Genomic DNA, 144,179 nt, shown 5'->3' with positions numbered 1-144,179 from the left:
GAAGGAAGGAAGCAGTAAAACAAGTGGGACAAATATTGAAAAAGGCAAAAATACCAGAGTGTGAATGTTTGGATGTACAAAAAGGCACAGACAAGGGAAGAAAAGAGCAAGTGAATAAATGATGCTTGAGAATGTGCAGCAGTGTGGAAGGTGTATTATGAATATTTGATTGACAAAGTGTAACCAGAGACCCAGACAAAACAGATGGACTTGTAAACACTGTGGTCAGACTCAGACAAACCCAGACTGAATAGCTACTTGTGTGACCTGTGCTACTGACCTAAGAGAATTGCACTAAATCCTATCCAGACAAGATCATAAGAAGCTGACATAATAGTGTGGATAGTGGGTAGTGGGGACATTGGCCCTTGAGGAGTAAGCTGACAGTAGACATCAGACGGCCAACCCCATCAGGACCTAGAAGTGTGACTAGAATAAGAAAGATACAGGTGCATTATCCCTGGAGCCCCTCTGACCAGCTAGCTTTGCTGAAGCAGCTGCCTGACCCTGAAGACCAACCATTCCCGTTTTACAGACACATAAAGGAAGTACAGCAGACATATAAGTGTACCTGGGCAGACCTAGAGAGGTTGGTGAGTTTAAAGGCAGGTGACGCACTAGATCATATAATTAAGACACACAGATGTGACAAAGAATCAGGCTTGGGGCATGGATGATAAATCTGCACGATCTGGGGAGACGTACTGTGAGTCACTAAGACAATGGGCTGCAGTGGAACAATCAGAGCAGTCTGTACTCCTAACTAATGTGACACAGCAAAGAGGAGAGAGAGTAGAGATATACCTTGGACGGTTACAGCTGAAATGGGCAGACATGGGGTACATTTGCATAAACCCACTTGATGTTAGAATACTGGTGAATGCATTCATTGACGGTATGAACAAAGACTTACGAGACGCAGTACAGACAGCCAGACCTGAATGGAGACATGTAGATCCGAAAGACCTCCTTAAGGTAGCTAAAAAATTGAGCAAACAAGGACAATAAAACGACCTGTCATGTATGCTGGAGCACAAGGAAAAAAGTGGAGACGTAATAGGGAAGGCATGTGAGATCACACTGACGTTTCTTTTGACAATCTATTCCCCACATGACATCCATGCCATACTCCTACAAGTTCAACCAAAACATCTGTCTATGGCCAGACAGCTCCGACTTGAGTGTGCTCTACTAATTCCTGAGTATGTCACTCCTCAAAAGATGTAACGTTCTGAATCCAGCCACCCTCCTGCCTGTGGATTCAGAAAAAGGGGAATTGGTGACCGTATTGGCAAGTGAGGAAGGATACTTTGACATGACGCATGAACATGTCTGCATAGAACTGATGAGTCAGGAGAGAGTTGGGTTTGCACACATTCATGAAAAACCTGTTCCTAATGCAGACTTTGAGTTTCTTTTTTGTAGATGGCCCCAGATACCACCAGGATGGACGATTCTACACTGGATATGCAGTAGTATCCTCACATGAGGTAATCCGAGCGGAACCACTCTCTCCTCACATGTCGGCGCAGGAGGCAGAGTTGAAGGCACTCACTGAGGCGTGTAGAGCCGCTGCAGGTAAAGTCGCTAATATTTTCACAGATTCGAAGCCCATTAAAAATGCAGAGCTGGTGAAACAATTGATGGAGGCATTGATGTTACCAGTCCAGGTTGGCATTGTCAAGGTAAAAGCACACACAAAGGTGACTCCGTGGAGGTAGAGGGCAATAGAAGGGCGAACGAGGCTGCTAAAATAGCACAAGGCGGCCTAGAGAGCAGTGGACGGTGGCGGGGAGTCAGCGTATTCCAGCCACATTGGGTCTAGATGTCCTGAAATCCCTCCAGCAAAAGGCTGCCCAAACAGAGAAGGTACACCGGGGGAGACTGGGAGCTGAGCTGAACTCAAATGGAGTATGGGAGAATAAGGATAAAATGTGCCCACCAAAGTCCCTGTTCCCAATCATGGCACAAGCAGCACATGGCCCCAATCACACCTCAAAAAGTCACATGTGTGCCATGGTAGATGCCTTCTGGATCGCTCCTGGCTTCAGTTGCGCAGCCGCGAAACTTGTACAATCATGCCTCATCTGTGCACAGCACAACCCAGGTAAAACAGTAAAAGTCCCTAAGAAAGCGACACCTAGGCCTCTCTACCCATTTCAGAGACGGCAGATTGACGACATACAGCTACCAAGGTAGGAGTGTATGCAAATATCCTAGTATGTGTAGATCTCTTCTCTGGATGGCCAGAGGCCTACCCGGTGAAAACGGCTACAGCTCGAGCCACTGCAAAGACACTGGTGATGGAACTAGTACCACGATTCGGTGTCCCTGAAACAATTGAATCAGACAGAGGTACACACTTTACTGCTGAGGTAATGCAAAATGTAATGCAAATGATAGGTGTAGAACAAGCATTTCATACACCCTACCACCCACAGAGTTCAGGGAAGGTAGAGAGAATGAACGGGACACTAAAATTGAAAATATAGAAAACCATGGAACAAACCCATAAACCATGGCCAGTGTCTCCCATTAGCATTATTCTCAGTAAGGTACACACCCACGGGGAAAACTAAACTGTCACCCTTCGAGATACTGTTTGGAAGACCACTGAACACAGGGTTGTACTACCCACAGGTCTTAACACTCAATGCAAAAGCATTTAACTCAAATGCATTCTCTAGTTTTCTCTTCCATTCCAGATCCAGATAGTGTGGAAGGAACTCACTGTCTACAACCTGGTGATTACGTATATGTCAAGAAACACTCCAGAAAGACCCTTGAACCCCGATATCAAGGACCTTACCAAGTACTCCTAACAACGCCTACTTCTGTTAAGTTGGAAGGACGACCAACCTGGATCCACGCATCGCATTGCAAACTAGCCACAGGAATTAACAAAGCATAAGAGTGCATAATGTTTTGGTTTGGTTTTGTTGCATTATCTGTAATAATGGTAGCTGCGTGGGATAGTTTAAATTCTCCAATGTCCTTGAATAATAAGTTTATACAACATCATGAAAAAATACTAAATGATTGGTCAAAAGACACTCAGTCTCCAGCAGACTGCTGGATCTGCACACATTCACCAGTATCGGCCACTAGTATTCCGTTCCTTGTTATTCCTATGCCACCCGAGGAATTATTTGCCTGGACCAGTTGTTCTGATACACTTGCTAATAATGCCACAAATAATGTGAAGTTATGGAACACAACTGTTGGAATACCTATTGTGGGATGGGTAGGATACCCTTGGTGGCAGGGTAATCTTTCAGGAGGTAATACATACCTTCAATATCTGGCATATAAAGGGGGGGCTTGGGTACCCAGGAATAGAACTCGATTAACCCACCTGGGGCAAATTCCAATGTATAGCCTACAAGTTAGTTTTAATGTAACTTCCCACTCTACTGATGCCTTCAAACCAATACTGCTAGAAAGAAGGTTGCATAAAACGTCCTGGGAGTATTCCAATTTATTTCCCCAGGGCAATAATGAAACTTGTTTTAATATTTCAGGTAATATACCTTGCAACGAGTCATCTGGATATGAGAAAGGAACTCCCACCTGTGGAAATCCCGATGTAGGGTATTGTAGCCCTTTAGGACAACTTCCAAATTGGTGTATGCTTCAGAATGTATCTGCGTTCATAGATTTAGTTCATAGACTGGTATTACAACATTCAGCCCTATGGGACCTACCTAGTGACATGTACTGGATATGTGGAGACAATGCATATAAATGGTTGCCAGTAGGGGTAAAAGGTGCTTGTACTCTGGGTCGTTTGACTCCAGCTACCTTTGTTATTCCGAATGACCAGTTGAATACTCAGAGCATACCTAAACACACGTTGTACAAAAGAGCTGCTGACAATACACCTCGTCCCTCTGGGAGACCACATATAGTGCAGATGAGTGTGGCTAATAAAATTGTCAGTTCTATTTTTATTTATCCTATGATTACTCAAATGTGGGATAAATTAGTCAGGGCTACAGATTACTTAGATGACCAAATATGGGATATATATTGGATATATTGAACACCACCGTTGCTGTCCAAAATCATTGTTGTTTGTATCTTCGTAATATATGTGCTATTTAAACTTGTTTTTTGGTGTATCTCTGTATGCAAGAAAAGATGTAGAAATAGATAAGGAAGTTTGACTGTAAACAACAAGAATTTAACTATTATTCCTTTGAGTCCTAGATTGACATCTCATTTCTGGCATGAAGGAGCGTACTCTTGCAATGATGGACGTGGCTTCAGTATCTGGGGGATGGAGAAGGTAGAAGACCTGTCTCCCATGGGCAACCCGTCGGCCTGGGATAGTACCTGGTGAACGAGCCACTATCCGCTGTTGTTGCAGGATCCAGTGTTCCAGATTGTGGAAAATGAAGATGACAAAGGGGGGAATGATAGGAACTGAAGGAGTTAAATTGAGTTCTGTCTATGTTGCATTCTCTTGTTTAAAACCTTATCTGTTCTTCGAGGAGATGTCTCAGACATCTCCCTTGTGAACCAAGGTCAAATACCTCTGCTTTTTCGCCTAAGTGACTTTCTTTGTAGAAAACAAGTTGTAAAATCATTTGTACTGCGCATGTCTGTAAAATGTTTAAATTCTTTACTATAAAAGACGGAAGCCTAACTGATAAGCCAGAGGCGTCTTGATAGGCATCCCGAGTGGTATTATACAGCCGTGTCTGTGTTATCCTTCTCAACGGAGCAATTGATTAGAGACATATGGTGCTTCACACCTAAGAACATCAGTCCTTCAGATGAAAGAGTAATCTGAGGGATCCCGACAGTTTAGTGAATCCTGCATTGAGCAGGGGATTGGACACTGTAACCCTGGATGTCCCTTCCAACTCTATCATTCTATGATTCTATAATGTTCTCATTATGTGCTGGGGACTGACCCAGCAATCCAACCATCATTTGACCCTTCTCAAAGCCTCTCAGATCAGTACTCACCCATTTTCCATGCATCCAACACATCAACTTCATGAACTGGCTGTTCACTATCTGCTTAATATATTCAGCCTCTGGCAGTATGAATAAAAGTAATGAGTAAGATAACCAATGTATTCACTTCACTTGTCGGTGGTTTCAATGTTGGGCTGTGTAATAAGAAGCAGTGAAATCTCTGAAAAGCACCAGCAGGATGTGCTATTAATGAGGCGATCCTGCCATCTGCTGGTCAGGGAAAATCAAGCGGAACCAAATTGTGCAGGAAGAATTGCAGGGGGAGCGACTTTGTGTGCTGGAACTGATCAGATGACTTACAGGAAGGACTTCCTTGATAATAAAAACCCTGCGCACCAAACCGAAGGCAGATTTGGCGACAAACAATGAAACAGACCCGCTCCATGGATGTCAGAGGCCAGCGTAACAGGCCTCAGTGGAAACTCTGCGACATCAAGGCATCAGTCATTGCCTGACAAGGCCCGGATTCCGCACAGGACTCTGAATTCCTCCTGCGCTAGTCGGGACTAGGATTTGTACCTCACACCAGAAAATCTCAAGAAACCGGACGTCATCCGTCAAGAGCCGAGGCCTAATCCACTCTGGTCCAATCTTAAGAGACTTTCGTTGACAGTCAAGATCCGAGAGGAGACAGCAACAGGCGGAACACGCCTGTGGCTGCGAAAGTACAGTGCGTGCGAGCAGGGCCGTCACTTCCAGCTACCTTTTCCGGTCCCGGGTCAGCTGGGATTAAGGTCTCATGTTGGGAGGGGGCCAGTTGGTGCGTGGGAGGCTCAACATGTTTTGATAGAGTACATCAGAGAGACTTGCGACCTAGCAGTAAAACCCTGTGTGCCCGCTAGGGACAGATTTGCAGAGAGAGAACTTACGTAGTACCTCCCACGACTTGATATACCACCACTGTGAACAGAACATTGAGGATAGATAGAGGCTTTCTTTGCTTTTCCAAGTTTATTGTTATCTTTATTTGAATGTAAATCTGCCTAGTTACTAACACCAATTGTTTAGAGTTACTTAAAATCACTGTACATAAATAGAACTGTAATCATCCCTGTTTCTGCCTCCTGCCTCTGTGTGTTGCATCTATACACCTACATTACAGCTACTCACTATTTTCCTATGTCTTAGGCTTCCTTCACATGCCCAGGTGATATCTGTACAGGAAAAAACAGTACTGGTGAGATCCATGTGCCATCCGTATGTATGTATGTGACAATTGTGTGACATCAGTGTGTTCCCGTTTGCTGTCTGTGTTTCACATCTGTGTGCCGCCCCTGTGACAGGCACTGGCACCTGGGAACATGTGGCACAGTTCTCGTTGTTCCCAGGTGCTGGCTGGCTGCTGAAGGCAGCTCTCATCATTGTCTCCTGCTTGCGCTAAGATCAACGCAACCAGGAGACCGTGATGGGAGTTGTATTCAGCACCCGCTGAGTACATCCTGTGTAAAATAAAGAATTATATAAAAAAAGCGTGGGCTCCCGCACAATTTTCATATCTAGCATAGGGAAAGCCCACGACTGGGGACTGATGTTAATAATCTGGAAAAGCGGAAATATCCCATAAGCTCCTATTAATAGCCTGGGAACCTCATGGGATATTGCCCCTTTTCCCAGGTTATTAATATCTATCACCAGCTGTGGGCTTTCCCTCTGCTGGTTATGAAAATTGTGCATTTTGACCGTACTGTGTAAAAAAAACCTGACATGTGCGCACCATTAAATACAATGGGTGTGCGTGTGTCCGTATTTGCGGTCTTTAAAAAATGGACTGCATACTGACACAAAAAATGGATGTGTGAAGAAGGTCTAAGGGTATGCTCACACTAGCATATAAAATTGGTCCCATTTTAATCCAGAAAAGTGATATGATTTTCTGTATTGTAGATCTGAACTGCCTCATTGAATAACATTGGTGTGAGTGCAATCCGATTTTTTTTCTCTCATTGCGCTTACCCAATTTATATGGTCGTGTGAGCAAACCCTAATGCTAAGTGCCTATGTAGCAGCTCTACTGTGACCTCCTACAGGATAGGTGTCGCAGCAATAGCTGCAGAACCATTTACTACTGTGCATATCATTGCGAACAAGGAGCTGGGGAGTTGTACATTGTATCCTTTGCTTTGCAAAAAGTGAAGTTTGCACCGTGACATGCTGTGGATCTCAAGTCTATGTTGTGGATGTGTTTTACAGCATGTGGATGAGATTTCTTAAAATATTTTGCAATGTACTAGCACTGTGAAAAATGCAACGGAAAATCCGCTATGTCTCCACGTTATGGGAACTTAAGTTCCTTTTTTCTAGGCTCTCATGGAAACTCAATACTCAAGGCATCTGCTAATTTTATGACTTTTTTCCTTTACTTGTGACTGGTGTGAATATCCTCGAAACCTAGTTCATCAACATATGAAAATCTAATGTGTTACTGAACATGGATACAGTCTTAGCAGTACACCTGTATGGAAGCAGATGCTTTAGACAGACTTCTGAAATGAATAACGGATCCATTAACAGCTACCATATATACTCGAGTATAAGCCGACCCGAGTATAAGCCGACCCCCCTAATTTTGTCACAAAAAACTGGGAAAACTTATTGACTCGTGTATAAGCCGAGGGTGCACAGTGAGTAGCCTCAGTTATGCTGCACAGTGAGTGGCCCCTGTTATGCTGCACAGTGAGTGGCCCCTGTTATGCTGCACAGTGAGTGGCCCCTGTTATGCTGCACAGTGAGTGGCCCCTGTTATGCTACACAGTGAGTGGCCCCTGTTATCTGCACAGTGAGTGGCCCCTGTTATGTTGCACAGTGAGTGGCCCCTGTTATCTGCACAGTGAGTGGCCCCTGTTATCTGCACAGTGAGTGGCCCCTGTTATGCTCCACAGTGAGTGGCCCCTGTTATGCTGCACAGTGAGTGGCCCCTGTTATCTGCACAGTGAGTGGCCCCTGTTATGCTGCACAGTGAGTGGCCCCTGTTATGCTGCACAGTGAGTGGCTCCTGTTATGCTGCACAGCGAGTGGCCCCTATTATGCTGCACAGTGAGTGGCCCCTGTTATGCTGCACAGTGAGTGGCTCCTGTTATGCTGCACAGTGAGTGGCCCCTATTATGCTGCACAGTGAGTGGCCCCTGTTATGCTGCTGCTGCCCCTGACTCCCTTCCAAAAAAAAACAAAAAAACTGTATACTCACCTCCGTTTGCTGCCCCCTGCTCATCAGCGTTGCGCTCTGCAGTGACTGTGCAGGCAGAGAGCGCGATAGTGCTCTCTGACCTGAATGTCACTGCAGAGGACGCAAGACAGAGCGCAGGGACAGGTGAATATGCCTCCAAACCCCCCCGTTCATACTCACCGGGTCCTGGCGCTTGTCTCTGCAGCTCCTCTGCTTGTTCCATGTATGACGGCGCTGCTCTCTTCCTGGTTCAGCGGTCACGTGGTACCCGCTCATTAAATATGCGCATATTTAATGAGCGGGTGCCATTTGACAGCTGAAGCAGGAAGAGAGCAGCGCCGACATACATGGAACAAGCAGGGGAGCTGCAGAGAAGGGTGAGTATGATCTGACACCCCCGCTCCCCCTTCCCCGGCCGACCCCCGGTATATGACTCGTGTATAAGCCGAGAGGGGGACTTTCAGCCCCAAAAAATGGGCTGAAAATCTCGGGTTATACACGAGTATATACGGTACTTACTTTTGAGTTTTCCATTATTTTCTTCATTAATTGTCAAGATATTTATTTACAGATTGTATAGTGCCAATATTTTCTGCAACCCAGGTAAGAAATAGTGGTCACTTCCAAATTTGAGCAGACATACAGGTGCTTCTCACAGAGTTAGAATATCATCAAAAAGGTAATTTATTTCTGTTCTTCAATACAAAAAGTGAAACTCGTATATTAAATAGAGTCATTACAAAGAGAGTGATCTATTTCAAGTGTTTATTTCTGTTTATGTTACTATGGCTTACAGCCAATGAAAACCCAAAAGTCATTATCTCAGTAAATTAGAATACTTTATAACACCAGCTTGAAAAAATGATTTTAAAATCCCAAATGTTGGCCTACTGAAATGTATGTTCAGTAAATGCACTCACTACTTGGTCATGGCTCTTTTTGCATCATTTACTGCATTAATGCGGTGTGGCATGGAAACGATCAGCCTGTGGCACTGATGAGGTGTTATGGAAGCCTAGGTTGCTTTGATAGGAGCTTTCAGCTTGTCTACATTGATGGTCTGGTGTCTCTCATCTTCCTCTTGACAATACCCCATAGATTTTCTATGGGGTTAAGGTCAGGCGGGTTTATTGGCCAATCAAGCACAGTGATACTGTTGTTTTTAAGCCAAGTATTGGTACTTTTGGCAGTGTGGACAGGTGTCAAGTCCTGCTGGAGAATGAAATTTCCATCTCCAAAAAGCTTGTCGGCAGAGGGAAGCATGAAGTGCGCTGACTTCGGTCTTGATAAAACACAGTGGACCTACACCAGCAGATGACAAGGCTCCCCAAACCATCACTGATTGTGGAAACTTCACACTAGACCTCAAGCAGCTTGGACTGTGGCCTCTCCACCAGGGCTGTGGAGTCGGTAAGCCAAACCTGCGACTCCGACTCCTCAATTTCCCTTACACAGACTCCAACTCCACGACTCCGACTCCCACATATACTGCTTATATTTAAGTGAAAAATGTATTGTAGTACAATGTGAACATCAGACATTTAATCATTTCCATGATCCAATAATCAAGATATTTAGAAAGAACATAATATCTATTTATTGGAATACAACTTTAGAACACAAAAAACTGTAATAAATTGTAAATATGTAATCCACTGTATAATATCGATTACATACATACGGTACAGACCAAAGTTTGGACACACCTTCTCATTCAAATATTTTTCTTTATTTTCATGACTATGAAAATTATAGATTCACTCTGAAGGCATCAAAACAATGAATTAACACTTGTGGAATTATATATTTATCAAAAAAGTGTGAAACAACTGAGAATATGTCTTATATTGTAGGTTCTTCAAAGTAGCCACCTTTTGCTTTGATTACTGCTTTGCACACTCTTGGCATTCTCTTGATGAGCTTCAAGAGGTAGTCACTGGAAATGGTCTTCCAACAGTCTTGAAGGAGTTCCCAGAGATGCTTAGCACTTGTTGGCCCTTTTGCCTTCACTCTGCGGTCCAGCTCACCCCAAACCATCTCGATTGGGTTCAGGTCTGGTGTCTGTGGAGGCCAGGTCATCTGGCATAGCACCCCATCACTCTCCTTCTTGGTCAAATAGCCCTTACACAGCCTGGAGGTGTGTTTGAGGTCACTGTCCTGCTGAAAAATAAATGATGGTCCAACTAAACACAAACCGGATGGAATAGCATGCCGCTGCAAAATGCTGTGGTAGCCATGCTGGTTCAGTATGCCTTCAATTTTGAATAAATCCCCAACAGTGTCACCAGCAAAGTTCCCCCACACCATCACACCTCCTCCTCCATGCTTCACGGTGGGAACCAAGCATGTAGAGTCCATCCGTTCACCTTTTCTGTGTCGTACAAAGACATGGTGGTTGGAACCAAAGATCTCAAATTTGGACTCATCAGACCAAAGCACAGATTTCCACTGGTCTAATGTCCATTCCTTATGTTCTTTAGCCCAAACAAGTCTCTTCTGCTTGTTGCCTGTCCTTAGCAGTGGTTTCCTAGCAGCTATTTTACCATGAAGGCCTGCTGCACAAAGTCTCCTCTTAACAGTTGTTGTAGAGATGTGTCTGCTGCTAGAACTCTGTGTGGTATTGACCTGGTCTCTAATCTGAGTTGCTGTTAACCTGCGATTTCTGAGGCTGGTGACTCGGATTAACTTATCCTCCGCAGCTGAGGTGACTCTTGGTCTTCCTTTCCTGGGGCGGTCCTCATGTGAGCCAGTTTCTTTGTAGCGTTTGCTGTTTTTTGCCACTGCACTTGGGGACACTTTCAAAGTTTTCCCAATTTTTCGGACTGACTGACCTTCATTTCTTAAAGTAATGATGGCCATTCGTTTTTCTTTACTCAGCTGCTTTTTTCTTGTCGTAGTACAAATTCTAACAGTCTATTCAGTAGGACTATCAACTGTGTATCCACCAGACTTTTGCACAACACAACTAATGGTCCCAACTTCATTTATAAGGCAAGAAATCCCACTTATTAAACCTGACAGGGCACACCTGTGAAGTGAAAACCATTTCCGGTGACTACCTCTTGAAGCTCATCAAGAGAATGCCAAGAGTGTGCAAAGCAGAAATCAAAGCAAAAGGTGGCTACTTTGAAGAACCTAGAATATAAGACATACAGTATTTTCAGTTGTTTCACACTTTTCTGTTAATTATATAATTCGACATGTGTTAATTCATAGTTTTGATGCCTTCAGAGTGAATCTACAATATTCATAGTCATGAAAATAAAGAAAACGCTTTGATTGAGAAGGTGTGTCCAAACTTTTGGTCTGTACTGTATATATATATATATATATATATATATATATATATATACCCACACACACACACTATGACTTATCTCGGCTAAGATAAAGCCTAGATCCTCAGGCTACATTCACACTATGGGCGTAGCCAGGATGAAACCTGGGGGGGGGGGCAGAACCTCATACTGTTCTGCAGAATTTCATACTGCACACCTCAGCTGCTGCAGAACCTCATACTGCACACCCCTACACTTGAAAATAAAGCCTGCACCTTAAGAAGATGTGGTGGTGAATGCAGTCTATTTATTCCAACTATCAATTGATGTTGATGTGTTACTGAAGACGAGCAATGCCTGTCCTGGGCGTCCTTTTGGGCAGCTATGAGGTGTACCTGACTGGTGCTAAAAAAAAAGGAGTGTTAGTCTGTGTGCTATCCGGCTTTCATTGTTTTTGGTACAGATAAGATATGGATAGACAGATATGGATAAATGGATAGATAGAGCAGATTTCTAATCTGCTTTTGCTATTTTGCTATTGAAAACATTAGCTATGAGCTCAAAAACCTTTCAGGTGATGCCGTTTTTTAAAAAGCTGATCTGCTTTTGCAACTGAAAAACGTATACTCAAAAAATGCAGGAAAAACGCTGTGTGTGAATGTAGCCTTAGATTAGGAATAGACCAGTCATTTATAGGACATTATGAAAAAATATTCAGCACATTCTGCATTGAATTACTGTACACCCTCCTACTCGTGCCCACTGTCCTTCCCTGGTAAGCCTGACAATTTGTGTCATTGCATATTGAGCTCACTGGATAGTACTTGCTGCTATGGCTCATTAGGTTCACAACAATTATGTGTCATACTTTTTCACTTACCTATAAGGCAACGTGGCACCCACGGTTAGTTTTCCTTTTCTGCTTTTTCACTGGGATCTGTGCATTGTTATAAAAACTTATACTATGACTATTTGTAAAATAAAAATTAGACTTTTATCTCTAAGACACCTTTGGCTCTTTTCTTCTTCTTGTGGTTTTGGTATACTTTGAGCTGGTGCATTTTTTCTTTCTTGGACTGGCAAATGAGATCTAAGTTGTCCAGAATATGTTTTGGGAATTTGGTGTGTTAACCAATTTATTATATATTTTAGGAGTCGGAGTCGGTCCATTTTATACAGACTCCAACTCCACCAAAAGGAGCACTGACTCCGACTCTACGACTCCGACTCCACAGCCCTGCTCTCCACTGTTCCTCCAGACTCTGGGACCTTGATTTCCCAATGAAATGCAAAATTTACTTTAATCAGAAAACAACACCTTGGTCCACTGAGCAACAGTCCAATTCTTTTTCTCCTTGGCCTCAGGTAAGACGCTTCTGGTGTTGTCTACTGGTCCTGAGTGGCTTGACACAAGGAAGGCAACACTTGTAGCCCATGTCCTGGATACCTCTTTGTGTGGTGGCTCTTGAAGCAATGACTCCTGCAGCAGTCCACTCCTTGTGAATCTCCCCCAAATTTTTGAATTGCCTTTTCTTAACAATCGTTTCAAGGCTGCGGTTATCCCGCTTGCTTATGCACCTTTTTCTACCACACTTTTTCCTTCCACTCAACTTTCCATGAATACGCTTGTATACAACACTCTGTGAACAGCCAGCTTATTTAGCAATGACCTTTTGTAGAGTGTGTCAGTGACTGCCTTCTGGACATCTGTCAAGACAGCAGTCTTCCCTATGATTGTGGAGCCTACTGAAACAGACTAAGGGACCTTTTTAAACGAGTAGGAAGCCATCGCAGGTGTTTTTTGTTAATTATTCTAATTTACTGATATAATGACTTTTGGGTTTTCATTGGCTGTAAGCCATAATCATCAACATTAACAGAAATGAACACTCTGTAATAACTCTATAATACATGAGTCTCACTTTTTGTATTGAAGAACTGAAATAAACTTTTTGATGGTATTCTAATTCTGTGAGAAGCACCTTTATCAATTGTTGTGGCTTTGATTAGCAAATTCACTCTTGAATGAGTGAATGGAATTAAAGAATCCTTAGATCCCAACCATTGATACCCCTGTTAATAAGGCTTGTTCCTATGAAGGAGGTCCAAATGAGACAATATTCCCTATCAGCAGTAGTGGAGAACCACTGCAAAGAACAGCTACCACTCTTGAGGGATCGGCTAGATTATGTATTGGTATCTACAGAGTGCTGCTGCGTTCTTCCTTTTTGCAAGTTATGTATTTATTCATTGAAGTAGGCACCTGTTCATACTATATGGAGGTGCTGGTCAGGTTTCTTGTTCTATGCAGTTATCCATTGAAGGTTGTTACTGCCTCCTTTCTGACTCTGCACAACACCTATCAGCCCTAGGGTGTTTAAAATCAACTCTAGTTGCTACCAGCTTACTTTAATGTGCAAGTTTGTAACCCAGGAGAGGTATGTTTGCCCATTCATACTGAAGACTTTTATAGCACAAGAGAGGCATTTATTAGATGATAGGACCCATCAGGGAAGTGTCACCTTGTCGCGGTTCATGGGCTCACATGAATTGGCCAATTTATGTGGTAAGAACCTTCACTTTTGTAAGTAATTAAAAAAAATCTTTACTTTTTATTACAGTTTACTCAGCAATTATGATAGATTTTGTTTGCATATATGTTGGTCTCTACAGAGTGCTGCTGCGTTCCTCCTTCTTGCAAGTTATGTATTCATTTCAGTAGACACTGTAACAACCCTGCTGGCATCACTGCATGGCCTCCCATCCTCCACACACCAACTTACTCACTGCACCAAGCCATGCTGTGACTTCTGTCTGCTGCCAACCCCATGCTCTGTGCCTCTTGTCTGCTCTGTGTATGTTTCCTGGCTGTGTGCATAGGGGGGCGACGCCAGAATTCTCTGGTTCTTATGGAATAAGGGTGGACCTGTCTAATGTGTCCCTGACCAAATTACCAAGAACCCTCTAGAAGTTAGGGCAGCTCCACCCAGTGGATCTTGCTTGTGCAATGTGTTAACTCAGTTAGTTTCTTGCTGCTGAGTAAGCCAGGCCCTGTCCTATGTCTTGCCTTCTCTGGAGGCTTTATTCCTAATCTCTGAGTCTCTGTACTTTGCCTAATACTTCTCTGTCTGCCCTCCAGGAGGCAGAATATCCTGATCCCTGTGCTATAACTCCTTGCCTTGTCTTATCCTGGTCTCTGCCTTTGTTCCAGCCTTGTCTTGTACCTATCCTCTCTGCCCACCAGGAGGCAGTATATCCTGGTCCCTGTGTCCTATACCTTGTCTCGCCCCGTTACCTTGTCTGAATTCTGTCCTACCTCTGCCTGTCAGTCTCCTTGTCTGTGGCTTCTTTCCCTGCTGTGTCTTTCCTTGTGTCCTGTCTGCTTGTGCTCCGTACTCTTGCGGTTCTGCTTTGCTCTGCTTCTGCTGTTGCAGAACCTCTTGCTGCTCTCCAGCTCTTCTCCGCAGCCTTGTGGTTCTCCTCCAAGTTTGAACAGGTCCAAACCTGTTCCATCATACTCCACTCTTTCTTGTCAGTACCCGTACCTGCTCCTCCTGTGTGAACATGTCCAAACCTGTTCCGTCATACTCCACTCCTTCTTGCCTGTTCCAGTACTTGCACCTGCTGTGTGAACAAGTCTCTACCTGTCCCTTCATACACCACTCCTTCCTGCCTGTACCAGTACCTGCAAGCGCTGTGTGAACAGGTCTTTACCGGTTCATTCATATACTACTCCTGCCTGCCCTGTGTTTCAGCCGTGCCTGCCTGCCCTGTGTCTCAGCCGTGCCTGCCTTGTGTCTCGGCCGTGCCCGCCTGCCCTGTGTCTCGGCCATGCCCGCCTGCCCTGTGTTTCGGCTGTGTGTCCGCCTGCCAGTGTCTCGGCCATGCCCGCCTGCCAGTGTCTTGGCTGTGCCCACCTGCCAGTGTCTCAGCCGTGTCCGTCTGCTACTCGTGCCTGTCGCCCGTACCGTCTCCCCAAGTGGGATCAGCAGCCACAGCCAGACACCACCCTGGGGTGGCACCTGGAAGCTGCTTGCCGCACAAGCCTGACCTCACCATCAGAGGCTCCAGTGAAAACCAAGGCAGCTGTCTTAGTTACGCCCCTTCCAGGGTAGTCTGGTTTGTGGCAGAGTGGGGCCACAAACCCCTGGCTCACACTCACCAGTCAGGGCGTGAGCGTGACAGGCACCTGTTCATACTATATGGAGGTGCTGGTCAGGTTTTTTGTTCTATGCAATATTCCCTATCAGCAGTAGTGGAGAACCACTGCAAAGAACAGCTACCACTCTAGAGGGATCGGCTAGATTATGTATTGGTCATATAATCATCTAAAGATATGCCATATATCACATTTTTGTAGCCACTCACAGCCTCCTCCTGCTGCTAGAATGGCTGATTGCCATAGGCTTTAGCTGCCCAATCTGTGACAATCCAATAAGCAAACATGTCAATTCAGGGAGTGAAACTGAAATTATTCTACTGGTCATAAATGCCAAAATTAAATGGAGTTAGTCAGCTCAAAAATCTATATCAAAGTAAGCATCTGGGTCACCTTTAGTAAAAAAAAAATAAAAATCCATTGGATAGTTTTGGCAAAAACAATTATTTTTAGGTATGGCATGGTGGCTCAGTGGTTAGCCTTGCAGCGCCAGGGTCCTGGGTTCAAATCCCACAAAGGACAATATCTGCAAGGAGTTTGTATGTTCTCCCTGTGTTTGCTTGGGTTTCCTCCCACATTCCAAAGACATTATTGGGGACAGTGCCGATAATGGCTGTGGAAGTAATGGTGCTATATAAATGAGTAAAAATAAATACATTTAGAAAGTAGGTGCTTCATGCTAGTGACCACACAGTTTCCCACATTATTGGTAGCTAGCTCAGTGATGTAAATTAATGTAGTGGGGAGCAGAACAAGGTACGGAAACTGAAGGAAACAGTGTCTTTAACCCCTTCACCCCAAACCTGTCTTCATGACCAGGCAAAATTTTACAATTCTGACCTGTGTCACTTTAAAGGGAATCTGTCACCCATATTATGCCCCGGAAGTGTGTCCTGCATAGACCGCGCTGGAAAATACCGGCGCTTGCGCAGCAGCGATTTTATGCTTCGCCCACAGTTGGGCAAAGCATACTGCGCAGGCGCTGGGGGCCTTTACATTGTGCAAGCGCGGAAATCAACAGCGTCTGTGGTATTCACAGACGAAGATTACGTGAAGCAAGCCGAGGAGGTGGGGGGAAGAAGACCACTAAGCCACTCCCATCGGACCGGACCGCGGAGATTTGCATGCATCACCAACAAGCTAAAAAAAGTATTTATGCCTCAAAGGTGCGGGGTCGGGGGGAGTCAAAAGCCCAAATAGAATCCTTATGGGATGCACAATTTAGTGATATCTTTACATGATATCACTAAATATGGGTGACAGATTCCCTTTAAGGATCCCACTGATTCTGAGATTATTTTTTGTGACATGTTGTACTTCATGATAGAGGTAAAATTTATTCCATATAACTTGCGTTTATTTGTGGGAAAAAATTGGAAATTTGGCAAAAATTTTGAAATTTTTTTGCAATTTTCGAACTGTTAACTATTGTGGTGTAAGGGCATAAAAATTATTAAATAACATTTCCCACATGTCTACTTTACATCAGCACAATCTTTGAAAGTTAATTATTGTTTGGTTTGGAAGGTATAAGGGTTAAAAGTTGACCAGCGATTTCTCATTTTTACAACAAAATCATTTTTTTTACTGACCACATCACATTTGAAGTGACTTTAACTGGCCTATATGACAGAAAATACCCAAAATTGACACCTTTGTAAAAACTGAAAAAAAAGGTACCACAAGTAAGACCTAATAGGTCGAAACGTGTCGGTAGATTACCAAGGACCCTACAAGATGTACAAGCCTGAGACCATGTTTTTAAGAATGTTCTAAATAAAAGTGAAGTTTTATTTATATGAATTTCTGCGCTGGAGACCTTTTTATTCTGCTTGCAATTTGACTACACCTTTGATCAGGGCGGCTCCGTGCATGGATGGGCCTTGGAATCTAATGAAGACTGATGAGCTGACCATATTCATCTCCCTCTTACCATAATAACTGATTTTTTTCTAAAAATTGCACACATCAGGTGCTCAAAGCCACATTCAAGAAGTTTATTAAGCTTTCAGGTGCTTCACAGGAATTTTTGCAATGTGAAAGGAAAAAAATTAACTTTTAACTTTTTTTTCACATTTTACTTTAGACACAAATTTCTTTATTTTCACAAAAGAAAGGGGAGAAAATGAACCCCAAAATTTGTTGTGCAATTTCTCCTGAGCACGCCGATACATATGTAGGGGAAAGTACTGTTTAGGTGCACGGCAGGGCTTGGAAGGGAAGAATGGTTTGACTTTTTGAACGCAAAATTGTCTGGAATTGAAAGCAGACGCCATGTCCTGTTTGGAGAGCCCCTGATGTGCCTAAACAGTGGAAACCCACAAGTGACCTCATTTTGGAAACTATACCCCTCAAGGAATGGATATTCTGTAGATGTGTGGTGAGCACCTTGAACCCCCATGTGCGTCACAGAAGTTTATAACGTTAAGCTGTGAAAATAAAAAAAAATCACATTTTCCAAAAAAATGTTATTTTAGCACAAATTTTTTTTATTTTTACAAGGATAACAGGAGAAATTGCACCATACAAATTGTTGTGCAATTTCTCATGTGCACGCTGATACTTCATATGTTGGGGAAAACTACTGTTTGGGCATTGACAGGTAACAGACTTAAGTGGGGAATTGCTATTTTTGTGGATTGAGTTGAAGCTTTTATTGGGAACATTTTACATAATGTTTGGGATCACATTTATCCGATGCTCAACGCTGAGCACTTACTTTGGGGTTTCCATCTAAATCTCTGAGTGATGTGATTCTGATGAAACCCCTGAGGGATCTTTTCGCTATCATGAGGCAGCTACTCCGTCTGGCCTCTGATCAGCAGTGACCTTTTTAGAAGTGCACACAACTGTCCTCGCACTCCTCAGCCCCCACCTGCCGATGATGTTTTAAAGAAACTTGACCAATAAAATTTGGATTTTTATTCTGGTGAGTGCCACCTCTTTCGTTCTATTTGGAATCCTCTACTGCTTTTTGGTGTGCACCCGAAGAACTTGGGTCTTTATGCCTGCGGTATTTCTCTCCTCAGCTGATGTGGTCAGCTCTCATGAGCTATCGGTGGTGCTCGGTATTCTCTATTTTGTGACTTAAAATTGATAAGGCAGTTTTATTCTTCAGGTCAGTACGATTACAGCGATACTACATTCACATAGTTTCGCACAGCTTCTGTGAGCGCAAAATCGCCTGGACGTACTCAGTAATTACAAGGATGGAAAGCACTTCCCAACCAGGACGTACTGAGTAGGACAAAGGTCACAAAGGGGTTAAATCCATGCAGACAAAGAAAATTAAGGTATCCAGCCAATTGGATATAAAACTTTTATTGATACAGCTTAAAAAGGTTCCAGGTACATTAAAAATCTTGGATCAAGACAAAAAAACTACACGTTTTGGACCTTGCAGCCAGGTCTTTTTGGACTTTTCACCTCTTCCCGCACCCTGAGTTACATCTACATTAGAGTCAGGGTGCAGGTCTATGGAGTGAGCCCAAAGGTTCGTACTGGCTGAGTTATAGAGAAAGCATCTACCTCTAACAGCAGTGATCAGAGCTAACTACGATCACTACTGCTTAGCCATTCAGAAGAGGCTGTCAATCTTTGACAGCAGCATTTAAATGGTTTCTCATTGCCTCAGCATGGAGTGATTATTTGTTACCATGGCATTACCTTTGAACAGTAGAGTAACTACAAAGTTATGGGCCCCGGTGCGAACTTTCAAATGGGGCCCCCCATGCCAAAATACATGCACATCTCCGCTCCGAACACCTCGTACCCACGCAGTTCCGCTACGTACACCTCTTACCCACGCGGCTCCACACACCTCGTACACACACGGTTCCACTCCGTACACCTCGTACACACACAGCTCCGCTCTGCACACCCCATACACACATGGCTCTGCTCCTTACACACACACATCTTTGCTCCATACACCTCGAACACATACAGCTCTGCTACATCCACCCTGTAAACCCCCCTGACCCCACACAGAAACTTTACCTCATCCAGCATCATGACAACCAGCATAGCAGAGTCCTGCAGATGAGGCTCCTGATCATGTGACCCCTGATTCCTCCCCTCCTGTGACCTCATCATAGGTCCTGTGCACACAGAAAAGGACTGCATTGGAGGCAGGAGGGCGAGGATGGGGTGCATTGGGGGGTGGCGGCTTAGTGCGGGACGCGGGGGGGGTCAAAAACGGGACTATCCCGCGAGGATCGGCACAGTTGGGAGATATCACGGTCTGACCTGCCAGGCCCCTCACTCCCTCTGGGCCGCTGCGACCCTGGTAGTTACGCCCCTGCCTTTGAAGGTTTTTGTCATCGCACCATGCCCCCACCTGCTGTCTGTTTGCCGCCACCCGCAGTCACGGCTATCCTTGAAATGCATATAGCGATGAATACATTGGTGGAGGACAGCGCTGCTGACTCCTTCTTTCACCAATCAGTGTGTGCAATTGAATTATTACATCGCATTTACTGTGGGGAGCGCTAGTGAATCGGTGACCGGAACAGAACGCCGGGGGAATGAGAGCGCGGTATGTGTTGTTTTTTATTTCTGTATATGTATGAGATATTTGCATGCGTATAGAAGACTACATGAGGGCTCACACCGTATTTAGGGGGCTATATAGAATCATAGAATAACAGAATGATAGAGTTGGAAGGGACCTTCTGGGTCATCTGGTCCAACCCCCTGCTCAAAGCAGAATTCATATATATCATCAGGATTCACATACAGTGTACGGAAAGTATTCAGACCCCTTTAAATTTTTCACTCTTTGTTTCATTGCAGCCATTTGGTAAATTCAAAAAAGTTCATTTTTTTCTCATTAATGTACATTGCACCCCTTCTTGACTGAAAAAAAAACAAATGTAGAAATTTTTGCAAATTTATTAAAAAAGAAAAACTGAAATATCACATGGTCATAAGTATTCAGACCCATTGCTCAGTATTGAGTAGAAGCGCCCTTTTGAGCTAGTACAGCCAAGAGTCTTCTTGGGAATGATGCAACAAGTTTTTCACACCTGGATTTGGGGATCCTCTGCCATTCTTCCTTGCAGATCCTCTCCAGTTCCATCAGATTGGATGGTGAACGTTGATGGACAGCCATTTTCAGGTCTCTCCAGAGATGCTCAATTGGGTTTAGGTCAGGGCTCTGGCTGGGCCAGTTAAGAATGGTCACAGAGTTGTTCTGAAGCCACGCATTTGTTATTTTAGCTGTGTGCTTAGGGTCATTGTCTTGTTGGAAGGTGATCCTTCGGCCAAGTCTGAGGTCCAGAGCACTCTGGAAGAGGTTTTCATCCAGGATATCTCTGTACTTGGCTGCATTCATGTTTCCTTCAATTGCAACCAGTCATCCTGTCCCTGCAGCTGAAAAACACCCCCATAGCATGATGTTGCCACCACCATGGTTCACTGTTGGGATTGTATTGGGCAGGTGATGAGCAGTGCCTGGTTTTCTCCACACATACCGCTTAGAATTATCACCAAAAAGTTCTCTCTTTGTCTCATCAGACCAGAGAATCTTATTTCTCATAGTCTGGGAGTCCTTCATATGTTTTTTAGCAAACTCTATGCAGGTTTTCATATGTCTGACTGTCACGGACGTGGTTTGTGGAACCACTGTGCCACGGACTGCGGAGAGCCTGGGGGGCGTAACTAAGCAAACACCAGACTGTTCTCTAGAGCCTCTAGAGGATGGTGAGGTTAGTGTCACGGAGTGACTGACCAGTGTGACGCAACCCAAGGGTTGGTCGGTCACCAAACGACACAACAACACAACACCGATGGAATAGGGGAGAGGAAGGCCCTGACAATAGGGAATCAGGGACGGTCACCACCTGAACTCCACCCTGAGCCTGTCCCTGTTCTCACCTAACACCCTATGCAGGTCCTTCCCCCTGCCGACATCAGGATACCTCGTCCCTATTTGTCACCTAGATCTGCCCTGGCCGGCAAGGAGCTCTAGCCTCACCTCTGCAGATAAAACACACAGGGGGAAGTGACACCAAAGGCACAAAGTAACAAAAATACAACATTTAGCTTATACGCACAGCTGCAAAGCTCCACTCCGCAGAGAGAACAGCAACAGGACTCTTAACACCAAACGTGGCAGGCATCAGAGAGCTGCTTCTGCTAGGCTGGTCTCCTGAAGGGACTTGTATCACCAACAGTCAGCTGATGCATCAGGTGACCTTTTAAAGGATGTGGAAGTGATCACCAGCAACATCAGCTGACTCAGCAGCACCGCAGTAACACCAGCTGGGAAAAACTGCATTTAACCCCCGCTGTCCTGAAAGGAAAATAAAGTTTTAATGTGAGAAGCCAGATCTGCCACAGATACAAAAATTTATTGTGACAGTTGGGCTGCAGTCACACACAATGTCTATAAAAAAAAAAAAAAAAAAAAAATAATCGGTCCGTTTTTGACGGAGCACAATCGCACAAATGTTTCCTGAACAGTGATCCGTCTGTCATCCGAATGGAATGTGAGGATGCGATTTTATCGCATCTGAGCATCCGTTTGACATCCGTCTGGCGAGATTTTGTGGGCGACATGCAAAATGGACATATAATGGAGCCCAATGAGGTTAAAACACAAACGAAAGAATAGGTATAGACACACATATATATTTCTATATACATACATACACACACATATATTTCATAGAGTTCTACATAGCAGAATAGCCGCTAATTCAATTGCCGACTTCTGTAAAATCAATACAAAACCCGACATGAGATGACACATGGTTTACATACAGTTAACCATTTCATTTATTTTTTTTATATATCTTTGACTAATAATTAGATGAAGGTATGTATGCGAAATTTGGGACATGTAGGTGTTAAATTAAGGGGTTAATTTGTTGAAAAAAATTGTGTGGGCTCCCGCGACAATTTCTCATCCTGAGAGGTAAAGCCAGTGAGTGAGGGCAGATTTTAATAGCCTTGAGAGGGACCATTGTTTTTGGCACCCCCCCGGTTACAAAAATCTGCCCCCAGACACCCAAGAAAAGGAGCAGCTATAAGATGCACCTTTTCTGGTACTTATCCTCTCTCATCCCACTCCCGTGTAGCGGTTGGATATGGGGTAATATTAATGGGTTAATGTCACCTTGCTATTGGGAGCAGAGAGACATGACAGAAATGAATCCCCCCCTCCCATGCCCATATACCCATCACACATCCTCCATCTCATAGGCACATCTTCCCTCTTAAAGGGATCTCCGGTACGGAAGTTAGGGTAAATCCCTCAGTGCTCTGATTCTCACCCCAGGCTTCTATTAAAGGGATCATTGGTATGGAAGTTAGGGCCAATCCACTCAGCGCTGATGGGATGATGTGGTATATTAGGGGTGGTAGTCCGGTGGCTCTGGCTCACGGGATGATGTGGGATATTAGGGGTAGTAGTCCTGTGGCTCTGGCCGAAGGGATGATGTGGGATATTAGGGGTAGTAGTCCGGTGGCTCTGGCTGACGGGATAATGTGGGATATTAGGGGTAGTAGTCTGGCAGCTGTGACGGGATGATGTGGGATATTAGTGGTAGTTGTCCGGTGGCTCTGGCTGACGGGATGATGTGGGATATTAAGGGTAGTAGTCCGATGGCTCTTGCTGACGGGACGATGTGGGATATTAGGGGTAGTAGTCCGGTAGCTCTGGCTGACGGAATGATGTGGGATATTATAGTGAATGTGGCTATGCGGAGTGGGTGGGGCTATACACTCAGATATATATATATATATATATATATATATCTATACACATACATACACACACACACACACACTCTGTATATACAATGTATAAAGTCATTATAATTTGTTATAACTAACCATAGTTAGTTACTATGCCCGGGCAGCGCCGAGCTCTTCAGCTAGTATATGTATTCTATGTGTATATAGCTATTCTTTCGCTTCTGTATTAAACCTGTCAGTGTGATTTTACTGTATTGCAAAATGAGTTGCCGGCTTTTGTTAAAGGACACCGGGTGCAATTTTCTCGCAAGTCACACTTGTGGTCTGTGTGTAATCCGATTTTTTATCGCACCCATAGACTTGCATTGGAGAGTCCAATCCGATAATCGGTGACAATCGTAGCATGCTGCGATTGTCTTGGCCTGAGGAAAACGGCCGAGGAAAAAAAAAATCAGATGATGGGAGCTGCACCATAGATTAACATTGGTACGATTGCAATGCGATTTTTCATCGCATTGCACTCGTCTGTTTTTGTCGCTAGTGTGACCCCAGCCTTAGCCATGGCACCTGGAGTTCATAGGGAGCCAAGTCTAGAGGATCAGCTGGAGGCATGCAGAGCATAGGGAAGGGAAGAACTGTCTGCAGCATTGGTGAGTGAAGAGACAAGCCGGAGACCCTGCCTGTCAGAGAAGGACTCCAGCGTAGTGCTAACACTGCATTGCTCAGTTTGGCTAGACGGCCAGGTCTAGGAAGACTTCTGGTGGTCCCAAACCTCTTCCATTTAAGGATTATCGAGGCCACTGTGCTCTTAGGAACCTTGAATGCTGCAGAAATTCTTTTGTAACCTTGGCCAGATGTGTGCCTTGCCACAATTCTGTCTCTGAGCTCCTTGGCCGGTTCCTTTGACCACATGATTCACATTTGGTCTGACATTCACTGTGAGGTCTTATATAGACAGGTGTGTGCCTTTACAATTCAAGTCCTATCAGTTTCATTAAACACAGCTGGACTCCAATGAAGGAGTAGAACCATCTTAAGGAGGATCACAAGGAAATGGACAGTATGTGACTTAAATAGGAGTGTCTGAGCAAAGGGTCTGAATACTTATGACCATGTGATATTTCAGCTTTTCTTTTTTAATAAATTTGCAAAAATTTCTACATTTCTTTTTTTTTTTTAAATTCGTTTATTAAACACCAGAGTACAGAGAATGCACATCATACATAATGAGTTGTGATAACAGAATACAAAGAAATTGCACACGCTCACAAACAAGGTAATGTGTACATTTCCATCTGAACATATTTAAAGGATAACTGTTTGTGTTTCCCCATACATATATCACTTTAATTTAAATTTCACAAACCTTGTCATGTAACAGTAAGAGCTAACTAGAACTCCTAAACTACATCTACCACTATCTCAACTAACATCTACTATTTCCGCAGCCTAGATCACGTTGTGTCATGCGTGATGTCTCAGTTTTGTAGAGGAAGGTAAGAGGAATTCCACCTCTCCCAGATCTTCTCAAACTTCCCCGGGCATCCCCTATTGTGATATAACGTGCGCTCATATGGAACAACCGAATTCACCAACTTGATCCAAAATCTAAAGGAAGGATCTGAGCCCCCCATCCACCTCAGTGCCAGCACTTTCCGCGCCATAAACAGCGTCTCGCGCAAGAAGACTTCAGCATATCGATCCCAGATCTCCTCCTCCCATACCCCAAACAAGCAAATCAATGGCTCTAGAGGGACAGGGGCCTGCATCAGGGACGTCAGTAGTGTGGTGACCTCTTTCCAGTAGTGTAGGATAATGGGACATTGCCACACCATATGGATAAAATCAGCATCTGGCGAGTGACATCGCATACATTCTGATGATTGAAGCCGACCCATCCTAAAAAGTCGCAATGGAGTCAAATATGATTGATTTATTATATACATTTGTATCATTCTGTTATTGATAGATGGTGATACTCCAATCGGAGACTCCAGAATCTCCTCCCATTCCTCTCTTTGCGCATCAGGGATGAGACGTTCCCACTTCATCCTTGTAGAACTTATGGCCGATTCTGCCCCTACTGACAGCATATATGTGTACAAGGAGGATATAAGACCCTGGGGACCCTGCGAGTTAAGAATTCCTATCAGAGGTAAAGACGAAATAGTACGGTCCACACCCCCATCACTCATATGTGACTGAAGAGCCGATCTCAGCTGCAGATAGCGAAAAAATTGAGACCATGGAATATCATGCGCGGCTTGTAACTGTTCAAAAGACTTTAAGGTCCCCTGGTCATACAAGTCTCCCACTGAAGAAACGCCATGCTGAGCCCAAAAAACGGCGGATGGGTGATTCAGTAGCTCCGAAAAATAGTTATTACTCCACAGGGGCATTTCAGCCACAACACCCCTAAACCCTATTACATTCTTGATTTGTCTCCATATTAATCGTGCCAGCCGGAGCAGAGGCAGCAGACGTGGAGCATTAGTTTTTTCCAACTCAAGGAAACCCAATGGGCAATCCGCTTGTGCAGCGTGAAGCAGGTGGCTTTCAGAATTAGGGAGGCAGTTACCTGGCATCCATTTATTTAAAGCTTTAGCCTGCCCAGCTAAGTAGTACAGGAAAAAAATCTGGCAGCGCCGCCCCACCTCCCTTCTTTGGTCTTTGTAAAGTGGACAATTTAAGTTTGGGCCTAGTTTTCCCCTAAATAAAGGACGTGACCAGAGAATTAAGATTAACAAAAAAGGACTTAGGCACCGCTACCGCACTGTGCTGGAGCGAGTAGCCAAATTTAGGGAGTAATATCATTTTAATCAGATTAATGCGTCCAGCCACAGATAATGGGAGCCTACTCCAAGACGCAAATTTAGCTTTAACCAGGTCCAGCAACGGGTGGACATTAAGTTGTAAATCAAGTGTACTATTATTAGAGATGTAGATGCCCAAATATTTAAAACTAGATACAATAGGCAGCGATTGAGGCACTAGCAATACGTATAAGGTCCTTTAAGGTCCTATAAAGTCCTATTCAGGTTTACATATAAATTGGGAAAAATCTGCCCTGTTACCCCTTTCCCAAGTTCCGATTCCCCAGCTAGAGGATCTCTCCCCGCTGCCTATTGTATCTAGTTTTAAATATTTGGGCATAGAATTCCCTTCCCATATTCCCCGATAGACCTTTACTAGGAGTGGCGTCAATATATCCTGATACTTCCTATATAATTCAATTGGCAACCCATCAGGTCCAGGGGCCTTCCCAGAAGCCATATCTGTCATAGCGTTATCTATCTCCTCTGGAGTAAACTCAGCGTCCATAAGGGCCCGCTGCTCAGGATCTAATGTGGGAAATGATATATCTGACAAATAGTCTAAGCACCCTAAAGTATCAAAGTCACTTTTAGATTTATATAGTGACATGTAGTAATCCTGAAAACAGCCGAGAATATCCTCGGTCAAAGACACCAGTGTACCGTCTACCTTGCGAATTTGCAAAATCATATTAGAGGTGTTATGTTGGCGCACCAGGTAGGCCAAAAATTTGCCCGTTTGGTTCCCCAATTCAAAATAGGATTGACGAGTAAAAAACAATTTACGCTTAGATTTAGTGTCCACGTCCTGAGTATATAACCTCTGGGCAGCCAGCCACTCACTCCTGTTCCCGCTGGTCTGGCTAGATATATATGCTGCCTCCGCGTCTTTCAGTTGTTGCTCCACCTCGTCATCTTTCCCTGCGGTAACCCGCTTAATATAAGAGATCGTGGAGGATAAACAGCCCCTCAAGTATGCCTTAAGGGCATCCCAGAATAAATTAATATCCTGGGGCTCCGGGTGGGATGCGATGAAGCAATTCAACTGATCAATCGTTCTGTCCGGAGATCCCATCAGTTTTAACCAGAATGGATTTAACTTCCAAGCTATCCCACTGTTTACTTGCCCATATTTGAGTTTAAGGACGACCGGGCTATGGTCTGAGATCCCTCTACTGCCTTGTTCTATATCAGCCACCCACATTGCTAGACCGCCAGAACCGAATATATAGTCTAGGCGTGATAGAGAGCGTTTGGTGGATGAGTGACAAGTGTACTCCCTTAACTCAGGGTGACGCATCCTCCACAAATCCAGCCACCCGCCACCCTCCATAAATGATGACGACGGGGTTGTAGGAGCTGGGGAGGACCCCCCCGGTCGCTACATCATCCAGCCTCAATTTATCCAGGCGGTTGTTCATAACCATATTAAAATCGCCCATACAAATAACATCTGCGTCTGGGTAGTTAAGGGCAAAGCTCATTGCTTTCTGCAAGATGGACATACGAGCCGGAGGGGGGTTATAAATACATAGGACTACATATTTCCTGGTGTTCACCACTGCGTGGGCAAAAACAAAACGACCCTCAGGGTCACTTTGAGTTTCCCCCGCCTCCCATCTGACGTCTTTATGTACCAACAGAGAGACCCCTCTGGAATAGCTGGTGTGGAATGTATGGGCAGACAATTGTACCCAGGGCTTCTGCACGCACAGTACCGTATCCCTAGTCAGGTGCGTCTCCACCAAGGCCACAATGTGAGGGCGATAATGTCTGACCTGTGAAAAGACCTTGATCTTTTTTCGAGGTGTTTTTATTCCCCTCACGTTCCATGTCATACATATTAACTCCGACCCCATACTTTACTACTCTGAACATGGTGCATGGTATTACCCGGGCAAAATTTAGAGACATCACCTGTAGACTGAAATTGTTGTCGACTGCGGTTACAACCTAAGAAAAAAATACCAAAAACCTCTACGGAAAAAAAACAAAGTAAATAAACAACGAACAACATGGGAGTAGAGTCCTGTACTCCCATCACGGAACAAACAAGGGGATACCATCACTGAGCCCAGTGTCCGGTATTGTTGGTATCTTGGACGCTTCCGAGTGTAGCGCCAATCAGTCGGTTAATAGAAAAATACCAACTGACAAAAGATGCATTAGGATTCCTTTTCGGCAGACCCTCCATGGGATCGCAGCCACTCTGCCGCCTCCGCCGGATCTGTAAAAAACGAAGTAGAACCCCCGTGGACCACCCGGAGCCGGGCCGGGTAAATCATCGAGTACACAATGTTCCTCTCCCGCAGACGTCTTTTGACCTCCGTAAATTGCGCCCGTTGTTTCTGGAGTTCCGCAGAGAAATCCGGGAAGATCGAGATCGTGGCATTGTTGAAGATGATAGGGCTCTTTTGCCGTGCCAGTGGTAAAACCACGTCTCTATCCCTGCAGTTGTGAATGCGCGCCAGAAAGGGTCTAGGCGGGGCTCCTGGAGGGAGAGGCCTAGTAGGGACTCTGTGGGGCCCTCTCCACCGCAAAAATTGGGGTAGAATTCTTTGCCCAAAGTGGTTTTAAGCCAATCTTCTAGGAATTGCTCCGGATGCTGTCCCTCTGATCGCTCCGGCAGGCCAATAATTCGGATGTTATTTCGATGCATCCTATTTTCCAGGTCATCTGCTTTTTGCCTCCACGCATTCATGGAACCCGCCACTTTCGTTAGTTTAGCCTACATGGGTGTGATGGTGTCCTCCACCTGGGATACCCGTGTCTCCACCTCCGTAATGCGGCCCTTCATGGCTTGCATATCTTGCCGGAGGCGTCCCACTTCATTATATACGTCCTCTATCTTCCCAGTCAGAGACGTCCTGGTCAAGGAGATGGCCTGCATGAGTTGTTCAGACGCCTGCTTAAGGGTTAATTCCCCCTGCTCACACTCCTCCCCACCTTCAGAGGGGCGGCTCTTATGCTGAACCTGTGGGGGGGTTGTTTTTTGTAGATCTAGAGCCCTCAGCACGGTCTATCCTGGCATATTCCTTTAGCTTTTCTGCAGCCGTTCCGGACCCTTTGGAACGACTCATTTTAAAGGCAATAGGGCACAGCCAGATGGCAGAGATCGTGCCCTCCGGAGTCTCCAAATTAATATGGCAGACAGGGTATTATGCACAGAGGGTGATTGCAGGGACCCAGGCACAGCACAGACCCGCAGCGTCTCTCAAGGAGGCAGTGTTCAGCCCCAGGCGGCAAGCAAGGGCCCCCACAGCCCAGGGAGCAACTCTCACAGGGGCCACAGCCATGGAGGGATCCAGGCCCCAATAGTTATGGTGCAGGGCAGGCAATATGGTAAGGAGGGGGACGCGGGGCCCAATTTTCCAGGGCTCACACCGCTTGTCCCTCACAAATAGTTAAATTTTTAGCTCACCGTCCTGCTCCCTCAGCGCTGCAGAGATGAAACTCGGCGCCACGTCTCTCTTCAGCAGAGCGCGCGCCTCCAAGATGGCTGCCGCTCCCTGCAGGCCCCGCCAGCGGCCCAGGTTTCCAGAGCCGCCGGCTCCCAAGAGTCCAGCCCCGCTCTCCCGCAGGGATCCAGGAGCGACCCCGAGTTCAGAGGGGTCAGAAAATGGGTGAGTGTGCCGCGGGGTTAAGAGACTGCCGACCGGATTTTATCAGGATGGCAGGAGCTTCCACCGCGTGCGTCCTACTCAGTCGCTGCCATAGCCACGCCCCCAAAAATGTCTACATTTCTGGTTTTTTTCAGTGAAGATGGGGTGCAGAGTGTATGAGAAAAAAATGAACTTTTTTGAATTTACTAAATGGCTGCAACGAAACAAATAGTGAAAATTTTAAAGGCGTCTGAATACTTTCCGTACCCAATGTATGTCTATATCAAATTCAGAGAAGCTTTATTGGCAGGACTAAATACACATTAGTTTGGCCAAAGCAAGTGTACAAAAGGGAACAGGGATAGGGACTGTAGGGATGTTGGGAAGGGGCTGTAGGAAAGGTGGATGGGGCAGATCCAGGATGGGGCTATAGAAGTCTATGGCGTAGGGAAGGTGGATGGGGAGATGAGGTAGATCCAGGATGGGGCTATACATATATACACAGAGCGACTGTGTCCGGTATATATCTATATGTATCTATATACACAGACTGTATGCAGTGTATATCTATATGAATGTATCTATATACACAGAGACTGTATACAGTGTATATCTATATGTATCTATATACACAGAGACTGTATGCAGTGTATAACTATATGTATCTATATACACAGAGACTGTATGCAGTGTATATCTATATGTATCTATATACACAGAGACTGTATGCAGTGTATAACTATATGTATCTATATACACAGAGACTGTATGCAGTGTATATCTATATGTATCTATATACACAGACACTTTATACACTGTATAACTATATGTATCTATATACACAGAGACTGTATGCAGTGTATATCTATATGTATCTATATACACAAACACTTTATACACTGTATAACTATATGTATCTATATAGAGAGACTGTATGCAGTGTATATCTATATGTATCTATATACACAGACTGTATGCAGTGTATATCTATATGTATCTATATACACAGAGACTGTATACACTGTATATCTATATGTATCTATATACACAGAGACTGTATACACTGTATATCTATATGTATCTATATACACAGAGACTGTATGCAGTGTATATCTATATGTATCTATATACACAAACACTTTATACACTGTATAACTATATGTATCTATATACAGAGACTGTATGCAGTGTATATCTATATGTATCTATATACACAGACTGTATGCAGTGTATATCTATATGTATCTATATACACAGAGACTGTATACACTGTATATCTATATGTATCTATATACACAGAGACTGTATACACTGTATATCTATATGTATCTATATACACAGAGACTGTATGCAGTGTATATCTATATGTATCTATATACACAGACACTTTATACACTGTATAACTATATGTATCTATATACACAGAGACTGTATACACTGTATATCTATATGTATCTATATACACAGAGACTGTATGCAGTGTATATCTATATGTATCTATATACACAGACACTTTATACACTGTATAACTATATGTATCTATATACAGAGACTGTATGCAGTGTATATCTATATGTATCTATATACACAGACACTTTATACACTGTATAACTATATGTATCTATATAGAGACTGTATGCAGTGTATATCTATATGTATCTATATACACAGACACTTTATACACTGTATAACTATATGTATCTATATACACAGACTGTATACACTGTATATCTATATGTATCTATATACACAGAGACTGTATGCAGTGTATATCTATATCTATATAGAGACTGTATGCAGTGTATATCTATATGTATCTATATACACAGACTGTATGCAGTGTATATCTATATGTATCTATATACACAGAGACTGTATGCAGTGTATATCTATATGTATCTATATACACAGACACTTTATACACTGTATAACTATATGTATCTATATACACAGAGACTGTATGCAGTGTATATCTATATGTATCTATATACACAGACACTTTATACACTGTATAACTATATGTATCTATATACACAGAGACTGTATGCAGTGTATATCTATATGTATCTATATACACAAACACTTTATACACTGTATAACTATATGTATCTATATACAGAGACTGTATGCAGTGTATATCTATATGTATCTATATACACAGACTGTATGCAGTGTATATCTATATGTATCTATACAGAGACTGTATGCAGTGTATATCTATATGTATCTATACAGAGACTGTATGCAGTGTATATCTATATGTATCTATATACACAGACACTTTATACACTGTATAACTATATGTATCTATACACAGAGACTGTATGCAGTGTATATCTATATGTATCTATATACACAAACACTTTATACACTGTATAACTATATGTATCTATATACAGAGACTGTATGCAGTGTATATCTATATGTATCTATATACACAGACTGTATGCAGTGTATATCTATATGTATCTATACAGAGACTGTATGCAGTGTATATCTATATGTATCTATATACACAGACACTTTATACACTGTATAACTATATGTATCTATACACAGAGACTGTATGCAGTGTATATCTATATGTATCTATATACACAAACACTTTATACACTGTATAACTATATGTATCTATATAGAGAGACTGTATGCAGTGTATATCTATATGTATCTATATACACAGACTGTATGCAGTGTATATCTATATGTATCTATATACACAGACTGTATGCAGTGTATATCTATATGTATCTATATACACAGACACTTTATACACTGTATAACTATATGTATCTATACACAGAGACTGTATGCAGTGTATATCTATATGTATCTATATACACAAACACTTTATACACTGTATAACTATATGTATCTATATAGAGAGACTGTATGCAGTGTATATCTATATGTATCTATATACACAGACTGTATGCAGTGTATATCTATATGTATCTATATACACAGACTGTATGCAGTGTATATCTATATGTATCTATATACACAGAGACTGTATACAGTGTTTGTATACATATTATCTATATATACACAGAGACTGAATCCACTGCCTGTATAGACTATATGTGCACACACGGTGCTGCTCCTCGCCGAGCGCCGCTTCCCCTCAGCCAGTCTCCTCCTCGCCGCGCTCCCTCCGCCCCCCTCCATTGGGCAGTGTTATCATCTCTGGATCATTCTCACCATCTGGTCTCCTCGGCCGCCGCTGCCGTCTTGTTCTCTTCGCTCTCGGGTCACTATTTGGCCTCTGCCGGGTCATCTCCAGCTGACATGTCGGAGCAGAGCAGCAGTAGATACCAGCAGGTACGTATGTGGATGGGGCCGGAGGTGTCGGTGAGAGCCCGAGGATGAGCCGCCATGTACTAGGCCCGAGAGCTTTCCTGCTGCAGCCTCACACCCGGAAACCAGGGTGTCCCAGAGGAGGCCGTGTACAGCGGTGTGCGGACGGTACCGGCGACATGGTTACTATATACTGGGTCTGATACGTGCACTGCCACCGTATACATTATATCCACCATGTACGTGCACTGCCACCGTATACATTATATCCACCATGTACGTGCACTGCCACCGTATACATTATATCCACCATGTACGTGCACTGCCACCGTATACATTATATCCACCATGTACGTGCACTGCCACCGTATACATTATATCCACCATATACATTATATCCATGTACGTGCACTGCCACCGTATACATTATATCCACCATATACATTATATCCATGTACGTGCACTGCCACCATATACATTATATCCACCATGTACGTGCACTGCCACCGTATACATTATATCCACCATGTACGTGCACTGCCACCGTATACATTATATCCACCATGTAGGTGCACTGCCACCATATACATTATATCCACCATATACATTATATCCATGTACGTGCACTGCCACCGTATACATTATATCCACCATATACATTATATCCATGTACGTGCACTGCCACCGTATACATTATATCCACCATATACATTATATCCATGTACGTGCACTGCCACCATATACATTATATCCACCATGTAGGTGCACTGCCACCATATACATTATATCCACCATATACATTATATCCATGTACGTGCACTGCCACCATATACATTATATCCACCATATACATTATATCCATGTACGTGCACTGCCACCATATACATTATATCCACCATGTAGGTGCACTGCCACCATATACATTATATCCACCATATACATTATATCCATGTACGTGCACTGCCACCATATACATTATATCCACCATATACATTATATCCATGTACGTGCACTGTCACCATATACATTATATCCACCATATACATTATATCCATGTACGTGCACTGCCACCATATACATTATATCCACCATATACATTATATCCATGTACGTGCACTGCCACCATATACATTATATCCACCATATACATTATATCCATGTACGTGCACTGTCACCGTATACATTATATCCACCATGTACGTGCACTGCCACCATATACATTATATCCACCATATACATTATATCCATGTACGTGCACTGCCACCATATACATTATATCCATGTATGTGCACTGCCACCATATACATTATATCCACCATATACATTATATCCATGTACGTGCACTGCCACCATATACATTATATCCACCATATACATTATATCCACCATGTACGTGCACTGTCACCATATACATTATATCCACCATATACATTATATCCATGTACGTGCACTGCCACCATATACATTATATCCACCATATACATTATATCCATGTACGTGCACTGCCACCGTATACATTATATCCACCATGTACGTGCACTGCCACCGTATACATTATATCCACCATATACATTATATCCATGTACGTGCACTGCCACCATATACATTATATCCACCATGTACGTGCACTGCCACTATATACATTATATCCACCATATACATTATATCCATGTACGTGCACTGCCACCATATACATTATATCCACCATATACATTATATCCATGTACGTGCACTGTCACCATATACATTATACCCACCATATACATTATATCCATGTACGTGCACTGCCACCATATACATTATATCCACCATATACATTATATCCATGTACGTGCACTGCCACCGTATACATTATATCCACCATATACATTATATCCATGTACGTGCACTGCCACCACATACATTATATCCACCATGTACGTGCACTGCCACCATATACATTATATCCACCATATACATTATATCCATGTACGTGCACTGCCACCATATACATTATATCCACCATATACATTATATCCATGTACGTGCACTGCCACCATATACATTATATCCACCATGTAGGTGCACTGCCACCATATACATTATATCCACCATATACATTATATCCATGTACGTGCACTGCCACCATATACATTATATCCACCATATACATTATATCCATGTACGTGCACTGTCACCATATACATTATATCCACCATATACATTATATCCATGTACGTGCACTGCCACCGTATACATTATATCCACCATGTAGGTGCACTGCCACCATATACATTATATCCACCATATACATTATATCCATGTACGTGCACTGCCACCATATACATTATATCCACCATATACATTATATCCATGTACGTGCACTGTCACCATATACATTATATCCACCATGTATGTGCACTGCCACCATATACATTATATCCACCATGTACGTGCACTGCCACCATATACATTATATCCACCATATACATTATATCCATGTACGTGCACTGTCACCGTATACATTATATCCACCATGTATGTGCACTGCCACCATATACATTATATCCACCATGTACGTGCACTGCCACCATATACATTATATCCACCATATACATTATATCCATGTACGTGCACTGCCACCGTATACATTATATCCACCATGTATGTGCACTGCCACCATATACATTATATCCACCATGAGAAACTGGGTCTGAGCAGAAAAAGTAAATTAATGTGCATGCAAAATGTAATTGCATATGAACACATGACCTTTACACAGAGAAAACCAAAACACAAAACAAATATCCTGGAATAAAAAAGTAAAAAAATATATTGCAAAAATTGCATGAAGGTAGTAATAATAGTAATAATAAGGGTATTTAGTTAACATAATTTTGATCAAAATAATGTAGAAGCTATCCCGCCACGTCACGGCAACCCTTGTGGGACAGTCCTAACTCTTGTATTTAAAACCTTTCCACTTGTCAAGTGACGTAAATGTGAACAAGGACAGAGGGACTGAACCACCAGTAATAGTATAGGCCAGACAGGATGGATTTTCCAACTCAGAAACAGGGCGGTCACACCCTTATATGCACAGAATGCACAATGAAACAAATGAGAAACTTGGTCTGAGCAGAAAAAGTAAATTAATGTGCATGCAAAATGTAATTGCATATGAACACAGTAAAAAAATATATTGCAAAAATTAAACACCCTTATTATTACTATTATTGCTACCTTCATGCAATTTTTGCAATATATTTTTTTACTTTTTTATTCCAGGATATTTGTTTTGTGTTTTGCTTTTGGTTTTCTCTGTGTAAAGGTCATGTGTTCATATGCAATTACATTTTGCATGCACATTAATTTACTTTTTCTGCTCAGACCCAGTTTCTCATTTGTTTCATTGTGCATTCTGTGCATATAAGGGTGTGACCACCCTGTTTCTGAGTTGGAAAATCCATCCTGTCTGGCCTATACTATTACTGGTGGTTCAGTCCCTCTGTCCTTGTTCACATTTACGTCACTTGACAAGTGGAAAGGTTTTAAATACAAGAGTTAGGACTGTCCCACAAGGGTTGCCGTGATGTGGCGGGATGGCTTCTACATTATTTTGATCAAAATTATGTTAACTAAACACCCTTATTATTACTATTATTGCTACCTTCATGCAATTTTTGCAATATATTGTTTTACTTTTTTATTCCAGGATATTTGTTTTGTGTTTTGCTTTTGGTTTTCTCATATCCACCATGTATGTGCACTGCCACCATATACATTATATCCACCATGTACGTGCACTGCCACCATATACATTATATCCAACATGTTCGTGCACTGCCACCATATACATTATATCCATGTACGTGCACTGCCACCATATACATTATATCCACCATATACATTATATCCATGTACGTGCACTGCCACCATATACATTATATCCACCATGTACGTGCACTGCCACCATATACATTATATCCACCATATACATTATATCCACCATATACATTATATCCATGTATGTGCACTGCCACCGTATACATTATATACATCACATACATTATATCCACCATGTACGTGCACTGCCACCATATACATTATATCCACCATGTACGTGCACTGCCACCATATACGTTATATCCACCATGTATGTGCACTGCCACCATATACATTATATCCACCATGTATGTGCACTGCCACCATATACATTATATCCACCATGTACATTATATCCATGTATGTGCACTGCCACCATATACATTATATCCACCATGTATGTGCACTGCCACCATATACATTATATCCACCATGTACATTATATCCATGTATGTGCACTGCCACCATATACATTATATCCACCATGTACGTGCACTGCCACCATATACATTATATCCACCATATACATTATATCCACCATATACATTATATCCATGTATGTGCACTGCCACCGTATACATTATATACATCATATACATTATATCCACCATGTACGTGCACTGCCACCATATACATTATATCCACCATGTATGTGCACTGCCACCATATACATTATATCCACCATGTATGTGCACTGCCACCATATACATTATATCCACCATGTATGTGCACTGCCACCATATACATTATATCCACCATGTATGTGCACTGCCACCATATACATTATATCCACCATGTACGTGCACTGCCACCATATACATTATATCCACCATGTACGTGCACTGCCACCATATACATTATATCCACCATGTACGTGCATTGCCACCATGTACGTGCACTGCCACCATATACATTATATCCACCATGTACGTGCACTGCCACCATATACATTATATCCACCATGTACGTGCACTGACACCATATACATTATATCCACCATGTACGTGCACTGCCACCATATACATTATATCCATGTACGTGCACTGCCACCATATACATTATATCCATCATATACATTATATCCACCATGTACATGCACTGCCACCATATACATTATATACATCATATACATTATATCCACCATGTACGTGCACTGCCACCATATACATTATATCCACCATGTTCGTGCACTGCCACCATATACATTATATCCACCATGTTTGTGCACTGCCACCATATACATTATATCCACATACGTGCACTGCCACCTATAGCATTATGTTCTATATATACACCATATACATTATATCCACATACAGTGGGGCAAAAAAGTATTTAGTCAGTCAGCAATAGTGCAAGTTCCACCACTTAAAAAGATGAGAGGCGTCTGCAATTTACATCATAGGTAGACCTCAACTATGGGAGACAAACTGAGAAAAAAAAAATCCAGAAAATCACATTGTCTGGTTTTTTTTTCATTTTATTTGCATATTATGGTGGAAAATAAGTATTTGGTCAGAAACAAGCAATCAAGATTTCTGGCTCTCACAGACCTGTAACTTCTTCTTTAAGAGTCTCCTCTTTCCTCCACTCATTACCTGTAGTAATGGCACCTGTTTAAACTTGTTATCAGTATAAAAAGACACCTGTGCACACCCTCAAACAGTCTGACTCCAAACTCCACTATGGTGAAGACCAAAGAGCTATCAAAGGACACCAGAAACAAAATTGTAGCCCTGCACCAGGCTGGGAAGACTGAATCTGCAATAGCCAACCAGCTTGGAGTGAAGAAATCAACTGTGGGAGCAATAATTAGAAAATGGAAGACATACAAGACCACTGATAATCTCCCTCGATCTGGTGCTCCACGCAAAATCCCACCCCGTGGGGTCAGAATGATCACAAGAACGGTGAGCAAAAATCCCAGAACCACGCGGGGGGACCTAGTGAATGAACTGCAGAGAGGTGGGACCAATGTAACAAGGCCTACCATAAGTAACACACTACGCCACCATGGACTCAGATCCTGCAGTGCCAGACGTGTCCCACTGCTTAAGCCTGTACATGTCCGGGCCCGTCTGAAGTTTGCTAGAGAGCATTTGGATGATCCAGAGGAGTTTTGGGAGAATGTCCTATGGTCTGATGAAACCAAACTGGAACTATTTGGTAGAAACACAACTTGTCGTGTTTGGAGGAAAAAGAATACTGAGTTGCATCCATCAAACACCATACCTACTGTAAAGCATGGTGGTGGAAACATCATGCTTTGGGGCTGTTTCTCTGCAAAGGGGTCAGGACGACTGATCCGGGTACATGAAAGAATGAATGGGGCCATGTATCGTGAGATTTTGAGTGCAAACCTCCTTCCATCAGCAAGGGCATTGATGATGAAACGTGGCTGGGTCTTTCAACATGACAATGATCCAAAGCACACCGCCAGGGCAACGAAGGAGTGGCTTCGTAAGAAGCATTTCAAGGTCCTGGAGTGGCCTAGCCAGTCTCCAGATCTCAACCCTATAGAAAACATTTGGAGGGAGTTGAAAGTCCGTGTTGCCAAGCGAAAAGCCAAAAACATCACTGCTCTAGAGGAGATCTGCATGGAGGAATGGGCCAACAACAGTGTGTGGCAACCTTGTGAAGACTTACAGAAAACGTTTGACCTCTGTCATTGCCAACAAAGGATATATCACAAAGTATTGAGATGAAATTTTGTTTCTGACCAAATACTTATTTTCCACCATAATATGCAAATAAAATGAAAAAACCAGACAATGTGATTTTCTGGATTTTTTTTTTCTCAGTTTGTCTCCCATAGTTGAGGTCTACCTATGATGTAAATTACAGACGCCTCTCATCTTTTTAAGTGGTGGAACTTGCACTATTGCTGACTGACTAAATACTTTTTTGCCCCACTGTATGTGCACTGCCACTGATAGCGTTATGGTTTATATATACACCATATACATATACGTGCACTGCCACCTATAGCCACATGTTCTCCATACACTGTATACAAGATATAATGTATGTGCACTGTCACCTATAGTGTCATGTTCCATATATAAACCATATATACGTACACTGTTACCCATAGTGTCATGTTTTATGTATACACCGTATACATGATACAATGTACATGCACTGTAAGCCATAGCTTTATGTTCTATACATACACCATATACATGTATATGCATATGCACTGTCATCTATAGCATCATGTTTTTTATATATATTATATATATATACGCACCATATACATGATGTAATGTACGTGCACTGCCACCTATAGCATCATGTTCTATGTATAAACCATATATATGATATACATGTACGTTCCCTGCCACCTATAGTGTCATGTTCTATATATACACATATACATCTATGCTCACGGTCACCTATAGCGTCATGTTCTATACATAAACACCATAAACATAAGCATCGTGTTCTATATATACCATATACATCTATGTGCACTGCCATATATAGCATCATGTTCTATATATGCACCATATATGATATACATGTACGTGCACTGCCACCTATAGCATCATGCTGTATATATATCATATACATTATATATATTTACATGCATTGCCACCCTCAGTTGTGTGAAAAAGTGTTCGCCCCCTTCCTGATTTTCTACTCTTCTGCATGTTTGTTACACTTAGGGTATGTGCACACGTTGCGGATCCGCAGCGGATTTGGCCCTGCGGATCTGCAGCAGTTTCTGCTGTGGTGTACAGTACCATGTAAGGCAATGCAAAATGAAAACCGCAGTGCCCACGGTGCGGAGTTTTCTGCGCGTATTAGCTGCGGTTTTCCACAGCATGTCACTTCTTTGTGCGGATTCCACAGCGGTTTGGCACCTGCTCCATGACAGGTGTCAAACCGCAGGGGAAAACTGTAGGCTAATCCGCAGAAAATCCGCAGATAAACCGCAGGTGTTTTGTCCTGCGGATTTGGATAAATCCGCACAGAAAATTCCGCAGCAGAGTCTGCAACGTGTGCCCACACCCTTAAGGCTAAGTGCACACGTACCGGAACTCTCGCGGAAATTACCGCGAGAATTCCGGAATTCCAGTCCGCGGGAAAATCGCATTTTAAATTCCCGCAATTTTCCCGCGGAAAAACTAGCATTTTGCAAGCGTAATTAGCTTGCAAAATGCTAGCGTTCTCCAAGCGATCTGTAGCATCGCTTGGAAAACTGATTGACAGGTTGGTCACACTTGTCAAACATAGTGTTTGACGAGTGTGACCAACTTTTTACTACTGAGGCCGCCTATGCGGCATCAGTAGTAAAAGATAGAATGTAAAGAAAAAAAAACAAAAACGGTGTTATTCTCACCCTCCGACGTCCCGCGCATCCGTTCCCAGTAGTCCTTTGCGAAAATGCCCGTGATGACGTCAGTTTTCGCGGGATCGCGACGTCTCGCGGTCATTCGCGATGACGTCGCGCGAATGACCGCGAGACTTTGCGATCCCGCGAGAAGGGACGTCATCGCGGGCATTTTCGCAAAGGACTACTGGGAACGAGAGCGTGGAGAGAAGCGGGAAGGCTGCGCGGGACGTCGGAGGGTGAGAATAACAATATTTTTTATTTTAAATTCTATTTTTTACAGGGATATGGTACCCAATGCCCGGAGGACAGTCTCCTCTCCTCCGGGCCATGGGTACCATCCGCAATTGTTCTGCTTACTTTCCGCATGTTGAGCACAGCCACATGCGGGAAATATGCGGAACAATGCATTCCTATGGGTGCGGGATCGCCGCGATTCCGCAAATTAATGAGCATGCTGCGGTTTTTACCGCGAAGCGATTCCGCCGCGGTAAAAACCGCAGCATTAGCACAGCATTGCGGAATCCCGTAGGAATGCATGGGATGCTTATTTTTCGCGTTTTCGCGGCAAAATCGCGTGGTTAAAACCGCCGCGGAAACGCGAAAAAAACGCCACGTGTGAACTCAGCCTAAATGTTTCAGATCAATGAACATATTTAAACATTTATGTACCGTATTTTTCGGACCATAAGACACACCTAAGTATTAGAGGAGGAAAATAGGATAAAAAACTGAAGCAAAAAATGTGGTAAATTCTCTACTAATATCCCCTATCCTGGTAAATATGGCCCCCTCATCCCTACCCTGGTATACATGGCTTCCTCATCCACATCCTGATACACATGGCCCCCTCATCCCTACCCTGGTATACATGGCTTCCTCATCCCCATCCTGATACACATGGCCCCTCATCCCTATCCTGGTATGCATGGCTCCCTCATCCCTATCCTGGCATGCATGGCTCCCTCCTCCCTATCCTGATATACATGGCCCCCTTATCCCTATCCTGATATGCATGGCTCTCATCCCTATCCTGGCATGCATGCCTCCTCATCCCTAGCCTGGTATGCATGCCTCCTCATCCCTAGCCTGGCAGGAATGATTGCCCTCATCCCTGTCCTGATATGCATGGCTCCCTCATCCCTGTCCTGGTATGCATGGCTTCATCACAGTCCTGGTATGCCTGGTCCCATCTTTATCCTGGTATGCATGGCTCCTCATCCCTAGCCTGGTATGCATGGTCCCATCCTTATCCTGGTCTGCTCGGTCCCATCCTTATCCTGGTATGATTGGTCCCATCCCGTTCCTGGTAAGATTGGTCCCATCCCGTTCCTGGTATCTGTGTCAGATCGCACCATCCGCCGTTGTATGAGCCAAAGTGGACTTCATAGGAGACAACAAAGAAGGACACCATTGTTGAAAAAAAAATATCATAAAAAAGCCAGACTGGAATTTACCAAACTACATATTGACAAACCACAAAGCTTCTGGGAGAATGTCCTATGAAGAGATGAGACAAAAATTCAATTTTTTGGCAAGGCACATCAGCTGTGTTCACAGATGGAAAAATGAAGCATATCAAGAAAAGAACATTGTCCCTACTGTGAAACATTGAAGAGGCTCTGTTATGTTCTGGGGCTGCTTTGCTGCATCTGGCACAGAGTGCTTAGAATCTGTGCAGGGTACAATGAAATCTTAAGCCTATCAAGGAATTCCAGTTTGAAATGTGCTGCCCAGTGTCAGAAAGCTTGGTCTCAGTCGCAGGTCATGGGTCTTGCAACAGGATAGTGACCCAAAACACACAGCTTAAAACACCCAAGAATGGTTAAGAGGAAAACATTGGACTATTCTGAAGTTGCCTTCTATAAGGCTATGTTCACACGTGGCGTTTTTTTTCGCGGTGGTTTTAACCGCGCAATTTTGCCGTGAAAACGCGAAAAATAAGCATCCCATGCATTCCTATGGGATTCAGCAATGCTGTGCTAATGCTGCGTTTTTTACCGCAGCGGAATCGCTTTGCGGTAAAAAACGCAGCATGCTCATTAATTTAGCGGAATTGCGGTGATCCCGCACCCATAGGAATGCATTGTTCTGCTTACTTTCCGCATGTGGCGGTGCAGACCATGCGAAAAGTAAGCAGAACATTTGCGGATGGTACCCAGGGTCCGGAGGAGAGAAGACTGTCCTCCGGGCTTTGGGTACTATATCCCTGTAAAAAATAGAATTTAAAATAAAAAATATTGTTATTCTCACCTTCCGGCGTCCCGCGCAGCCTTCCCGCCTCTCTCCACGCTCCCGGTCCCAGTATTCCTTTGAGAGCGATGACGTCCGTTCTCGCGGGATCGCGAAGTCTCGCGGTCATTCGCGAGACGTCACGATCCCGCGAGAACGGACGTCATTGCGGTAATTCTCGCAAAGGTTTACTGGGACCGGGAGCGTGGAGAGAGGCGGGAAGGCTGTGCGAGACGCTGGAAGGTAAGAACAACAATATATATATTTTTTTATCCTATCTTTTACTATTGATGCCGCATAGGCAGCCTCAATAGTAAAAAGTTGGTCACACTTGTCAAACACTATGTTTGACGAGTGTGACCAACTTGTCAATCAGTTCTCCAAGCGATGCTACAGGTCGCTTGGAAAACGCTAGCAGGTCTGCAAGCTAATAACGCTTGCAAAATGCTAGTTTTTCCGCAGGAAAATCGCGGGAATTTAAAATGCGATTTTCCCGCGGAATGGAATTCGGAATTCTCGCGGTGAGTTCCGCTACGTGTGAACATAGCCTAAGCCCTGAGAACCTCAGCCTTTGAATCACCACTTCGTCAGTTCACCAACTACAGTCTGGTCTGACTCTGTGTTGTCACGTGAGTTATTGGGGTTACTATGTGGGTGCCTCAGCACTGTGCTGACAGAGGATTTGACACATTTAGAACCTTTGCACATCTAAACGTTTTTTGCAGTCTCCCTGTTGGCGACTTTCTTTATCTCCTTCACGGAGTGGAGACTCGTCACCCGAGACACCTTTTCTTCCCAACTCAGCTCTGGATATTTGATTGCTACTAGACTTATAATGGGGAACTCTATGACCTCAGTCCCTTTCATTCCCGGGCCTATTTCCATGAACATTTGAGGCATTTCTTCCCACAACTGTTTGGTTTGAAAGTCGCTGACTCACACCCATTTGTCGCAGCTGTGCAGCAATTTTACGTTTTTGAGCCTTAACTGCTCAATTTCTTTCAGGTATGCTATGTAGTGCTGAAGGAGCATCTGTATATTTTCTGTACTCTCCTTCATTCCTAAGACAGCAACTGGAATCATACCATCTTCACAAGGTAGCTTGACTGCCTTCCCCTGATATTCTCATCCTTGTGACTCCGGATTTATCCACAATCTCTTCAGTCATCCTCCGACATCTTCCAACCATCACCTGGACAAGATCTCGGGGTACCTGGATGAAATCCTTGACGAACTCAAGCAAACTTTGAGCTCTTTCAACGGCTTCCGCACTCTCTCCATAAATTCGAAACAGTCCCCTGTCTTCTTCAAACTTAATGGATACAATACCCGAAATATTCCTGGCCTGCTGCAGGTTAATTTTGCGGGCGCATACTGCCAACCCTGTCAAGTCCTTCATAATTTCCACCACTTCGTGAAATGCCACAGCTTCGCATGCTTTAAACGTTTGAGGGCTTCTCCGTTCTCCCAGAGGATTCTTCGCTTCATGCGAACACATCGCAAGTGTAAGTCCCCCAGCATGGCAACTTGCTTCACTTGGCTTTACTTGCAGACACGACAATCAACTGATCAGCCTCAGGGGCTAAGTACACTTGACAGGCTCCTAAGGCCTTCTAAAAATCTTCATGCACCGCCTCCTTGGCACAGACTTCTCTCAAGTCTTTGGGAACCTCTACTGTGCAATTAAAGACAGGATTATCCATCACATTTTTGTCTTTACCAGCAGGTTCAGTTAAGCTCTCGGCTTCTGGTGAGACTTCCTTTAGGACATCTCCTTTCTCTTTCATCTCTGCAGCATCACCATCACCCTGAGCAGTGTTACCTTTAACCCCTACTGGGTTCACTGAAACCTCACCATTCTCATTTACAGTTATTTTACATTTTTCAGTAACGGCGTCATACCCCTCACCGTGGTCGTCTTTACCGTCAGGAACTTCAGCGCTGATATCACCTACCGACTCCTCAGTGCCAGGTGCATCATGGGACTTTTCTCTGTATCTTTTTAGGATGTCCACTCCATTGAGACTCTTGTTCTATGGTGCTATTGAACGACAGATCGTCCACCTTTAGCTCAGAAATCGTTGAGGACACCACTCTCACTTTCTTTGTCGGCTCTTTCTCTGCGGCTTCACCTTGTGGAGTTCTGTCATTACAGTTTGTCAGTTCATTATTTTTTTGCACACCTGTGTTTTCCTTAGAAGTAGCAGTTGTCTCTGGCAACCTAACGTCCTGAGTCAAAGTTAAAGAGGATGCAGCCTGTTCCGTCTCTCTACGCCTATTGCGTTTCTGGTGACTGGAGGAGTACTTGCCGTTTTTACTTGACTTTTCATTACTGCACCCTATTTCAACTCTGTCAGAGTCACAGTCCAGACTGGGGTCATTGTCACTCACCCTGGTACCTTGGAACAACACGTCCCCACCCAGCCAAGTGTCGACCCCCTTGTATGGAGATAATTCCACGTTAGCAACAGTCACAGTATTTCTACATTTACTAACATCAAGTCAGTAAGTTAGTCAGAGCTATCAGTCTGTTGAGTCACCACTAACATGTGACTGTCGAACCTCAGGAGATGCTAGCTCCGCCCCTTTACAAATCATAGTATGAACAGGAACTCCTTCAATCACTTGCTGTGGTGGGATTCCCTTATGAGTTTTCTGGCTCTTCTGAGCAACCGAACACTGCATCAATTTCCCATAAGTCCTCAAATAACACAAAGTCCTGGCCCCTCGCAAAGGGGTACAACAAGTTCGGTATTACACCAACATCTTGGCACTCAAAACTTTTGGACATTTATATGGTCACTCTTTCCACCACATGGTCCACAGTGACCCCATGGATGCACCGAACCTTGAACTTTTTCTCTGTCAGAGAACGAGTGGGGTTCCCATCAGAGTCACCTGACTCTTTGAGTCCAGCAGTCCAGACACTCCTTCACGATTTAACATCACAGTACACACTTGTGGCCTTTCATCATACGGAAAGTCTATGCCGCACGCAGAATAAGCGTAACACAAATATCGCCGTTCCCAAGCACAATTCACCTTTAAAGTCATCAGGGAACATTAATCTGCTGAATGTCCTGAAGCTTGACATCTCTTGCAGCATTTGTCCCCAAACGCGTCCACTGACGTAACAGGTGCCGCCCTGTTATGATTGAGTAACCGTAGGAGGCAAAAATAGTAATGCTAGCTAAGTCCAGAAAACCAGAGAAGTTGGCAGCTATCGGATTGCAGACCCCTGAACCTATCAACACAACTAGCAGTAGCCGTGGGGGGCTCCTACGATGCCCTAGGCCCCTCGATCACAGCCGGAGGACTACATAGCCTAAAGACAGAAAGGGAAATCTAAACTGCCCCAGAGCAGACCCCAAAGTAAAAGGCAGCCCCCCACATATAATGACGGTGAAGCAAGAAGAAAGACTGAGCAAAGATGGGGCCCACACTAGCTTAGATAGGAAAGGACAGGAAGGCTGCTGTCTGCAATCCGTGAAAAACCCTATGAAAATAAGAGCCAACAAACTGACAGTAAAAAAGGCCCTGAAGACGCTAGGCTTCAAAAAAGCTATGTCAGTACTCAGGAATATTCTGAAGACAGAGCAACAGGCAAAAGGAGATTCAGCTAACCCCAGCAGGGAAAGGCAGAATCCAGAAAAGCAAGGAAAACAAAACACTAATGCAAAAAGGCAAAGCAGAAATCTTAGCTTTAGATGAGCAGGAATCAGACTGGTTTCCTAGAAGTCCAGAGAAATCACCCGCAGGCCAGAAGGGCGTCGGCAGCCTTATATCCAGTCATTAACTCCACTCAGCCAGTCATCATCATCAGTCCCAGGTGTTTGACAATCAGGCTCACTACCTTTCTTCACCAGAAGAGGGAGTTCCTCGGGCCTCAGTAGTGAAGGGGAAAAATGAACTTACAACACCGCCCCTTTGGAAGGCTCTGCCCCTTTTTTGGGCCACTGTCCCATGGGATTTGGGATGCTCCACCCCTTTTTGGACAACCACACATTTTTGGGACTCCGCCACTTTTGGGTAGCCAACCCTCCCTGGGATTCTGCCTCCCTTTGGGACTCCACCCCTTTTGGGACTCCACCCCCTTTTGGGCAACCATCCCTCCTTGGGTGCACGCCGTGGACTCCCCATGACCTCTCACTGCCTGTGCATGGCAGTCTATCTGCCCCAACAGTTCTTTCACAGCGACGCTCCGCACCGCTCTGCAAACCTCCGTAAGGCCCTGCACAGTGAGACTCCGCACTGCTCTGCCAGGCTCTGCATGGCTCTTAACCTCTCTGCATGGCTCCGCACCTCTTTGCAAGGTTTCGCTCTGCAGACTTCGTGGACCTGCCGAACCACAGCAGACCTCCCGGAGTTCGTAGACCTGCTGATCCACAGCAAGCCGTCCACTGCAATCCTCAAAGGTGCTTGTATTGTAGCATGAAAAGGAAAGATTGTCCAGCTCCACGATGTTGTGAAAAAATAGTATTTTCTTTATTCACTTTAATCCATACAAAATACGAGGTTAAAATGCCACCACAGAAAATGAAGATGCTTGCATTATCAACACGTTTCTGGTGACTTCGCACCCTTAAGGCTCCGTCACACTAAGCGATCTCACTAGTGAGATCGCTGATTTTGTGACACATCAGCGATCTCGCCAGCGAGATCACTGTGTGTGACGGGGATCAGCGACCGGCCCCCCTGCCGGTTATCGCTGATCGTGTTCGAGCGGCCTGGGCCGTTTTTCGATCGCTGGTCTCCCGCTGCCCAGCGTGCATCGCTGCGTGTGGCAGCGAGAGACCAGCGAACAGCGACGCTGGTTGCTAATGTAAACGTCGGGTATCCAGGAGCCGCGCGGCTCCTAGATACCCGATTTTTACCTTGGAAACCAGCGTGTACGCCGGTTTCCAAGGTAAACAGCGGTTATCCAGGAGTCACATGGCTCCTGGATACCCGGTGTTTACATTAGAAACCAGCTTGCTCGCTGGTCCTGATCGCTGGAGGGGCTGACATAGCACAGCTCACCAGCGATCAGCCTAACGATGTCCCAGCGATCCCATCATGTGGGATCGCTGGGACATCGTTTAGGCTATGTGCCCACGTTGCGTGTTAAAACGCACACAGAAAACCGGACTCCTTCCCAGAAATCACGCTTTTTTTCTGCGCGATTTCACCGTGATTTTACAGCGATTATGATTGCGATTTTGCCGCGATTTTCGCGTGCGATATTCAAGCACTTTCCAAGCGATTTGAAGCATCGCTTGGAAAGTGATTGACAGGTTGGTCACACTCGTCAAACATAGTGTTTGACAAGTGTGACCAGGTTTTTACTATTGAGGCCGCCTATGCGGCATCAATAGTAAAAGATAGAATGTTAAAATGCTAAAAAAAAATAAAAAAAAAAAAAAAAAAATTGGGGTATATTTACCTTCCGGCGTCCCGCGCTGCCATCCCGGGCCTCAGCGTTCCCAGTAATGCCTTGCGAGACCTGTGATGACGTAGTCTCGCGTTGCTATAGCGATCTCGCGAGACTACGTCATCACAGGGCCTTGCCGCAAGGCATTACTGGGAACGCTGAGGCCGGGAGGTAAATATACCCCGATTTTTTATTTTTTATTCTTTTTTTACAGGGGTATGGTACCCAGGGCCTGGAGGACAGTCTCCTCTCCTCCACACCGTGGGTACCAACCGCACATGAGACGCTTAACTTCCCGCATGGTGGGCATAGCCACATGCGGGAAGTAAGCGATTCTCATGCATTCCTATGGGTGCGGAATCGCGGCAATTCTTTGCGATTCCGCACAAAAGAATGAGCATGCTGCGATTTTTTCCGCGATACGATTCCGCCACGGAAAAAAGCGCAGCATTAGCACAGCATGTGCGGAATGCCATAGGAGTGCATGGGGGGCGTTCTGTACACAATTTTTAAACGTTTTCGCGGCAAAAACGCTTAATTGCTACGTGGGCACACAGCCTCAGTGTAACGGGGGCTTTAGTCATGATAACAAGCATTGTTACACATAGGTCTTTTATGCTATGTCCGGTCGGCACATCGGTAAAATAATTAACAATAAACATAATTACACCATGTGAAAGACAGACAAGGTTAAAATCACAAAAGGAAAAAACCTTAGATTTTGCATGACACAATGTGCACTGAAGCCAATTAATACATGTAAATTTACCGCATTTTCTCAAAGAAAGTTTCTTCCTATTGATTTATAAATGTATAGATACATTTTTATAAGCTAAACTATTTCTGTATGGAGGTAATGGAAGAGAAAGGATTACTATCACAAATAATACACGGTTCTTTTTTAGGCTAAGTGCACATGTTGCAGAAAATTTCTGCTCAAAAACCTGAATCCCTTCCCAGAAACCGCACCTATTTTTCCGCGGCGTTTTTTGCGCGGTTTTGATGCATTTTGTTCCACAGCGGTTTCAAACCGCATGGAAGAAGCCAAAACCGCAGAAAAATCCACAAAATTAATTGGCATGCTGCGGTTTTTACTGCGATGCGTTTTTTTTGCAGTAAAAAAACGCTTCAATGTGCACAAAAAGTGCAAAATGCATAGAAATGACTGGGAAGCTTATTTTTAGCGGTTTTATAGTGAAAATCGCGGTAAAAACCGCTAAAAAAAACGCTGTGTGTAAACACAGCCTTATAATTTCAAATGAGCAGAAAACAAGCTATGTGATGATTTTTTTCTTCTATTTTTTTCAGATAGATCACAGCATATTTATTTCAATTAACTTTCTTGTACAGAAAATAATGCCATAATTTTTATTTAACTAATTTTTTGCCATTATTAATCCATGTTACATCTGAAAGAAAAAAAATTAAATTCATGAAATATAACCATTTATTCAATCTTACATATTATGCACAAATGAATATTAAGTGTTTTTTTTTTTTTTGGTCCATTGTTTGAATAAGTGGTTATATTTCATGAATATATATATTTCCTTCTGTGATTTTAATCTTGTCTGTCTTTCACGTGGTGTAATTATGTTAATTGTTAATTATTTTACCGGTGTGCCGACCGAACATAGCATAAAAGACCTGTGTGTAACAATGCTTGTTATCATGACTAAAGCTGGAGTCACATATAGCGACTCACCAGCGATCCCAACAACGATATCAATGTGTCAGGATCGCTGGTGAGTCGCTACATGATCGCTGGTGAGCTGTCACACAGGCAGCTTCACCAGCGATCAGCACAGCGACGCCGAGCGTGCGGCGTCGCTGTGTACGTTAGTTACCGGCTCCCTGCATCAGCGCGCTGGTAACTAATGTACACATCGGGTTTCTAAGAGATGCATGTCCTTTGGATACCCGATGTGTACGTTAGTTACCAGCTGATCGCTGGTCTCCCGCCTGTCACACGCAGCGATGCGTGCTGGCCAGCAGGAGACCAGCGACCAAAGAAAAGTCCTGGGCTTTCCTACAGCGATCAGCGATACCGGCAGGGGGGGGCCGGTCGCTGATCGCTGTCACACACAGCGATCTCGCTGGTGAGATCACTGTTGTGTCACAAAACTTGTGTGGCGGGGGCTTAAGGGTGCAAAGTCACCATAAACGCGTTGATAACGCAAGCATCTTCATTCTCTGTGCTGGCATTTTAACCTCACATTTTGTATGGATTGAAGTGAATAAAGAAAATACTATTTTTTCACTACATTGTGGAGCTGGACAATCTTTCCTTTTCATGCTACAATACAAGCGCCTTGACACAGCGGGTCCGTGCTCTGATGTCTAAAGATGCCTTGTCTGGTGAGCTGGCTTTCTTACTAAATCCTCCGAGGTACCTGCTGGACCGATGCCCGCAGTATAGCATCAACTGTAGGGATTTGTACTCACTTGGGTGCGCTAGAGGAAAACAGGAGGTGTGCTTCTTTTAAAAAACGTCCACACTGACAGACTCCCAAACACTCCTCCCATGTGCCAAACACACCTAATTACATACAGGCAGCACCCAGTGAGGAGACATGGTGGGCGGTTCCCTCCCCGCACTGCACCGCCCACAAAGCTTGGCCCAGATAATGGAGGATTAACCCCTCCGAAAATGAAATGCTGGAACAAAACTTCCAAGCCCATATTACGGAAAATAGACCTTTCTGTGATGCATATCTCCTCCTGTGATACATTAGCAGGGACCCTGTCACAATACATGCAACAATATACAAACACTGCTGCCTATAACCCTCTTGTTCTATATATACCACAAGTGTGCTCTTGCTGATCATACATGTTTCCATGATATGCACAAGCATTACCACAGACCACAAGGTGAATCGAATACCAGCCGCAGAGGCACCAGAATAGACCCTACATTGCCAGCAGTTTCCTGAAGTGTTTTCTGCTTGCAAAACTTGGCGAGTATACTATTGTTCCTAAAAGACTTCGCGTGCACATCCTCTTATTGTCTCACATGACAGCGCCCTAGGCCTCAGTGACAGGACTTTCCCTTATATATGTCTGTACGTTATAAAACTATTATATAATATAAGGGTTCCGTTACACTAAGCGACGCACCAGCGATCCCGACAACTATACGACCTGGTAAGGATCGCTGGTGCGTCGCTACATGGTCGCTAGTAAGCTATCAAACAGATCTCTTCAACGACGCAGCAACGATCTGGCGATCCGTTTAACGTCCTCGGCGGTCGTTGGGTACTTGTCACACAGCAGCTATTCTGACGACTCCCGCCTGCGTCCCTGAGTTCTGCGTTGCCAACCAGGTCAATCGTCGGCGTCCAACACAGGGATGCATGCTGGCCAGCGGGACGCCAATGATGAGAAAATGGCCTAGGACATTCGAGCATGATCAGAGATGTCCAGTGGGGGGGCTGGTCGCCGCTATGTGTCACACGTAGCGAGATTGCTGTTGCGTCACAAAATCGGTGACACAACAGCGATCTCGCCAACGATCTCGTTATGTGAGACGGGGCCTTAAAGCTAAATAGCGTGTGTGTATGTATCTGCTATAGATCGCTCCAGTTTCATCTGTGTGCCAGCCATTTGTCTGTTTTGCATCCGTAAATTGCCGTAAAATATACATGACCTTGTACAGTTCCTAGGTTTATCTAAGAAATATATCTGTACATATTGGATGCCACACGGATGTTCTCTTTTTTATGCTACCAAAGACTTGAGAGAATAGTGCATGCTGCAATTTTTTTTCTCTTACGTTTGCTCACTGCCAGTGTGATTGAGAGAAAAATTGTTCATCTGAAGACTCCCATTGAATGTAATTAGTCAGTGTTCTGTCTTTTTATTTTTATTTTTTTTTAGAACTTTGACCACCATTGAAAGTTATAGTACTTTGCAGATGACTCTCAGAGTCACATTGGATGACTCCGTGGACATAGTCTTGACTTGTGGAGTTGTATTGCAACACTCGCATTGCATCTAACTAGACACCACTTCTTTGCTATTCTCTTTATACCTCATTTTTATTGTGGACTCGCAGAATTTTACGCTATAAATGATTAATAGTGTTTTCTCATGCTGATAGCCCCTTATTAGGTCGGCAGTATAGATCAGCCAAGTAATCTGAGTGTTCCCTGCCATCTCTTTCAAGACCATTACTTCCTTAGAAATAACGGACAACAATTAGTACATGTTATCTCTGCTATTACAGCCGCCCATGGAAACACCATACTTTCACAATGGTGCTGTCATCAGGCCAATTATTATAATGCATGGTGTAAAGCTTTACCACCTTCTGCGAAATATCAACATACATAGCTTTGTGTTCTTTAGCCGTGCTTGCTGGCGTGGAAGGAGTATTGTATGTGAACAATGCTACGTTCCGCACTTACTAAGGTACTTTAATATTCACCTGTTTATAGGGATCTAGCAATTGGCTATTTAGTATCTTTGGTCTGTCCAGACCTTAAGTGATATAATGTGAATGGGGGCCCTAAACCTGATGACCCCCCCCCCCCCATCTGTTTCAGGGCCCCCATACATATTAGATTATAGTTGGCTGTACTAGCTGACATCAGTATGGGGTTCTCATGAAATCCCAATTTTAAATGGCCTTTTAGGGAATATACAGGTGCCTCTCACAAAATTAGAATATCATCAAAAAGTTAATTTATTTCAGTTCTTAAATACAAAAAGTATGCAAGTTGCCTCTTCAGAGAGAAAGAGGACTTCAACTCTATAGCGCCACCTGCTGGTAGTAGCGATCCTACAAGTTACAATCAACCCTTTAACGAGTCTTGCAATATGACTTAGGATAAAAGCATTGCACGGCAAATAAGCCTCCTTACCTTGACAAGCCAGAACTTGTATGTCACTCTCCACAAGGAGAAATCTTGCCCATTAGACCTTAGAACAAAAAGTGAAACTCATATATAGAGTCATTACAAACAGAGTGATCTATTTCAAGTGTTTATTTACGTTAATGTTGATTAACGTAATCAACATCACTTCTTGGCCTTTTGGCCAAGATCAACTGTAGTATCTTTCGAAAAGGCGGCTCTGGCCTCGGCCGCCCTAGTAGATTGATACAGTATGCACACTGGGGTTCGGCACTTGTTAGTACGCTAGGTGGCTCATATAGTCATCTGGTGGAAAACATGGCCCTCCAGGATCGACGCCATTGGGCCGGGGAAGATTGAAAGCCCAAAGTGTGAAGTGCCCCAGAAGTGGTGACCCTGGGGTGCCTTAACTCACTGCGATTGGGAACCCCACTTGAGTTTCGGCACATTTGCACAAGCACTTCTATTTCTTTCTTCATGCACACACCCTTATTCCAGGCCTTTCGGCTAGGATGGGGAATTTCTAAATTTCCGGTCGAAGGTCCGTTCAGTATTACAGTATAAAATCCTTCACTATTTGTCACTGTGTCACCTTTTTCACGTGTGTCCACTTGTCACTAGGACTTTTGTTAGGATGTGGTTCCCTCACGGGTTCCCTTCTTGACTGGTCTAGGGACGCAGTGTGTGGCTATCAGGTTCTGCTTCCCCCTGAACCCCCCCTGGCTCTCCTCTTTTGGGAGGAGAGTATAGTTGGCTCCCTTCTTCCGGGAGGGGAGCACAGTCTTAGTCTCCCAGTGTCTTGCTTGGGTGAGAACTCGGGCACAGGAGTAAGATTGTGACTCCTGGCTTCAGCTAGAGGAGGCTACTTGTCCCAGTCCCTCGCTGTGGCCTTCTGGCTCGGAGGGATGGGGAATGGTTCAGGGGACCCTACTCCTTTTGGAGAGGGTTTCAAGATGACCAGCATCCTAGTGCACTTTTTTGTGGCACTTTTAGTCACTTATTTAAGCCCACACGGGTATAAACACGAATTCGAGCTTTCAATTAAAAAAAAAATTGTGTTAATATTGATGATTATGGCTTACAGCCATTGAAAACCCAGAATTCATTTTATCAGTAAATTAGAATAATTAACAGTAAACACCTGCAAAGGATTACTAAGCATTTAAAAAGGTCCTTTAGTCTGTTTCAGAAGGTTCCACAATCATGTGGAAGACTGCTGACTTGACAGATGTCCAGAAGGCTGTCATTGACACACTCCACAAGGACGGTAAGCCACAAAGGTCATTGCTAAAGAAGCTGGTTGTTCAGAGTGCTGTATCCAAGCATATTAATGGAAAGTTGAGTGGACGGAAAAAGTGTGGTAGAAAAAGGTGCACAAGCAACCGGGATAACCACAGCCTTGAAAGGATTGTTAAGAAAAGGCCATTCAAAAATTTGTGGGAGATTCACAAGGAGTGGACTGCTGCTGAAGACCTTGCTTCAAGAGCCACCACACACAGACGTATCTGGGACATGGGCTACAAGTGTCGCATTCCTTGTGTCAAGCCACTCATGACCAATAGACAACGCCAGAAGCATCTCACCTGGGCCAAGGACAAAAAGAACTGGACTGTTGCTCAGTGGTCCAAGGTGGTGTTTTCAGATGAAAGTAAATTTTGCATTTCATTTGGAAATCAAGGTCCAAGAATCTGGAGGAAGAGTGGAGAGGCCACAGTCCAAGCTGCTTGAGGTCTAATATGAAGTTTCCACAATCAATGATGGTTTCGGGAGCCATGTCATCTGCTGGTGTAGGTCCACTGTGTTTTATCAAGAGCAAAGTCAGCACAGCCGTCTATCAGGAAATTTTACAGCACTTAATGCTTCCCTCTGCCGACAAGCTTTTTGGAGATGGAAATTTCATTCTCCAGCCGGACTTGTCACCTGTCCACACTGCCAAAAGTACCAATACCTGGTTTACACACAACAGTATCACTGTGCTTGATTGGCCAGCAAACTCGCCTGACCTTAACCCCATAGAGAATCTATGGGGTATTGTCAAGAGGAAGATGAGAGACACCAGACCCAACAATGCAGACGAGCTGAAGGCTGTTACCAAAGCAACCTGGGCTTCCATAACCCCTCAGCAGTGTCACAAGCTGATCACCTCCATGCCACGCCGCATTGATGCAGTAATTGATGCAACAGGAGCACCGACCAAGTATAGAGTGCATTTACTGAACATATATTTCAGTAGGCCAACATTTCGGATTTTAAAATCATTTTTTTAAAGCTGGTGCTATAAAGTATTCTAATTTACTGAGATAATGACTTTGGGGTTTTCATTGGCTGTAAGCCATAGTCATCAACATTAACAGAAATAAACACGTGAAATAGATCACCTGCAAATGATAGAAACCAGCACATCTGTATGCTGGGACCTGACTAATTCTGCATGTCCTGGGACTGGGTCCACAGTGAAATGTAAGGGTGTGTGCACACGTTGCGGATTCTGCCGGATCCGCAGCGGTTTTGGTCCTGCGGATCTGCAGCAGTTTCTGCTGCAGTGTACAGTACCATTATAATCAATGGAAAACTAAAACCACAGTGCACACGGTGCTGAATTTTCCACGCGGATTTGCTGCTGTTCACTTCTTTGTGCGGAATCCGCAGCGGTTTTACACCTACTCCATTGTCCAGGTGTCAAACTGCAGGCTAATCCGCAGATAAACCGCAGGTCTTTTGACCTGCGGATTTTGCAAAATCTGCGCTGAAAATTCCGCAGCAGAATCCGCAGCGTGTGCACACACCCTAATGCTTTCTGCTGTATTCCCCTGCAGATTAGAGCTGATTGCCAGGATCCTAGCATCTTGTGAGGAGCTTATCATTGATGAATATTTCAGCATCATGTCACCATGTGTCAAATGTCAGTTTGTTTATGTCATGGGCAATATTTGTCTCCTGATTGCAGTTTGTTTTATACTTCGAGTCCCTGTGCCCACCAGTGTGTCCCCTGCGCTGCTTTCGGTGTCTTGTACAGCAGTGACATTGTGTCGAGAGCACAGGGCTGCCAGTTGGTGAGCTCAGTGGTTTTGAGTGCGGTGTTTCGTCTACATGGGCAGAGCACTGAGTTCAGTTAGTTGTTGGCTGACGTGACGTCAGCGCTGCTGCCAATGTCAGACGTCAGGAGCAGCACCACAAGAAAATATGCTCTAGAATTATTATTTCATGTGGAATACAGGAATCTACCAGGTAGACGTGTCAGGAGAGCTGATAGGCCCTCTTAACCCCTTCACGACATTGTGCCCAAACAACAGGCAATGTGTATCAGAAACTCGATGTGTAATTTCAGCCAAGTATGTTTTACTGTGCGGAGTTTCTGCAAAAAACATACATTTAAAAGTCGTCCGAGGATCACGCTGCACGGGTAACTTGTCCAAAAGGCAGGATTCCGGTGGCTTTTCCTAGCCCTTATCAACTGTCATTTTCCCCTTTAAAGGAGTTGTTCAGTGAAAACATGGACAGGTGTTAACTTATTGATTAGTAGGGGTCTAGCCGCTGGGACCCCCACGATCAGCAAACGTTTTATGTCTTTTAGAAAGCAGTGGCAGTGCACATGCTCGACCGCTGCTCCATTCATTCTCTATGGGGCAGCTGGAATAAGCCAAGTGCAGTCCCGTAGAGAATGACTCCATTCTAAGGCATAAAACTGCCCCATTCTGCTGATTGGTATGGATAGACAACGGGTTTTCTCTGGACAGCCCATTAAAGAAGACATAGTTTGAGTTACTCGGATGTTGCGTGACATCTCAATCTATTTATTATTGTGATTCCCAGATTTGTCATCAGAAAATAATTTACTGATGTAAATAACCGAGAATCTCCAGACTAAAATATGTCGCTGCTGTAAAGCAGATCTCTGAATTCTGCTAATTGCTAATAAGACAAGAAGGCCTCTCCCATTAGCATATAAAAGTAAAAATAGTAAGTAAAATAAAGAGTACAAAATAACAGTTTGACAAAGAAATGATCTTTTAGTATCTGAGAAAAATGTCCGTGTGCTAAATTTTCAGCTGGTAGAAAGTCCTCCTGGGAATAGTGCTCCTTGCCTCTCTGAGGATATGGCTGTGGAAGCTGGCGTTTATTTGCATGGTAATGATCTCATCTACTTGTAATTACAGCAAACACCAGGGATTGATTCATAACTTCCCCACAGCAGTCAGCACATTGAGGAAATGGATGATGACTTCTCTGCATGAAATGCAGTATGCTTGTGGAAATTGTTATACACTTCTCTTTTTTTTTTTTTTTATTCTGTCGGCTCATAAAATACTCTGCTCTGTTTGTAATCTGTTGTGGCATTTGGTACAAATACTGAACGTGTGAATGTGGCCTAAGGCAGACAAGTTTTACTGAGGATGTGTACTTCTCCCTGTATAATGCTGGTCAATCAGAAGCAGGCAGCAACACTCAAAGGAAAGAAGAATATACTACAACTATATCTTATGGCATATGTCTCAGCGTGGGAGATGTAATCACAGGTATAGTTGATGTTCTCAGGGCCACTTGTAATCTCTCTGCAGTGAAAGCAGGCTGTCATTACATGTCACACAGAAGAAGTCTGTTTTGGGCTACTCTTGTGTGAGAGTTAATGACTGTCTGGTCTGATCTCACTGCAGAGCTAATACAAGTTGAGCCCAGTAATAAGTATGATTACTGAGTTCTATGGACTTGCAGTGTGGAGGAAGGGACGGTACAACAGAGGTAACCATGCTAGGAGAGTTGATAGAAGGGTTTGTAATGTGACACAGCTAAACTCTGCTGCACTTCCCCCTCACACTGACTAATTCACTGTGTTAGACCAGGAAAACAGAGCCGTATCGTTACATTTCACACTCTGAGAAACCTGCTCTGAGGTATGATGGTGGCATGTTCTTTTTCTGCTGTGCTGCCCACTTATGATTGGTCGCTATCATACAGGGAGCAGAAGTGCACATCCACAGTGAAGACTATCTGATAGTGACCACTTGGACACTATTAGATTACAAGTACCTTGCAACAGAGAAGCATAATAAAAAAAGAAATGTTTTATTCTGCACTGCAGTCACTGTTACATTGTGTCCAGTTCAACAATTTTAGGAAAGGTTCTCTTTAACACATACAGAAGTGTCAGCATGGCATTATTTATTTCTGTTTACAAAAGGAGTAATGTGATAAAAGATATTTATGTCATTTTTATATTTGATGTGCCACAAATGACCAATTGGTGAGCAGGAGAGCCCAGTCCAGAATATGCATTTACCAGATTGTCAGCTCTGTTTAACTCCTTCCCAATATTTGTAGTATATTTGTCATGGTTGTGAAGTATTTCACAACCGATGCAGTATATATATACAGTGCCTACAAGTAGTATTCAACCCCCTGCAGATTTAGCAGGTTTGATAAGATGCAAATAAGTTAGAGCCTTCAAACTTCACACAAGAGCAGGATTTATTAACAGATGCATAAATCTTACAAACCAAAAAGTTATGTTGCTCAGTTAAATTTTAATAAATTTTAAACATAAAAGTGTGGGTCAATTATTATTCAACCCCTAGGTTTAATATTTTGTGGAATAACCCTTGTTTGCAATTACAGCTAATAATCGTCTTTTATAAGACCTGATCAGGCCGGCACAGGTCTCTGGAGTTATTTTGGCCCACTCCTCCATGCAGATCTTCTCCAAGTTATCTAGGTTCTTTGGGTGTCTCATGTGGACTTTAATCTTGAGCTCCTTCCACAAGTTTTCAATTGGGTTAAGGTCAGGAGACTGACTAGGCCACTCCAACACCTTGATTTTTTGCCTCTTGAACCAGGCCTTGGTTTTCTTGGCTGTGTGCTTTGGGTCGTTGTCTTGTTGGAAGATGAAATGACGACCCATCTTAAGATCCTTGATGGAGGAGCGGAGGTTCTTGGCCAAAATCTCCAGGTAGGCCGTGCTATCCATCTTCCCATGGATGCGGACCAGATGGCCAGGTCCCTTGGCTGAGAAACAGCCCCACAGCATGATGCTGCCACCACCATGCTTGACTGTAGGGATGGTATTCTTGGGGTCGTATGCAGTGCCATCCAGTCTCCAAACGTCACGTGTGTGGTTGGCACCAAAGATCTCGATCTTGGTCTCATCAGACCAGAGAACCTTGAACCAGTCTGTCTCAGAGTCCTCCAAGTGATCATGAGCAAACTGTAGACGAGCCTTGACATGACACTTTGAAAGTAAAGGTACCTTACGGGCTCGTCTGGAACGGAGACCATTGCGGTGGAGTACGTCACTTATGGTATTGACTGAAACCAATGTCCCCACTGCCATGAGATCTTCCCGGAGCTCCTTCCTTGTTGTCCTTGGGTTAGCCTTGACTCTTTGGACAAGCCTGGCCTCGGCACGGGAGGAAACTTTCAAAGGCGGTCCAGGCCGTGGAAGGCTAACAGTAGTTCCATAAGCCTTCCACTTCCGGATGATGCTCCCAACAGTGGAGACAGGTAGGCCCAACTCCTTGGAAAGGGTTTTGTACCCCTTGCCAGCCTTGTGACCCTCCACGATCTTGTCTCTGATGGCCTTGGAATGCTCCTTTGTCTTTCCCATGTTGACCATGTGTGAGTGCTGTTCACAAGTTTGTGGAGGGTCTTAAATAGTCAGAAAAGGCTGGAAAAAGAGATAATGAATCCAAACATGTGAAGCTCATTGTTCTTTGTGCCTGAAATACTTCTTAATACTTTAGGGGAACCAAACAGAATTCTGGTGGTTTGAGGGGTTGAATAATAAATGACCCTCTGAATAAACTTTTCACAATTTAAAAAAAAATTAAACAAAGAAATAACATTGTTTTTTGCTGCAGTGCATTTCACACTTCCAGGCTGATCTACAGTCCAAATGTCACAATACCAAGTTAATTCCGAATGCGTAAACCTGCTAAATCTGCAGGGGGTTGAATACTACTTGTAGGCACTGTATGTCATGATGATCTCCCGCGCACAGGAGGCTGCCTGCACCGCTCCTAGCACTTTAACCTGCTAAATGCTGCGGTCAATATCAATCACAGCATTTAGCAGTCATGCAGAGGGATGGCTCACACTCTGGTCTATGATCGGCGTCCCTGCGACGTCATAGCAAGGGGCTGATTGTTGCCATGGTAGCCCGATGTCGTCATGGTCAGCAAGCAAAAAGGCTAGATCATGCTCAAAGCATGGTGTAGCAAGTTTGTCAATTCAGCACTGACAGTTTGTAAAGCATGGCAAAATTCCTGCTTTGCTATGCTTTACAAGCAATCAGACTGTAAAGTAATGAAGTGAAGGAAAATATTAGTAAAAATATTATAAAAAAATCACAAAATAATAACTAGGCAAAAAGCGATGTATTATCATACCGCTGAGCAAAACGTTTAACCCCTTAACCCTCAAGGGTGGTTTGCACGTTCATGACCAGGCCAATTTTTACAATTCTGACCACTGTCCCTTTATGAGGTAATAACTCTGAAGCGCTTCCATGGATCCCGGTGATTCTGACATTGTTTTCTCGTGACATATTGTACTTCATGATAGTGGTAAAATTTCATTCATATAACTTGCGTTTATTTGTGAAAAAAACGGAAATTTGGCAAAAATTTTATGCCCTTAAATCACAGAGATAGGGCACACAAAAAACTTAATAAGTAACATTTCCCACATGTTTACTTTACATCAGCACAATTTTGGAAACAAAATTTTTTTTTTTTGTTAGGAAGTTATAAGGGTTAAAAGTTGACCAGCGATTTCTCATTTTTGCAACACCATTTTATTTTTACGGACCACATCACATTTGAAGCCATTTTGAGGGGTCTATATGATAGAAAATACCCAAAAGTGACACCATTCTAAAAACTGCACCCCTTAAGGTGCTCAAAACCACATTCAAGAAGTTTATTAACCCTTCAGGTTCTTCACAGGAATTTTTTGAATATTTAAAAAAAATCAACATTTAACTTTGTTTCACAAAAAAAATACTTCAGGTTCAATTTTTTTTATTTTACCAAGTGTAAAAGGAGAAATTGGACTGGAAAAGTTATTGTGCAATTTGTCCTGAGTACACTGATACCTGATATGTGGGGGGAACCACTGTTTTGGCGCATGACAGAGTTCAGAAGGGAAGGAGCGCCGTTTGACTTTTTCAATGCAAAATTGGCTGGAATTCAGATCGGATGCCATGTCACGTTTGGAGAGCCCATGATGTACCTAAACAGTGGAAACCCCCCACAAGTGACCCCATTTTGGAAACTAGACCCCCAAGGAACTTATCTAGATATGTGGTGAGAACTTTGAACCCACAAGGGCCTCACAGAAGTTTATAACGTACAGCGGTACAATTAAAAAATCATTTTTTCCACAAAAATGATCTTTTCACCCCCAATTTTTATTTTCCCAAGGGTAACAGGACCCTAAAAGTTATTGTGCAATTTGTCTTGAGTATGCTGATACCCCATATGTGGGTGTAAATGACTTTGGGCGCATGGCAGAGCTCGGAAGGGAAGCGGCGCCATTTGACTTTTTTGGCTGGAATTGAGATTGGACGCCATGTCGCGTTTGGAAAGCCCCTGATGTACCAAAACAGTGGAAACCCCCCACAAATGACACCATTTTGGAAGCTAGACCCCCCAAGGAACTTATCTAGATGTGTGGTGAGAACTTTGACCCCCCCAGTGCTTCGCAGAAGTTTTTAACGCCCGGGCGTGAAAATAAAAAAATCGTATTTTTTCCACAAACATGGTCATTTAGTCCCCAATTTTTTTTATTTTCCCAAGGGTACCAGGAGAAAATGGACCCCAAAAGTTGTTGACCAATTTGTCCTGAGTACGCTGATACCCCATATGTGGGAGAAAACTACTGTATAGGCACACTTCGGGGCTCGGAAGGGAAGTAGTGATGTTTTGGAATGCAGACTTTGATGGAATGGTCTGCGGGTGTCATGTGCATTTGGAGAGCCTCTGATGTGCCTAAACTATTGAAACTCCCCACAAGTGACCCCATTTTGGAAACTAGACCCCCCACGGAACTTATCTAGATGTGTGGTGAGCATTTTGAACCCCCAAGTGCTTCACAGAAGTTTATAACGCCCAGGTGTGAAAATAAAAAAATCATTTTTTTTTTCCACAAAAATGATATTTTTGCCCCAATTTTTTATTTTCCTAAGGGCAACAGGAGAAATAGGACCCCAAAAGCTGTTTTGCAATTTGTCCTGAGTAGGCTGATACCCCATATGTGGGGGTAAAACACTGTTTGGGCGCATGGCAGAGCTTGGAAGGGAAGGAGCACCGTTTGACTTATTCAACGCTTAATTGGCTGGAATTGAGATCAGACGCCATGTTGCGTTTGGCGAGCATCTGATGTGCCCAACAGTGGAAACCCCCAAATTCTAACTCCAAACCTAACCCCAACACACCCCTAGCACTAACCCTAGCCCTAACTCTAGCCCTTGCCCTAGCGCTAACCCTAACCCTAATGGGAAAATGGAAATAAATACATTTTTTAAATTTTATTATTTTTCCCTAACTTAGGGGGTGATAACAGGGGGTTTAATTTACTATTTATGGCGGTTTTTATATTTGGCAACTGTCACGCTAAAAGACGCTTTTTATTGTAAAAATAGTTTTTTGCATCACCACATTTTGAGAGCTATAATATTTCCATATTTTGACCCACAGAGTCATGTGTGGTCTTATTTTTTGCGGGACGAGTTGACGTTTTTATTGGTACTATTTTCGGGCACGTGACATTTTTTTGATCGCTTTTTATTCCTATTTATTTTTGGGACGCAGAATGAACAAAAACCATCGTTTCATGAATTTCTTTTGGGTGGTGCATTTCCACCGTTCCACGTGCGGTAAAATTGATAAAGCGGTTTTATTTTTCGGGTCAGTGTGGTTACAGCAATACCTCGTTTGTCATTTTTTTAATGTTCTGGGCGCTTTTATGCAATAAATACAATTTTATATAAAAAATAATTTTTTGCATCGCTTTATTCTGCGAGCTATAACTTTTTAATTTTTTCTCTGATGATGCGTGGTGGCTCGTTTTTTGCGGGACAAGATGACGTTTTCAGCGGTACCATGGATATTTATATGCGTCTTTTTGATCGCGCGTTATTGCACTTTTTGTTCGGCGGTATGATAATAAAACATTATTTTTTGCTTTTGTTTTTTTATTTTTATTTTTTAAGGGGTTCGCTAAAGGGGTTAACTAATGGGACAGTTTTATAGGGCAGGTCGTCACGGACGCGGCGATACCAAATATGTGTACTTTTATTGTTTTTTTTTTTTTTTTTTTTTATTTCCAAAAAATGAATTTATTAGGGAATATTTTTTTTTTTAATTAGCGATTTTACTTTTTTTTTACTTTATTAGAGTGTCCCAGGAGGGACATCGCTGTCCTGTGACAGAGCTCTGATCTGTCACCTCACAGATCACTGTGACAGATCAGCGATCAGTGATCAGTCACAGGCATTGAAGAAGACTTCCTCTTGCCTGCTCATTGCAGGCACTGAGGAAGCCGGCTCCCTGCAGGCCCCCGAAGGTCCCGTTCGCCATCTTGGATTCGGGGACGTGCAGGGAAGGAGACCCCCCGCAGCAGCGCTGCACATTGAGCTGCTGTGGGGGACTCAGGGAAGCACGGAGGGAGCCCCCTCCCTGCCGATGCTTCCCTTTAACCCCCGGTACACCGCAATCGTGTTTGATCGCGGTGTGCAAGGGGTTAACGTGTCGGGGGCGGCCCGTGACCGCCCCTGACACATTGTGCCGGATGTTAGCTGTGATAATCAGCTGACACCCGGCCGCCATCAGCGGCGCTCAGTTCGAGGGCGCCGCTGATCTCTGTGACGTACTATCCCGTCCCTGAATTCATTTAGAGGTGTAGTTTACAAAATGGGGAGCCCCTTTTGGGGGGTTCTGCTGTTTTGGCATCTCAGGGGCTGTACCAATGTGACATGGCACCCACAAACTAGTCCAGCAAAATCTAAACCCCATAATGGCGCTTCTTCCCTTCTGGGCTTTGCACTGTGCCTCAAAAGTAGTTTTCGACTAAATATGAAGTATCAGTGTACTCGAGAGGAATTGCACAACACATTTTGGGGTCCATTTTCTCCTATCCTTAAAAAAAAAATTAGGGCTTAAACAACATTTTTTTGGGAAAAAAATATATTTTTTTCATTTTTACAGATCGACATCACTCTTTCCTTGTTGAGCCCTGTTGTGTGCCCAAACAGTAGTTTTTCCCTACTTATGGGGTGTCTGCGTACTCAGGAGAAACTGCACAACAAATTGAGCTCCAATTTTCTCCTGTTACCCTAGTGAAAATAAAAAATTTGGGACTAAAAGAACATTTTTTAGAGAAAAATTTGGTTCTTATTCTTTTTTCACGGCTCTATTTTATAAACTTCTATGATGCACCTGGGGTTTAAAGGTGCTCACCACATCGTTAAGTTCCCTAAGGGGTCTAGTTTCCAAAATGGTGTCACTTGTGGGGTGTTTCCACTGTTTAGGCACATCAGGGGCTCTCCAAACGCAACATGGAGTCAGTTAATTATGCCAACAAATTTTACATTCAAAAAGTCAAATGACGCTCCTTCCCTTCCGAGCCCTGCAGTGCACCGAAACAGTGGTTTTCCCCCACATGTGGGGTATTTTGAGCATTGTGATTTTTTTTTTTTTGTCCTACTCTTATTGGTTAGTTATTTTATTTTTGATGGTAATATTTATTTGACTTAAACGCTTTTTTTTTTTTTGTAGAGTAACATTTTTTTTTTACAAAAAGCTCAAAATGGGTGAAAAAAAGAAAAAAAAGGTCCAATTCCTTACGCCCGCCCTTCCTTTTCCAAGTCTGCCCATAATCACTGGCTGATAGTCTCTGCAGACAGGACTACTGCAGCCACTCATTCCCTGTTATTGATTTATTACATAAGGCTGGATTGGACTACCTATATTAATATTTTTATCATCATCCGCCCACAGAAGCCCCATTTTTCAGTGAGAAAGCGTAACTTTGTGGCATTAGTAAATGGAGCAGTGCACAAAAACACTGAGAAATAGAACAGCCTGGCTATAAATAGTTGGTAAAGTTAATCTCTGAGCAGTAGGATATCCCCTTTAAAGAACCCAGCAGGGTTTGGCAGAAGTCCACTTAGAGTTGGAGTTACTTTGTCCTTTGGCACTTCTCTGTCTTGTTGTGCCACGCTGAAGGAAAAAATCTGTTAAAATGCCTCATTAGGGCCCTCTGTTCATAAATCCCCAGGATATATTGATGCTATACTCTGTGTCTGAAAAGACAATACAGTATTGCTGAATTTTTTTTCCAAAATACTAACATTTGTACAATACCCTTTCTAGGAGTAACCAACCATTTTATTGTATGTTCCATTGAAATCTAAGGCTAAGTGCACACATTGCAGAAAATTTCTGCACAAAAACCTGAATCCCTTCCCAGAAACCGCACCTATTTTTCCGCGGCGTTTTTTTGCGCCTTTTTTTATGCGTTTTTTACCGCAGCGGTTTCGAAACGCATGGGAGAAGCCAAAACCGCGGAAAAATCCGCAAAATTAATGAGCATGCTGCGTTTTTTACCGCGATGCGTTTTTTTCGCGGTAAAAAACGCATCAATGTGCACAAAAAGTGCAAAATGCATAGAAATGACTGTGCAGCTTATTTTTAGTGGTTTTATAGCGGTTTTATAGTGAAAACCGCGGTAAAAACCGCTAAAAAAACGCTGTGTGTGAACACAGCCTAAGGCTCCGTTCAGACTGGGGTACATTTCAGAATTCATCTGACTACTTCTGTCTTCAGTCACATTATTAATAAACACTAGTGACCAGTGCCATTGGAAGCCAGGCATGCCCATGCTTCACCATGTTTTAGAGAGGATGTGGTTTCCTTTGGATCATAACCTGTCCAAAGCCTCTTCTCCATACTTTCTTCTTCCCAGCACTTGGGCACAAAATGATGGGAAATTTTAATGCTTTTCCAGAACTGGACTGGCTTCTTCACATGTTTTTTTTGCAAAGTCTAATCTGGCCTTTCTATTTTTAAGGCTGATTAATGGTTTGCACCTTGTGGTGAACCCTCTGTTTTCTCCTTCGTCTCATTGGGGGACACAGATACTGTGGGTGTATGCTTCTGCCGCTAGGAGGCTGACACTAAGTGAAAAAAAGAGGTTAGCTCCTCCTCCGCAGTATACACCCTCGCCCCTATTGCGGGCGGAAATCAGTTTTTTGCTTAGTGTCCTATGGAGGCACACACAGTCTGGATCTCTCCAGACTATTTTTTTTCTAGTTTACTATGAAGATGAGACAGGGGCGACGGATCCTATTGAAAGGGTCCGATCTCCCCAAACAATCAACGGGCGAGCACGCGTTGAGTATCGTCTCCGCGTATACTTTCCCTCACCGAGGGACATATCTGGGACTTTTCCCCAAGACTTCTATTTTTGTTTGTTATTTTATGAAGATGAGACAGGGGCAACGCATCCTATTGAAAGGATCCGATTTTCCCAAACCATCAACGGGCGAGCACGTGCAAGTGTCCCTCCACGTATCCTTTCCCGCGACGTGGGACATTATGCCAGACTTAGCCCTGTCCACCCCTAGGTATTGAAACCATGGGCTTGCACTGAGGCACAAGACTAGTCTGTGCGGCCCCCACTGCTCCACCAACGCTAGACGGCGGTGCTGCAAGGTGGTGGACGGTCCCTCTCCTCACCCCCTGAAGGGGTTAGATGGAGCTAGGGTGCCTGCACCGTCCTGTTTTTTATCAAAGACCCCCTCACATACCTGCGCTAAGGCTGAAGAGGATCATCAGTGAGGAGAGGGTCGGGGAGGGCTCCTGCGAAGATTTCGGGCTGGAGCCCACAGCCGCAGAAGGCGGCGTCCACTAGCATACAAGAGAAGGACTGGATCCGTCAGGACAGGAACGCTGCGCCGGTCAGTAGCGCCTTTTTTTGGTACCGCGCCCCCCCACCCCGGTCGGGTAGGGGAAAAATTGAGGCCGCGGCTTCGGCCGGAGCTAGGCCGCGGCCGGAAGTTCCGCCCTCGGGGCTGCGTGTCACTTCCGGCAGCCCGCCCTGCACTCGGCGGCGAAAAAAAAAATAAAAAATCGAGGCCCCGACTTCGGCGCACGATTTAAAGTAAGCATCCAGGTCGGGGGGGGCGCAGAACTGGGGTAAGTGCTGCCCGAGAGGCCATGCTAGGGAAAAACGAGGAGCTACTTCTTCCCCGTGTCCCCAGCAGCGGACAGATACACCATGTCCGAAAAAAGCAAAGACGCACACGTTCTTTTACGCGGCATGCATCTCTTGTTGGACTGCGTTTCCGCGGGCGCAGAGCAGCGTTTATGCGAAGCCTGCGAATCCAAACGCGCCCAGGAGCCCTCCCCTGCGACCGCGACCAATGTGTCAAATCCCCCGGAGTGGGCCCGATCACTATCACAGTACATGGTGTCGCTTATGAGAGCAATAGAATCCCTTCCTTCCAGATAGGGGCAGGGACAGTGTCGCGCCTTTAGAGGGAACATTCACCTCACAGGAGCCTCCGGCCTGCAGGGGCCGCCCTCTCTCCAGGCAGACCCGGGGGAAATAAATCCACACGGTGTCGCCCAGTCCATCCGGTGCCTTTGGCATCCGTAAGATCTGCTTCTCGCTCCCCGTCACCAGTGGTTGATAGCGAGCAGACCTCAGATTGCGACTCAGACGAACCCATTGACCTGGACACTCCAGAGTCCCGTGAAACGGTGGACAGCCTCATAGAAGCCATCAATCAGACCCTGGGGATTGAGGATGATACCGCAGTGGCTACGGAGCATAAAGGGCATGTAAGCGAGTGAAGCGGCCGCACAGAATTTTTTCCTCTCACCGTGAGTTTGAGGACATAGTACAGCGGCACAGAGAATGTCCAAAAAGGCATTTTTCTCGGGTTAAAGGGCACTCGAAATGCGTTATCCGTTTGCTCCGGACCTCCGTAAACAATGGATGGAATCCTCGATAGTGGATCCTCCGGTTTCACGCCTGGCCACTAAGACCCTGTTATCTGTCCCTAGGGTTTCCTCGATTAAAGATCCCACGGACTGCCTTATTGAGAGCCTAGCTCGTTCAGTATATGAGGCGTCAGGGTCTGCACTCGCTCCCTCGTTCGCAGCCAAGGCTATGATATCATAGTCAGAAACATTAAACAAGGTCGCGCAGGAGCAGGATCTACCTGCAGAGATCTCGGAGGTCACAGGTCAGATGACGATAGCTGGAGATTATGTAATGAATGCGTTTTTGGATGCGGCCAATTGTTCAGCACTTGCTGCCGCTAATGCAATCTCTATCTGAAGAGCCCTATGGTTGAGGACATGGCGGGCCGATTCTACTTCCAAGAAGTCCTTGGCTTCCCTGCCTGATCAGTGCGGCCGCCTATTTTTGGATCAAGTTATCTCCGACTCCACAGGAGGAAGGAGCGGGTTTCTCCCCCAACAGAAGGTTAGATCGTTTTTTCGTCACCCGGTTCAGGCACGTTTTCGGGCCTTTCGCAGTGCCACCGGCCATTCTAGGCCGGGCGTGACGGCAGTGGTCAGGTGGCGGCCGTTAAGTAGCCTAAGCCTGGTCCGGGACCCGAATAGGAGACGGTCTGGGGTCATGTGTTGAAAGACTCCGGGTGGACTACGGGGCCCAATTCCGCCACCTCAGGCCGCCCCAACCAGGATAGGGAGCGGCAGGTCATATAGAGCCAACCCATTGGGGAGAATGCGTGCTCAAGAGGCCAGATCGAGAGGACCCAGATCCTAAGGATCATCGGCCAAATGACTCGAGGTCTTTACCAGACGACACCAGCAAGTGGGCGGCTGCCTACTCTGTTTTCACCGCGTCTGGGCCAACATCGCTCACGACGCATGGGTAAAAGAGTTGGTGTCCTCAGGTTACAAAATAGAATTTGTCAGATACCCTCCAAGACAGTTTTTTCCTTCCCGGCTTCCCTGGGTGGATACCCAGGTAAGTGCTCTATTGGAAGCCATCAAGTCGCTCCTGCACAACGGAGTCATTGTTCCAGTGCCGGAACATGGAAGAGCTCAGGGGTTCTATTCAAACCTTTTTGCGGTCCCCAAAAAGGACGGGTCTGTCAGGCCTGTTTTGGACCTAAAGCTTCTGAACAAATTCATCAGGATCAGACATTTCCGGATGGAGTCTCTCCGTTCAGTCATAGCGGTCATGGAACAGTGAGAATATTTGGCCTCGATTGACAGCCATGACGCTTTTCTGCATATTCCCATTTTTTTCTCCTCATCAGAGGCGGCTACGCTTCGCCATCAGCGTTCAGCATTTTAAGTTCGTAGCGCTACCCTTCGGGCTAGCCACGGCTCAGAGTATTCACAAAGGTTTTGGCAATTATCAGGGCCACACTGCATTCTCGAGGCATAGTCATCTTGCCTTATCTGGACGACCTCTTGGTCAAGGGCCCGTCAATACGGGCAGGTGGGGAAGGTGTCAACATCACGCTAGATACTCTTGCCGCTTGGATGGTTGGTCAATGCAAAGAAATCATCCCTTGTGCCAGCTCAGAGGATCTCCTTCCTAGGGATGATCTTCGACACTTGCTGAGGGTTGATAATTCTCCCTCAGGAAAGGGAGCTAGTCTCCGGCAGGGAGTCCGGACACTACGCCAACCAGTCCCTCATACCATCCGATCCGCGATAAGGATCCTAGGGAAAATGGTGGCAGCAATCGAAGCGGTACCTTTCGTCCAGTTCCATCCTTCACCCTCTGCAGCACGCCTCGTGTCAGCCTGGGACAAGAATCCTTTCACGCTCGATCAGCGGTGCAAACTGGCCTCTCAAGTCAGGCAGTCGCTCGGATGGTGGATAACCAGTTCCTCTCTGGCCTATGTCATGGGCTGATAATGACAATTGACGTCAGTCTCCTCGGTTGGGGAGCGGTGTTTCGCCACCACACAACCCAGAAACGGTGGTCGCCACAGGAGGCACGCCTCCCGATCAACTTATTGGGGGATACGAGCAATTCAGCTGGCTCTGCAGAGGTTTCATCACTTGCTAGCAGGCCGTCCTGTCCGGATTCTATCGGACATCGCCACGGCGGTGGTTTACATAATTCGTCGGGGCACCCGCAGCAGAACAATCATGCGCAAGGTGGAGCACGTTCTTCAGTGGGCCGAAGCAAACCACTCGGTGATTTCGGCTGTCCACATCCCGGGAGTGGAAAATTGGGTGGCAGACTTCCTCAGCCGGCAGGGTCTTGCATCCGGAGAGTGGTCTCTACATCCCGAAGTTCTTCAACAGATTTGTCAACTGTGGGGAGCTCCGGATGTGGACCTGATGGTTTCCAGAGTGAATGCCAAGGTGCCCACATATGTCTCTCGGGCCAGGGACCCGCAGGCATTCGCGGGGGACGCATTGGTTCTGCCATGGAACCAGTTTCGCCTCCCATATCTATTTCCCCCACTGCCACTACTCCCGAGAGTCAGCAAAGGGATCAAGACGGAAGGGGGGCCGGCGATTCTGCTGGCCCCGTTGAGCGTGGTACGCAGATCTAAGGCAGCTGCTCGCCGACGTTCCTGGGCGCCTGCTAGAGCGTCCAGATCTACCGTCTCAAGGGCCAATTTGCCACCCGAACTCAGGGACCCTGTGTTTGACGGCAGGGCCGTTGAATCTCGGATTCTAACCCAGGCAGGGTTCGGGAGCAAGGTGGTCGCTACAACGATTAGCGCCCGGAGGCCTGCTTCAGCATGAATTTACCACCACACCTGGAAGGTGTTCTTTCCTTGATGTCGAGGCGCGGTGTTTCTCCGCTAAGATTCTCAATCTCCAACATCTTGGTTTTTCTCCAGTCGGGCTCAGAGAGCCCGGATAGCTCAGTCGTTAGAGCATTAGACTCGGGCTTTGCCCCAGGTTTCCGCAGGAGACAAATGTCGGCCTAATCCGTCATGTTCCAGTGCAGGGTTACTGCCAATTTTCAGGTGAAAACTTTTCATCCGGGGAGTGTTCCACTTGATACCTCCCTATATGGCGCCGATGGACGCCTAGGTTCTTAACATGGTCTTAAGCGTTCTGCAGGAAGCTCCATTGGAACTGTTTCAGGATACCTTTCCTGGAAAAGTTGTTCCCCAGTGGCCATCGCTTCCATCAGGCGGGTTTTCAGAGCTGGCGGCTCTATCCTGCCGAGCACCGTTCCTCACTTTCCATAGGTATAAGGTGGTCCTCAGAACAGCCCCTCTTTTTCTGCGAAGGTCGTGTCCTCTTTTTCACATCAATGAAGATGTTGTTTTGCCTTCATTTTTTTTTCCAGCACCGGTGCACCGTGTGGAAGAAGGCTCTTCACACGTTAGACCGGAGGTACGTGTCACGGACGGCACCCTTTCCTCAGACGGACACGCTGTTCGTGCTCCCTGAAGAACGCAGGAAGGGACTCGCTACCTCAAAGTCGATCATAGCCAGATGGATTCGTTTGACTATTCAGGAGTCCTACTGCATTAGAGGCACGCCGATTCCAGCAGGGATCAGAGCGCACTCTACTCGGGCAGTGGGCGCCTCTTGGGCGCTTCGGCATCAAGCTTCGACGGAACAGGTTTGCAAGGCAGCAACCTGGTCCAGCCTGCACACATTTGCCAAACATAATATCCATGCTCAGGCCTCGGCGGATGCAAGCCTGGGTAGAAGGATTTTCCAAGCAACGGTGGTGCACCTTTAAACAGGAGGTAAATGTAGCTTGGATTGGTGAGTCAATCTCCCACCCAGGGACTGCTTTAGGACGTCCCACAGTATCTGTGTCCCTCAATGAGACGAAGGAGAAACATGGATTTTTGTGAGTACTCACCGTAAAATCCTTTTCTCCGAGACGCTCATTGGGGGACACAGCACCCACCCTATTAGCCAGTTGGCTCTTGTTTAAATGAGTATGTGTTTACTTATTTGATATAAAGGTGGTGTTTTCCTTCGGACATGTTGTACCTGTATTAAGGCTGATTTGTTGTCCTCCTACTGCTTTGGCACCAAACTGATTTCCGCCAGCAATAGGGGTGAGGGTGTATACTGCGGAGGAGGAGGCTAACCTCTTTTTTTCACTTAGTGTCAGCCTCCTAGCGGCAGAAGCATACACCCACAGTATCTGTGTCCCCCAATGAGCGTCTCGGAGAAAAGGATTTTACGGTGAGTACTCACAAAAATCCATGTTTCAATCCCATGAAGTCTTCTCTTTATGAAAGACTTAGATACTGAAACATCTACTTCATGGAGAGTGCTCTTCACTTGGGTGGTTGTTGTGAAGGGGTTTTTCTTCACTATGGAAAATATTCTGTTATCATCCCCACTGTGGTGTTCTGTGGATTTCCAGGCCTTTTTGAGTTTCCAAGCTCACAAGCTTTTTTTTTATTTGCAGAATGTACCAAACTGTTGATTTGACAACTCCTAACATTTCTGCTATCGCCTTGATTTCTTATTTTTTTACAGCTTAATGACGTTCTGTTTCTCTTCTATTGATAGCTTCTTTAATCGCATGTTGTGGGTTCACAGCAACAGCTTCCAAATGCAAATGCCACACCTGGAATCAGCTCCAGACTTTTTACCTACTTAATTGATAATGGATTTATGAGGGAAAAGCCAATTCCAGCCCATTAAAGAGCGTTTGAGATAATTTGCCAATTAGCTTTGGTCCTTTTAAAAAGAGGCAGTTACATATTAAAGAGCTGTAATTCCTAAACCCTTAGGGTACCGTTACACGTAGCGACGCACCAACGATTCCGACAGCGATACGATCTGGCTAAGATCGTTTTTGCTTCGCTAGTAAGCAGTCATACAGGCCGATCTTCATAACGACGCATCAGCGATCAGCGATGTCACTAACGACCACGGCGATCGTTGGTACCATGTCACACACTGTCTATAATAGCGAGTCAGACTTTGAATAGGCATCCTTCAGAGCTATCTATATGAGTTCGGAGTCGCCAATGAGGTCGCTCGTCGATGATAAGGGGCGTCAAACACAGCGATGCATGCTGGTCAGCGTGACGCCAGAGATCAAAAAATGATCCTGAACGTTCGCGCACGATCAGCGACATCGCAGCAGGGAGCCGGTCGTTTCCGCGTGTCACACTTAGCGAGATCGCTAGCGATGTCGCTGTTGCGTCACAAAATCGTTGTCGCTTCAGCGATATCGCTAGCGATCTCGCCGTGTATAACGGGGGCTTTACTCCAATTTGGATTGTGAATACCCTCAAATTAAAGCTGAGTCTGCAATTCAATCCTATATTGATTAACCCCTTAACGACCGCCGCTACGCCTTTTAACGGCGGTAATTAAGGGTACTTAAACCACAGCGCCGTTAATTCACGGCGCTGTGATTTAAGTGAATAGCGCCCCCCAGTGTCGGATTTTCTCCGGGGTCTCGGCTGCCAGGGGTAGCCGAGACCCCAGAGAACATGAATCGGTCGGTTTTTACCGACCCCCGCTTTTGCGATCGCTGTTATTAACCCTATAACGGCGACCGCAAAAAAAAAAAAAGCCGCGATTTTACATTTAATTTCTCTTTCCTCTGATGTGATCGCACATCAGAGGATAGAGAAATAGGGTCCCCGATCCCCCCGGTCCCCTCCCAGTACCTCTCCCTTGTCCTCCGTCCCCTCCCGGTGGTCCCGCGCCCGCCGGCGTCATCCGATGGGCGCCGCCATCTTGAAAATGGCGGGCGCATGCGCAGTGCGCCCGCCGGGAATCTGCTGGCTCCGGCTGGCAGATTCCATTCATTATTTTGATCACTATGATAAACGATCATAGTGATCAAAATAATAAAAATAGTACATAACCCCCCCGTTTATCACCCCCTTATATAGGCACACATAATGAAAGAAAAAAAATATTTTTTTTTTTCAGTTTTCCATAAGGGTTAGGGTTAGGCTAGGGTTAGGGTTAGGCTAGGGTTAGGCTAGGATTAGGGTTAGGCTAGGGTTAGGTTAGGGTTAGCCTAGGGTTAGGGTTAGCCTAGGGTTAGGGTTAGGCTAGGGTTATGCTAGGGTTAGGGTTAGGCTAGGGTTAGGGTTAGGCTAGGGTTAGGGTTAGGCTAGGGTTAGGCTAGGGTTAGCCTAGGGTTAGGGTTAGCCTAGGGTTAGGGTTAGCCTAGGGTTAGGGTTAGCCTAGGGTTAGGCTAGGGTTAGGCTAGGGTTAGGGTTAGGCTAGGGTTAGGGTTAGGCTAGGGTTAGGCTAGGGTTAGGGTTGGGCTAGGGTTAGGGTTAGGCTAGGGTTAGGGTTAGGCTAGGGTTAGGGCTAGGGTTAGGGTTGGGCTAGGGTTAGGGTTAGGCTAGGGTTAGGCTAGGGTTAGGCTAGGGTTAGGGTAGGGTTAGGGTTAGGCTAGGGTTAGGGTTAGGCTAGGGTTAGGGTTAGGCTAGGGTTAGGGTTAGGCTAGGGTTAGGCTAGGGTTAGGCTAGGGTTAGGGTTAAGCTAGGGTTAGGGTTGGGCTAGGGTTAAGGGTTAGGGTTGGGCTAGGGTTAAGGGTTAGGGTTGGGCTAGGGTTAAGGGTTAGGGTTGGGCTAGGGTTGGGCTAGGGTTAGGGCGAACTAGGATTAGGGTTAGGATTAGGGATTAGGGTTGGGATTAGGGTTAGGGGTGTGTTGAGGTTAGGGTTGGAGCAAGAATTGAGGGGTTTCCACTATTTACCAACTTTGGGGGTCTAAAAATTGGGGTCTAAAAAATCACTTTTGTGGAAATAAAAAAGACTTTTTATTTTCACGGCTCTGCGTTTATAAACTTCTGTGACGCGCTTGGGGGTTCAAAGTGCTCACCACACATCTAGTTAAGTTCCTTAGGGGGTCTAATTTCCAAAATGGGGTCACTTGTGGGGGGTTTCCACTGTTTAGGCCCATCAGGGGCTCTGCAAACGCAACATGATGCCCGCAGACTATTCCATCAAAGTCTGCATTCCAAAATGGCACTCCTTCCCTTCCGAGCTCTCCCATGCGCCCAAACAGTGGTTCCCCCCCACATATGGGGTATCAGTGTACTCAGGACAAATCGCATAATAACTGTGGGGGTATGATTTCTCCTGTTACCCTTGTAAAAATAAAAATTTGGGGGTGAAAAGATCATTTTTGTGGAAAAAAAAATGGATTTCTTATTTTCACGGCTCTACGTTATAAACTTCTGTGAAGCACTTGAAGGTTCAAAGTGCTCACCACACATCTAGATAAGTTCCTTAATGGGTCTAGTTTCCAAAATGGGGTCACTTGTTGGAGTTTTCCACTGTTTAGGCACATTAAGGGCTCTCCGAACGCAACATGGCATCCGATCTTAATTCCAGCCAATTCTGCGTTGAAAAAGTCAAACGGTGCTCCATCCCTTGCGAGCTCTGCCGTGTGCTGAAAAAGGGGTTTACCCCCACATATGGGGTATCGGCGTATTCAGGAGAAATTGTATAACAAATTTTGTGGTTGATTTTCTCTTTTAACACTTGTGAAAATAAAAAAAATTGGTTCTGAAGTAATTTTTTTCCAAAAAAAAGTTAAATGTTAATTTTTTCCATCCACATTGCTTTCGTTCCTGTGAAGCACTTAAAGGGTTAATAAACTTCTTGAATGTGGTTTTGAGCACCTTGAGGGGTCTAGTTTTTAGAATGGTGCCACTTTTGGGTATTTTCTGTCATGTACACCCCTCAAAATGACTTTAAATATGATGTGGTCCCTAAAAAAAATGGCTTTGTAAATTTTGTTGTAAAAATGAGAAATCGCTGGTCAACTTTTAACCCTTATAACTTCCTAACAAAAAAAAATTTTGCATCCAAAATTGTGCTGATGTAAAGTAGACATGTGGGAAATGTTATTTTTTAAGAAATTTATGTGACACATCTCTCTGATTTAAGGGCATAAAAATTTAAAGTTTTAAAATTGCAAAATTTTAAATTTTTTTGCCATATTTCTGTTTTTTTCATAAATAAACACAAGACTTATCGAAGAAATTTTACCACTAACATGAAGTACAAGATGTCACGAAAAAACAATCTCAGAATCAGCAGGATCCATTAAAGCGTTCCAGAGTTATAACCTCATAAAGGGACAGTGGTCAGAATTGTAAAAATTGGAATGGTCATTAAGCTGCAAACTGGCTCTGTCGCTAAGGGGTTAATAAATGTATTTTAAATATATTTTGGTAAACAACCAAGGTACCAAAACTTGTGTCACTGTCCAAATATTTCTGGACCTAATTGTATATGTGTAGATAGATAGTTAGGTTCATATATATTTGGACAGACAACATTTTTCTAATTGTGGTTCTAGACATTACCACAATGAATTTTAAACAAAACAATTCAGATGCAGTTGAAGTTCAGACTTTCAGCTTTCATTTGAGGGTATCCACATTAAAATTGGATGAAGGGTTTAGAAATTTCAGCTCCTTAACGTGTGCACCCTGTTTTTAAAGGGGCCAAAAGTAATTGGACAGATTAAATAATTGTAAATAAAATGTTAATTTCTAGTACTTGGTTGAAAACCCTTTCTTGGCAATGACTGCCTGAAGTCTTGAACTTATGGACATCACCAGACGCTGTGTTTCCTCCTTTTAGATGCTCTGCCAGGCCTTCACTGCGGTGGTTTTCAGTTGCTGTTTGTTTGTGGGCCTTTCTGTCTGAAGTTTAGTCTTTAACAAGTGAAATGCATGCTCAATTGGGTTGAGATCAGGTGACTGACTTGGCCATTCAAGAATATTCCACTTCTTTGCTTTAATAAACTCCTGGGTTGCTTTGGCTTTATCTTTTGAGTCATTGTCCATCTGTAGTATGAAACGACGACCAGTCAGTTTGGCTGCATTTGGCTGAGCACAGTATGGCTCTGAATACCTCAGAATTCATTCGGCTGCTTCTGTCCTGTGTCACATCATCAATAAACAAACACTAGTGACCCAGTGCCACTGGCAGCCATGCATGCCCAAGCCATTACACTGCCTCCGCCATGTTTTAAAGATGGTGTGGTATGCTTGGATCATGAGCTGTACCACGCCTTCGCCATACTTTTCTCTTTCCATCATTCTGGTAGAGGTTGATCTTGGTTTCATCTGTCCAAAGAATGTTCTTCCAGAACTGTGCTGGCTTTTTTAGATGTTTTTTTAGCAAAGTCCAGTCTAGCCTTTTTATTCTTGATGCTTATGAGTGGCTTGCACCGTGCAGTGAACCCTCTGTATTTACTTTCATGCAGTCTTCTCTTTATGGTAGATTTGGATATTGATATGCCTACCTCCTGGAGAGTGTTGTTCACTTGGTTGGCTGTTGTGAAGGGGTTTCTCTTCACCATGGAGATTATTCTGCGATCATCCACCACTGTTGCATTCCGTTGGCGCCCAGGTCTTTTTGCATTGATGAGTTCACCAGTGCTTTCTTTATTTCTCAGGATGTACCAAACTGTAGATTTTGCCACTCTTAATGTTGTAGCAATTTCTCGGATGGGTTTTTTCTGTTTTTGCAGCTTAAGGATGGCTTGTTTCACCTGCATGGAAAGCTCCTTTGACCGCATGTTTCCTTCACAGCAAAACCTTCCAAATACAAGCACCACACCTCAAATCAATACCAGGCCTTTTATCTGCTTAATTGAGAATGACATAACGAAGGGATTGCCCACACCTGTCCATGAAATAGCCTTGGAGTCAATTGTCCAATTACTTTTGGTCCCTTTAAAAACAGGGTGGCACATGTTAAGGAGCTGAAACTCCTAAACCCATCATCCAATTTTAATGTGGATACCCTCAAATGAAAGCTGAAAGTCTGAACTTCAACTGCATCTGAATTGTTTTGTTTAAAATTCATTGTGGTAATGTCTAGAACCAAAATTAGAAAAATGTTGTCTCTGTCCAAATATATATGGACCTAACTGTATATTAGTTAGCTAGGTAGATATCTCATACATTGGTGGCAGAGCTCTTACATAAAGCAAATGCGCTCTTGTTGTAATGTGCTGTTCTACGGATATCCTAAATATAACATCTTTACTGTGAAAGGATTAGCACATTGGTTAACAGGCCTGGCAGGCATGGGGACAAGGTTCTGTCTCATTGCGCAGTTAGCTATACATAGGGATGTTACTTATTATGTAATATAGAACACTAAACTTTTATACGTAAAGCTGTTTCAGGATGCATAAAATCTCTCTATGTGAAAATGAATTTGTGTGTATCACCAACCAATCACGAAACATATTTCATTTCACCAGAGCTGTTCAAAAGAAGCTGAGCTGTGATTGGTTGCTATTAGCAACAGTTTTCCTTGCAAAAAATCACTAAGCATCTCTCATTTCACCAGAGCTGGTTAAAAGAAGCTGAGCTGTGATTGGTTGCTATGACCAACAGTTTTCCCACTTGACAACACCTCAGCAGACACTGACATGGTGGGAGAAATATAGCATCCCTGGGAACATAAGCTCCCAGCCATTGTCTGCCCCCCCAAAAAGGAGCAGAGAGTACATGACAGAAATGAATCCCCCCCCTCCCTGCCCATATCCCCATCACACATCCTCCATCCCAGAGGCACATCTTCCCTCTTAAAGGGATCATTGGTATGGAAGTGAGAGCAAATCCATCCAGCGCTTTGGTTTTGACTCCAGGCCTCTCTTAAAGGGATCCCCGGTATGGAAGTTAGGACAGTTCCACTCAGCTCTGTGGTTCTGACCCCAGAGTCTCTTAAAGGCATCATTGGTATGGAATTTAGGGCAAATCCACTCTGCGCTTTGGTACTGACCCCAGGTCCTTCTTAAAGGGATCTCCAGTATGGAAGTCAGGGCAAATCCATCCTGCGCTTTAATTCTGACCCCAGGCCTCTCTTAAAGGGATCCCCGGTATGGAAGTGAGGGCATTTGCCTTCAAATGCTCTGGTACTGACCCCAGGTTCTCTTAAAGGGATCTGAATGGAAGTTAGGGCAAATCCCTCAGCACTCTGATTCTGACCCCAGGGTTCTATTAAAGGGATCATTGGTATGCAAGTCAGGGCAAATCCACTCAGCGCTCTGGTTCTGATCCCAGGCTCTCTTAAAGGGATCCCCAGTATAGAAGTGAGGGCAAATCCAATCAGCGCTCTGGTTCTGACGCCAGGCCTCTCTTAAAGGGATCCCCGGTATGGAAGTTAGGACCGTTCCACTCAGCGCTCTGGTTCTGACTCCAGGCTGACGGGATGATGTGGGATATTAGTGGTAGTAGTCCGGTGGCTCTGACTGATAGGATGATGTGGGATATTAGGAGTAGTAGTCCGGTGGCTCTGGCTGACGGGATGATGTGGGATATTAGTGGTAGTAGTCCAGTGGCTCTGGCTGATGGGACGATGTGGGATATTAGCGGTAGTAGTCCAGTGGCTCTGGCTGATGGGACGATGTGGGATATTAGTGGTAGTTGTCCGGTAGCTCTGGCTGACGGTATGATGTGAGATATTATGGGTACTAGTCAGGTAGCTCTGACTGACGGTATGATGTGGGATATTAGGGGTAGTAGTCCGGTAGCTCTGGCTGACGGGATGATGTGGGATATTAGGGGTAGTAGTCCGGTAGCTCTGGCTGACGGGATGATGTGGGATATTAGGGGTAGTAGTCCGGTAGCTCTGGCTGACGGGATGATGTGGGATATTAGGGGTAGTAGTCCGGTAGCTCTGGCTGAGGGGATGATGTGGGATATTAGGGGTAGTAGTCCGGTAGCTCTGGCTGACGGGACGATGTGGGATATTAGGAGTAGTAGTCCGGTAGCTCTGGCTGATGGGACGATGTAGGATATTAGTGGTAGTAGTCCAGTGGCTCTGGCTGATGGGATGATGTGGGATATTAGAGTGAATGTGGCTATGCGGAATGGGCGGGGCTCTACACTCAGCTTTATATATAGATAAAATCATTATAATTTGTTATATCTAACCGTAGTTAGTTACTATGCCCGGGCAGCGCCGGGCTCTTCAGCTAGTGTATATATAGCCCGCACTATTATGCGCCGCACATACAACATTTCTGTCTTGTTTTCCTAGTGCAGTTTGCAGTGTCTTTTTTTTATTATTATTTATGTATTTATTTAATGACTCCAGTAATATACCACTTTCCAACATTGTTTCCAAACACTCACACAGTTTGGAAAGCTGGTATATCGGAGTGCTCCATCCTGCTCCATATTATGCTGCCTCATTTGTGGTGGAAATGAATGAGATTAGATAATGTAAGGAAAGGAGAAAACACATTTCTAATATACAGCTTTTGTTCTGTTAAGTGCTCTCAGATGAAATGCTAAGATTACTGAATAATACATAAGATACTGTAGTTCTGCAGGGAAGAATGGATTAAGTGGAAATGCTGCTATTGCTTTTAAAGATAGCCGCTCTGTAAAAGCATCATATCTCAAGCAAATAGAATGAAGATAATAAGTTTTGACATTAAATCCTTCTGACTGTATACATATAGTGCTCTTATTTCTACTATATGTTTCATAAAAGAATTTGGACCCTTTTAGAGCTAATCTTGGGGGCTGTGCATGTACAGGCCTTCAATGTTAGTATGTGATTAAGACCAGCAACACCCATAGAACCCTCCCATCACATATGATGGAGTCTGTCGGGTTATGCAGAGGTGTCTGTTTCATGGGGCTCCCGTTTTTACCCATAAAATATGACCCATAGGACCCCTCCCATCACATATGATGGAGTCCGTCGGGTTATGCAGAGGTGTCTGTTTCATGGAGCTCCTGTTTTTACCTATAAAATATGATCGAATCAGTAAAGGAGGTGCCGAACAAGCATGATATTCCGTCAGCTCCGGCGCTGAGCCCACATCTTTCCTGGGACATATCAGCTGTTTTGAACAGCTGTCATCTGCCCGCCATAGCCGCTGACAGCGGCATTTAACAAGCGCTTCCAGCCATCGGGCCGGAAATACGCACACTGGTGACCTCCGTCACGTGATTGCGGGTCACCGGTGTGTTGGCATGACAACCGGAGGTCTCTATGGATGTCAGTGTTAAATTGCTATGAGCGCCACCCAGTGGTCGGCGCTCATAGCAAGTCAGTAATTATGTTACATAGAGGCGAACTGATCATCGCCTCTGTAGCAGAGCTGATCAGGTTGTGGCAGCTTCTAGCCTTCTATGGAGACTATTGAAGCATGCCAAAAGTATAAAAAAATGTGTTTAAACATATAAAAAAAATAAAAAATATATAAAATTTCAAATCACCTCCCTTTCGCCTCGTTCAAAATAAAACAATAAAAGTAAAATCAAACATACACATGTTTGATATCAGCGGACAGAATCCCCCGATCTATCAATATAAAAAAAAGGATTATCCTGATTGCTAAACGGTATGGCGAGAAAAAGTTTCAAAACGCCAGAATTACGTTTTTTTGGCCGCCGCGACACTGCATTAAAATGCAATAACGATCAAAAGATCGTATCTGGACCAAAATGGTATCAATAAAAACTTCAGCTCGGCGCGCGAAAAATAAGCCCTCACCCAACCCAAAAACACGAAAAATGGAGACGCTACAGGTATCGGAAAATGGCTCAATTTTTTAGCAAAGGTTTGGAATTTTTTTCACCACTTAGATAAAAAAGAACGTAGACATGTTTGGTGTCTATGAACTCGTAATGACCTGGAGAATAAATCACATTGGCAGGTCAGTTTTAGCACATAGTGAATCTAGCAAAAAAGCCAGCCAAAAAAACAAGTGTGGGATGATTGCACTTGTTTTCTAGTACACGACATGGTAAAACCAATGGTGTTGTTCAAAAGTACAACTCGTCCTGCAAAAAATAAGCTCTCACATGGCCATATTTACGGAAAAGTAAGAAAGTTATGGCTCTGGGAAGGAGGGGAGCGAAAAACGAAAACGCAAAACCGGAAAAAGCTCCGGGGTTAAGGGGTTAAATGTGTCTCTTTCAGTGCTTTTGTGCAGTCATTTGTGTAGCTTTTAGTCCTTACTGATCTTTCTAATCACAGTTGCAGAATGAAGAAGAACCCGTAGAAAGTCCCCAGGCTTCGTCAGATGCTCCCCCTCCATATAGCAGCATTGCTGGAGAGAACACAGGTGAATTCATTTTTTTCCATTATAGGAACTGTGCGTCATAATGTGTTAAAAATGTAAATAAAAAGGAAATAATGAACAGCACTAAAACCAATATTTCCTCTGTTATGCAGGAAACATGCACATTAGTAGCAGTACAAGCACTGTTGTACTCAGAACAGTCATATGTTACTGATCTTATCTGACTACCAGACGACAGATAATAGTGTCAGTTGGAACTCAAGTTTCCACATTTTTTTTAACCATTTAGATTTCATTAACTTACTAAGGATTTTTTATCCCAATTTATGCCATACTAGCGGAAGAGCCGGGCACTGCCCGGGCATAGTAACTAACTACGGTTAGTTATAACAAATTATAATGATTATATCTATACTAGCTGAAGAGCCTGGCACTGCCTGGGCATAGTAACTAACTGTGGTTAGTTATAACAAATTATAATTATCCTCCATCCCATAGTCCCGTGCCCATATGCCCATCATACATATCCTCCATCCCATAGTCCCATGACCATATACCCATCATACATATTCGCCATCCCATAGTCGAGTGCCCATATACCCATCACACATCCTTAATCTCATAGTCCCCTGCCCATATACCCATCATACATATCCTCCATCCCATAGTCCCATGCCCATATACCCATCATACATATCCTCCATCCCATAGTCCTGTGCCCATATACCCATCATACATATCCACCATCCCATAGTCCCGTGCCCATATACCCGTCATACATATCCTCCATCCCATAGTCCAGTGCCCATATACCCATCACACATCCTCCATCCCATAGTCCCGTGCCCATATACCCATTATGACATCATCATCACCATGGCAACCATTATGACATAACCATCACCATTGCAACCTATTAAGACATCATCGTCACCATGGCAACCATTGTGACAGCATCTTCGCCATTGCAACCTATTATGACATTAGCGTCGCATTGGCAACCATTATGACATAATGAGGAGCGGGGCTTGATACACGCACACTTTTTCCCCATTATGTAGATAGGGGCAAAATTGTTTGGTGAATTGGAACGCGCGGGGTTAAAATTTCGCCTCACAACATAGCCTAGGACACTCTCGGGGTCCAGACGTGTGACTGTGCCAAATTTTGTGGCTGTAGCTGCGACGGTGCGCATGCCAATCCCGGACACACACACACACACACACACACACACACACACACACACACACACACACACACACACACACACACACACACACACACACACACACCCACATTGAGCTTTATGTATTAGATATATAAAGATGAGTGTATAGCCCCTCCCTGTCCGCATAGCCACATTCACTATAAGGCCGGAGTCACACGAGCGTATAATACGGACGAGTGCTAGGCGATAGAAAATCGCATACCACTTGTCCCAATGATAATCTATGGGGCAGCTCCCATCATCCGATTTTTTTCTCACACGTTTTCTACGTGCGAGTGAAATCGCAGCATGCTGCGATTGTACGCGTATCTCAGCTGAGAATCGCCAATGCAAGTCTATGGGGGCGAGAAAACTACGGATTACACACAGACCAGACGTGTGACTTGCCAGAAATACGCACCGGTGTCCTTTAACAAAAGCCGGCAATTCATTTTGCGATACAGTAAAATGACACTGACATGTTTAATAAAGAAACAAAAGAATAGATATAGACAGACACATAGAATACATATATAATAATAATAATTTTATTTCTTTACCACCGACATATTCCGCAGCACTTTACATTTCAGAGGTGGGATTTGTACAGACAATAGACATTACAGCAATAATCACATAGATCATAATAGATACCAAGAGGAATGAGGGACCTGCTCGCAAGCTTACAGTCTATGAGGAAAAAAGTAGACACAAAAGGTGGGTGGTAACAATTGCCCTGATTGTTTGGACCAGCCATAATGTTAAGTGTGTAACAGTACAGACACAGAGGGCTAATAGATGCATAAAGCATGTGGGAACATGATGCGGGGAACCTGGTTATGGTAAAACTTTTGACTGTGCCACACAGGGATAGTTAGGTTAATGTGTTGAGGCGATAGGCCAGTCTGAATAAATGCGTTTTTAGGGCACGCTTAGAATTGTAGGGATTGGGGACTAATCGTATTGACCTGGTAAATGCTTTCCAAAGAATTGGCGCAGCACGTGTATAGTCTTGGAGATGGGAGTGGGTGGTTCTGATTATTGAAGATAATATTCCTCGCCAATCGTTACACCGATGCCTGTACATTGTGCCAGTCATTACACTGGTTACCCATCCACTCCAGAATCCAGTACAAACTTATTACCTCAGGTCATCAGCAGAATGGAGGGCACGGGTAGGGTGGTAGACTTAGACGAGGGAGGGTGGTGCTGAGCCGTGCTTTGTAGGTGAGGGTAATAAATTTGTACTGGATTCTGGAGTGGATGGGTAACCAGTGTAATGACTGGCACAATGTACAGTCATCGGTGTAACGATTGGCGAGGAATACGATCCTGGCTGCAGCATTCAAGACAGATTGGAGGGGGGAGAATTTGGTAAGAGGGAGACCGATTAGAAGAGAGTTACAATAGTCCAGATGAGAATGAATAAGAGAAACAGTAAGAGTTTTTGCGGAGTCGAAAGTAAGAAAAGGTCAACTTCTAGAAATGTTTTTGAGGTGCAGATAACAAGAGCGAGCCAGTGATCGGATGTGGGGGGCAAAGGAAAGCTCGGAGTCAAGTATAACCCCAAGACAGCGGGCATGTTGTTGCGGAGTAATAGTGGAACCACACACAGAAATGGCAATGTCGGGTATAGGTGCATTAGAGGAGGGAGGAAACACAAGTTCAGTCTTTGACAGGTTCAGTTTCAGATATAGTGAGGACATGATGTTAGACACAGCGTTTAGACAATCGCTGGTGTTTTCTAAAAAGGCAGGTGTGATGTCAGGAGAAGAAGCATATAATTGGGTGTCATCAGCATAGAGATGGTACTGGAATCCAAATCTACCGATTGTTATAGGGGCAGTATACTGTACAAAGAGAAGAGGAGGGGGCCTAGAACCGATCCTTGAGGAGCCCCAACAGTAAGGGGAAGATGTGGGGATGAGGAGCTAGCAAAAGATACAGTAAAGGAGCGGTCAGAGAGAGGAGGAAAACCAGGAGAGAACAGTGTCCTTGATGCCGATGGAGCGGAGCATAGTGAGGAGGAGCTGGTGATCCACAGTGTCGAATGCTGCAGAGAGATCCAAGAGAAGTAGCATGGAGTAATGACCATTTGATTTAGCTGTTAGTAGATCATTAGAGACTTTAGCGAGGGCAGTTTCAGTAGAGTGTAAAGAGCGGAAACTGGATTGGAGAGGGTCGAGAAGAGAGTTATCTGAGAGATAGTAGATAAGACGGGAGTGGACCAGGCGTTCCATGAGTTTAGAGATGAAAGGAAGATTAGACATAGGTGTATAGTTAGTGGCACAGTTTTGGTCGAGGGATGTTTTTTTTAAGCAGTGGATGTATGATGGCATGCTTAAATGAGGGAAAGATATATATATATATACATGTCATTGAGACACACATATACAGTACGTGTGTATATATATATATATATATATATAATATATATATAGAGTTCTACATAGTATAATAGCCCCCAATTCAATTGCCGGCTTCTGTAACATTAATCCAAAACCCGACATGAAATGAGACATGGTTTACATACAGTAAACCATTTCATTTATTTTTTTATATGTCCCTGACTAATAATTAGATTAGGGTTTGTGTATAAAATTCGGGACATGTAGGTATTAAATAAAGGGGTTAATTCTTTGTAAAAAATTGCGTGGGCTCCTACGGTAAATGCACAACCAGAGAGGAAAAGCCAGTGAGTGAGGGCAGATATTAATAATCTTGAGAGGGACCATTGTTTTTGCCACCTCAGGTCAGCCAGGGGACTCCGCGCAGCCTCAGTGATATCCCTGGCTAGGCTAGTCCGGCAACTAAGCACCTCACTGTCTATGGACATTGTACATACAGAGCCTGGTGTTGGCACAGGCAGCTTTTTGGCTTTGCTGCATGGCTAAATCTGAAAGCTCTGATTGTGTCAGAATGACTACACCAAGTAATCTAAGTGATACATTGTTGGATTCACCTTCTCTTTACGTACGTCATGCTGCTTTGAGATGAGGTAGCAAAAACCTGCTGACAGATTCCCTTTAAACATATATGTTTTTGACCAGATTTATTCCTCTGCTAATCCATAAATAAACCATGGTCCTGTAACAAAAATATAGCAAAAAAGCAACAATATCCTTACCTCTCCGCTGGTCAGTCAGGACCTCCGCTGCAATCCACAATAAATGACACCATGCTTTCCTTTGTGCAGGAGGTCCACTGTCTCGGTGTCCTCCCTGTCCTTCAAACCGCACCTCGAAGTTATTACCTCCTCCTGCTACCTTTAACTCAAAAATATTTTCAGACTCCATCCTTTCCTCAACCCTGTATATGCTAAAATGTTAGTGCATGCCACATCATGTCCTGCCTTGAGTACAGCAATACCCTTCTCTGTGGTCTCCTAACTAACACTCTTGCACCTCTTTAAATCATTCTCAACTCTGCTGCCCGATTAATCCTCTTATACTCTCACTACTCTTCTGCCTCTGCCCGCTGCACAATCCTTCACTGGCTTCCAATTTCCTATTGAATCCAGATTAAATCACTAATAATGATTTGCAAGGCCATCCATAATCTGTTTCAGAGTTAAAAGGAATCTGTCAGCAGGTTTTGCAATGTAATCTGAAGACAGCAGAAGATGGAGACTGAAACACAGAATTCAGGGATGTGTCACTTGTCAATGTGCATACTGTTTGCTAACTGTTAAAGATTTATCACTAAGATATTAGTAATGCTGGGCTAGTCCGGCAACTAAGCACCTCACTGCCTATGGACATTGTACATAGAGAGCCTGGTGTGGGCACAGGCAGCTTTTTGGCTTTGCTGCATGGCTAAATCTGAAAGAAAGCTCTGATTGTGTCAGAATGACTACACCAAGTAATCTAAGTGATACATTGTTGGATTCAGCTTCTGTTTACGTACATCATGCTGCTTTCAGATGAGGTAGCAAAAACCTGCTGACAAATTCCCTTTAAACATATATTGTTGAAATCATGCAGTCAGTGTCTGATACATGCTGGCGGCATCTATTGGGTTGTTAGCTTCCATTTAAGGGCTTTTCTGGACATATGACACATCCTATGCAATGTGTAGCGGCTGCTGTGAAGAGCTGCAGATCATCTGTGTAGTAGTCAGCATGGTACACATTGAGCTATGCAGTGCAGCTCCATACGATATGTATATCCGGCCACTACGATATGTATATCCGGCCACCAGCAAAGCTGATAACAGCTGAGGGGCAGATAAACCTCCATAAAGCCGGATGAGAAATGCTTCTCTGGTAGGATGGAGGATAGTCACTGCAATCACTTGTGAGATCTGTATCTGACTATGTCTGCTTGTTAACTACATGGGCTACTCATTAGTTACATTTTATTTATTTATATTACTAGCTTTAATTGCACCACTAATCCACCCATTTTTACAGATATCATCATCACTTTCCCCATTGGGGCTCACAATCTGCATTCTATATCAGTATGTCTTTGGAGGAAACCCACACATCACGGGGAGACCATATAAACTCCTTGCAGATGTTATTCTTTGTTGTATTTGAACAGTGGACCCCAGTACAGTGAAGCAACATGCTAACCACTGAGCCACACTGACTCCTTTACATACTCCTTTACATACTACTAACATACCGTAGTGATTTTCTACATATAGTTCATTACATTTTATAGTTGCCATTAAAAAAAGCACTCGCATCACAATTGTTATCCTATTAATATATTGCAATCATTATATAGCACTGTGTACTTACAATTGCTCATTTTGCACTTCTACCCAGTTAACCTCTTCACGACCGCCCACTGTAGATAAACGTTGGCGCTTGCTGGGCTTTGTGCAGCGCCGACGTTTATCTACTGCCGGCGGTTTTGTGCCCCCCGGGACCCCCACATACCTTACAACGCGGGGATCCCGGTGCACAATGCATGCTGGGACCCCCGACGTCATCGAGACCTGATTGGTTCAGGTCCTGATGACGTCAGCGTCACAGCAGCCAATGGGAGCGATCGCTGGGAAAGCTGCTTGTTTCCCGGCGATCTCACTCATTGTAACGCGGCTTCTCCTCTGATCTAACACTGACAGATGATCAGAGGTGAAGCAGCATTACTGTGTGACTAGATCGCTGCCTGGCACAGCTGATCGCTGCCTGGCACAGCTGTGCCAGGCAGCGATCTTGTCACACAGTAACGCTGCTTCACCTCTGATCATCTGTCAGTGTTAGATCAGAGGAGAAGTCACGTTACTGTGTGCCAGGCAGCGATCTTGTCACATAGTAACGCTGCTTCTCCTCTGATCATCTGTCAGTGTGAGATCAGAGGAGAAGTGGCGTTACTATGAGTCAGATCGCAGCGCAGCGATCTTGTCACAAAAATAAAAAAAAGTAAAGAAAAAAAAAAGAAAAAAGCAGGTACACAGGTTAGGGCAAGGGCTAGGGTTAGGGCTAGGGCTGGGATTAAGGTTATGGGTGTGTTGGTGTTAGGTTTGTGGTTAGGGTTATGGTTAGGGCTGAGATTAGGGTTAGGGGTGTGTTGGGGTTAGGGTTGGAATTAGAATTGGGGGTTTCCACTGTTTAGGTACATCAGGGGCTCTGTAAATGCAATATGACGCCCGCAGACCATTCCATGAAAGTCTGCATTTCAGAACGTCACTACTTCCCTTCCGATCCCCACCGTGTGCCCAAACAGTAGTTTTCTCCCACATATGGGGTACCAGCGTACTCAGGACAAATTGGACAACAACTCTTAGGGTCCAATTTCTCCTGTTACCCTTGTGAAAATAAAAATTGGGGGCTAAAAGATCACTTTTGTGGAAAAAAAATGATTTTTTTATTTTCACGCCTCTACATTATAAACTTTACTGAAACGCTTGGGGGTTCAAAGTGCTCACCACACATCTAGATAAGTTCCTTGGAGGGTCTAGTTTCCAAAATGGGGTCACTTGTGGGGGATTTCCACTGTTTAGGTACATCAGGGGCTCTGCAAACGCACATGACACCCGCAGACCATTCCATCAAAGTCTGCATTCCAGAACGTCACTACTTCCCTTCCAAGCCCCACCGTGTGCCCAAACAGTAGTTTTCTTCCACATATGGGGTATCAGGGTACTCAGGACAAATTGGACAACAACTTTTGGGGTCCAATTTCTCCTGTTACCCTTGTGAAAATAAAAATTGGGGGCTAAAAAGTCATTTTGTGGAAAAAAAAATGATTTTTTATTTTCATGGCTCTACGTTATAAACTTCTATGAAGCACTTGGGGGTTCAACCTGTTCACAACACATCTAGATAAGTTCTTTAAGGGGTCTAGTTTCCAAAATGGGGTCACTTGTTGGGGGTTTCCACTGTTTAGGTACATCAGGGGCTCTGCAAATGCGACATGGCATCCGATCTCAATTCCTGCCAATTCTGCATTGAAAAAGTCAAACGGCGCTCCTTCCGTTCTGAGCTCTGCCGTGTGCTCAAACAATGGTTTAGCCCCACATACGGGGTATCTGCGTATTCGGGAGAAATTGCACAAAAAATTTTGTGGTTCATTTTCTCTTTTTACACTTGTGAAAATAAAAAAAAATGGTTTTGAAGTAAAATGTTTGTGAAAAAAAGTTAAATGTTTATTTTTTCCTTCCATATTCCATTCATTCATGTGAAGCACCTGAAGGGTTAATAAACTTCTTGAATGTGGTTTTGAGTACATTTAGAGGTGCAGTTTTCAGAATGGTGTCACTTTTGGGTATTTTCTGTCATATTGACCCCCCAAACTCACTTCAAATGTGAGGTGGTCCCTAAAAAAAATGGTGTTGCAAATTTTGTTGTAAAAATGAGAAATCGCTGGTCAACTTTTAACCCTTATAACTTCCTAAAAAAAAAAAAAATTATGTTTCCAAAATTGTGCAGATGTAAAGTAGACATGTGGGAAATGTTATTTATTAACTATTTTGTGCGATATCACTCTCTGATTTAAGGGCATAAAAATTAAAAGTTTGAAAATTGCAAAATTTTCCAAATTTTCGCCAAATTTTGATTTTTTTTTAACAAATAAGCGCAGCTCATATCTAAAATTTTTTACCACCATCATGAAGTACAATATGTCATGAGAAAACAATGTCAGAATCAGTAGGATCCGTTGAAGCGTTCTAGAGTTATGACCTCATAAAGTGACACTGGTCAGAATTTAAAAAATTGGCCCGGTCACGAAGGCAAAAACGGGCTCGGGTGTGAAGGGGTTAATTTGTCTGTTTTCCATTAAGTCTATGACCTCATGTGATTAAAACCCTTCTAAGTTCTATGTAGCAACAGGAGGTCAATTTTTCCTGCATGACTCATGAGTCACTGCAAAAGTCCCTGTCAGGAGGAGTGGAGCAGCATGGTCAAGAGTTGAAGAGGGGAATGATAAATGCAGGGACACGAGACATCCTGTTTGTACAGAGCAGAGAAAAGAGAAGAATTAACTGGGTAGAAGGGAAAAATGAGCAATTGTAAGTACACAGTGCTTTATAACATGATGACTGCAATATATTAAGGGGATAAAATATTTGCTGGGAGGGCTTATGTAATCATGCTCAAACTCTATACTGTAACTATACTTTCATGGATCTGTCATTGGTCGTTATGGCTGCATTTCCATGTGCGCATTATGATCACCGTACATATTCTCATACTTCCCAGTTTATTTATAGTCTCATGGCATGGCTGCATTCCTCCTTACCCATTTTTAAATTATATCTTAAGAAAGGTAAGTATTTAGGGAATGCATAGCTGACACTGAATAAAATGATATTTTTAGCTGGTAGGACAGAAAAGTGGTGACAGGTTCCCTTTAATAAAATAATGTTATTGTTTATTTAAGTGGGTGATTTCTTTCAGTCCATTGTTTTTTACATGCTATAGTTTACATGAAACTTCTTAAATTGCTTACATCTCTATCGCTTGGCGAGAATTTACTAAAAATATGCATTTTCAGGATATTTGTGTTACATGTTTTTTTTCCATCAGAATGTGTTTTGTTTTCTTTCATTACAGCATTTTTTGACTATAAAGATGAGCCAGGATTTCCAAAGCCGCCGTCATACAATGTGGCAACATCGCTCCCTAGCTATGATGAAGCAGAAAGGAGTAAAGCAGAAGCCACAATACCCTTGGTTCCTGGAAGAGTAAGTCTTCTGGTCTAATGCTTTGTTTTTCACCTCAATTTGTGGAATTTTGAATGTTCCACACAGTATAGATTAAAGGGATTTTCCCGCAACAAAATTAATTTTAATCAATGCTTTAATCAATCTATCTTTGAATAATAATAATAAGTTCCACAATTGGATGTGTTTACAAAAAACTGTTCCTGTGCTGAGATAATCTTATTATTTTCTGAGAATTTATCAATATTCCAACATATATTCATTAAAATGTGTTTTATGGGAAAACCCCTTTAGAGGGAGTGACTTAGAGAAGCTAAAAATGCGCTAGATGAATATTAAAAACATACTAACGTCTAAATATGCTTAAAGTGAACCTGTCCGTCTTTTTATAGTGCCTGAATTAGTCAGGATAAAATACAGAGATTCCTACAGTATGTTTTACTCTAAAATGCTGTGACTTTTCAGAGAAAGCGCAGATGGAGACACTAGTCGGGCATGGCTAGAGTAGTCCAGGCACAGTGGGTAAGTGTCTGCTGGGTGGTCCCTCTAAGGCCTGTTTCACACTTTAGTTTTTTGACGTCAACAAAATCCGTCAGAATGTGAATAACCGGATCCGTTTCGACACAAACGGATGACACAGGATCAGTTTTTTGACGGATCCGTTTTTAGCTGATAGTTCCTGAAATTTAAAGTGACGAGAGAGAGATCAATTTTCCCTGCATGACTCCTCGGGGTTAAAAAATCATGAAAGGAAATCCTTTTGGGCATGCTCAGTATAAAAAGTCGGATCCGTTGGCGGATTCCGTCAATTAACGGTTGCCAACGGATCTGCCGCCCATAGGCGTCCATTATAACGCATGGCGGACAGCAACTGATCCGTTGCTATCCGCTTTTTCAACGCACACATTAAAGTTTCATTGTCCGTCCACTCAAGACAGCGGACGCCAAAATCATGACGGATCCGTCAAAAAACGGATGCAACGGATGACCATCCGTCAAAATCCGCCGCAAAGCAAGTTAATGGGGAAAAAAACGGATCCTCCCAAAAAAATGGCGGATCGTTTTTTTTTTTTTGGCAAAACGACAGATTTTTACTGACGTCAAAAAACTGAAACAGGCCTCAGCTTGGTTAGACTGACAGCATTTCCACTAATTGTGTGTAAGAGAGACCTCTAAAGTAAGCCAAGCTGAGCGGGAGAAGCCGGGGGTAGCCATCCAGTGGACTCGTGCCAGCGCCTAGACTCTGAAGGTAGAAGCCGGGGGTAGCCATCCAGTGGACTCGTGCCAGCGCCTAGACTCCGGGGGTAGAAGCCGGGGGGTAGCCATCCAGTGGACTCGTACCAGCGCCTAGACTCTGGGGGTATAAGCCGGGGGTAGCCATCCAGTGGACTCGTGCCAGCGCCTAGACTCCGGGGGGTAGAAGCCGGGAGTAGCCATCCAGTGGACTCATGCCAGCGCCTAGACTCCGGGGGTAGAAGCCGGGCGTAGCCATCCAGTGGACTCGTGCCAGCGCCTAGACTCTGGAGGTAGAAGCCGGGAGTAGCCATCCAGTGGACTCGTGCCAGCGCCTAAACTCTGGAGGTAGAAGCCGGGGGTAGCCATCCAGTGGACTCGTGCCAGCGCCTAGACTCTGGAGGTAGAAGCCGGGGGTAGCCATCCAGTGGACTCGTGCCAGCGCCTAGACAACAGGGGTAGCCATCCAGTGGACTCGTGCCAGCGCCTAGACGCCAGGGGTAGCCATCCAGTGGACTCGTGCCAGCGCCTAGACGCCAGGGGTAGCCATCCAGTGGACTCGTGCCAGCGCCTAGACGCCAGGGGTAGCCATCCAGTGGACTCGTGCCAGCGCCTAGACTCTCTGGAGGTAGAAGACGGGGGTAGCTATCAAGTGGACTCGTGCCAGCACCTAGACTCCGGGAGTAGAAGCTAGGGGTAGCCATCCAATGAACTTGTGCCAGCGCCTAGACTCTGGGGGTAGAAGCCGGGGGTAGCCATCCAGTGGACTCGTGCCAGCGCCTAGACTCCTTTCCCCATGCCTAGCTCATTTCTTAGGCTGTAAAGCATAACTTTCTGTATCGAGAGAGCTTTTTTGTACTGAAGCTGATTCCTTTAATGAAAAAAAGCATCTAACACTCCTAGGAAGTTGCACACTATATTACCACATACAACATTTCCATATCTGTAGCAGTTGGGCCAATTTCATTCTTGTGAAGTCAAGCATTTTTACGATAAATCTCTCCCATTGTTTTAATGTGTTTTGTTATCTTGACAGTCAATACTTCTTCCTTGGGTTATCATTTTGTTCTAATAAGTGGCTTTATGTGGCAGGATGACGATTTTGTGGCGAGGGATGATTTTGATGATGCAGATCAGCTCAGGATAGGAAACGATGGAATTTTTATGCTCACGTTTTTCAGTAAGTATATTGACTAAGATGTTTGCTTTAACTCAGTGAAGACATATGATATACATGCTGGGTGCAAATGTATGTAAGTGACTCGCGCATTGCAGATGCTGCCGGTGTTCCTCTCGCTGCTGTTTAAAGTGCACCTGTCAGCAATTTTGGCCGATATGAGATGCGGCCACTGCCTTTCAGGACTTATCTACAGCATTCTATAATGCTGAGATAAGCCCTCAGTCCGACTTGAAAGATAAGAAAAATAAGTTTTATTATACTCACCGGGGAGGAGGGGGGGCAGTCAGGTCCAATGGGTGTCGTAGGTTCGTGTCCAGCGCCTCCCATCTTATGATCGCTGTCCTCCTTACTTCATGGCTCCGCGTCATCGCGCTCCTGCGCAGGCGTATTTATCTGACCTGTTGAGGGCAGAGCAAAGTACTGCAGTGAGCAGGCCCCCCGGGAAAGGTCAGTAAGTAAATGGGACTGAGCTGCAATAGCAGGATATCAGGCCCAACCCATGGGTACGTTTTTTTATAATATATAAGTATGTTTTTTTTCTATTACTTTTCTATGTGCCTTCCGAGAAGGTGACTCTTGCCATTTATGATCAGGTAAATGAGCAAGGTAATAGGGTACCTTATCCTAATATCTAATGTACCACGTGTATATTTTCCTTTCTCAGTGGCATTTCTGTTCAACTGGATCGGATTCTTCCTCTCGTTCTGTCTGACTACTTCAGCAGCTGGAAGATATGGAGCCATTTCTGGATTTGGCCTCTCCTTGATTAAATGGATCTTAATTGTGCGAGTAAGTGTTATTGAAAGTATGTCCAAACCCAAAGGATTGTTATCCGGAGTCATTCACATGTATCGCATAGGGTACATAGAGAATATTCAGCTCTTCAGTCACCTAGAGTTTAGTATGGAGAATCCTGGTGACACAGCCACAGGATATTAATCTCATAACTGCGTTGGCGACAAACTAAACTTTCAGCCAATCACAGCACTAAGGTGTAGTCCAAGCATTTTGCGAATCTATGCAAATGAGGTAAAATGATTAGTCCCTGAGTCATCATTATACGGGTGGGGATTTTAATCATCCAGTTAATTAGCTTCAACTATCATCACGTGCAGCATTGTTGTAAGTACTAAAGCAGTCACCATTCCTGTTAATGCTGAAATATAGTGCTGTGTTATAATGGGTGTTAGTCTGCGCAGTTCTCCTACATAAGAAGAATCTTCCCTTACCCATAGACTTCTGTACTGTAATAATACGTGAAGTACACCTCTTTGTGTAGCAGATCACAAAGCAGAAAAATGATGCATCTATCATCCGATTATTAATATTAGTGATGCTAATGGTTTTCTTTAGGACGGGGGTGGGCAATTATTTTGTCCGAGCAGCCACATGAGGTTGCAAGCCTCGCCGCTCATTATGATGTCATAATGGTTGACTATAGGATGGAGGATGTGTGATGGGTATATGGGCACGGGACTATGGGATGGCGAATATGTATGATGGGTATATGAGTACGGGACTATGGGATGGAGGATATGTATGAGGGGTATATGGGCATGGGACTATGGGATGGCGGATATGTATGATGGGTATATGGGCACGGGACTATGCGATGGAGGATATGTATGATGGGTATATGGGCATGGGACTAAGGGATGGAGGATGTGTGATGGGTATATGGGCACGGGACTATGGGATGGCGAATATGTATGATGGGTATATGGGTACGGGACTATGGGATGGAGGATATGTATGAGGGGTATATGGGCACGGGACTATGGGATGGCAGATATGTATGATGGGTATATGGGCACGGGACTATGCGATGGAGGATATGTATGATGGGTATATGGGCATGGGACTATGAGATGGAGGATGTGTGATGGGTATATGGGAACTCGACTATGGGATGGCGAATATGTATGATGGGTAAATGGGCACGGGACTATGGAATGGAGGATATGTATGACGGGTATATGGGCATGGGACTATGGGATGGCTGATATGTATGATGGGTATATGGGCACGGGACTATGGGATCGTGGATATGTAAGATGGGTATATGGGCACGGGCCCATGGGATGGAGGATATGTATGATGGGTATATGGGCACGGGACTATGGGATCGTGGATATGTATGATGGGTATATGGGCACGGCACTATGGGATGGAGGATAATTATAATTTGCTATAACTAACCACAGTTAGTTACTATGCCCGGGCAGCGCCGGGCTCTTCAGCTAATATATACTATATACAAATACAAAAATGTACAAATGCAGATATGTGCCATGTCCAAAACGGATGGGCTGCTTAGGGTTACAATTGTTGTCATTATGACTGATACATAAAAATACTTCACTCTTTACTTCAGTTACGGACTTGTCTATAAATCATCATGGTCTTGTGTAACACTGAATTAGGCCGGCTTTACACGTCCACAACTCGTGGTCAGTGTAAGGAATGCAATGTTCCTACACTGATGTCTGAGGCTGTCCAGGTCAGGTGAGGAGACCCATGGCCAGTCCATGCATCACAGGTTGTACAGGGATGTCTGTATGAGGCTTAAGGTATAGGTTGGGGCGTACATTTTGTGCCCCCCATTTCTATTACTGCCTCCCATTTCATTTTGAGCCTTCTGCTTTCCTTCGTAATAAGGACTTGTTATGGTCAAGCCTGACCTCTAGTGGGGAAGATGTATATAACAAGACTAGAAGTGCATTTCATCTGTAGACTGTGCGTGTAGTGTATGTTAATCCTCATATTTTTTTTATATCTGCTTATAAAGAAGATCTTCATGTCTTCATTTAAAAATATGTTTTACCCTTGTTATACATGATAATAACATTCTGCTTTTTTCTTTTCCTGCACAGTTTTCCACCTACTTTCCTGGATATTTTGATGGACAATACTGGCTTTGGTGGGTGTTCCTGGTATTGGGTAAGTACTAGTCTTTAGTATTTTTACTCTACAGAAAGTGGAATTTTACTCAGTATATGAGAACACTAATTAGTAATTTTGCACCAATGACATCAAACAGGGTCATGATGAGAAATGTGCCTAGTCAAATAAAAGGTGCATACTGCATTTGGATTTTTTTTTTATACCTGATATGAGCATTCATATAAGTGCCCCAATAATTTGCACATTTTTAGCTTGGCCTGTAATAAATGTAAGGATGATTGCTGAAGTTGCACTTTGCTACAGGCTTTCCAAACTGCCCACCATGATGCCAAATTGCATCCCGATTTTTAAACCCAATGAGATGGGATGTGGTCCGTGGTCACCCTGTGGGTGCTTCCACATAGGCAAGTGTTTTTGGCCGTATGGCTTCTACAATTGAAACAATATCTTTTAACTAACTTAGCCAGACCCATATCTCTGGTAAGGGTGCATTCACATTGTGTTTGTATTGTATATCAGATGTGTACATTAGAAGGATTTCTCAACAGATACGTATAGGTATACAGTGTCAGACAATACTCATTGGCTCTCATGTTAAAAAAAAAAAAAAAAAAGTAGATTCTGCAGTAAAAAAAAATGGTATACTTGTATGCATTGGCCGAATGTAGACCAAAAAGACATTTGGGTGAATAGGGAAGAGGCTATGGATATATTTGATGTGAATGCACCCTTATAATGGATGACTTAAAGCCCAGCCATCAGCTTGCCCGAAACAATGGCAACTTCATACTCATCCATGGCAAGTGAGTTACATAATACTTTTCCCCAACATATGATCTACTTTTGGAGCCTTCATCAGTGATCTGTTTGCAGTCGTTGCCATGACCATTATGTTGCAGAGAATGTAACATCATATACCCACATTATTTTTTTTTCTAGGATTCCTCCTGTTTCTTAGAGGATTTATTAATTATGCAAAGGTTCGGAAGATGCCAGAAAACTTTTCCACTCTTCCCAGAACTAGGGTTCTCTTTATTTATTAACGGTAAGACATTGGTATGTATCGTATGTAAATGGTACTGTGTATGTGTTACGTAATGCACTTTGTAGACTCTTTATAAGGTAAACCCATATGTATTATGTAATGCACTCAGTAGCCCCATCCACTGGCAAATATCAGCCACTGCAGACCTGGTCAAGACGTTCATGTAACTGTTCATCCCCAAACACTAGAAAGGGGTAGATGGGCGGACCCGGACCTGCGACACCCATCGGACTGAACCCCCTTCCGCCGGGTAAGTGCGAGGGCATGGTGCAGCCTGTGGGCCACTGTTTCAGTCTTCCAGCTTTCTCGGTCTTTGGGCCAGACTGTAACAGCCAAAGACCCGGACGTGGCCTGCGGGCTGCAGTTTGCCCAGCTCTGCAGTAGAGCAACTGTGCAATGTTATCATGTTAAAAAGGATTCTCTAATCTGCCCTGAATGCAACATTCTCATCTTTCTGTTCAGCCTCTGCCCTATTTCTAAACCTCCAGGTTTTGTGACAAAACAACACAGAAAAAAATGCGTCAAAAATGTAACATGGGCACATGCCTTTAGGGTGGTCTGAAAAAACTCCTAGTAGGGATTGTGATATTGGTCCAGTTGACTCAAGGGATTTTAACATCAGCTTGAAGGAGTTTGCCTGCCCTCCAGTTTCTAATGCCTGGGCCTACTGCCTCGGTTTGGGGTTACATTCTTGGGTTTAGTTTTGGCCTGTTGCCTCGTCACGTGGTTCTGGCCTGCAGCCTCATAACGTGATTCTTGGCTGCCGCCTCGTTAGATGGTTCTGGCCTGCAGCCTCATAACGTGGTTCTGGCCTCCAGCCTCGTTAGATGGTTCTGGCCTGCAGCCTTGTGGCGTGGTTCTGGCCTGCAGCTTTGTGGTGTGGTTCTGGCCTGCAGCCTCATAACGTGATTCTGGCCTGCAGCCTCGTTAGATGGTTCTGGCCTGCACCCTCATAACGTGGTTCTGGCCTCCAGCCTCGTTAGATGGCTCTGGCCTGCAGCCTCGTGGCGTGGTTCTGGCCTGCAGCCTCGTGGCGTGGTTCTGGCCTGCAGCCTCGTGGCGTGGTTCTGGTCTGCAGCCTCGTTAGATGGTTCTGGCCTGCAGCATCATAACGTGGTTCTGGCCTGCAGCCTTGTGGCATGGTTCTGGCCTGCAGCCTTGTGGCATGGTTCTGGCCTGCAGCCGTATGACTTGGTTCTGGCCTGCAGCCGTGTGACGTGGTTCTGGCCTGCCGCCTCATAACGTGGTTCTGGCCTGCCGCCTTGTTAGATGGTTCTGGCCTGCAGCCTCATAACGTGGTTCTGGCCTCCAGCCTCGTTAGATGGTTCTGGCCTGCAGCCTTGTGGCGTGGTTCTGGCCTGCAGCTTTGTGGTGTGGTTCTGGCCTGCAGCCTCATAACGTGATTCTGGCCTGCAGCCTTGTTAGATGGTTCTGGCCTGCACCCTCATAACGTGGTTCTGGCCTCCAGCCTCGTTAGATGGCTCTGGCCTGCAGCCTCGTGGCGTGCTTCTGGCCTGCAGCCTCGTGGCATGGTTCTGGCCTGCAGCCTCATAATGTGATTCTGGCCTGCAGCCTCGTTAGATGGTTCTGGTCTGCAGCATCATAACGTGGTTCTGGCCTGCAGCCTTGTGACGTAGTTCTGGCCTGCAGCCTTGTGACGTGGTTCTGGCCTGCAGCCTCGTTAGATGGTTCTAGCCTGCAGACTTGTGACGTGGTTCTGACCCTGGCCTGCAACCTCGTTAGATGGATCTGGCCTGCAGCCTTGTGGCGTGGTTCTGGCCTGCAGCCTCGTGGCATGGTGCTGGCCTGCAGCCTCGTGGCATGGTTCTGGCCTGCAGCCTTGTGGCATGGTTCTGGCCTGCAGCCTTATGACGTGATTCTGGCCTGCAGCCTTGTGACCTGGTTCTGGCCTGCAGCTTCATAGTATGGTTCTGGCCTGCAGCCTCATAACGTAGTTCTGGCCTCCAGCCTCGTTAGATGGTTCTGGCCTGCAGCCTTGTAACGTGGTTTTGTCCTGCAGCCTTGTGACGTGGTTCTGGCCTGCAGCCTCGTTAGATGATTCTGGCCTGCAGCCTTGTGATGTGATTCTGGCCTGCAGCCTTGTGACGTGGTTCTGGCCTTTTGCTTTCTGAACCAGGACTTCATTACTCTGAGACTTGCGGTCCAGTACCATTGTGCTACATGCCATGAAGGTCGAGTCCAAGATATTATTAGTAGGCTGTTGAGGTACTATCTGACATTAATGAGGGAGTCAGTCAGTTCCCACTTTGGTAATATGCATTTCTGTACAAAGTCTGGTGAGTCCAACAGAGTCTGTCTTTGTTAGATGTGGATGTTGCACTAAACTGAACCAAACCCAGTTATTTCTCCTAGTCTGAAGTTGTCAGATGGGCTTGCTGGCGTTATGTTGGTAAACCATCAATGTCCCAGTCAGTCCTCCTTGTTTAGAATTGTAAGATAGACGTTGTACTGTATAAGCAAGCATGAAAAATTAGAAGTTAAGAAGTCTCATCTAACATGGAAACATTGCTTCCCGAAGGAGGAAAACCTTTACCCCTTAAGGCAATATCGCCTACATGTAGGGGGCACAGGAACCAAGCTCTCTCCACACACGGCAGATACAGACTATATTACATTGCCGAAATCTGCCTCTTGCACACATGGCCAAGGATGAGCTCAGGCAATTGTCATTTTCCTGTCTGCGGCATTTAAATGGAAGGAGATTTGCTTCTTGCACTTACCGGCTTCCATCAGTGGTCTGTGATGCGGTAATGGGGTGCCAACAGGTTACTTTAGTAGCCGGGGGCCCGCTGAAGGCACTCGTTGCCACCATCTTGGTACGCCTCTGAAGCTCAGCTATATTGAAACGAAAAAAACATTTACAATGTATATCTTCAATTGCAGCATTGCAGTATATAGACAAATGCAGGGTAATGTCACCTAGGGGATCTTTAAAGTAAATGTATTTTTTTTAAATTTTTGATGAATATAAAAAGAAAATATAAAAGTTCAAATCCTCTATTTTCCCATTAAAAATAAAGAAATAAAAAGTTTAAACATAGTTGGCATCAGTCTGTCCATAAAAGTCCGGTCTTCTGGTTTATCAAAATATAAAATTAATTAACAAGATCGGTTAATGCCATGACCTATAAAAAAAAATCAAAATGACAGAAATGTGGGTTTTTTTTTGGTCAACCGTCCTCCTTTAAAACAAACCCAAAACAATAAAAGCATTGTATATAGCCAAATATAAAACCATGCAAAAAACATGCCATCATCCTGGTCAGTCAATGGAAAACAAAAATGTTATGGGTCTCGAAAAATGGCAACACAAGCAAAAAAAACAATATATATATTTTTTTTTTATATAAAATTCAGATTTTTTTTTTTTTAATCTTTACAAGTTTGGTATTGCTGCAATTGCACTGACCTGGAGAATTGTAATTCAGAGTAACTTTCACCATAGAATATACGCCGTAAGAATGAAGCGCAAAAAATCACGGCAAAATTGAATTTTTTTCCCCAATTTCACCACACTTGAAATTTTCTTTCCTGTTTTTCTTTAAAATGAATGGCGTCATTCAAAACTACAAGCCGTCCTGCAAAAATCAAGCAGTCATAGAGCAAAGTCGACAGAAAACGAAAAAAAGAGTTGTGGCTCTTGGAAGAAGAACGGGAGGAAAAAACAGTAGCCTAAAATCTGGTTGCAGAGGGAAGGGGTTAATAATGCTATATTAGTAGTGTTGCCACAAAATTATATTTAGCACATCTGTTAATGGAAAGCTATCGTCCCCTTTTAAGATGTGACGATGTCCACCAAATCTGCACAGACATTTTACCTTCCATTTGTGGCTCATTATTAGTCTTCACGATGCGTAATCTCCCTAAGGGCTCTTGCAGACAAGTGTATTTTTGGTCCGAGTGCGATCCAACAAAACATCGGATCGCACTCAGACCAATGTTATACTATGGGGTCGTGCACCTGTCAGATTGCTTCCTCGGACCGAGGGATAAATCTGCTGCATGCCCAAGTTTGAGCCGATATTCGGAACGCACTCGGCCATGCAAGTAAATGAGTCCGTGGAAAGCATCAGACTGTGCTCGGATAACATCTGAGTGCGGACCGACTTCAACAAACTGATAGAATGGAGAAGGTGGAGACCTTTTTTTCTCATCTTCCGAGTGTATTGGATCACACTTAGATCAGAGTTTGATCAGAGCATGATTTGAACAATCTGCCTGATTCTGATGAGAGAATACCTGGTGGTCAACACCTAGCCTAATGTTGTAAATAAGTGAAGGTCCCCTTTCATTGTCTCCAATGCTATGCTTTTGTGACCTGTATTAATGACATCCCAAGGTCCCCATACACACTAGTCAGCTGTCAGCTGAACGATCCATCCCTCCTGACTCCAGCATGTTTAGTAACTCTCCACTTGGCCGAACGATTCCTATGGCAGCGGCGTACATCTATTGAGAACAAAAAGGATTGGGTGATGGAATTCTGACATTCTGATGCTCTTCTCCCCCAACATCATCTGTCGGGGGAAAGTCTGGAGTACCCCCATTCTCCAGTCCCAGTTGTAGATGGGCTCAGCTAACTTTAGGGGATCTCTTTGGGGTGGATTTCCAGTGTCGTATATTCGCATTGGCCATAATTATTACTCCTGTGTCTACATATTTCTTTAATCTATTCCACAGCACTTTACAGTTCAGAGCGCACAACCTATGACTTTAACACATGATATGAAGGGTGCCGTGACATGAACATTGTGTCCGATTCTTTGCTTTGCATAAAGGGAAATAGACTCTATTATCGGTGTGACCTTCCGTATTCTCATTGCAGTGTTGTCGTCCCTACCTTCCTGCCTCTCCAGAAAACCAACTGCCGAAAAGCAATGGCACCTGCAGGAAGAGGCTCGTAGTTCCACACACCGAAGAGTGAAAATATTATCTGCTTTATCAAAGAAAAGTAACACAAAAAAGCTCTTTTAAATAGCTAAACATCTTAAATAGGCAAAGTTACTGTGGTCGAGGAAGGAGAAAATAAGCATTTCCTTTTTGTTTGTTTTTAGGTGTAAACTTTGAATAGTTCTTGCAGAATTTTGTTGTTATTCTTCTGGAATCATTAGTGGCTACTGTATAAATCAAAGCTATTGCAATCGAGTTTGTGAATTACTAATAAAGCCTTATATATTGTTTGCAACACACACAGACAACATTGACCTGCACTCCTTCTGCCAGCAGAGGGCAGTCTCGCTTTACCTTGGTTTCCCATATTCTTCATCCGACTGCCGTACAGATGTTTCTCGTGTATTGTATTGTATTCCACTTTGGGGATAAAAAAAGGTATACAAGATTTAGACACTGACTTCTTAATTTCACAGCGCAATCTCTAGAGTATACCAGACTTGCTTTTGCAAAGGAAGGATGTTTGTAATGAAGATCTGCTATTCCTAATATGTATTCATCTCCATGTACATATGCACAATGAACTGAACCATTATTCATGGGGTCGCAGCATTTGATATTTGCGATTGTCGAGAGGTTTCGATCTTACGAATGTAAAAAAAAAAAAAAAAAATGGCCTCTTGTATAAGGTTCACTTTAAATGTGGATGCTGCTAAGCCCAGGATAAGTTTAGAAATGCTGTACTAGTCCTGCACGAATCGTTGGCAGTTATTTAGTGATAAGTCCGTTAATTAATAACCATGTGAAGTTATAGCTCCTAAAAATGAAAAGTACACAACAAACAGGGGCAGTTGATACCTAAGCCTGGAGTACAGGCTATTAACAAATACCATGTATCTCTCACACATTCTGCAGTTTTGTGATCAGGGCTGGATACAAAAGAAAGAAATACATGTCTTCCCTTGATTCTTTCCTGTCTTTTGGGTTCCTCTCCTAGCCGTGACTCAAAAAACTGCATCAAAACTGCATGTGTGATTCCAGTCTAGTAAGGAAACGGACAACTGCTGCATGTAAGGCTCTGTTCACATGTCCTTTCAGATATTCCCTTTGTCTCTTCCATTCTCAGAAGCAGACCATAGTAGTAGTAGGAAACAAAGGGACTACATCTATTATGGGGTCCTTTTAGGGTTCCATATTTTTGAACAAAAGTAAAAGTTTCTGCAGGCAGGCCTTTTTTTGTTTCTAAAAAAACACAAAGATACACCCCATAGTATTTAATAGGGCCCATCTGCTTCTTTTTGCATAGCTGATTTGGAATGAAACTGAAAGGGAGAAGACACAGATTAGATATTAGAAAAAACTTTTTGACAGTGAGGGTGATCAATGAGTGGAACAGGCTGCCACGAGAGGTGGTGAGTTCTCCTTCAATGGAAGTCTTCAAACAGAGGCTGTACAGACATCTGTCTGAGATGGTTTAGTGAATCCTGCATTGAGCAGGGGGTTGGACGCGATGACCCAGGAGGTCCCTTCCAACGCTACCATTCTATGATTAGGTTTGTCTGCTCCTAAAGTTGAAGTGACAATCAGAATGTCTGAACGGACATAAGAACCGAGCATGATATGTAATTTTTGTCCAGAGCGTACCCTGTGAACCATTTTTTTCTTTTATAGTGTATGTCAGCAGAAGTTGATGACTTTTGAGGAGCATATGTTGAAATATAACTGGATGAGCTGGAAGTAGCTTGACTACTGCAACTGGAATCAAATACATAGAGAGAGAAACCATAATGAGACGGTATTTAATTTGGCCATTTTAAGCAGATCATACTAGAGGAATCTATGTGCTTTTACCTACGCTGGTTTCCAGAATGCCGGTGACACTATACGAGTTCCCAAATCCCTTTATGGAATATGGGGATGAGATTGCGTATTTGTCTGTTCTATATGTTTGGGAATTGGAGGATATGTGAGTGCTAAGATGCCAAGGATGTGATCATCTGATAGGGCTCCATGTTAGAAGGGTCCCCCTTTCACTGCTAATGATCCTTTTCTAATCTTTTGTGAAATTAGAAATGATCCAGATGTCTGTGCCCATTAATTTATCCTGTAATAGACACATGGTGGAAATGGACATAACTTCCAGAATAACTGTATTGATTGATTAGCTTTCGTATATACTGATCCTGTTTTCATCATCTTCATGCACATTAATGTTTAAGATATTAATTAACCTTTTGTGTAGAAAAGCCATTACTTTACAGTTCTAGGCAGGAAATTGTTTGCATCTAAGAGATAGTTGTAGACTCTTCATATTATATTGCAGTCACTGGCGGAATAAGATGACATCTGCACTGAAGGCACGTTCTGCTGTCATTGGCTTTAACCTGCACACTGGGACTGGAAAATTAAAGTATCTGGATGTATTTTTTATTTAACATGGGTCGGGCTGTCTGCTATGGATTGGGTGGGAGTCATACATAACTTACGTGTACTTTCATGTGATTTTTAAAATCTGTAAGCAAAACGTTGCATTTTGTGTAGACTGATATGCACCTTTATTTGCCATGGGGCAATTCACTTTAAAATTTTACTATGTTAAAAATGTAAATATAGCAGAACATTAATAAATGTCACTTATGTAGCAATTCTCAGAGTATACTTTTTTTTTTTTTTATATGTCTTTACGTGAAAACATGTCTTCTCTACAATACATTGCTTTACCACATATGCTACATATAACGTACTATTAGCTCCGTGAAGGCTTCCACCGGAAAGTTTTGCGCTGGTCACTCTGGTGGATTCTAAGATGCTCCCCGGTTAGTTGAATTTTGGTGACAGGACAATTGTGTACAAGATAATTGTGTACGGACTATTGTGTACAGACAATTGTGTACAGGCCAATTGTGTACAATGACAATTGTGTACAAGGCAATTGTGTACAAGGCAATTGTGTACAAGGCGATTGTGTACAAGGCAATTGTGTACAAGGCAATTGTGTATGGACAATTGTGTACAAGGCAATTGTGTACAAGGCAATTGTGTACGGGCAATTGTGTACAAGGCAATTGTGTACGGGCAATTGTGTACGGACAATTGTGTACAAGGCAATTGTGTACGGACAATTGTGTACAAGGCAACTGTGTACGGACAATTGTGTACAAGGCAATTGTGTACGGGCAATTGTGTACAAGGTCATGGAACCGTGTACAAGAGGCAATTGTGTACGGACAATTGTGTACAAGGCAATTATTTGTGTACAGGCCACTTGTACAGGCCACTTTCACACTGACGCTTACTTTCGGTTTCAGTACTCACCCCTTGCAACTTTCACCATGACTTTTACTTGTTGTGTACAGGCCACTTTCACAATGACGCTTACTTTCACTTTCATTACTCACCTCTTGCAACTTTCACCATGACTTTTACTATGAGCAAGTCTGAAAAAGACAAAGATAATTGTACAGGCCACTTTCACACTGACGCTTACTTTCGGTTTCATTACTCACCCCTTGCAACTTTCACCATGACTTTTACTATGAGCAAGTCTGAAAAAGACAAAGATGTCCTTAGGCTTGGGGGACACGAGTATATCCTGCACAGGACACGTGATGACAGCATCAAAGAATGGCGGTGCAGGCAAGTCAACAAATTCAAGTGTCCCGCACGCATGCACACATCTGGAGCCGCGATTGTTAAACAGCCGACTGAGCACAGTCACTCTGCAGATCCAGTTCAAGCTGAAGCCAGAGCTACAATGGCTGCTCTGAGGCAAGAAGCAATCAGCTCTCAAGCATCTACTAGAAGCATTGTTGGACAGGTTCTTCGAGACAGGTCTGATGACGTGTTGTCTCGAATGCCCAAGCGAAGTGACGTTGAGCGAAATACACGTCGGGTCAGGCAGCGAGCAAACACCATGCTGGCTCCTCCTCAAAGCATCAATTTTGCTATCCCCCAGGAATACAGCGACATCATTTTATATGACTCTGCAAGAGATGACCCCCAAAGGATTCTTGTCATTGGTAGCAATGAACTGTTGCCTTATTTCGAAAGAGGAGACACATGGTTTGGCGATGGAACGTTCAAGGTGGTGCCAACCATGTTCTTTCAGCTGTATTCCCTCCATGCAAAAGTCGGCAACTCCTATCCTCCCCTGATCTACTGCCTGCTGCCAAACAAGACTGGTCCAACCTATCGTCGAATGATCACGGCGCTCAAAGGGTTGATGCCAGGTGCAAATCCCCAGAAAATTCTTCTTGACTTTGAGATGGCAGCAATGTCAGCTTTCCAAGATGAGTTTCCAGCTGCAGCGATTTCTGGCTGCTTCTTTCATCTGAGCCAGTCCATTATTCGAAAGGTCAATGAGCTGGGCCTAAAGGCTGAATTTGAGGCTGAGGATGGAGAGTTCAATCTCAAGGTAAAATCTTTGGCCTCCTTGGCGTTTGTCCCACCAGCCGAAGTAAGTGCAAGGTATGACGAACTAGCCCAAATCTTCCCTGATGATGATGCTACCAATCAGCTCCTCTCCTACTTTGAGCATACCTACGTTAGGGGGCCAGGAGTAGATGGACGCTTTCGAAACGCAAGGTTTACTCCAGAGGTCTGGAATCATTATGCTGACGCTTTGGCCTCTGCCCCCAAGACCACGAATTGCTGCGAGGGGTTTCATAACGCCTTACAAGCACTCTTTCTTTGTGCTCATCCTACCGTGTGGAAACTGTTCAACGGACTCATTAGTGACATGGCAATTCATAGACTTACAGCCCAGAATGCTGAGGTACTGAATGTTGAGCATCCACGAAGCAAGTATGTCCAGCTAGCTGAACGACTGCGTGTGAAAGTGGCTGATTATCACAATCAAGGAGACAAGCTGCGGTATCTACGAGCGATCAGCAACATGCAGGCACGATAGACAAGACCAGCAATATTTGTAGAATAAGAATAGAAGAAGCTTTGAAACTGTTATTCAATAAGCAATCTTACGTTAAAATCAATGATGAATATAGTATTTTCTTTTTTTGGACGTTTAATTTTTTGTTTTCCCTATACTTGTCTGTAAATAATCGTCTGTACACAATTGTCCGTACACAATTGTCCTTGTACACAATTGTCCTTGTACACAATTGCCCTGTACACAATTGTCTGTACACAATTGTCCTTGTACACAATTGCCCTGTACACAATTGTCCGTACACAATTGTCCTTGGACACAATTGCCCTGTACACAATTGTCCTTGTACACAATTGTCCTTGTACACAATTGCCCTGTACACAATTGTCCTTGTACACAATTGTCCTTGGACACAATTGGCCTGTACACAATTTTCTGTACACAATTGTCCGTACACAATTATCTTGTACACAATTGTTATGGAACCTTGAATTTTATATGGTCTTTCCTGTAAAGGAGTAAAGATGAGCGGATCTCTTGAAATTCAAGTTCAACATCTTCACCAAATTTTCCCACAAAATGAAAAAACAAATTAGCCCCGCTCTTTCATGCTTCAGCAGTGTGGGAAAAGGTACTGGGCAATTTTTTTTTTTTTTTTTGCGAACTACGAAATTAATCTCAAAGTGTTCGAATTGACGTGAAACTGTGAATTTCAGGAAATTTGACTTTAATCTGATCCCCTGCAGATCGATCCTCTCGTCTCTACAAGGGACCCAAAATTGTATCTACGGAGGAGCTGCTAAGTGAGTTAGGGAGCTGAGGAAAAAAACACACTAGCTGAAGAGAAAATGAGAGAATCAAAAACGTTCAGTATCAGAACTAATAATGGAGTCAGGTATTTCATAGTGAGACAGTCAGTGGTCAAGCCAGCGTAGCCATCCAGTGGTCAATCTAGAAGAATAGTCAGGGACAGAAAATTACATTAACAGTCCAAATAAGCACCAAGTGACATAGTAACATAGTAAGGCTGAAAAAAGACATTCGTCCATCCAGTTCAGCCTATAAAAATTCTGTCAGAATAAATCCCCAGATCTACGTCCTTCTAAAGAACCTAACAATAACTGTAAGATACAATATTGTTACGCTCCAGGAAGACATCCGGACCTCTCTTGAACCCTTCAACTGAGTTCGCCATCACCACCTCCTCAGGCAGGGAATTCCAGATTCTCGCTGCCCTAACAGTAAAGAATCCTCTTCTATGTTGGTGGAAAAACCTTTTCTCCTCCGGACGCAGAGAATGGCCCCTTGTGACCGTAACCTTCCTTGGTATAAACAGATCCTCGGAGAGATATTTGTATTGTCCCCTTATATACGTATACATGGTTATTGGATCGCCCCTCAGACGTCTTTTTTTCTAGACTAAATAATTCTAATTTTCTAATCTCTCTGGGTATTGTAGTTCCCCCATCCCCTTTTATTAATTTTGTTACCCTCCTTTGTACCCGCTTTAGTTCCATTATATCCTTCCTGAGCATCGGTGCCCAAAACTGTACACAGTACTCCATGTGCGGTCTAACCAGAGATTTGTACAGAGGCAGTATAATGCTCTCATCATGTGTATCCAGACCTCTTTTAATGCACCCCATGATCCTGTTTGCCTTGGCAGCCGCTGCCTGGCACTGGCTGCTCCAGGTAAGTTTGTCATTAACTAGGATCCCCAAGTCCTTCTCCATGTCAGATATAGCCAGTGGTTTACCGTTCAGTGTGTAATGGTGATATTGATTCCTTCTTCCCATGTGTATAACCTTACATTTATCATTGTTAAACTGCATCTGCCACCTTTCGGTCCAAGTTCCCAACTTATCCAAATCCATCTGTAGAAGAATACTATCTTCTCTTGTATTGACTGCTTTACATAGTTTTGTATCATCTGCAAATATCGATATTTTACTGTGCAAACCTTCTACCAGATCGTTAATAAATATGTTGAAGAGAATAGGTCCCAACACCGACCCCTGCGGTACCCCATTGGTCACAGCGACCCAGTTAGAGAATATACCATTTATAACCACCCTCTGCTTTCTATCACTAAGCCAGTTACTTACCCATTTACACACATTTTCCCCCAGACCCAGCATTCTCATTTTGTGTACCAACCTCTTGTGTGGCACGGTATCAAACACTGGAAAAATCAAGATATACCACATCCAATGACTCACCTTGGTCCAGTCTATAGCTTACCTCTTCATAAAAACTGATTAGATTGGTTTGACAGGAGCGATTCCTCATAAACCCATGCTGATATGGCGTTAAACAGTTATTCTCATTGAGATAATCCAGAATAACATCCCTCAGAAACCCTTCAAATATTTTACCAACAATAGAGGTTAGACTTACTGGCCTATAATTTCCAGGTTCACTTTTAGAGCCCTTTTTGAATATTGGTACCACATTTGCTATGCGCCAGTCCTGTGGAACAGACCCCGTCGCCATAGAGTCTCTAAATATAAGAAATAATGGTTTGTCTATTACATTACTTAGTTCTCTTAGTACTCGTGGGTGTATGCCATCCGGACCCAGAGATTTATCTATTTTAATCTTATTTAGCCAGTTTCATACCTCTTCTTGGGTTAGATTGGTGATCCTAAATATAGGGTTTTTAATGGGCCTACACTTTCACTTTTGATTCTTTTATTATTGATATAGTTGAAGAACAGCTTGGGATTAGTTTTACTCTCCTTAGCAATGTGCTTCTCGGTTTCCTTTTTGGCAGCTTTAATTATTTTTTTAGATAAAGAATTTTTCTCCTTATAGTTTTTTAGAGCTTCAACGGTGCCATCCTGTTTTAGTAGTTTAAATGCTTTCTTTTTACTGTTAATTGCCCCTCTTACGTTTTTGTTTAGCCACATTGGGTTTTTCCTATTTCTTGTCCTTTTATTCCCACAAGGTATAAACCGCTTACAGTGCCTATTAAGGATGTTGTTAAACATTTCCCATTTATTTTCTGTATTCTTATTTCTGAGGGCATTGTCCCAGTCAACCAGATTAAGGGCATCTCTAAGCTGGTCAAACTTTGCCTTCCTAAAGTTCAGTGTTTTTGTGACTCCCTGACATGTCCCACTAGCGAAAGACAAGTGAAACTGTACAGTATTGTGGTCGCTATTTCCTAGATGCCCAACAACCTGCAGATTTGTTATTCTGTCAGGTCTGTTAGATAGTATTAGGTCTAAAAGTGCTGCTCCTCTGGTTGGATTCTGCACCAATTGTGAAAGATAATTATTCTTGGCTATTAGCAGAAACCTGTTGCCTTTATGGGTTTCGCAGGTCTCTGTTTCCCAGTTAATATCCGGGTAGTTAAAGTCCCCCATAACAAGGACCTCATTATGGGTTGTAGCTTCATCGATCTGCCTTAGTAGTAAACTTTCCATGATTTCTGTTATATTTGGGGGTTTGTAACAGACCCCAAAGAGAATTTTGTTACTATTTTTCCCTCCATGTATTTCGACTCATATGGACTCGACATCCTCATTCCCTTCGCTAATATCTCCCCTTAAAGTGAACTTTAGACAAGACTTCACATAAAGACAAACCCCTCCTCCACTACGATTTTTACGATCCTTTCTAAACAGACTGTAACCCTGTAAGTTAACTGCCCAGTCATAGCTTTCATCTAACCATGTCTCTGTTATTCCCACTATGTCATAGTTACCTGTAGATATTTCTGCTTCTAGTTCTTCCATCTTGTTTGTCAGGCCCTTGGCGTTTGCGAGCATGCATTTTAGAGAATTTTGCTTTGTTCCAATCTCCTCCCTGTTGATTGTTTTAGAAATTTTCTTACCTCCCTTCTGAGTATGTTGTCTTGGATCTTCTTTGCCGCACCTCATATCATTCATCAGTATAATGATGTTCGTGTCTAACGTTTTTCTTCCCATCCCCTCTTCTTCTAGTTTAACGCTCAACTGATGAGTGTAGTGAGTCTTCTGGCGAATGTGTGTTTCCCAGGTTTGTTGAGGTGTAGTCTGTCTCTGGCGAGGAGTCCATCATACAGGTAATTCACACCGTGGTCCAGGAATTCGAATCCTTGTTGTCTGCACCATTGTCAATCCAGTATACATAATACCCTTGCTGGTACAGAGCATTTACAGATAGGAAAGTTAAATAAGTTGACAGGAATACTGATTTGCTACCTAATCTGCAAGTTGACTGCTGAGCATTTTATCCTGTTCTGGTCACTCAGATGTCTGACTGGCCAGAAGTTCTGCTTCTCATCTTAGCAAGGTAGCCAGTGGGCTTCTGCAGAGGACAAATGCTGGAATTTAGTAAGGTTTAAGACACTACTGTGTAATGGGAGTGGTGGAACCACTGTGCCATGGTCCGAGGAGAGCCTGGAGGGGCATGACTAGGTGAGCACCTGACTCTTTATTAGAGCCCTTGATGTTGGGGTTTGGCTTAGCTCCCAATGGATACCAGGTGCTACTCCAGGACAGACCACGGATGCACAGCAGCTGACCCCACGGGACAGATGGCTTGAACGGCCAAGTAGGAGAATACAGCAGGTACAGACAGGAACCACAGACATTGGTAGGTCCAGTTGGTATACAGATTGTCATGGCAAGTGCAGGTGAGTCCGGCTGATAGACTGGCATGGCAGGTGCAGGCGAAGCCGGCTAATATACAGACTGGCACGGCAGGTGCAGGCGAAGCCGGCTAATATACAGACTGGCACAGCAGGTGCAGGCGGCTCTGGCTGATATACAGACTGGCACAGCACGTGCAGGAGGGTCTGGCTGACATACAGACTGACGAGCCAGGTACTAACTAGGACCGACAGGAACAAGACAAGAATCTGCAGGTAGGGCTAGGGATGGGCAGACTCTAGTGGGTACTAATGGACTGGGACCTGAGAACTAGAAAGCATGTTGGGAACAAACTAACAATGTTGCCTTAAATAATATTTTCCAGCTATTTGCTGGGGACACTTTAAGACAGAATACGCGGCCCTCTTAAGAAGGATGGAGTGCACGCCTTAAGCACAGTGCTCAGGGATCTGCACTCCGTTTGTAGACCCTGGGTAGCAGGCTCAGAAGACGGAGGAGGAAGTGCGGGACAGAGGCCGCAGCGGTGAGCGAGTTGGCGTTCCTGCCGGGGAAGGGAGAATCCTTCAGCGACACCTACGCTACATACTGCTGCCTACCTTTTTCAAGATCTCAACTGGTACACGTTTCTTCTGTACTGACGCTGAAGAAGCTTATATCCTCGGTGTAGAATGTGATTTAGAGCTTCCAGCAGCACATGCCTAACAATGTATATCTATGGATTTGCTATATCTGTATTAAATATCTGCTTAGTTTACTTTCATTTTTTTTTTTTTTATATTATATATTTTGAGTGACATTTTTTGGGCTTTGGAACCAATTCCTACTCTTTCCATAGTTATGGTCTCATGTTACAGAGTTGTCAACTAACTTTGGTTCTCTTAGAAGTGGATAATATTGTAACTTGAGTGATTACAGTATTTTTTGCTAGATCTCATGATGCATCACATCCAACTTCCATTTGTCCGTATGTAATACTGTATAAACCCATCCTTTGCATTGCCACACCTATCTGTGCTGTTTAATCTGCTATGCCATGAAGATAATGGTGATGTGTGTACTTGTATAAGACTAACAACGGCTACCCAGCCAAAGCTTGTTTTTGTAGGATATGAACCCTGGCACACACCTCTTCTCAGTGTGTTCCCTACCAGCACAGAATGGAAAACAATTTGATCCCTTTACAACTCCCCGGATGTATTTCATGTACCCCGCCTAGTGAAATGTGTTATTTTGGTTTGCACAGCCAAGGTATCTTTTACACCTGGAGGCTGTTTGCTCACAGAAGCTGTTAACAAAGGTCACACAGGTTGTCCTACCAACAAGATTCCTATGGGAAGCAATTGAAAGATCTGAATGCAATGTTTTCTTAACTTTGTTTGTCTTCCTGCTTTGTTTGTGTCTTGTGTATTTTCGGTATCTCAATTGAGGGAGCTCAGGAAACCGCACCTACTTAAGATTTCAATGGCTTTGGCCAGGGAGATGATGTCATTTAGGACACCTTCTCTAGCAAAAGAAAGAATGTAAGTACCTGAGCTCAATGTGAAGTCATACAGAAGAGAGCGACTGCCCCACAATACTATTTCAATTAGTAAAAATTGTTGCCATGTATTGTACTTTTCCATTGGCAAGTCATAGGGGAATGCATCATTAAACTGGTTCAGAGGCATGGGACATTTGGTGTGGAATCACCATCATTATTACTTGGGGGGGCATAACTTAAGAACGAAGGGGCACAAAAAGAAAAAGAAAAAAACAGACTTCCAGAATCAAAGGAGCTGCACCAAGTGGAGGAGGTACTGTTTATAAGAAAATCCTGTGTGAGATCCTCTTTAAGGCTTTGTGCACATGGCCATGTTTGTGGTCCGAGTTAGAGCCAACAAATCATATGATCACACTCGGATCAGAGTTATTCTATGGTCAGATTTTTTTCCTTAACACTGCAAGAAAAAAATAGCTGCATGCCTCAGTTGATCCAATATTCGGATTGCACTCGGCAATGCAAGTCAATAAGTGCGTGGAAACCATCGGACTGCACTCGGATGACATCAATGGACTGACAGAATGGAGAAGATAGAGATTTTTTTCCCGTCTTCTCATCCAAGAGAATTGGAACATAATCTGATGAAACTCTGGACAGTTTTTGATCAGAGCGTTATATGCATAATTGGCCCTATTTTCTCTTTTGAGAGTATATGCTGATGTGCACCTGCCCTAGAGGGAATCTGTCAGTAGGAGCAAATCCCAAAACCTGTCATTTGGGCATGCAGGATTTTAAAATGTATCTGTCACTATATTCCAGAGTAAATAGTATTTTAATTCATATGTAAAGGAGGTCTTAAGTGCTCGGGGTGTGATATAGCAACAAGTCCTTGCCCTCTGAGGTTGTTTCCTTAGGGTCCTGTTTTACATAGCGACGCACCAGTGATCCCGACAACGATTCGACCTGGTAAGGATCGCTGGTGCGTCACTAGTCAGCTGCCAAACAGGCAGATCTCTTCAATGACGCAGCAATCCAACGGCGATCAGTATAACGACCTTTGTGGTCGTTGGTACCTTGTCACACAGCAGCTTTTCTGACGACTCACGCCTGCGTCCATGAGTTCTGCATCGCCAACGAGGTTGCTCGTCGGCGTTAAACACAGCGATGCGTGCTGACCAGCAGGACTCCAACGATGAAAAAATGGCTCAGGACATTCGATCAGCGATATCTAACAGGGGGTCCAGTCACCGCTATGTGTCACATGTAGCAAGATCGCTGGCGAGATCGCTGTTGTGTCACAAAATCGGTGACGCATCAGCGATCTCGCTAGTGATCTCACTATGTGAGACAGGGCCTTTACTCAGCACCTGCCTCTTTATCTTGATAGCTAGAACTGATTGTCAGATTTCCATGCATTGTCACACAGATGTGAGCTATCAATCAAGATAAGCAGGGCTGTTGAGTCGGTAAGCCAAACCTCCGACTGCTCAATTTCCCTGACTCCACAGCACTGGTCACTACTGAGCATGTGTTAGCGTGGGTAGTCTGGAGCCGGAAACTCCAGAAGTGGACCCTCTGGACCGTGGCCCCGGGCGAGCTGCCAGGTGGAACCGACCCCTATACAGGGGCCGTTAGGAGCAGGCCCAGGGGTTCGAGTACCACGGTAGCCGGTACCGAGAGGGGTGGCTCAGGATGGACCGGGGTAGGACGGCAGGACTGGAGTAGGATGGAACAGGAAACTGGAGTAGGACGGCAGGACTGGGAGGCTGCTGCGGGGAGCAGACAAGAACGGAACTGCAGGAGCAGAGAGCACAGGATGAAGCGAGGCCCAGTGTGCTAGGAAACACAACAATCAGGCATCTCCCTCAGGAGGAAGCGGCTTGATATGCTCCTGTCTGGTCTGCCATTGGTCAGGGAGGTGCTTCCGGGTCAGGGCAAAGCCGGAGCACAAGAAGCAGGAGGGAGGCGCGGCTGCAGCCTATGGAGCATGCGCATTGCATGCAGGGATGCCGCCGGCCGCGCACCTGCCAGAGGCGACCTCCGTGGATGTCGGGCGGCGGGAGGCTGCGGCGTGGGAGCGATGGCTGAGTGAGTACGCAGAGACTGCGTAACAGTACCCCCTCCCCTAAGCCGCCCTCCCTGGAGATTAGCAAGAAATCTCTTGAGGATACGGGGAGCATTGATATTCTCCTGAGGCTCCCAGGATCTCTCATCAGGACCAAAGCCCTTCCAGTCAACAAGGAAAAATGTCCTACCTCTAACCTTCATGGCGACAATGTCCTCCACTTCAAAGACATCATCGGCACCCAGGCAAGGAATGGAAGCGATTCAGCACCACAGGTTTCAGGAGAGAGACATGGAAGGTGTTCGGGACCCGGAGTGAAGCAGGCAACCTCAATTTGTAGGCGACTTCATTGATACGTCCAAGAATTTCAAACGGACCGATGTAGCGTGGCCCCAACTTGTAGGAGGGCAGTTTCAACCGGATGAATTTGGATGAGAGCCAGATCTTGTCCCCAACACGATAGGGTGGAGGATCCAATCTCTTCTTGTCGGCAAAACTCTTCATCCGATCAGCGGACTTCTTGAGTGACATGTTGGTCTTGGCCCAAATCTTGGAAAACTCGGAGGACAAAGCGTTGGCCGCTGGTACCTCAGAGGCAGGAGTTATCGGAAGAGGAACACCAGGATGTCTGCCGAACACAATGAAAAACGGAGACTTGGCCGAGGACTCACCAGCATGGTTGTTGTAAGCGAACTCTGTCCAGGGAAGTAAGTCAACCCAATCGTTCTGGTGGGCGTTGGAGAAATGACGTAGGTACTCATTCACCGTCTGGTTGGTGCGCTCCACCTGCCCGTTGGACTGTGGATGGTAGGCTGAGGAGAAGTCAAGGGAAATGTTAATGAGCTTACAAAGCGATCGCCAGAACTTGGAGGTAAACTGAACCCCTGGGTCCGACACAATGCATTGAGGTAGTCCATGGAGTCTGAAGATTTGGTGGACGAAGACTTTGGCCAACACCGGAGCCGAGGGGAGACAGGGCAGAGGGACGAAGTGGGCCATCTTGGAAAAACGATCCACCACCACCAAGATGACTGTGCAGCCAGAAGAACAGGGCAGGTTGGTGATGAAATCCATGGCGATGTTTTCCCAAGGGACCGCAGGAATGGGCAACGGCAGCAACAAGCCGTACGGAGGTCTTCGTGGCACTTTTTTGCACAGGATGGACAAGATGCAACAAAATCGAGTACATCTTGGCGAAGCATGGGCCATCAATAGTGACGCGAGATAAGATCCAGGGCATTCTTGATCCCGGCATGGCCGGCCAGTTTGGAGGAGTGCCCCCATAGGAGGACTTTTCGCTTGAGGTTCTCAGGCACAAGCGTTTTGCCAGGAGGAGGAGCAAGCCAGTTCACTGTAGCCACTGTGATGATCCTAGTGGGGTCAATGATATGCGAGGGTTCCTCCGTGGTTTTGTGTGGCTGAAAGACCCTGGACAGAGCGTCGGCTTTGGTATTTTTGTTGCCGGGACGGAAACGAAGCTTGAAGTCAAATCGGTCGAAAAACAAGGACCATCTGGCCTGACGAGGGTCAAGTCTCTGGGCAAACTGGAGATAGGCCAGATTCTTGTGATCCGAGAAGATGATAAAGGGATGGACAGCTCCTTCCAGGAGGTGACGCCATTCCTCCAAGGCCAACTTGATGGCCAGGAGTTCCCGGTCGCCGATCTAGTAGTTACACTCGGATAGAGAAAAGGCCTTCGAGAAAAAGCCACAAGGGTGCAGACAACCGGAGGCGGATCTCTGGGACAATACTGGTTGGCTGCTCTCGGGGCGATGCAAAACCGGAGCTGTGGAGAAGGCCCGTTTTAGGGTCAGAAAGGCCTCTTCAGCCTCCAGAGGCCAATCCTTGGGAGTAGCCCCTTTACGGGTGAGAGCAGAAATAGGTCTTGTGATGGCGGAAAAGTGAGAGATGAATTGCCGGTAATAATTGGCGAATTCGAGAAATCGTTGAATCGCCCTTACTCCAATGGGGCGAGGCCATTTGAGAATGGCAGACAGCTTCTCGGGATCCATCCTCAGTCCATCGTTGGAGATAATGTATCCCAGAAACAGCAGGGAGATCTGTTCGAAGAGACATTTCTCAATCTTCGCATACAGGCGGTTCTTCCGAAGACGCTGTAACACCAAGCGGACACTCTTTCTGTGGGATGAGATATCCAGCGAGAAGACGAGGATGTCGTCCAAGTATACGACCACACAGGAGTACAAGAGGTCCCGGAAGATCTCGTTGACGAACTCTTGAAACACCGCAGGAGCATTGCAGAGGCCAAAGGGCATGACCAGGTACTCGTAATGGCCGTCTCGAGTGTTGAAGGCCGTCTTCCACTCGTCTCCAGCCCGAATGCGGACCAGATTATAGGCTCCTCTGAGGTCCAGCTTGGAGAAGACCCGGGCTCCTCAGACGATCAAACAGCTCTGGAATGAATGGAAGAGGGTACCTGTTCTTAATGGTAATTTCATTCAAACCCCTATAGTCAATGCACGGCCGTAGACTTCCATCCTTCTTTTTGATGAAGAAAAACCCGGCTCCCGCGGGTGATGAGGATTTCCGTATAAAACCTTTGGCGAGGTTCTCTCGGACGTATTCGGACATAGCTGTGGGCTCAGCAGGAGAAGGGGTAGATTCTGCCCCTAGGGGGAGTTGAACCAGGAACAAGTTCAATTGGGCAATCAAAAGGCCGGTGTGGAGGAAGGACCTCCTCTTCCTTCTTATCAAAGACATCGGCGTAGGAACTGTAGTCTGGAGGAAGACCTGGGAGTGGCCAAGGAGCGGCCACCAGGCGGACAGGAATCAGACAGCGAGCTTGGCACGGGTGCCCCCAGCGGAGTATCTCACCAGAAGACCAATCGAGGACAGGCTGATGAGTCCTTAACCATGGGAGACCGAGTAGAATGGCATGGGAGAGCTTAGGCAAAATGTAAAATACTATCTTCTCTCGATGTAGGGCACCGACTTGCAACTCCACTTCCTCAGTGACCAAGGTGACGGTCACCTGTAGCGGTTTGCCATCCACCGCGGCAATCTGGAGAGGGTTAGATAGGGCAACCACGGGAATTTGGTATTTGCCCACCTCTTCTGGTCGAATGAAGTTACCTGCCGAACCCAAATCCACGTAGGCCACCTCGGACCCACGTCTCTCCCCTGAAACAAGAAGCACAGAAATAGAGGTTGAGAGGAATCATCGTTGCCTAGGGAGGCCTCTTTTACCTGACCTAGGCGGAGGAGTTTCCCTGTCTCTTAGGACAGGTGCGGATATAGTGCGATGAAGCTCCGCAATAGAGGCACAGACCTTGTGCCCGCCTCTCTTGCTGACGTAATGGTCAAGCTGAGACGGTCAATCTGCATGGGCTCGACCGACCGAGGACTGGCAGAACGGATGAAAACGGGGGCTGGTCTGGTGGATCTCCTCTCTCTTGCTGACTCCCGAGTGCGCTCCTGGAAGCATAGGTCAATGCTGGTAGCCAGCGAGATAAGGTCCTCTAAGGAGGTCGGGGTATCTCGACCTGCGAGTTCATCTTTTATTCTGCCTGAAAGACCGTGCCAGAACGCCCCTACCAAAGCCGTGTTATTCCAGCCGAGCTCGGAGGAGATAGTGCAAAAGCGAATAGCGTACTGACCGACATTGAGAGAACCCTGATGTAGATTAAAGAGTGATTCAGTGAGGGCAGCTAACCGACCCGGCTCATCGAAGACCCTGCGAAAAGTATCCAAGAAAACCGGAAGACTCGAGACAACGGGATCATCACGTTCCCAGAGGGGATTCAACCAGGAAATGGCCTCTTCCGCCAGATGGGACATAATGAAGGCTACTTTGGCCCGGTCAGAGGGTTATTGCTGCGGCGACCATTCAAAGTGGAGGCTACACTGATTTAAGAACCCCCTGCAGCACTTAGGATCCCCAGTGAAGTGAGGCGGTTTGGCGAGACGGGGCATCGGGAGAGCTGTAGGAGCAGAGGGAGGAGTCAGCTGCGGCGGCAGAATGTAGGGCTGACAGGCGGCTATCAAAGGAGGACATGTGAGACAAAATATGGGCTTGAGTATCTTGTTGCTAGGCCAGCTCCTGTTGAAGACTGGTCAGTAACGTGGCAGTTCCAGGATCGGCCACCTGCAGGGCCGACAAACGGGTGTCCATGGACTTCATGACGGACATAATGCGTCCCTGATTCTCCCGCAGGAAGAGTAACTCTTTCTGGGTGGCAGCTGTGGTACCGGCGGGATCCATGGCCTGATTGTACTGTTAGCGTGGGTAGTCTGGAGCTGGAAACTCCAGGAGTGGACCCTCTGGACCGTGGCACCGAGGGGCCATGGGCGAGCTGCCAGGTGGAACCGACCCTTATACAGGGACCGTTAGGAGCAGGCCCAGGGGTTCGAGTACCACGGTAGCCGGTACCGAGAGGGGCAGCTCAGGATGGACCGGAGTTGGACGGCAGGACTGGAGTAGAATGGAACAGGAACACTGGAGGCAGGACTGGAGTAGGACAGCAGGACTGGGAGGCTGCTGCGGGGAGCAGACGAGAACGGAACTGCAGGAGCAGAGAGCACAGGATGAAGCGAGGCCCAGTGTGCTAGAAAACAATCAGGCACCTCCCTCAGGGGGAAGCGGCCTGATATGCTCCTGTCTGGTCTGCCATTGGTCAGGGAGGTGCTCCCGGGTCAGGGCAAAGCCGGAGCACAAGAAGCAGGAGGGAGGCGCGGCTGCGGCCTATGGCGCATGCGCATTGCATGCAGGGACGCCGCCGGCCGCGCACCTGCCAGAGGTGACCTCTGTGGATGTCAGGCGGCGGGAGGCTGCAGCGTGGGAGCGATGGCCGGGTGAGTACGCAGAGACTGCGTAACAGCATGTACATAAAGTGCAGCACAGATTCATCTCAACTACAACCCCACAGCACTTGTCACTACTGAGCATGTACATAAAGTGCAGCACAGATTCATCTCAACTACGACTCCACAGCACTGGTCACTACTGAGCATGTACCTAAAGTGCAGCACAGATTCAACTCATCTACGACTCTACAGCGCTTGTCACTACTGAGCATGTACATAAAGTGCAGCACAGATTCATCTCAACTACGACTCCACAGCACTGGTCACTACTGAGCATGTACATAACGTGCAGCACAGATTCATCTCATCTATGACTCTACAGCACTTGTCACTACTGAGCATGCACATAAAGTGCAGCACAGATTCATCTCAACTACGACTCCACAGCACTGGTCACTACTGAGCGTGTACATAAAGTGCAGCCCAGATTCATCTCAACTACGACTCTACAGCACTGGTCACTACTGAGCATGTACATAAAGTGCAGCACAGATTCATCTCAACTACAACTCTACAGCACAGCCTCACTACTGAGCATGTACATAACGTGCAACACAGATTCATCTCATCTACGACTTCACAGCACTGGTCACTACTGAGCATGTGCATAAAGTGCAGCACAGATTCATCTCAACTACGACTCCACAGCACTGCCTCACTACTGAGCATGTACATAAAGTGCAGCCCAGATTCATCTCAGCTATGACTCCACAGCACTGCCTCACTACTGAGCATGTGCATAAAGTGCAGCACAGTTTCATCTCATATACGACTTCACAGCACTGGTCACTACTGAGCATGTGCATAAAGTGCAGCACAGAATCATCTCAGCTACGACTCCACAGCACTGGTCACTAGTGAGCATGTACATAAAGTGCAGCACAGATTCATCTCAGCTACAACTCCACAGCACTGCCTCACTACTGAGCATGTGCATAGTGTGCAGCACAGATTCATCTCAACTGCGACTCCACAGCACTGTCTCACTACTGAGCATGTACATAAAGTGCAGCAATGATTCATCTCAGCTACGACTCCACAGCACTGGTCACTACTGAGCATGTGCATAAAGTGCAGCACAAATTCATCTCAACTACAACCCCACAGCACTGCCTCACTACTGAGCATGTGCATAAAGTGCAGCACAGATTCATCTCATCTACGACTTCACAGCACTGGTCACTACTGAGCATGTGCATAAAGTGCAGCACAGATTCATCTCATCTACGCCTTCACAGCACTGTTCACTACTGAGCATGTGCATAAAGTGCAGCACAGATTCATCTCAGCTACGACTCCACAGCACTGCCTCACTACTGAGCATGTGCATAAAGTGCAGCACAGATTCATCTAATCTACGACTTCACAGCACTGGTCACTACTGAGCATGTGCATAAAGTGCAACACAGATTCATCTCAACTATGACTTCACAGCACTGCCTCACTACTGAGTATGTGCATAAAGTGCAGCACAGATTCAACTCAACTACGACTCCACAGCACTGTCTCACTACTGAGCATGGACATAAAGTGCAGCCCAGATTCATTTCAACTACAACCGCACCGCACTGCCTCACTACAGAGCATGTACTTAAAGTGCAGCATAGGTTCATCTCAACTACAACCCCTCAGCACTGCCTCACTTCTGAGCATGTACATAAAGTGCAGCACAGATTCATCTCAAATATGACTCCACAGCACTGGTCACTACTGAGCATATGCATAACGTGCAGCACAGATTAATCTCAGCTATGACTCCACAGCACTGGTCACTACTGAGCATCTACATAAAGTGCAGCCCAGATTCATCTCATCTACGACTTCACAGCACTGGTCACTACTGAGCATGTGCATAAAATGCAGCACAGATTCATCTCAACTATGACTCCACAGCACTGTCTCACTACTGAGCATGTACATAAAGTGCAGCACAGATTCATCTCATCTACGACTCCACAACACTGCCTCACTACTAATATACATAAAGTGCAGCACAGATTCATCTCATCTACGACTCCACAGCACTGCCTCTCTACTGAGCATGTACATAAAGTGCAGCACAGATTCATCTCATCTACGACTTCACAGCACTGTTCACTACTGAGCATGTGCATAAAGTGCAGCACAGATTCATCTCAGCTACGACTCCACAGCACTGCCTCACTACTGAGCATGTGCATAAAGTGCAGCACAGATTCATCTCATCTACGACTTCACAGCACTGGTCACTACTGAGCATGTGCATAAAGTGCAGCACAGATTCATCTCAACTATAACTTCACAGCACTGCCTCACTACTGAGTATGTGCATAAAGTGCAGCACAGATTCATCTCAACTACGACTCCACAGCACTGTCTCACTGCTGAGCATGGACATAAAGTGCAGCCCAGATTCATCTCAACTACATCCCCACCACACTGCCTCACTACTGAGTATGTGCATAAAGTGCAGCACAGATTCATCTCAACTACAACCCCACAGCGCTGCCTCACTACTGAGCATGTACGTAAAGTGCAGCACAGATTCATCTCAAATATGACTCCACAGCACTGGTCACTACTGGGCTTATGCATAACGTGCAGCACAGATTCATCTCAGCTATGACTCCACAACACTGGTCACTACTGAGCATCTACATAAAGTGCAGCCCAGATTCATCTCATCTATGACTCCACAGCACTGGTCACTGCTGAGCATGTGCATAAAGTGCAGCACAGATTCATCTCAACTATGTCTCCAAAGCACTGTCTCACTACTGAGCATGTACATAAAGTGCAGCACAGATTCATCTCAACTACGACTCCACAGCACTGCCTCACTACTGAGCATGTGCATAAAGTGCAGCACAGATTCATCTCAACTAGTAGCCCAGATCCTTAGATCAGGAACAGAACAGACATTTATAGGACATTTTATAACTTACCCAAATTCTTATGGAAACATTTCCAGCAAATCCTGCGTTTTACTACTGTACCCAATTTATTATATATTTTAGGAGTCGGTCCATTTTACACTGACTGACTCCACCAAAATGAACACCGACTCCACGACTCTGACTCCGACTCCACAGCCCTGGAGATAATTCTGGGCTTACAAGAGTGTATTTCACAGTCCATATACGAAGACCCCTGATGAAGCTGTGGTGAAACACGTGACGGGTCCTTGGTGGGTGCTGTTTCTGTTACCCTGCTGTTTGTATATTGGATATATTCCCCCATATGTACTTATTATTTATTACCTAATTGCTACCATAACTATTGCTATACATTGGGTCCTGCAGGGGATCTTCTTATTTTTCATTTTTTCTTATGACATTTAATTTTGGTGACATTTTCCCTCACTGAATGCATTCAGCAAATAATCATGCTAATTAATATGTCATTTCTTAAAGTCATCATTTTCTATATATGAATTTTGTTGAGTTATGTATACGCATTTTTGGATTAGCTCACCCACCAAATTTCTCTGTGGTCTGAATATATAGTACGTTATTTGCATTTAAAGAAAATTATTGAATACATTTATATTTTTATTAAAACTCTTTAATGTGCTCTCTTCATTGGCACATCTTTCTCTTTGTTGCTTATGCAATTTTCCCCTATAGGGGAATTGATAAAAATTATATGGGTTAGCTGTGATTTTGTAGCAATAGTCTGACACTATTTGTTTGTAAATTGGTATACTAAACATGCTGTAGTTAGTAACTATCCATGCTTAGGCATGCTATTATCTGTGCATAGGTCATTGTGAAAGGGGAGGTGAGCTATGACATCATCTGTTGTGAATAATGTACACTGTGTTATCAGTTGGCAATGAAGATGTCCGTTTTCAATGTAAGCCTGTCTGTGATGATAATGAAACTGCTGAAATATCTCATGTACAGAACAGGAATTATAATTCTAGTATAAGGCCTAGTGGTTAGTGTGAAAATTGCATTTCTGATATATAGTGATATGAAATGTTTGGAATAAAAACATTCTAAAAAATATTTAAAAACACATTTACTATAAAAGACCTGATTGTAACAGTAGGCCATTTTCTGATGACACATTCCCTTTAATAAATTAGAAGCGATTCTCACCATCGTCCCTCTCCAAACACACTGGAACAAAATATGCTCCATATTAAATGTAATTCAGTTTTTAGCATGTGAAGGAGAAATGACTGAGATGAAGAGGCTCAGAGGTGGGCGACCAACATCATTGAATGGATTAACTGCAGCACCCAAAAAAGATTAATAACTTTGGGGTTATTCAGTTTAGAAATTATATGGCTTAGTGGTGACAAAATAACTATGAATATACACTCACTGGCCACTTTATTAGGTACACCTGTCCAATTGTGTGTTAAGACTTAATTTCTAATCAGCCAATCACATGGCGGCAACTCAGTGCATTTAGGCATGTAGACATGGTCAAGACAATCTCCTGCAGTTCAAACCGAGCATCAGTATGGGGAAGAAAGGTGATTTGAGTGCCTTTGAACGTGGCATGATTGTTGGTGCCAGAAGGGCTGGTCTGAGTATTTCAGAAACTGCTGATCTACTGGGATTTTCACGCACAACCATCTCTAGGGTTTACAGAGAATGGTCCGAAAAAGAAAAAAAATCCAGTGAGCGGCAGTTCTGTGGCCGGAAATGCCTTGTTGATGCCAGAGGTCAGAGGAGAATGGGCAGACTGGTTCAAGCTGATAGAAAGGCAACAGTGACTCAAATTGCCACCCGTTACAACCAAGGTAGGCAGAAGAGCATCTCTGAACGCACAGTGCGTCGAACTTTGAGGCAGATGGGCTACAGCAGCAGAAGACCACACCGGGTACCACTCCTCTCAGCTAAGAACAGGAAACTGAGGCTACAATTTGCACAAGCTCATCGAAATTGGACAGTAGAAGATTGGAAAAACGTTGCCTGGTCTGATGAGTCTCGATTTCTGCTGCGACATTCGGATGGTAGGGTCAGAATTTGGCGTAAACAACATGAAAGCATGGATCCATCCTGCCTTGTATCAACGGTTCAGGCTGGTGGTGGTGGTGTCATGGTGTGGGGAATTTTTTCTTGGCACTCTTTGGGCACCTTGGTACCAATTGAGCATCGTTGCAACGCCACAGCCTACCTGAGTATTGTTGCTGACCATGTCCATCCCTTTATGACCACAATGTACCCAACATCTGATGGCTACTTTCAGCAGGATAATGCGCCATGTCATAAAGCTCGAATCATCTCAGATTGGTTTCTTGAACATGACAATGAGTTCACTGTACTCAAATGGCCTCCTCAGTCACCAGATCTCAATCCAATAGAGCATCTTTGGGATGTGGTGGAACGGGAGATTCGCATCAGGGATGTGCAGCCGACAAATCTGCGCCAACTGTGTGATGCCATCATGTCAATATGGTCCAAAATCTCTGAGGAATGCTTCCAGCACCTTGTTGAATCTCTGCCACGAAGAATTGAGGCAGTTCTGAAGGCAAAAGGGGGTCCAACCCGTTACTAGCATGGTGTACCTAATAAAGTGGCCAGTGAGTGTATATATCAAAAGTCAATACAGAGACCCTGACCAAGGGAGCTATCATCAACACAGAAGGAGATTAATAAAATGTTCCTGTGCTGAGATAATCTTATAAATGTGCCCCTGCTGTGTACTGTGTAATGGCTGTGTCCAGGGGTGGGATTCAGCGGGTTCTCCCCGGTTCGGTGGAACCGGCTGTTAAAAAAGCAGCCGGTTCCCCGAACCGGGGAGATCTAGAGCCGCGATCCGGTCCTCTGATGTCCTGGCGCTGCCTGGAGGCAAGGAGCAGAGGAGGACTCTTGCTCTGCTTCCCGCCAGATACCGCGCTCATTGATACGTGACGACGCATGCTGCTGCTCTGTCTGCTGACTAGTATTGGACAGAGCACAGCAGTCAGCACACCCCGGCGGCCCCCGCTGTCCGCGCACTGATTCCTGCGGCTGCCCAGTGAGCTGAGCCTGGACAGGACATTAGTCTGTGTGTGGTGGCCCGCCGCCCGCCTGCCTCACCTCACAACTTCAGCCTGTGTATGGTACACAGGCCAACACCAGGTCAGTTACTGTATATGTGCAGTGCTGCTGCTTATTGGGGGGCCTGTGCTGTGCTGCCTACTAGGGACCTGTGCCTGCCTATTGAGGACCTGTGCCTATTAGGGACCTGTGCCTGCCTATTAGGGACCTGTGCCTGCCTATTAGGGACCTGTGCCTGCCTATTTGGGACCTGTTCTGCTTATTAGGGACCTGTGCCTGCCTACTGGGGACCTGTGCTGCCTATTGAGGACCTGTACTGCCTATTAGGGACCTGTGCCTGCCTATTTGGGACCTGTTCTGCCTATTAGGGACCTGTGCCTGCCTATTAGGGACCTGTGCTGCCTATAGGGAACAATGCTGCCTATTGGGGACCTGTGCTGCCTATTGGGGAACTATGCTGCCTATTGGGGACCTGCACTGCCTATTGGGGACCTTTGCTGCCTTTTGGGGAACAATGCTGTCTATTGGGGACCTGCACTGCCTATTGGGGAACAATGCTGCCTATTGGGGACCTGTGCTGTCTATTGGGGACCTGTGCTGCCTATTGGGGAATAATGCTGCCTATTGGGGAACAATGCTGTCTATTGGGGACCTGCACTGCCTATTGGGGAACAATGCTGTCTATTGGGGAACAATGCTGTCTATTGGGGACCTGCACTGCCTATTGGGGAACAATGCTGCCTATTGGGGACCTGTGCTGTCTATTGGGGAACAATGCTGTCTATTGGGGACCTGTGCTGCCTATTGGGGAACAATGCTGCCTATTGGGGAACAATGCTGTCTATTGGGGACCTATGCTGCCTATTGGGGACCTGTGCCTGCCTATTGGGGAACAATGCTGCCTATTGGGGACCTGTGCTGCCTATTGGGGAACAATGCTGCCTATTGGGGACCTGTGCTGTCTATTGGGGAACAATGCTGTCTATTGGGGACCTGTGCTGCCTATTGGGGAACAATGCTGCCTATTGGGGAACAATACTGTCTATTGGGGACCTGCAGTGCCTATTGGGGAACAATGCTGTCTATTGGGGACCTATGCTGCCTATTGGGGACCTGTGCCTGCCTATTGGGGAACAATGCTGCCTATTGGGGACCTGTGCTGCCTATTGGGGAACAATGCTGCCTATTGGGGACCTGTGCTGCCTATTGGGGAACAATGCTGCCTATTGGGGACCTGTGCTGCCTATTGGGGAACAATGCTGTCTATTGGGGACCTGTGCTGCCTTTTGGGGACCTGTGCTGCCTATAGGGAACAGCTCCTTGAATGCACCCCTACTTGTATATGTTTGATGAAAAGGTGCATGTAAATGGGTGTGGCGTAATAATGGGTGTGGCTTTCCTACACACAAAGACAGAACCTGTTGTTAAAAATTTGAATCCCACTACTGGCTGTGTCTCATCCCATGCTGTACTATCCAAGCCTCTGCTTCCCTGCTCATCTACATCTTCCTCTGCTTGAATGACAGTTCTCTGACTTGACTGCCCATTCAGAGGAAGGTGGGGCTAAGTGGGGAATAAAGCCAGGGAGTTAAAGGCTGGGAAGATCGCTGGCCATGCCCAGAGCACTTAAGTCTCATTTGGAAAGAAATTAAAACAGCGATTTTTCAGTCTGGGAAGAACAGATGTAATCCATTCTCTTACTGATGCAATTTTCTTTCGAGAGCAGCGTGGCCATATAAACAGTTTTGCAAATAGATTCTCTTAAGACCAGTTTCACTTGAATGTATTAAAAATTAGTAAAAGTTTGTTCCTGTTAATAATTTACAAGACCATTTACAGTTTCCCCTATGTTAACACACTGGAAAGTAGCCGTAAAAAACTGATCCTATAAGTATGTCATTCCATTTTTCTTTTACGCATCCATAGACTTGAATGGGCGAGTCTCATCTGATATATGGCAGAAACTAGTGCATGCTGTGATTTTTTTTTTTTCACATGCAGATATAGGCAGTGAAAAAAAAATCTGTCATCTACACTGCCCCATTGAATAACATTGGTTCAAATGAGAACTGATTTTTAATGGACAGCACTCAGACTGAAAATATGGCTGTGTGAACGAGCCCTTAAGAGGAGGAAAAATCGCTTGCGTTTCATAGGGTTAGGTCTTTGTCTGTTTTTACCCTCACAGTATTACTATGTATTTTTATTAACAATATACAGTACTGTGGAAAAGTTTTAGGCAGTTGTGAAAAATTGCTGGTAGGAATGCTTTTATCAATAGAAGTGTTATTAGATTTTTTTTATCAATTAACAAAATGCAAAACGAATAAACAAAAGAGTAATTGAAATCAAATTAAGATTTCGTGTGACCATTCTTTGACTTTAAAACAACATCAATTCTAGGTACACTTGCACAGTTTTTGATGGAACTTGGCTTTGAGGTAGTTCCAAATATCTTAGAGACAATGTCGGCTTTCACAAAACCTTCTGCCTCTTCATGTAATCCCAGTGAGACACAATGAGAATGAGATCAGGGCCATATCATCTCTTCCAGGACTCTTTGTTGGTTATGCTGAAAAAAATAGTTCTGATAGATATTCGCTATATGTTTAGGGTTGTCCTGATGCAGAATAAATTTGGCACCAATCAAATGACTCATTGATGGTATTGCATAATAGATGTATAGAGGCACCTGTAGAAGCATCACGTGGTAAAACCGGCAAAACAGATTTAGTGGCATTTTTTGTATGGAGGAAGCCTTGCAAACTTGTTTTGCTCAATGATTGTATATTAATGGCCCTTACCTAAATTCTTTTGATGCTTTTTTATTTTGTGTCTATTCTAGGACTACATGTTATATGCATGATAGATATCTTCCTGTATTTCTTAGAATTGAGGCACTGTAACGCTAATACCGGCTTCCCTGCACTTTCCCTCTGCCTCCTACTGACTGGGATGCAGACATACCACCCTGGATGCAAGGCAGTGTCATCAATCCCTGCCGTGGTTCCCCTGGATCTGTGCACTCAGCCCAGATCTCCTGGTGGCGCACCGTTACCAATTCTCAAAGGGGCAGTGGGCTTACTTTGGAAATACCCCCAGCCAATTGCTGGGAGGCATCAAGTATATAAGGCACGCTCCCCAGTATGGAAGTGCCTGAGCAACGTTCCCCATTTGGTAGTGTTGTGCAACTAGTGAGTTGCTAGGTCCCTGTATCCTGTATTGTATTAGTTTGAACCTTTTCCTATATCCCATGTTGTGTAGTCCAGATCCCTGAAGCTGCACCTGCAGTACCTGAACTCTGAAGCCGCACCTACGGTACCTGAAACTTGACACTGCACCTGCGGTACCTGAACCCTGACACTGCTCTGGCAGGTCCTGAACCCTGACACCGCACCTGTGGTACCTGAGTCTAACACCACTCTGGCAATACCTGAACCCAGAAGTCACTCTGACAGTATTGGAGCTTGACTCTGCACCTGCGGTACCTGAACCCCAAAGTCGCATCAGCAATACCTGAACCTGAATCCGCTTCTGTGGTACTCCTATCTGTAACCAGTTCTAGAACCAGCATCAGTATATGTCCTGGTTAGTGCTCCAGAGTCCATACTGTGAGAGTCTGGTTCAGCATCCGAATCCAGTCCTGTTTGTGACTCCGAGTCTGTGTCCATTCTGCCCGGTAACCCAGAACCCATGTTGTCTGAACAGTGTATAAATCTTGTCCTACCAGAGTCTTCGAGGGGTCAGCAGCTGCAGTACAATGCACTGCCTAAGAGTGGTGTGGGGGTGATCTCTTAAGGTGAGATTTCAGCAATTGCATGTCCCTGACCTGATAAATATGAGCCGAGTGCATGCATAGAGGAATTATATCGGACACAGAGATCATATATGTGGTCGTCTCTCAGCAAAAGCTAGCACACAACTGATTTTATTAGTACAAAAAAAAGATCATGTAACAGGCAGAAAAAGGGTGTCGCACATCTTTTGAGCAACTATCATGTTAGTCGGTGATTGGTCCTTTCCATATAAAGTCTTCAGTGTTATCCAATTCACATTCCAAGGATTCCTTCCAGGGCGTTGTTCCAGGATGCAGACGTCATCTTGCCACACCACATCTGAACTAGCTTATGTAAGGTTAATAATTGATTTAATTAGCCATTCTCTCCTTCACAGTGGTACCTGGCAGCTACCTGTAGCTCAAATCTAACATCACCATAACGTCACTCAAGGAAAAAACAGGTAGCCGCATAGCTATGCGACTCCTAGGTAAAGGCCCCTTTACATTTAGCGATGCACCAGCGATCCCGACCACGAACGACCTGGTCAGGATCGCTGGTGCATCGCTAAATGATCGCTAGTGAGCTGCCACACAGGCAGATCTCACAGCGATGCAGCAGTGATACAGCGGTCGATACTTACCTTTCAGATGAGGCGATCCTGACGTCCTCCCGCCCGCATCCTCACGTCGCTCGTCGGCGCTACAGGAAGCGCCCGACGAGAAATGGAGCCGGCCGATCTCGCGCGATCAGTGATGGACAGTGGGGGAGCGGTCGGAGGTAAGTATTACACATAGCGATATCTCTAGCGATATCGCTATAGCGTCACAAAATCGGTGACGTTATAGCGATATTGCTAGCGATATCGCTATGTGTAAAACCCCCTTAAGCCTGGCCCGTAGCACAGAGGGTCTGCGATCCACATGTGTGACAGTAGCCCATTAATTATGACCTAAACCCCAACTCCATTAGATGAAAAGCAACTTCAAACTTGCAAGAAACATACACCATGCTTCACTTTTGCTTGCAGCCATTATACCAATTTCAAGACGTTCGGTGAACAAACTGCATCTGTCACAGTCAAATATTTAAAATGATGGTTCATCAGTCCAGAGCAAATTCCACCATTTTTCTCCACCCCAGTTCCTATGTTTTCATGCACAGGTGAGTTAATTAGCCTTGTTTCCATGTCAAAGGTATGACATTTTGGCTGCAATTCTTCAATGAAGACCACTTATGGAAAGACTACTCTGAACGGTGGATGGATGTAACTGGGTCCCACTGGTTGCTGCCTGCTCTGAAATGATGGTACTGCTGATCATCTTCTAAAGAAGGGAAGTAATCATGAAGCGTAGTTCATCTGCTGCACTAAGTTTCCTTGGCCAACCACCATGTATGCAAACCGCAACTGTGCCCATTTCTTAGTGTATCTTTAAAAGAGCTTGAACAGCACATCTTGAAACTGCAGTCTGCTTTGAAATATTTAATTGAAGACATCTTGTTGTTCAGTCTTGCCATGGTTTTTAACCTGTTACATGAACGTTACTTCCACAATCTCCCATTTGTGGCAGAGTTTGGCTTTTCCTTACCTACCTTTCTGTCTCCAAAACAGATGTTTCTGTTTCAGTTAATGACAGTGTTTCACACTACATATGAAAATGATGAATATTATCATTATTTTACACCAGTTTGATATGTTATTCAAGCTCCTGACTATGAGACTAAAAAATTCTTCACTTTATACATGTTTACATAGAAGAATTCGTGTTTTTTGAAGGCAAAGGCTGGTCACACCAAATATTGATGTGATTTAGATTTCGTTCTTGTTCATTCCCTTTACATTTTGTTAAGTGATACAAATTAACATGTTTAACACAATTATTAGCATTTCTAATTTTGAAAGTATTCTTTGCAACATTTTATTCATGTCTGCCTAAAACTTTTGCACTGTATATACATAGTATACAAGAAAACAATATAGAGAAAGGAAATATATTGTTGACCTTATCTTCCTTTTTAAACTTTTTTCTGCTGCTTTACACAACACATCAACATACCATATATACTCGCGTATAAGCTGAGATTTTCAGCCCTTTTTTTGGGCTGAATGTCCCCCTCTCGGCTTATATGCGAGTCATATACCGGGGGTCGGCCGGGGAGGGGGAGCTGGGGTGTCGGAGATCATACTCACCTCTCCTGGCATGTCTCTGCAGTCCCCCGTGCTTGTTCCATGTTGTCGGTGCGCTGTTCTTCCTGCTTTCAGCGGTCACGTGGTACCGCTCATTAAACACATGAATATGTGCATATACATGAGTTTAATGAGCGGTACCACATGACAGCAGAAAGGAAGAACAGCGCGCCGACAACATGGAACAAGCACGAGTCGCTGCAGAGACATGCCAGGAGAGGTGAGTATGATGGGGGGAGCCATATTCACCTGCCCCCCCGTTCCACCACTGCGTGTTGCTCTACTGCCTTGCATCCTCTGGCAGTGACGTTCAGGTCAGAGGGCGCCATGATGTAGTTAGCACGTGCCGTCTGCCTGAACAGTCACTGCAGAGCCGGCAACACTGATGAGCAGCAGCTGCAGCAGCGACGAGGTGAGTATATAGGTTTTTTTTTTTTTTCAATTGAGGCAGTGGCAGCAGCTAAATGACTGGATTACCTTAGCTACCTGTGCAATATGAGAATGCATTGGGGCCACTCACTGTGCAGCATTATAAGGGGCTACCAATCAATGTGCAGCATTATAAGGGGCCACTCACTGTGCAGCATTATAAGGGGCCACCAATCACTGTGCAGCATTATAAGGGGCCACCAATCACTGTGCAGCATTATAAGGGGCCACTCACTGTGCAGCATTATAAGGGGCCACTCACTGCAGCATTATATGGGGTCACAAACTGTGCAGCATTATAAGGGGCCACTCACTGTGCAGCATTATAAGTATTATACTGATGTCTCAATTAATTTTACTTTTATTGGCATCTATTTTTATTTTTGAAATTTACCAGTAGCTTCGGAATTTCCCACCCTAGGCTTATACGCGAGTCAATAAGTTTTCTCAGTTTTTTGTGACAAAATTAGGGGGGTCGGCTTATACACGGGTCAGCTTATACACAAGTATATACGGTAGCTATATCCTCCAAAATCTCAAGGCTATCATAATACATATTGGAAAACTGAGTCGGACTGACTCACCGGGGGACCAAGGAATCCCTCGGTGGGCTTCTAAGCAGGATGCAACTGGGACCAAAGCAGATGGGACCGTCGATGCTGGTGTGAGGGTAGAGAGGATGACGTTTCACCTCACTGAAAAACTCATGTTATTTTAAATGTACTGTTTGTATGTGTTATCCTCCTGTGGTTACAATTCCTATTTAGTTGGGTATCAGGGTTAATTGTAGGGCCAGCCCAGGGTTGGGGAGGAGTAACAGGGACCCTCTCAGAAAAGGTGATCTTCACCGAGTGAGTGTGTGGGCAAAGAGAGCAGGAAGCCCAAGAAACACCTAGAGAAGAGCCAAACAGTGGCAGTGGTCTTCTGTAAGCAGGGGAGTCCTGGAAATATTCAGCCAGTAGCATTTAAGAGATGCCTAAGGGATTCTGGGGAACGTAACAAGTGGAAGATGCAATCGGGAAGACAGAGTCAGCAAGGCTGGGGGCACGCTGGGCAAGTTGACAGAAAGTTGCGCATTGTTACTAGATTACCAAGAAATGAGATGGAGAATAGTGGCCATAAGAACAAGCAGTGCTTTTTTGCGACAGTATGGCGTACTGGAAATCTGAAGGTGCTTCAGCGGGGGAGGGGAGCGGCAGCAGGAGCCGGTGACTGGGAAGTCATACTCACCCCTCCCGTGCCTCCCTGAACGTCCCCTGCATCCTCCTTGTCCCAGCGCTGACAGCTTCTCCCTGCCTTCAGCGGTCACATGGTACCGCTCATTAAGCTCATGAATATGGACGCCCATGGGCGTGGAAGCATATTCATGAGCTTAATGAGTGGTACCATGTGACCGCTGAAGGCCGGAAGAAGCTGTCAGTGCTGGACAATGGAGGATTCAGGGACGTTCAGCGATGGCACAGCAGGGTGAGTATGGCCTGTTTCACACTTCAGTTTTTTGTGTCAGTTAAAATCCGCCAAAATGGCGGAAAGCGGATCCGTTGCTAAACTGATGTGAACGGATGCCACCGGACCGTTTTTTTGACGGATCCGATGAATGAAGAATTTTAAAGGAACCGTAGCCCGGGGAGGAGAGGAGAGGAGAGAGAGAAAGAGAATTTTTTTTTTCAAGCTGCCAGAACAGACTTTAGGGTTAAATTTCGGGCTGAGTGAAGTCTTTCAGCCATGCGCAGTGAGAAGTGCGGATCCTGCCACCCGAAAAAACGTTACATGCTCCATTCGGGCATGTCGGCGGAAGTCAAAATTTTGGCGGATCCGCAAAAAAGCGGATCCAACGGATGGCCATCCGTCAAGATCTGCCGGTAATGCAACTCAATAGGAAAAAAACGGATCCGCCAAGCAAAATGGCGGATCTTTTTTTTTTGCAAAACGGCGGATCTTGACTGATGGACAAAAACTGAAGTGTGAAACAGGCCTATGAAGGAGGACGGGGGCTGCACAGAGGAGGACGGGGCTGCACAGAGGAGGTCGGGGGCTGCACAGAGGAGGACGGGGGCTGCGCAGAGGAGGATGGGGGCTGCTCAGAGGAGGACGGGGGCTGCACATAGGAGGATGGGGGCTGCACAGAGGAGGATGGGGCTGCACAGAGGAGGTCGGGGGCTGCACAGAGGAGGTCAGGGGCTGCACAGAGGAGGACGGGCTGCACAGAGGAGGACGGGGCTGCACAGAGGAGGTCGGGGGCTGCACAGAGGAGGTCGGGGGAAAATATTGCGTACCAGCAAATATTTCTTTAACAAAAAAAGCCCTGGGAACAAGCACAGCTTAAAGTAGTTCTACACTGGGAAAAAATGGAAGCCCTTCACGTATCCTACAATTCTAGCGTAATCTGTATCTCAGCAACGTGCCTCTGTATTTTACAGAAGAGCATGGCAAGATCACATCCTGTTATTATCTGTATATCAGTTTGGTTGCTAGAAAAAAGTAATTTGTTTTTACAAACTAGTATAGTTTCCTTATCCTGGAGTCAAAGGGGACTGGTGCCACACAAAGCATGGCAGAGCTGAGCTGGAATGTGTCCGCAATGGAAACTGGACTGCACATATACGCACACTGAATTAGGACCCCATTTTTTTGGCTGAGATGTGGAAAACGTGTCCCTCACCCATGGCCAGATCCCTGTTAAACTGGTACTATCTTTAGTTAGATGTGTGTCCTCAAACACACCTCCAGATGAAGACTATAGAAGAGTACAGAGCCACCTGCTCCTTGCACCACAATACCTATACATGCCAACAGTATACTTGAGGCCAACGGCTAATGTTGGCATCCCATTGTACGCTTACATCGACTATACGGTAGAGGAATAAAAAGTTGCTTTTTGTAGGAGCAGGGGACAGGTAAGAAGAATCATTTAAAGAAAAAAAATCTCATTTCTACATGAACAGCGTCATAAAAGGGATGTTGTTCCTATGTTGGGGCCAGAATTTGAGACATTATTACCATATTATTACTATATTAGGGCCAGTCATGGGGATGTTATTGCTATATTGGGCACAGAATATGGGACATAATTACTATACAGGGGCCAGAATATCAGACATTTTTACTATATTGAGACCAAATGAAGAAAATCATTACTACATTGGGGCCAGAATAAGGAATGTTATTACTAAATTGAGGACAAAATAGGGTATTTTATTACTATATGGGGCCAGAATGGGTGGAGTTATTACTATATTGGAACCACAGAGATGGATATTAATTCTTTATTGGGGCTAGAATGGCGGATATTATTACTGTATAAGGCCAGAATGCGTGATATTTTTACTATTTTGGGACTAGAATATGAGACATTATTACAGTATTGGGACAAAATAGAAGACATTATTACTATATTGTCACCAGAATATGGTCAATTAAATATTATAATGGAGAATGAAATATTATTGTTATATTCGGCCAGAAAATGGGACATTATAAGTGTATTGGAGTCAGAATTGGAGACATTGTTACTATATTGGGGCAATATTGGGGGATGTTATAATTAAACTGGGGCCATAATGGGGGACATTATTACTATATTGAGGTTTGAATTGGGGATGTTATCACTATATTGAGGATAGAATGGGGAACATTATTACTGTATGGGGCCAAATGAGGGGAATTATTACTGTAGAGTGGCCAGAATGGGGGATATTATTATTATATGAGCCACAAAAGGGAATAACGTCATGAGGAATATAATGGGATGGACGTTATTACAGAAAAGGTATACATTACCATTGTAGTTTTACTATTGTAAAATGAGAACATGGGCATTAATTTTTGTATGGCGGCTTCAGAGATGGACATTATTAATGTAAGAGGGTGACAGAGAGACATCGCTAATGTAATATATGTTATTTTGGGGAATACCATCACTGGGGGGTGGACAAAAGGAACATACTGTTACTGTTTTGGGCACCAGGGTGGCACTATGGCACTTTTCTTCATCATCTGACACACTACAAGTAGGAGAAAACGGGATGTAGTTGTCTTTTTGCAGAAGAATTTTTCTTGGAAGAAGTCATAACGATGAAGAGGAAAATTAAAAATGAATTACTGATGGTAATATTGGTATTAGTACTAGAATTTTTGTTAGAGATCAGTATTATTTGGTCACCTTGTGGTGGTACTATGTGGTCTGGTCATGTTGTGGCATGATTTGCTAGAATGGTACCTAGTCATCACTACTATTATGTTGTATATAGAGATAACTTGTTCTCTGCTGTAAAGAAGAAGGGTCTTTAGCAGAGATGCACTTAATGCAAGCTACTATAATTGTACAGTATAGGACAGTAATGATATGGGTACAGGAGATGTGCAGAAGAAATCTTTATTTTACAAGTGACTCTGCACTTTAAAGGGGATAATACTTAATAAGTTTTTGCATGTAATTGTAGTCTGGACTCAAGTCTGATATAGTTGGAAAATGCAAGGTTTAATAGTACAGTATATTATACCTCCTAATATGAGCATGCACTATTAGAGAATCTTTTGAACATAATTTTTTTGACAGTCACTGACTGTTCCAACAATTACTGCATCTTGTAAGATAAAGTGCAGATTGTGTGTAATGAAGTTTCCAGGGGTTTGAATATAAACCAGCACTATAAGTATACCAATGAATAGTTTTTCATTTCTTAAATGCATATATTGTAGATTAAAAAAAAAATACAGGACCATTTTTTCATTTTTTTTAAACATACCCTAAGTTTCCTTAGGAAGATACAGGTCCTACAATTCTGTTGTCAGTTAAGTTCAGTTATGAATTTTTGTTATATGCTACACAAGATATGCAGAAGGGAAATCTCCCTTTTTGAGGCCAAGCATCCCAGGCACCAAAGCAATATAAATAGTGGCAAAAGGGAACCTTTGAAGTTTACTGGTAGACGGTTAGGAACCTTCCGAGTTACTTTTTCGCAATGCAAACCAAATAGGATTTAGATTTTCAGTAGTGTATAAATTGGTAGTGCAACAAGGATCTTGACTCATTCTAAGGAATGTCAAAGCACTGCTCATGTAGGTGCAAGATAAAATTGCTTTTAACAACTTCACTCCTTTAATCCCTGCACTGAAACAGCATAGTATCTTTGAAATGGGTAAGTCAAGCATGCCATCTTTGGAGTAATGGGTTTAAGAGGAACATCACAGGGGTCTTGTTTCTACAGTCCCCATGAGGTATCTTGATTTGTTTGCCAGAAAGAGGATGTATAGTTTGGCCTCCTAGTCTTCACAAGAGAACCCTGATTGAATATTTGTCACTTCACTGCATTCTATCCATGACTTTGACACCTATTTCCAGGCAAAATCACTACAGATTAGACAGGTGATTTAATCCTATCGCAGTTTGTGATGCCTCTGATATATCACTAGGGCATGTGCAGCGGTGGTTGACCCTTGTATGTAATATTAAGGGCAAGCGAAATATACTGGAAAACGATGTATCTAGTCGTATGATTATGGTTGTCCTGGAGGGAGATTTGCCTGTCAAGTCTCTCTTTCTAGAGGTAGATTTGCCTGTTAAGTCTCTCCTTCTAGAGGTAGATTTGCATGTCAAGTCTCTTGTTCTGGAGGTAGATTTGCCTGTTAAGTCTCTCATTCTAGAGGTAGATTTGCATGTCAAGTCTCTCCTTCTAGAGTTAGAGAGGTAGATTTGCCCGTCAAGGCTATCCTTCTGGAGGTAGATTTGCATGTTAAGTCTCTCCTTCTGGAGGTAGATTTGCCTGTCAAGTCTCTTGTTCTGGAGGTAGATTTGCCTGTTAAGTGTCTCCTTCTAGAGGTAGATTTGCCTGTCAAGTCTTTCCTTCTAGAGGTTAATTTGCCTGTCAAGTCTCTCTTTCTGGAGGTATATTTGCCTGTCAAATCTCTCTTTCTAGAGGTAGATTTGCGTGTCAAGTCTCTCCTTATGGAGGTAGATTTGCCTGTCAAGTCGTTGGGTCACCCTCCCAGGGCTGTGGGGTACTCGGTACCGGGCCAGTGTCAGCGGGATGTGTCACAGCGGCGGTGACCCGGTCCGTGGCCCTGGGCGCCCAAGTAATGGGAAAATTGAAAAGGTGGAATGTGGTTAAATGAATAGTTCGTGACGCCACCTGAGGTATTCGGCAAGGGAGATGTTAAGCCGACGCTGCATGCAGATCCTCTGGGACTGGTGGTGTGTTGCAGTCAAGATGGTGAAGCTCCCCACAGGTGGAGCTGTAGTCCCAGGGCAGTGTAGATGTAGGGGTAGCGAGGCACAGGCGGTGTAGAAGCTGGTACCCAGATGTAGGAGTACAGGGTGTGTTGGCGCAGGAATAAATGGAGGACACCAGGGCTTGTAGTTCCAAGGCTTTACTCACAATCTGTAGTACACACAGGTGCCTGCCTCCGTGCCGTGTCCTCCGGGTCAGGGACTCAGTCAACCTCCAGGTCAGATGGAGTGCTCAATTCCAACACTCCGCCAACATGTGCCTTTCTGAAAATCTCCTCTTATAGCGCCTTTAGTGTGAAGCACTTCTAGTACTGAGTTACACTGGAGTTCCTCCTGACAGATGTTCCCAAGAACTATACTTGTACGGCAGACAGCTGTAGCCTGCTTCGGGGATTCCTTACTCTTAAGTCCCGGCTCACTATCCAAGTTGCTGTTGTGCCCCAAGTCTGAGATGGGAGTAGTGCATTTACAGCCCACTACTTCTCCGGTGTTTGCTGCAGGATCATTAGTATCCATACAACCTCGGGGACCGGGCCCCGGCCTTGCGCTTAGAACTTCTAGGCAGGGTTCTTCCTCTAACCCACGTCCTCTGTTCCCTTTTACTCCTACGTTCCATACTAGTCTTTCCTTCTTATGGAAGATCAGGTTTCTGCTCAATGTCTTTCTCTTTCTTTTCTTTCCTGTGCCAGCAGACCCAGGTCAATGAGATCTGCTGCAGCACCTCCTTCCTCCATCCCTCTCCCAGGGATCTTCCCTCCTCACTCCTCTCTGACTGACTCCGAACTGACTGAAATTCGAAACCTTCCCGCTCTTTTATGTATTCTAAATCCACCTGCCTGCCAGCACGTTTCGTGTTCCAAGCAGGGAGCCACCAAAGGTGCTCTGCTGCACTCCAAGCAGGGAGCCGCAATGTGGCTTTGCTGAACTACTGTGATGTGTCGGATGTAAGTGTTGGAGCGTGGTCAAGAGCCTCCAACTCACCTGGATGGTGGGGCACCACATCTCAGGAGGAGGTGCAGTACCTCTGTGGCAACTGAATCCTCAGGGGTGCCACACTCCCCCCGTTAAACACAGCACATCTGCGGGCTGCAAGTCAAACAGAGTTAACAATACAGGAACATACAAAATTTTTGTAATGCTGAATAAACATGTCTTATACTAAACTTCCCAATCTGGGAGGCACGGTTTCTTGAACGTTACAAACAGTTTTAACTACCTATCTAAATTCAAGGTTATGCTACCTAAAGTGCTATGGAAGCAACTCAATATCAATTCACATTTGCTAGCAACACATTTTCTTTCCTGTTACTTTACACATTTTCTTACTTTCTTATATGACAACCGCTGGTGTCTGGTTCATCACCTGTAACTTCAATTCTTTATTCACATTCAAGGCATTTGTACTTCAAAATTTCTTTAGTATACCATTTACTATATTTCTACATTCACTGTATTCCTTTCTCAATTATACCCTATAAAATCTGTCATTAAACATTATCACTTTCTACCTTTCTGTTTCAAAGATGTGTTAACCATTATCAATAAGTGTAAAGAGTAGACACTGGTCCGGCCAACATGTCTGGAAATGTCCCTATGATGAGGTAATTCTTCCTTCAAGAAGAAAGTCCTATGTAAAACCAAGAGAGAGCACCTAAAGAAGTGCAAATTATGTACAAGTTGCAGTTCTGGATCATTCAGTGTTCATGAACTCCACAGTTCAAGTGTGAAAGCTGCCAATATAACTTGGCAACAACTGGAAAAACAAAACTAAACCATGATGGTCAAAACAGGAAACGGGTGCAAAAATAGAAAACAAAAGGCACAACGGTGCAAATACCCTCCTGGGTAACGAGAGTTATTTTTGCTTGTGGTGGTCTCCTCCTGGGATTTCTGTAAACTGGTTACTGGAACTGCTTCCAGGGGAGAAAAACGCGTTGGCAGTCTGCAGGTGATCCTTTTCCATCGGAGTCAAATTTGGGGCTCTCTGTACGCTTGGCTGCAGGACTGGTGTTGATCCAACTTGGCACATGGGGGTAGGCACAAACACTGTTGTAGTAGTCACTGGGGATGAAGGGGCAGTAGGCGGCTTCTGCCTGCAGGACTTGATGAGATCCTCCAGGACCCATCTGATATTCATTGCATACCAGCAAGGCACAGGCGGTGTAGAAGCTGGTACCCAGATGTAGTGGTACAGGGTGTGTTGGCGCAGGAATAAATGGAGGACACCAGGGCTTGTAGTTCCAAGGCTTTACTCACAGTCTGTAGTACACACAGGTGCCTGCCTCCGTGCCGTGTCCTCCGGGTCAGGGACTCGGTCAACCTCCAGGTCAGATGGAGTGCTCCCTTCCAACACTCCGCCAACATGTGCCTTTCTGAATGTCTCCTCTTATAGTGCCTTTAGTGTGAACCTTCCCATTCTTTTATGTATTCTAATTCCACCCGCCTCCCAGCACGTTTCGTGTTCCAAGCAGGGAGCCACCAAAGGTGCTCTGCTACACTCCAAGCAGGGAGCCGCAATGTGGCTTTGCTGAACTACCGTGTTGTGTGGGATGCAAGTGTTGGAGCGTGGTCAGGAGCCTCCAACTCACCTGGATGGTGGGGCACCACACCTCAGGAGGAGGTGCAGTACCTCTGTGGCAACTTAATCCTCAGGGGTGCCACATTTCTCCTTCTAGAGGTAGATTTGCCTGTCAAGTCTCTCCTTCTAGAGGTAGAATTGCCTGTCAAGTCTCTCCTTCCAGAGGTAGAATTGCCTGTCAAGTCTATAGTTCTGGAGGTAGATTTGCCTGTCAAATCTCTCTTTCTAGAGGTAGATTTGCGTGTCAACTCTCTTGATCTGGAGGTACATTTGCCTGTCACGTTTCTACTTCTAGAGGTAGATTTGCCTGTCAAGTTTCTCCTTCTAGAAGTAGATTTGCCTGTCAAGTCTCTCCTTCTAGAGGTAGAATTGCCTGTCAAGTCTCTCCTTCCAGAGGTAGAATTGCCTGTCAAGTCTATAGTTCTGGAGGTAGATTTGCCTGTCAAGTGTCTCCTTCAAGAGGTCGATTTGCCTTTGAAGCCTCTCCTGGAGGGTTATTTGCCTTTCAAGCCTCTCCACCATGTTTACTTTTTTGGAGGGACCCCAATTGCAAGATCAGGTGGTTGGCTTTTCTGGTCTGTACTGTATTTGCAAAATTTTGGAACAGGGAAGCATCTTACCGTGCAAAGTTGTGGATAAGAATAATGCTAACGTTTATATAATAATTAAGTCTACTATGATTTTACTGATTTGCATGCATTCTTAGCTATAGGAAGTGTGGTATGTCATGGTCACTGTGGTATGTCAGTGGCAAACGTAACATAAACAAGCAATCATATAAAATGGACTTTAACCCCTTCCTGCCATCCGACGTACTATCCCGTCCACGGTACCCGGGCCCGTATGACCGGGGACGGGATAGTACGTCGGCGCGATCAGCGGCGCCCACGTGGTGAGCGCCGCTGATCGCGGCCGGGTGTCAGCTGATTATCACAGCTGACACCCGGCACTATGTGTCAGGGGCGGTCACGGACCGCCCCCGACACGTTAACCCCTTGCACACCGCGATCAAACATGATCGCGGTGTACCGGGAGTTAAAGGGAAGCATCGGCAGGGAGGGGGCTCCCTCCGTGCTTCCCTGAGCCCCCCACGGCAGCGCAATGTGCAGCGCTGCTGCGGGGGGCTTCTATCCTCCAGGCCCCCGAATCCAAGATGGCGACGGGGGCCTTCGGGGACCTGAGGAAGCTGGCTTCCTCAGTGCCTGCAAAGCGCAGGCAAGAGGAAGTCTGCTTCAATGCCTGTGACAGATTGCTGATCTGTCACAGTGATCTGTGATGTGACAGATCAGCGATCTGTCACAGGACAGTGATGTCCCACCTGGGACTATGTAATAAAGTAAAAAAAAAAGTAAAAAAAAATGTAAAAATAAATAAAAAAAAAATCGCCAAATAAATTAGTAAAAAAAAAAAAAAATATTTCCCAATAAATTCATTTTTTGAAAATAATAAAAAAAAAAAACAATAAAAGTACACATATTAGGTATCGCCGCGTCCGTAATGACCCGCCCTATAAAACTGTCCCATTAGTTAACCCTTTTAGCGAACCCCTTAAAAAATAAAAATAAAAAACGAAGCAAAAAATAATGATTTATTATCATACCACCAAACAAAAAGTGTAATAACGCGCAATCAAAAAGACGCATATAAATATCCATGGTACCGCTGAAAACGTCATCTTGTCCCGCAAAAAACGAGCTGCCACACAGCATCATCAGCGAAAAAATAAAAAAGTTATAGCTCACAAAATAAAGCGATGCAAAAATAATTATTTTTTATATAAAATAGTTTTCATTGCATAAAACCGACAAAAACATAAAAAAATGACATAAATGAGGTATCGCTGTAACCGTACTGACCCGAAGAATAAAAC

The 144,179-nt window shown here is 44.6% G+C and overlaps 1 protein-coding gene and 1 pseudogene across 2 annotated transcripts; one reads left to right on the top strand and one right to left on the bottom strand.

Moving 5' to 3' along the window:
- Positions 1-32,845: 32,845 nt before the first annotated feature.
- Positions 32,846-105,921, top strand: NDFIP1 (Nedd4 family interacting protein 1). 2 transcript variants are annotated; one of them, XM_073581004.1, is made up of 8 exons: positions 32,846-33,023; positions 82,633-82,720; positions 91,894-92,024; positions 94,329-94,416; positions 95,081-95,205; positions 97,290-97,356; positions 98,260-98,376; positions 103,212-105,921. In XM_073581004.1, the coding sequence occupies exons 1-7, from the start codon at positions 32,991-32,993 to the stop codon at positions 98,361-98,363; spliced, it is 636 nt and encodes a 211-aa protein (XP_073437105.1). In that variant the 5' UTR covers positions 32,846-32,990; the 3' UTR covers positions 98,364-98,376; positions 103,212-105,921. The 2 variants fall into 2 exon arrangements, with proteins under 2 accessions (XP_073437105.1, XP_073436535.1); XM_073580434.1 differs by having other exon boundaries at positions 32,847-33,023; positions 98,260-98,365.
- On the bottom strand, positions 44,368-45,218 carry LOC141085069 (RNA-binding protein FXR1 pseudogene; annotated as a pseudogene).
- Positions 105,922-144,179: the final 38,258 nt, after the last annotated feature.

Source organism: Dendrobates tinctorius, unplaced genomic scaffold, assembly GCF_039654945.1.
Source record: "Dendrobates tinctorius isolate UK_male_01 unplaced genomic scaffold, ASM3965494v1 ptg000001l, whole genome shotgun sequence".
Lineage (NCBI taxonomy): Eukaryota > Metazoa > Chordata > Amphibia > Anura > Dendrobatidae > Dendrobates > Dendrobates tinctorius.
The sequence above is the reverse complement of the archived record's forward strand: the minus strand, read 5'-3'. Positions and strand labels throughout refer to the sequence as shown.

What these genes read in the sequence shown, in the direction of transcription:
- NDFIP1 (XM_073581004.1), top strand. Translation starts at nt 32,991, where the DNA reads ATGTCGGAGCAGAGCAGCAGTAGATACCAGCAG. An exon ending in CATTGCTGGAGAGAACACAG is followed by an intron (nt 82,721 to 91,893) that starts GTGAATTCATTT and finishes CTTTCATTACAG; the next exon opens with CATTTTTTGACTATAAAGAT. An exon ending in TTTTATGCTCACGTTTTTCA is followed by an intron (nt 94,417 to 95,080) that starts GTAAGTATATTG and finishes TTCCTTTCTCAG; the next exon opens with TGGCATTTCTGTTCAACTGG.